At 41.6% G+C, this 128,793-nt stretch overlaps 6 protein-coding genes and 4 non-coding genes across 12 annotated transcripts; 3 read left to right on the top strand and 7 right to left on the bottom strand.

The window, feature by feature from the left end:
* Positions 1–5,148: 5,148 nt before the first annotated feature.
* On the bottom strand, positions 5,149–27,616 carry LOC117505278 (ventral anterior homeobox 2-like). Its single transcript, XM_034164893.1, has 3 exons — positions 27,294–27,616; positions 23,556–23,743; positions 5,149–5,760 (listed from the first exon to the last, which is right to left on the bottom strand). Exons 1-3 carry the CDS (start codon positions 27,508–27,510, stop codon positions 5,260–5,262), a joined length of 906 nt encoding a protein of 301 aa, XP_034020784.1. The 5' UTR covers positions 27,511–27,616; the 3' UTR covers positions 5,149–5,259.
* Positions 27,617–36,927: 9,311 nt separating this feature from the next.
* c23h20orf27 (chromosome 23 C20orf27 homolog) lies at positions 36,928–57,011 on the bottom strand. Its single transcript, XM_034164211.1, has 6 exons — positions 56,928–57,011; positions 53,365–53,461; positions 45,339–45,478; positions 40,327–40,465; positions 38,924–39,049; positions 36,928–37,142 (listed from the first exon to the last, which is right to left on the bottom strand). The coding sequence occupies exons 2-6, from the start codon at positions 53,381–53,383 to the stop codon at positions 37,042–37,044; spliced, it is 525 nt and encodes a 174-aa protein (XP_034020102.1). The 5' UTR covers positions 53,384–53,461; positions 56,928–57,011; the 3' UTR covers positions 36,928–37,041.
* Positions 57,012–57,957: 946 nt separating this feature from the next.
* Positions 57,958–58,030, top strand: trnak-cuu. The gene has a single exon. It is a non-coding gene; the product is annotated as a tRNA-Lys (tRNA).
* A 267-nt stretch (positions 58,031–58,297) lies between these two features.
* On the bottom strand, positions 58,298–58,371 carry trnan-guu. The gene has a single exon. It is a non-coding gene; the product is annotated as a tRNA-Asn (tRNA).
* A 262-nt stretch (positions 58,372–58,633) lies between these two features.
* trnan-guu lies at positions 58,634–58,707 on the bottom strand. Its single transcript has one exon. It is a non-coding gene; the product is annotated as a tRNA-Asn (tRNA).
* A 291-nt stretch (positions 58,708–58,998) lies between these two features.
* trnan-guu lies at positions 58,999–59,072 on the bottom strand. The gene has a single exon. It is a non-coding gene; the product is annotated as a tRNA-Asn (tRNA).
* A 3,000-nt stretch (positions 59,073–62,072) lies between these two features.
* Positions 62,073–77,389, bottom strand: gba2 (glucosidase, beta (bile acid) 2). Of its 2 annotated transcripts, XM_034164210.1 has the most exons (18): positions 77,194–77,389; positions 76,373–77,006; positions 73,383–73,474; positions 72,463–72,578; positions 71,795–72,013; positions 71,467–71,706; positions 71,267–71,369; positions 70,789–70,942; positions 70,280–70,405; positions 65,735–65,919; positions 65,363–65,467; positions 65,169–65,276; positions 64,895–65,046; positions 64,609–64,715; positions 64,327–64,469; positions 64,121–64,236; positions 63,757–63,948; positions 62,073–62,965 (listed from the first exon to the last, which is right to left on the bottom strand). In XM_034164210.1, the coding sequence occupies exons 2-18, from the start codon at positions 76,564–76,566 to the stop codon at positions 62,729–62,731; spliced, it is 2,589 nt and encodes an 862-aa protein (XP_034020101.1). In that variant the 5' UTR covers positions 76,567–77,006; positions 77,194–77,389; the 3' UTR covers positions 62,073–62,728. The 2 variants fall into 2 exon arrangements, with proteins under 2 accessions (XP_034020101.1, XP_034020100.1); XM_034164209.1 differs by lacking the exon at positions 77,194–77,389 and having other exon boundaries at positions 76,373–77,139.
* A 1,877-nt stretch (positions 77,390–79,266) lies between these two features.
* Positions 79,267–85,600, top strand: rgp1 (GP1 homolog, RAB6A GEF complex partner 1). 2 transcript variants are annotated; one of them, XR_004558877.1, is made up of 9 exons: positions 79,267–79,779; positions 79,860–79,993; positions 82,902–82,985; positions 83,139–83,288; positions 83,369–83,515; positions 83,638–83,765; positions 83,857–84,034; positions 84,321–84,839; positions 85,401–85,600. XR_004558877.1 is itself a non-coding variant. In XM_034164177.1 (8 exons), the coding sequence occupies exons 1-8, from the start codon at positions 79,664–79,666 to the stop codon at positions 84,542–84,544; spliced, it is 1,161 nt and encodes a 386-aa protein (XP_034020068.1). In that variant the 5' UTR covers positions 79,267–79,663; the 3' UTR covers positions 84,545–85,066. The 2 variants fall into 2 exon arrangements, 1 of the variants encoding a protein (XP_034020068.1); XM_034164177.1 differs by lacking the exon at positions 85,401–85,600 and having other exon boundaries at positions 84,321–85,066.
* msmp (microseminoprotein, prostate associated) lies at positions 85,392–86,164 on the bottom strand. Its single transcript, XM_034164178.1, has 3 exons — positions 86,031–86,164; positions 85,849–85,954; positions 85,392–85,560 (listed from the first exon to the last, which is right to left on the bottom strand). Exons 1-3 carry the CDS (start codon positions 86,137–86,139, stop codon positions 85,392–85,394), a joined length of 384 nt encoding a protein of 127 aa, XP_034020069.1. The 5' UTR covers positions 86,140–86,164.
* Positions 85,779–112,099, top strand: pik3c3 (phosphatidylinositol 3-kinase, catalytic subunit type 3). The gene is made up of 26 exons (XM_034164176.1): positions 85,779–85,921; positions 95,473–95,540; positions 97,872–98,060; positions 98,326–98,469; positions 98,648–98,777; positions 102,597–102,683; positions 103,385–103,480; positions 103,616–103,687; positions 103,767–103,871; positions 104,000–104,092; positions 104,191–104,376; positions 104,464–104,594; positions 104,955–105,036; positions 105,159–105,226; positions 105,297–105,402; positions 106,501–106,617; positions 106,739–106,870; positions 106,970–107,098; positions 107,497–107,566; positions 107,719–107,783; positions 107,898–107,982; positions 108,060–108,134; positions 108,274–108,442; positions 109,466–109,556; positions 109,680–109,805; positions 111,903–112,099. Exons 2-26 carry the CDS (start codon positions 95,476–95,478, stop codon positions 111,915–111,917), a joined length of 2,628 nt encoding a protein of 875 aa, XP_034020067.1. The 5' UTR covers positions 85,779–85,921; positions 95,473–95,475; the 3' UTR covers positions 111,918–112,099.
* The last annotated feature ends 16,694 nt before the right edge of the window (positions 112,100–128,793 follow it).

A 128,793-nucleotide genomic window follows, 5' to 3' on the forward strand; every position in this document is an offset into this window, starting at 1 on the left:
TTCAGAGGGCGCTGACCTTGACCCTTTTTTTTCATCCTGTGTCAAATCAGGGAGAACTCGAACGTCAGCGAGGAACCAAATATCTGCTGGTCCTTCAGGACACGTCCTGTTCCAAATGAAACTCCCAAATCTCTCCGTAAGCATATTTTTATTTTCAAGGCCTTAGCAGGTTGGAAAATGTAGAAGAAAAAACACAGGAGGCAAATGACGTAGACATATATTTATATGCATATGACTAAAAATACATAATGTACAATATCTTGGAGAAGCACGAAAACAACTCCATCAGCCCAGAAACCAAAATCAGCCTCTTTAAATAAGTGCAAAATGTTAATGAGACAAAGAACTGTAAAGCATATATAAAGTCTTTTTTTCTTGTCCTTTTCATTTTGTTTTTAAAATCACATGGACATTGAGATACTTGTGCAAAGGCCCATTAAATATAAATTGAAATTTATGTACAGTGAGTTTGTTCATGGTAAGAAGTAGCTGGTGATGGTACAGTAGCTCGACTTCGACGCTCTGACACAAAGTACTTACAGTTACACCTGTGCAGAAAGCAAAAGTAAACCATACACTTTCACACAATCTCAGAGTATTTCCCAATTAAAAAAAAAAAAAAATAAATCACAATGCAGTAGCCCCTTTCACACTGGGAACCTTCACTATAGTCTCTTCAAGTGGAAGATACACATTGACAACTAAACAGGCGTTCGAGACTGACTTCTCGAATGCCTGCTGTTCCAATGGATGGGACAAAAGAATCAGAAATTAAATTAAAGCACAAAAATGCTTTGAATAACCACTGCAATTGTTTTTATGTATGAAGTGTAACATCTTCCTATGACATCTCCTACAAGCATAGCAATTGTGCTTAAGTGGTCTAACAACCAGCAGGTTTCTACTCACTGCCTCAGGATGTGGTTCCAGTGATTGGGACGTCTTTAACGAACGAGGAGGAATTTGTCAGTTGGAATCACCTGCAGACTGCTGGTCCTTCATTGCACTCGACTGTCACTTATGGACTACTTGCTTTATGGATTGCGCAGCTGCCTGTGTAGCTATATCATGACAGTATGAAACAGTAACTGCAGACTCATCATCCACCATTAAACAATGATTGAATATGTAATCACTATGATTAATTTTTAAAATAACCAAAAAAAAAAACAAATTTTCTATAACACATTATATTCTGTACTTGTCATGCTTCTAAAAAAAAAAGAACTGCAAGTCAGTAACACCCACAATTCTTAATTAACCCTCAATACTTTTCTGCCTTGTGATGATGAGCATCATGTGCAGCTAAAGCCTGAACAAGTACCAACTTTACATTAATAATTCACCCTGTTCCCAAAAAAATGTGCTCAACAGAAAACAAACATATTCGCCTATTTGCAGATGATACTGCGATTGAAATGAAAGAAAATTAAAGATGGGAGAGGAGTGAATGACAACATATGGCAACAGAGCAGTTGATTGAGGAAGCCAGTCAGTGATGATAAAAGTATTTAAAAGATGATTTAGGAGAAGCAACACGTTTCACATGTGAAGTAAGCTTCTTGACCCCTCAGTTCTATCTCTCTGCTTAATATTTGATACAAGAGCACATGAATTATGGATAGTGCTTATTGAAAATAATAGTGTTCAACAACAGCTGAGGTGCAGTGCTGCAAAGAGCAGAGAGATAGCAAGGTTTCTGCAGTACTGCTGTACTCTGAACACAAGAAATCACCAGCTACGAGCCTCAGCTACATGGGTGTAAAAAGGACCAGTTAGCCAGCAGGCTGGAACATTTCATCGACGGGGGTCACTGTTTTCTTCAAAACCTTTTCATATGCTCCATTAGAGGTCTATCTGCAGCTGGAAATCCTGTGCCTCCCTGGCCTTTACCTATAAGGCAATGTGGTCTTTTAAAAACAGATGTCACAGTAGTTTTTTTAATAGATGTGGAGCCACCTTGATGAGAAAAGGCTTCAAGAAAACAAATTAAGCCTCACAATGAGGTGAAGACCTCAAAAAAAAAAAAAAAAAAAAAAAAGAATTGATAGCTGGAAAAAGCAAGAGTGAAAAAATGAGAAGCACCCAATAGATGAGAGTTGTAAGTCACAAAACAGGGCAATAACACTCACAAACACTCACAAATTTAGGGTAAACTGTCAAAAATTGTAGATTTTTACTGGTGAAATTCAACGTATGACAGAACGATGGATTTAAAATGTGGCCAAATCAGGAGAGAAAAATGCTGCAGTTTATGTTCCTTTCTCTTTTATTCTAAACTGCAAGTTTCTACACTCAAAAAAATGGTTCTTTGGATGAACTCAATTCACTTATGTGCAGGATTTTCCATCTAATAAATATTGTAGACCCAACTCAGACAAAACACATACATGCAAGAGAATGTAATTTAATTTATTTGAACTACATATATTATGAGATGGAATCCAATCCAGTGAATCAGTTTTTGAGTGTATCACTCAAACAAATGACTCATTGGATGAACTCAATTCAATTATGGGCAGGATTTCCTTCTAATAAATATATGTAGTCCCAACTAAAATAAATTATCTTGCATGAGCAGCACGGTGGCTTAGTGGTTAGTACTGTTGCCTCACAGAGAGAGGTCATGGGTTCGATTCCCATCTGTGTCCTTTCTGTTTGGAGTTTGCATGTTCTCCCCATGTTTGCGTGGGTTCTCTCTGGGTGCTCCGGCTTCCTCTCACATCCAAAGACACACAGGTTAGGTGGATTGGAATCTTTAAATTGTCCGTAGGTGTGCGTGTGAGTGTGACTGTGTTTGCTTGTGGCCCTGTGACAGACTGGCATCCGGTCCAGTGTGCACACTGCCTCGCACTCGACTGCTGGGATAGGCTCCAGCCCCCCGCGACCCTCAATTGGACTAAGCGGTTGAAGATGTGTGTGTATCTTGCATGGATGAGCTTTATTTGAGGTGGGGCAACGCATATTTATTAGATGGAAATCCTGCTCATAATTGAATTGAGTTCATCCAATGAATCAGTTTTTTGCGTGCATCTAAACTTTCTAAATTAATGTGCAAAATGTTGAGGCAAGCTGGAACTGTGCAGATGATGGATTTTTTTTTCATCTCTTCATTAGCACATTGACCAAAAATTTAATTACAAATGTTGAAAAAAAAAATCATTTTTAAAAATAAAACTAACATAAAAAAAAATCCATTACAAAAGGTACAGACCTCATTTTAAAATAAAAAATAAATAATAAGAACTAAAATAATTATTTAAAAAAATAATTTCTTTGTAGGTGTTCAGCCTTGTACATGATAATACAAAGACAGTTACCAAGAATTATTTCATTAACAGAATTGTTTAAAAAAAATAAACAATCCAAACACAAAAAAAAGGAAATTTCTGTTACTGTTCTGTTGCTGTCTTTAAAAAAAAAAAAAAAAAAAAAAAAATCTGTATTTTGAAATGTGAAAAGTGGCTGCATATTTTAATTATTCCAAAATATTAAATATTTATCTGTTTTTCCAGGATTTTTGACAGTATTGGATTTTTAACAGTGTTGGATGTAAATTTGCTCCCACATCAATCATTTAAAAGGTAACTGAAACAATAGATGATTATTTGAAATTCAGGAAACATTCAAAGCATTAATCATGGGCTTTGGGCTCTTACTGTGTTGGACTTCAACACAGATCAAAAGCTAACAGGAGTTATGGAATGTTTTTAAAATGTTAAAACATAAAGTGCTTTTAATGAGGGACAAACATGGGAACAGATAAAATCTAAAAACAAACAAACAAACAAAAAAACAAGCACAACAAATGTCAGGAAACATGAAGCAACAGAAAAACCAAAAGCAAGTGCATGTTTGGTGAATTTGGTATTTGACCTGAATCAAGGACCCCCACCACCAAAAAAAAACCCACATATTTTTGGATAAATACCAGCAAATCCTGCAGGTGTTACGTGTGATTGTATCAATAAGATCTGTTGATTTCTGAATATGATTTAAGGGACAAACGCTTCAGTTTCACTACATTACGTTCACAAATATGCCGGCACACCATGCCGGAAGGTGAATAATTTAATAGTTTAGCCACCAGGAGGCAGAATTGTGCTGAATTTCCTCAGATGATCCCGCAGAGATACACAACTGTGAACAAACTCACTTTATTTGTCATGACAGGTTTGTGCCATTTTTGTTTTGTTGTTGTCCCAACTTAATATTTTCTATTTCTTTGCACTTCCTTGTTCTGCTCTCAGGTTTTTGCTGCCTGTGCAGCTGCACTGCCCCCATGTTTGACACTGCAATTGCTGTTTTCAACCATGTAACATTCATTTTCACATGCACAAAAACAAACAAACAAAAACACTTGAATGTGATGTAACAGGTGCTGGTGCATTGCTTGTTTTTTTTTTTTTTTTGTATTATTCAGTTATACTTATGCCAAATGGAATAACTCATATCTGTTAAAACATTTTTTTGTTAGTCTTGAAGTGTTTTGTGTCTCACTATGACACAATGAGTTCATGAAATCATTCATTCATAAATGCTTTGGGGGGAAAAAAATCAAAAGTTTTCTTGCACAGCTCTTTTTCTTTCTTGCCATTTTTTAATGTTATAATCCTGCATTTTTGCACCATTTCTGCAGAATGTATACCACATTATTTCAAACACAAAGAATTTACAAAAACCACTGCAGGACACCAAACAGACTGATACTAAAATGTTACTTCTTTTTTTTTTTCTTTTTAAGAAAAACTATTTTTTCTTCCATGTCGTGAAAGCACAAGAACTAAATTGGACAACTTTTACAGGAATATATACTGGAAAAAAAGTGTACAATTGCTTTCTTTGATTTAAAAAAATTATTTTTTTTTTCCTTTGCCTCCGAACTAAATATGTCAATTATGAACTTTGTTTTGCTGAACAGTAAATGAATTCCTGAAGAGCGAGAAATCACACACAAACTCACTGGACAAAGTGAAGAGTCACTGAAACTACTGCAAAGAACACAAGTCTGCCAGGGTTCACGCAACATACACGCACGCCGTTTTACAAAAAAAAAAAAAAAAAAAAAATCACACCTTTGTCTTTATGACACTCCGTCACCTCTCAGCGGTTCGTCTTCAAAAAGCCTCGGCTTTGTCCTTTCTCATATTTCTCGGACCGCAGGGAGAATTTCGCTTCCTCGGCTGCTCGAATGTCACACAGGCAGCAAAGAGCGAAGAGATCAATCTTCCCGGCCCCAAAAGGCGGAGCACATTTTATCTAAGAAACTGTCTTTTTCCCGCCAAGATCTGCCTCCTTCCTGTCCAGCCGCATGTAGGGCTCAAAGGCGGAGGAGCCACAGCCGTAGGCAGATGTCAGTTCGTGATGTGCGCCCCCTAGCAGAGGCATGGAGAAGCACAGAGAGTGCGGAGGAGGAACGCCGAGCCGCGGTGAGGGCGAGGTGCCCCCCAGCGAAGGCAGCGACAGCCCGAACGTCCCTTCTGGCAGAGAGGTGGGCGGAGTGCTGTTGCTAATCGCAGGCGAGCTGGACGAGCCCCCGCCTGCGCTGCTCAGCAGGGAGCCGTTTGCTGCGTGGTGGTGCGCGGATCCCAGGATGGAGTTGGGCGGTGGGACGGGACCCGACAAAAGGCGGCCCTGCTCCAGAAGGCGCAGGATGTTACAGGTGGCAAACGACTCGGACGTGGACGAAGAGCGTTTGTCCGAATCTTTGGTCGTGTCCTTCTTCTGTTTCGTCCGGCGGTTTTGGAACCACACCTTGACCTGTAGCAACACAAGCAGGAAAACAGCAGAAGTGACTAAACACAAAAAGATCAGTGGCAGAAATCAGCAACATTCTCAGCAAATTAAGAGCTGAAGCAACACAATAATGTTTGACAGCAGATCGTTGGGTCATAAAACGTGCAGGAACCGTCACTAGTAGTGACTTCATTGGGGATATAGGTAAGTAATGCTAGACCTATGAAGGTAAAGCGTCTCTATCTACCGAGAGCAGGTGCACTGGTGAACGGAAACGTGATTTAAATAAGAACATCTGCAATACGACTCCTTTGGATGGTACTCTGTGCAAGAAACACCAGTTCCTCTGCTAATTGGTGACCCCAATGGAATCCCTGGCACATTCACGGTCTTGTGAAAGAGCTCAGACATTTCACTCGGGTCATTTATCGTGTTCATGATGACAGAACTTCCACCCACATTGCATGCAAAGTCCTGAAATATAGACTAACCATGAGCTAGAGGCAGATTAAGTCTGGGACATCAATCTACCAGCTGTCAACCGGATTCATACTGGGCCCCTCTACAGACCTTGCAGTTGCAACAGCGGCCAACAACTTCCCACAAGCACTTGATCAATAACCACAGCTTCACAACCAGTATTAGAGCAACATGTCCCGCAGTGTCACTCTGGACAATGAAACCAGGATCCACTAACTGACTGTGCACAAAATCAAGCAGCATTGAGCCATTTTCAACATGACTTCAGGTTTGTGAGGGTCGATAATTGTAATCTGCCCAGTCAGTCTCTGCGGTTCTAATGAAATTACTCATGACCAGATGAGTGTCACCTCTGGGGAGGGACAGTCCTCAATCACCACGAGGAGCTGCAACTAAAAGTTGGACTCTCCGATATATCAGTGACCACAGTCGGAACACAGACCAAAACAAAAAGAGGTCTTAGCAGGGAAACACATTTCTGCATATTTTATATTTCTGTGACATTACGGACGGACTTTGTCTGCGTTGACAAGGACGACAGCAGATTGAGCGACTGAGATCATAGCTTCCGTCCTTGACAACGATGCAAATAATGAGACTGAGCTCAGGGTGGAACACCAACACCTGGAAGTCTCACTACAAAAAGACAAAGGCACTGTGGATGTGGGGACAGACAGATAGGACATGCAGTGGATGTGATCTCTCTCTTGAAGTCTACTGGTTCCCTTTCTTCCTTCTGATTATCAAATTTACTCTTTCCAGAACTTGGCTTTGGTGAAGGTTAAAAATCCCATCCAATCTGTTCCCTTTCTGTCCACACAGAGGCGTGGCTTCAGTTCTGTTCACATCCTGGCTTTCCTAACTTTTTTTGGGGGGGCTTACTCATGTACTACAGGAATTTTATTAGAGGGGAAAATTAGAAGACAACAAAAGCGAAGCTGCATTTGGTACATCTACACTATTGGATGTAAATCCTTTTTAATGGGATCGAGGGTTCAAAGTCGGGCCAGAGATTATTAAGGGACATCTAGATCTGGCGTGACCTGCATTTGCACCCATCTCTCCCTCTCTCAACCCGTGTTACTCCACTGCACTTTGCCCTGGAAAGGCGTGGTTTCACTTCTTAGAAATTTCTTTTTAATAAACTGAGGCAATTTTCATATTTGACTGAAATACACACCTCTCCTGACCCACAACAGTGTCTCACTTGTTCGGGTGATTTGAACCAGTACCAGAGGACTCACAGGGGTGTAGACGAGACAAACAGCAAACAGTTGGGTCAACCTCTGGTTACCTGTTCAGCTCTGCAATGGTATCAGCTGGCCAGGTGCATTTTTTTAATCCGGACCCTCTTGAAGGTTATTTGCATTATTTCTTGTACAATTACACACAACAACAATGAAAAATGGATCACAACCACAATAAAAAATGTCAAGACTTGCCAGTATCCATTTCTGTGAGATTCAATTGTTTCTCCTCACTCTAAGTGTTACTGGTCATTAGAACCATGTTTATTCACGCAAGCTCACTCTGATCAGGTATACTGCCACCTATAGACACAAACAAACACTTCATCTTTACATTTGAGTGTTTGGAAGATGCTTTTATCCAGCTTACAGATGGGGGTAAAGTACTGTACAATACAAATTAGGAATGGATCAAGAGAAGAATCCACGTAAACTCAGTAAATATGCTAATATTTCCACCGCTAGCGTACAGTATAGTAATACATTGTGTAAACCAGCCAAACAAATGTCCAGAGAAATATAATATCCCAGATGGATTTATGGGCATTTATTGGTCCTCACAGAGACATTTGTCCTCTGCATTTACCCCAATCCAATCCTGGCAACCAACTCCAAGACTACAGACTCTGCCAATAGACTCAGTGCCATTTGAAGTGTTTGCCACTGAGCCTGACTGGAAATACAATTACAAACAGTTAAACTGACAGATTGTAAAACTAAACTCTTGCACTTGGTGGCTGTCTTACACACTTTCTGTGATCTATCAGATACCTTGGTGCTCCCACTGTCACCAAGTAATGAGTTTCCCAATTGTCCCACTTTGCTCATGTTTGCTGGTTCTGCCTTCAACTACCCTTGCTGCCGGTGAAATCTGCCTTTATGGAGGTACAAAAAAATGTACAAATTTGACCATTTACATGTTGGCATGAGCGTTGCTCAGGTTTAAACAAAGGTTTGTTGGATTGGACCCCATAACTTTCCCTCATTAATGAAAATACTCAGCCTTTGGGGTTTATTGACTCCACATCCAAGTGGAAAGAAAATGTCAAAAATGAAGATTAGCTTCATAAAAACAGCATGTCCTGCATCTGTGCCAATTTGGCACCGAACGCCCAGCGCGTTCTCACAATGTCTCCTCTGGCCAATGCCACACGTTAACGCCTACGATGTTTGTCCCCTGAACCTACACCAGCTATTTCCAGATGTGCCATCCAGACTTGAGCTAATTCTGTCGTGTTACGGCACATATTTGACCATGTTCAACTGGGGATTAACCTCATCTTACAGAATTGCATGTAGTTATGGCCATCTAATCCTTCTTAGCACAAAAGTACCTGAGTCTGTTATGAAAGCCACCTCTCTTGCTCATCGTCTGTCAATTTAATGCTCTCCACTGCGACAGTCACCTTCTCCAGGTTCGTGTTCCCATGTTCACAAACCGCCACACTCAGCTGTGATACGCATTTAACAACCACCCCGGGAAGACCAGCAGGGTTTCAACCATTTTCCTTACAGTCTCATATTTGCAAGTGTTTCAGTTTTAATCAATCAATCAATCAATCAATTTTTTTATATAGCGCCAAATCACAACAAACAGTTGCCCCAAGGCGCTTTATATTGTAAGGCAAGGCCATACAATAATTATGTAAAACCCCAACGGTCAAAACGACCCCCTGTGAGCAAGTACTTGGCTACAGTGGGAAGGAAAAACTCCCTTTTAACAGGAAGAAACCTCCAGCAGAACCAGGCTCAGGGAGGGGCAGTCTTCTGCTGGGACTGGTTGGGGCTGAGGGAGAGAACCAGGAAAAAGACATGCTGTGGAGGGGAGCAGAGATCGATCACTAATGATTAAATGCAGAGTGGTGCATACAGAGCAAAAAGAGAAAGAACAGTGCATCATGGGAACCCCCCAGCAGTCTACGTCTATAGCAGCATAACTAAGGGATGGTTCAGGGTCACCTGATCCAGCCCTAACTATAAGCTTTAGCAAAAAGGAAAGTTTTAAGCCTAATCTTAAAAGTAGAGAGGGTGATTATTCAAAAACCTTATAAGTAAGAAGAAGAATTTTAAATTCTATTCTAGAATTAACAGGAAGCCAATGAAGAGAGGCCATATGGGTGAGATATGCTCTCTCCTTCCAGTCCCCGTCAGTACTCTAGCTGCAGCATTTTGAATTAACTGAAGGCTTTTTAGGGAACTTTAGGACAACCTGATAATAATGAATTACAATAGTCCAGCCTAGAGGAAATAAATGCATGAATTAGTTTTTCAGCATCACTCTGAGACAAGACCTTTCTAATTTTAGAGATATTGCGTAAATGCAAAAAGCAGTCCTACATATTTGTTTAATATGCGCTTTGAATGACATATCCTGATCAAAATGACTCCAAGATTTCTCACAGTATTACTAGAGGTCAGGGTAATGCCATCCAGAGTAAGGATCTGGTTAGAGACCATGTTTCTAAGATTTGTGGGGCCAAGTACAATAACTTCAGTTTTATCTGAGTTTAAAAGCAGGAAATTAGAGGTCATCCATGTCTTTATGTCTGTAAGACAATCCTGCAGTTTAGCTAATTGGTGGTGTCCTCTGGCTTCATGGATAGATAAAGCTGGGTATCATCTGCGTAACAATGAAAATTTAAGCAATACCGTCTAATAATACTGCCTAAGGGAAGCATATATAAAGTGAATAAAATTGGTCCTAGCACAGAACCTTGTGGAACTCCATAATTAACTTTAGTCTGTGAAGAAGATTCCCCATTTACATGAACAAATTGTAATCTATTAGACAAATATGATTCAAACCACCGCAGCGCAGTGCCTTAATACCTATGGCATGCTCTAATCTCTGTAATAAAATTTTATGGTCAACAGTATCAAAAGCAGCACTGAGGTCTAACAGAACAAGCACAGAGATGAGTCCACTGTCCGAGGCCATAAGAAGAATCATTTGTAACCTTCACTAATGCTGTTTCTGTACTATGATGAATTCTAAAACCTGACTGAAACTCTTCAAATAGACCATTCCTCTGCAGATGATCAGTTAGCTGTTTTACAACTACCCTTTCAAGAATTTTTGAGAGAAAAGGAAGGTTGGAGATTGGCCTATAATTAGCTAAGATAGCTGGGTCAAGTGATGGCTTTTTAAGTAATGGTTTAATTACTGCCACCTTAAAAGCCTGTGGTACATAGCCAACTAACAAAGATAGATTAATCATATTTAAGATCGAAGCATTAAATAATGGTAGGGCTTCCTTGAGCAGCCTGGTAGGAATGGGGTCTAATAAACATGTTGATGGTTTGGATGAAGTAACTAATGAAAATAACTCAGACAGAACAATCGGAGAGAAAGAGTCTAACCAAATACCGGCATCACTGAAAGCAGCCAAAGATAACGATACGTCTTTGGGATGGTTATGAGTAATTTTTTCTCTAATAGTTAAAATTTTGTTAGCAAAGAAAGTCATGAAGTCATTACTAGTTAAAGTTAATGGAATACTCAGCTCAATAGAGCTCTGACTCTTTGTCAGCCTGGCTACAGTGCTGAAAAGAAACCTGGGGTTGTTCTTATTTTCTTCAATTAGTGATGAGTAGAAAGATGTCCTAGCTTTACGGAGGGCTTTTTTATAGAGCAACAGACTCTTTTTCCAGGCTAAGTGAAGATCTTCTAAATTAGTGAGACGCCATTTCCTCTCCAACTTACGGGTTATCTGCTTTAAGCTACGAGTTTGTGAGTTATACCACGGAGTCAGACACTTCTGATTTAAAGCTCTCTTTTTCAGAGGAGCTACAGCATCCAAAGTTGTCTTCAATGAGGATGTAAAACTATTGACGAGATACTCTATCTCCCTTACAGAGTTTAGGTAGCTACTCTGCACTGTGTTGTTATATGGCATTAGAGAACATAAAGAAGGAATCATATCCTTAAACCTAGTTACAGCGCTTTCTGAAAGACTTCTAGTGTAATGAAACTTATTCCCTACTGCTGGGTAGTCCATCAGAGTAAATGTAAATGTTATTAAAAAATGATCAGACAGAAGGGAGTTTTCAGGGAATACTGTTAAGTCTTCTATTTCCATACCATAAGTCAGAACAAGATCTAAGATATGATTAAAGTGGTGGGTGGACTCATTTACTTTTGAGCAAAGCCAATAGAGTCTAATAATAGATTAAATGCAGTGTTGAGGCTGTCATTCTCAGCATCTGTGTGGATGTTAAAATCGCCCACTATAATTATCTTATCTGAGCTAAGCACTAAGTCAGACAAAAGGTCTGAAAATTCACAGAGAAACTCACAGTAACGACCAGGTGGACGATAGATAATAACAAATAAAACTGGTTTTTGGGACTTCCAATTTGGATGGACAAGACTAAGAGACAAGCTTTCAAATGAATCAAAGCTCTGTCTGGGTTTTTGATTAATTAATAAGCTGGAATGGAAGATTGCTGCTAATCCTCCGCCCCGGCCCGTGCTACGAGCATTCTGACAGTTAGTGTGACTCGGGGGTGTTGACTCATTTTAAACTAACATATTCATCCTGCTGTAACCAGGTTTCTGTTAGGCAGAATAAATCAATATGTTGATCAATTATTATATAATTTACCAACAGGGACTTAGAAGAGAGAGACCTAATGTTTAATAGACCACATTTAACTGTTTTAGTCTGTGGTGCAGTTGACGGTGCTACATTATTTTTCTTTTGACTTTTTATGCTTAAATAGATTTTGCTGGTTATTGGTGGTCTGGGAGCAGGCACCGTCTCTACGGGGGATGGGTGGTAATGAGGGGATGGCAGGGGGAGAGAAGCTGCAGAGAGGTGTGTAAGACTACAACTCTGCTTCCTGGTCCCAACCCTGGATAGTCACGGTTTGAGGATTTAAGAAAATTGGCCAGATTTCTAGAAATGAGAGCTGCTCCATCCAAAGTGGGATGGATGCCGTCTCTCCTAACAAGACCAGGTTTTCCCCAGAAGCTTTGCCAATTATCTATGGAGCCCACCTCATTTTTTTTTTTTTTTTGGACAGCACTCAGACAGCCAGCAATTCAAGGAGAACATGCGGCTAAACATGTCACTCCCGGTCAGATTGGGGAGGGGCCCAGAGAAAACTACAGAGTCCGACATTGTGATATTAATGATATTTAGCACTGGGTTTCATCACATGCCCTGGATAAGTGTCAAAACCTTCTTAAAAGCAAAATTAGTTGAGAATTTTGCTGCCTTAATTGTCATTTTCCCCAAATCTATTGTTGTAGCTTTGGTTCATAATTTTGGCAAAACATTTGCTAAATTTACACTGACGGGTGTCTGTCGGCTCCAAAACAGGTAATCTGACAGTTTAGCTGTGTTACACAATTAGTCAGAAAATGACACAACACAGTTAATGTGCTCAACTTTACAAGTAATGACAGCTAACATATTAGCTCACCAACTCTATGTTGTGCATTCAAATCCTATAAATTCTGCTCAGCTGGAGCACTAAATTACACTTTAGGGCACTACATTTATTATTTTCCACCTGACTGGCTAGGTAGCATAGCCCACTTAGCACAATAGGTTGCTATGTGAACCGACTTTGCTAGTTAGCATATGTAGCCAACTCAAAGTTAGACTTGTTGAACCATATTTTCTTTACCTGATGGTAGCCAACAATCCATTTAATTATTTTACTAATTAAACCTTATAAACCCTGCAGTAGTGATGTTATGTAAGCTAAACACTCGCAACAGTGGCCTTAGGAAAGGTCAAGAGCAAAAGGCCACGTCACCAACTGTCCAGCCCCAACAATTACGCCATCTTACAGATAAATTTATGCCAGACACCTCCTTGCTGTATGTTCTATTGAATATTGAGTTTTAAGAGCAGACTGTATAGCACAAACACATTTTCTTGAAGTAGTTATCATGGAGTGACAAAGCGAGCTAGCTAGGTAGCATAGCCAACATTAACAATGTAGCTGCCTTCAAATCAGATATGTTCAACTTGCATGTGAGCAAAGAACATGTTTTCATAATTCTGTTCATCTTGAAACATTATAGTGGGCGATTTTAACATCCACAATGATGCTGAGAATGACAGCCTCAACACTGCATTTAATCTATTATTAGACTCAGTTGGCTTCGCTCTAATGTAAAGAGTCCACCCACCACTTTAACCATACTTTAGATCTTGTTCTGACTTATGGTATGGAAATTGAAGACCTAACAATATTCCCTGAAAACCCCCTTCTGTCTGATCATTTCTTAATAACATTTACATTTACTTTAATAGACTACCCAGCAATGGGGATGTTTCATTACAGTAGAAGTCTTTCGGAAAGGGCTGTAACTAGGTTTAAGGACATGATTCCTTCTTGTTATGTTCTCCAGTGCCATATACCAAACACAGTGCAGAGCAGCTACCTAAGCTCTGTGAGTGAGCTAGATTATCTCGTCAATAGTTTTACATCCTCAATGAGCACAACTTGGGATGCTGTAGCTCCTCTGAAAAAGAGAGCCTTAAATCAGAAGTGCCTGACTCCGTGGTATAACTCACAAACTCGCAGCTTAAAGCAGATAACCCGTACGTTGGAGGAGGAAATGGCATCTCACTAATTTAGAAGATCTTCACTTAGCCTGGAAAAAGAGTGTGTTGCTCTATAAAAAAGCCCTCCGTAAAGCTAGGACATCTTACTACTCATCACTAATTGAAGAAAATAAGAACAACCCCAGGTTTCTTTTCAGCACTGTAGCCAGGCTGACAAAGAGTCAGAGCTCTATTGAGCCGAGTATTCCTTTAACTTTAACTAGTAATGACTCATGACTTTCTTTGCTAATAAAATTTTAACTATTAGAGAAAAAATTACTCATAACCATCCCAAAGACATATCGTTATCTTTGGCTGCTTTCCGTAATGCTGATATTTGGTTAGACTCTTTCTCTCCAATTGTTCTGTCTGAGTTATTTTCATTAGTTACTTCATCCAAACCATCAACATGTCTATTAGACCCCATTCCTACCAGGCTGCTCAAGGACGCCCTACAATTAATTAATGCTTTGATCTTAAATATGATCAATCTATCTTTATTAGTTGGCTATGTACCACAGGCTTTTAAGGTGGCAGTAATTAAACCATTATTTAAAAAGCCATCACTTGACCCAGCTATCTTAGCTAATTATAGGCCAATCTCCAACCTTCCTTTTCTCTCAAAAATTCTTGAAAGGGTAGTTGTAAAACAGCTAACTGATCATTTGCAGAGGAATGGTCTATTTGAAGAGTTTCAGTCAGGTTTTAGAATTCATCATAGTACAGAAACAGCATTAGTGAAGGTTACCAATGATCTTCTTACGGCCTCAGACAATGGACTCATCTCTGTGCTTGTCCTGTTAGACCTCAGTGCTGCTTTTGATACTGTTGACCATAAAATTTTATTACAGAGATTAGAGCATGCCATAGGTATTAAAGGCACTGTGCTGCGGTGGTTTGAATCATATTTATCTAATAGATTACAATTTGTTCATGTAAATAGGGGGTCGTCTTCACAGCCTAAGGTTAATTATGGAGTTCCACAAGGTTCTGTGCTAGGACCAATTTTATTCACTTTATAAATGCTTCCCTTAGGCAGTATTATTAGAAAGCATTGCTTAAATTTTCATTGTTACGCAGATGATACCCAGCTTTATCTATCCATGAAGCCAGAGGACACACACCAATTAGTTAAACTGCAGGAATGTCTTACAGACATAAAGACATGGATGACCTCTAATTTCCTGCTTTTAAATTCAGATAAAACTGAAGTTATTGTACTTGGCCCCACAAATCTTAGAAACATAGTGTCTAACCAGATCCTTACTCTGGATGGCATTACCCTGACCTCTAGTAATACTGTGAAAAATCTTGGAGTCATTTTTGATCAGGATATGTCCTTTAATGCGCATATTAAGCAAATATGTAGGACTGCTTTTTGCATTTGCGCAATATCTCTAAAATTAGAAAGGTCTTGTCTCAGAGTGATGCTGAAAAACTAATTCATGCATTTATTTCCTCTAGGCTGGACTATTGTAATTCATTATTATCAGGTTGTCCTAAAAGTTCCCTGAAAAGCCTTCAGTTAATTCAAAATGCTGCAGCTAGAGTACTGACAGGGACTAGAAGGAGAGAGCATATCTCACCCATATCGGCTTCTCTTCATTGGCTTCCTGTTAATTCTAGAATAGAATTTAAAATTCTTCTTCTTACTTATAAGGTTTTGAATAATCAGGTCCCATCTTATCTTAGGGACCTCATAGTACCATATCACCCCAATAGAGCGCTTCGCTCTCAGACTGCAGGCTTACTTGTAGTTCCTAGGGTTTGTAAGAGTAGAATGGGAGGCAGAGCCTTCAGCTTTCAGGCTCCTCCTGTGGAACCAGCTCCCAATTCAGATCAGGGAGACAGACACCCTCTCTACTTTTAAGATTAGGCTTAAAACTTTCCTTTTTGCTAAAGCTTATAGTTAGGGCTGGATCAGGTGACCCTGAACCATCCCTTAGTTATGCTGCTATAGACTTAGACTGCTGGGGGGTTCCCATGATGCACTGAGTGTTTCTTCTCTTTTTGCTCTGTATGCACCACTCTGCATTTAATCATTAGTGATTGATCTCTGCTCCCCTCCACAGCATGTCTTTTTCCTGATTCTCTCCCCTCAGCCCCAACCAGTCCCAACAGAAGACTGCCCCTCCCTGAGCCTGGTTCTGTTGGAGGTTTCTTCCTGTTAAAAGGGAGTTTTTCCTTCCCACTGTCGCCAAGTGCTTGCTCACAGGGGGTCGTTTTGACCTTTGGGGTTTTTCTGTAATTATTGTATGGCTTTTGCCTTATAATATAAAGCGCCTTGGGGCAACTGTTTGTTGTGATTTGGCGCTATATAAATAAAATTGATTTGATTTGAAACATCAGGTTACCCAGTTAGTGATTTTACTAAAGAACTATTAACGTAACGGGTCACGTCTGGTCAGGGAGAATGTGCTGATGTCGCAAGTCGCGACAACCAGACCACACACTAAGACAGGAACCAAGACTCTAAAGATGAGGTGATACTTCCATGCATCTCTTGTTCTCAGAGACGTAAAGGTCCACTTTGATACCTTCACATGGGGCATCGCCATGACAATCAGGTGCTTAGGTAATCCGCGTGTCATGGCTGAAGTCTTGCACTGGACCAAATGAAGAAATGTTCCCATTCTGTGCACAATGCGCTCACTTCCAATCACCACAGAAGAAGAGGAAGGAGCTTGTTTCTTTAAAATGAAGTCCAGACATTACGAATTGAAAGCACAAGTGCAGCATGTGTCCCTCTGGATGCTCAAATGTCTGTCCTGTCTGCGGTTCTTCCCGGCTCTGTTGAGACAATGAATGTTTGGACAATCTGGCATTGTTTTGTCTGCTGCTGCTGTGCAGCATCTGCACACATGCACTCTGTGGCCGGTCGTGCACAGCCCAGACGCCGTCTGTCTACGGCGTAATAGAGAACAACACGCACATTCAGTGCACGTAGACCGACGTGATCTCAGCCTGCGGTGGCAACGTGTAGATCTATAAAGACGGGGGGGGGGAATCACCAATAAACTCTGAAGCAATTTTTTTTCTTTTTTGCAATTTTTTGATTGAAAAGACTTGATGCCATATTTTTTGTGCTATTTCTGTTTTTTGTTTGAGTTTGCAGACAAGGAGCACCAAGACGAGTCTGGCCACTGAAAATCAGCGGTGAGGACTTTCTGCAGGTCGGGTTGACAGAGACTGAGGTGATGTTGCATGATGCACTCATCTGCTTCACCTCAGGGAGCTTTGGTGACTGGTCATGTAAATGATGTGCTCACATGATTGGACACTTTGTGCACACACCCATTTCCTCACCAGAGAAACTCTCACTTGGTTTCATCATCTAAATGATAATGTGTCGGGTGTCATCACTCAGGACTGATTATTACAATTCAACTTACACCTAAAACGTGTCTATGACTGATTAAACGTAATGACTTTGCTCCTTTCACCTGACTTTGGACAGATTATGTACCTGTAAATAGAAAAAAATTAAGTTGTGCATTTATGGCTGTCAAGATAGGGCCCAAAGTGTCTGTTTATTAACATAGAGAACTGTGACAGTGAATATTTGACATCTAAAAACTGACATTTGAAACATAACCACTGATATTTGAAATATAACCGCTATTTGAAATATAACCGCTGATATTTCAATTTGAAATATAAATATAACATAAAAATAATATCATTTGAAACAGTTTCTTCAGAACATAATTAACAACAGCACAATATCACAACAAAGCCCCTCAGCAAATCTTTTCGGGTCACGCAGATCAAAATTTATCATTTTGACTATGACGACATAAATTACGTTCCAACAGCTTTTCCAAGACGTGTGCAGTGAATTTTTTAATTTGATATCTGTCGAGATTAACAGTTTGAACATACCTTCAAAATAAAAAAAATAAATAAATAAACAAAAAGATCCCAAAATATCGGAGCGGACCGTTCCATGTGTGCGCGCGCCTCACGCACGCGCCTGCCGCTGCTTTCCCGGTAGCGGGGAGCCACCTGTCGGGACGAACGGGTGAAGGCTCTGCGTGGTGGTGACTGATTAGCTACTCAGGAATGCAGGTATTGATTATTTATTGAAGAGATAATCGCGCGCGTCAATGGAAATTTAAAGCGGGTCGTGACGCAATAAAGCTGCGGAAATAATGTCTATATGATGCACGGAAAAAAGCGAATCGTGAGCGTTATTTTTGTATAAATTATGTCAAATGTGAATGTTTATGACAAAAAAAGAGAAATTAATCAGCCACATCTTAGGCGTTTTTAAAGTTTAATGCGCATTTATTCCAGGTGTCCTCGAATGATTTTTTAAGAAAGTTTTTGTAATTTTTTAGGATAGTATAATCCTAATTGTCTAGTTGCGATGCTACTTTCGAGTAAGATTTGCAAATCAATCAACCATCATTTAACATTTATCATCCCAACCACCCACTTTACAAGAAAGAAAAAAAGAAAAGAGAAATATGCCTCATAAAATATTATATTTAAAGATCATGCTTTATTAAAAATCTTTTTTAAAAACCTGCAAATAACTGCAAAGTTCACTTTTCCCCTTTTTTCGACTCCTCCCACTGGGGGCGCCAAGAAGATCAATTGTCTCCATCTCACCCTGTCCTCTGTGTCTTCCTCTGTCTCACCAACCACCTGCATCCTTCTCCCTATATACCCTGAGTCCCTCCTCTGCACATGTCCAACCCATCTCAGTCTCTCCTCTCTGACTTTGTCTCCAAACCATCCCACCTGAGCTGTCCCTCTGATATGTTCATTCCAAATCCTGTCCATCTTCATCACTCCAAAAGAGAATAGTAACATCTTCAGCTCCACCTCCTGTCTTTTTGTTAGTGCCACCGTCTCTAAGCCATCCACCATAGCTGGTCTCACTATACTGACTTGTAGACTTTCTCCTTCACTCTTGCTGATATTCTTCAACCACAAATCACTCCTGCAACCACAAATTTCTCCACCCACTCCACTCTCTTCTTCACCTCTCTACCACACTCTCCATTACTTTGGACAGTTGGACTCAAGTATTTAAACTCATCTACTTTTACCACTTCTACTCCTTGGAACTGCACTATTCCACTGGGCTCCCTCTCATTCACACACATGGACTCAGTCTTGTTCCTATACTGACTTTCATTCCTCTTCTCTCCAGAGCATATCTCCACATTTCCAGGCAAATCAACCTGCTCTCTACTCTCGCTACAGATCACAATGTCATCTGCAACATTATAATCCATGGAGGCTTCTGTCTGATGACATCTGTCAACCTGTCCATCACCATTGCAAACAAGAAAAGACTCAGAGCTGATCCTTGGTGTAATCCCATCTCCACCTTGAATGAGTGTTATCCTACTGCCCATTTCACTGCTGTCACACTGTCCTTGTACATGTGCTGCACTACCCTCACATACTCCTCTGCCACTCCAGACTTCCTCATACAATACCACAACTCTTCTCTTGGCACCCTGCATAAGGTCTCTCCAAATACACAAACACAAAATGTAACTCCTTCTGGCCTTCTCTGTACCTCTCCATCAGTACTCTCAGAGTAAACACTGCATCTGTAGTGCTCATTCTCAGGATGAAAGTGTTACCTTCCATTACTCTTTCCAATACCTTCATCAGCTCCTCAAAATACTCCCTCCACCACAACACACTCTCCTCTCTACTCAGCACATTGCCTCCTGCATCCGTTATCACCCAAACCTGCTGCACATCTTTTTCAGCTTTGTCTCGCCTATCAGTACAAGTCATTTTCTCCTTCCTCAGTGTTCAGCTTCACGTACACGTGGCTGAATTGGAGCTCTTATTGTTTCTGATTTGAGGGGGGAAAAAAAAACATAAGTGAGAATATTTGTCATTTTTTAAATGCATCTTTCTATTTTTTTAATAATCCAATGAATGTGACACAGAATCTTATTTTTAAATGCATAAATATGTTTACTTTAATACGATAGATAGATAGATAGATAGATAGATAGATAGATAGATAGATAGATAGATAGATAGATAGATAGATAGATAGATAGATAGATAGATAGATAGATAGATAGATAGATAGATAGATAGATAGATAGATAGATAGATAGATAGATAGATAGATAGATAGATAGATAGATAGATAGATAGATAGATAGATAGATAGATAGATAGATAGTCACACTTTGCTCTAATGGATGTGCTTTTAAAAGCTGTGTGGTTTAATGTGGGAATGAAAATCAAAATAAATCTTAATATGTGGAATAAAAAGAGGCCCATGTGAAACCTGAGAGCTGAAATAAAAATAAAGAGCCCTGAGAGCTGTGACATAAAGATCTCACAGTTTTACAGCTTCCATTTCTGTCTTGTTTTGTGTGGTTCTACCCTTGAATGGCACATTTGCTTAAAATCTTGTAAAGACCAGAAACAGCAGTTAATAAAAGACTTTACTTTTTTTAAACAGCATTAATGCCTAAAAGCTTTTCGATCATCTTAAAAGCTGCTTGAATGGAGCGCAGCTTTAAGGAACTCCAGTGAAGGTGGGTTTAATAATTCACTCTATTATACGTACAGCACGACTTTGATTTCCATTTGATTGTCAGCTGAAGGTCAGACACGTTTCAGACACTCCTTTCAGACCTCACTGTGACAGTGTGAGCGCAGCGATGGCCACGGCGCTCCCAAAAGGCATCAGCCTCTAAAAACCTGTCGCACAAAGAAACTCACTCTTTTTGTTTTTCCACAGGCTGCAGAATGAGCCCCAGCCGCACCTACTTTTTGATTTATTTATTACAATCTGCCCAAATTTCATTCATCAAGTGCAATTTTATTGTGTGCAAATGCAGTTAAAAAGATGCTGTTTTTAAAATTATTAACAAAAATGCAATTGAACAGCTGTATTTTAATTTTAAATCTTAGCCACATTAGCATGGCAAAAGCAAATTTGATCAATAAAATGTCAGCAATGCTCACACTTCATTTATTTGTGCATTTATTTGTTTAACATGACAAAGGTGATTGCATGCAAAATTTGAAGTATGCTACGACACATTTGCACCTTTGTTAAAACAGCAAATAAAAATATTTGAAAAATTGGAAAGGTTTATGCAATAATTCAATAATTAACAAAACACTTGTGTAATATAATATAAAATAAAAAATATTAAACCATCATTTTTCCATTTCTTATTGGTTTATTTTGCTGTACTCCATATAATACTCTGGGTTCAAGTTAATAAGTTGCTTTATTGTCATTGTAGTTTTAGGTGCACTCAAGAGACATGTAAATAAATAAACGTTTTGATTCATTCAGTCACATCCTACACGTCTAAACACATGACAGCATTTGAAATTTCATTAATCATATCAGGGGAATAAAAAGGTCCATATTGTCTATAAATGAGAATAAAGTGGTTATACATTAATTAATTTTAGCATATTAATGCTGTATTGACTTGGAATAAACAACATTTATTCCAGGAAACACTGAGGTGATGTTGGCTTGCTGCTTATTTTAAGATTGTAAACTAATGTTATTGAAGTTCCAGTCCAGGACCTCCTGATACTGCATGCTTTACCTACACCTGTTTCTCATTTGAAGTAATTAATAATAATAATAATAATAATAATAAGTTTTGCATCGAGGGACCCATGTTTTTGCATGCAAATCTACAAACAACAAACATATAAATAACATTTTTATTTTATTGTTCATCTTAATTTGTCTGGAGCCAAATAAAGCATAATGGTTTGAGAATGTTGAAAATTAGTATATTTTATTGTCTGTATTTTATATTCCAGGCGGGAGAAAATCGTGTGATATGTGAACCTATTTCAGTACACAAAAAAGGAAACTGTGTCTGATAAACAATCAAACATTTAATGAAAACAGCAGAATTAATCAAATTATAAAATTACAAAAAAAAAAAAATCACCAACTGGATGAATATTGAAACAATTATGAATCTATTGTTCAAAATTCTATCATCAATAATAACATAGAATGGCTAGTTTTTTAAAGGCATCTAAGATAATGATTTGTTTAATTATTATTGCTGAAATGACCAAAATTCAATATTAAATTAAGGTGAATGAAATAGGCTACTTTTTTTTCAAAATGTTGAATCAACAGTAGAAACAATTTACTTTAAATGAAGTAATGAACGTGGCTCACATACTAATTTTAAATGGCTCAGTTCCATTTCACCAACTCATTGTGCTGGTACAGTGCAGGACTGACTCTCCTAAATGGAACGGTGCCATTATTAACTCCAGCTGTGCCTTATGGTTCACCTTATGTAAAAAAAATAAAAGCATGCTATCAATTAAAAAAAAAAAAAAAAAGCTGCAGATGAGACAATCTGGAACCAAATATCATGATACGCTTCAAAATTACCAGACTACTTTATGGTTCCTTTAAAACATGCAAAAGCACAAACATGTCATGTTCTTTTCCTGCTCTGACATTTTAAAAATGTTTGGAGAAATTTTATGCCAGTTTAAATGAAAATGCCCTAATAAAAATAAATAAATAAATAAATAGAATTAAATAAAAATGTGATGTATAAAACTGTGCTGCGCGCACCTGTAAGTAGTGTTCTCGTTATTAGTCACGTGCGCACGCATATCAGCCTCATGCCCCGCCCTCAACACGCCCATTTTTAAACATAAACACATGTGAAACAAGAATATATAAGGTGATAATTTAAGAGCTATACACGGTGAGTCCTGGAAGGAATACAAGAAACGAGGCGCTTGTGGATGAGATGAGACCAGAAAAAATTAAAAAATTAAAAAATACATTCTTTGGTCACAGGAGTGCGCCAAAAATAAATAAATAAATAAAATGTTAAAAAATAATGCAGCGAGTGACAACACGTTGCTGTTAATGCAGTCAGATTGATTCGTCCACATGATTTTTTATTTATTTATTTATTTATTTATTTTTGGCCAGACAGCATGATGAAATATTAAAAGTCTACTTTGATTTCAAATCTGATATATTTCACAACTGAAAAGTATTTATAGGATAAGTTATGGCTCACTGTCATAAATAAAACCGCACTTTTTTATTTTCAATTTTTTTAATGATAAAGTAGCTGCAGATGTGACGTCAAAACTCTTATATTGATATAGCTTATAGGCTATGACGTTTGAATATCACAACTAAAATGGGACAGTGAATGAATTATGAATCAGGCAGCAAATCAAAACTTTTGCTGGCTGCAGTATTTTTTTAACTAATAAAATGAGATTAAATTTCTTTTTCATTTGAAGGTGGAGCCAAATAAAGGGGCGGAGCCAGAGCATTAAAGAATCAACACTGAAAGTAGGGTTTCTCGGACAGCAGACAGAAAAACTTATAAATTATTACCTATAAATTATTTATTGTGTTACCGAGATCGTACCGGTACTGCTCTTACCGGGGTTTGGTTCCGAAGTCTCACGTTTCAAACTTATGTTTCAACAAGAAGTTTGATTTGATTTTTTTTTTTTTTTTTTTTTTTTTTATCCTCTGCCGGTGGTCACGTGGGGGTCTCACCTGGGTCTCGGACAGGTTGAGCTGTCTCGCGAGCTCGGTGCGCTCGCGCCCCACCACGTACTGGCACCGCTGGAACTCGAGCTCGAGCCGGTACAGCTGCTCCGCCGTGAACGACGTGCGCGTGCGCTTGGGCCGGTCCAGGTCCAGACCTTTGGGCAGCACGATCTCCCGGATGGTTCCTTTGGCATCTGTGCACGAGGACAACACGCACCATCAACATCAAAGCACCTTTATAGATTGTTTGATTTATTTATTTATTTTAATCCATGTGGAATCACAGCAAGACATAAATCACGAGAGAGGAACGTGTTCATAATGACGGTTCTGCGCGAATGTTTGCAAATTGCAGGTGCACACTGATTGGCTGAAATACATAATAAAAAATGACTTTTTAGGTTATTGAATTTAAATATTTAAAAATGTCTGCAATGATTAATTGACTAATTAACAGCTATTTTGCTAATCGATTAATAATTTTGAGTCTTCTCTGATTTCAGCTTGTTAAATGCGAATATTTTCTGGTTTATTTTATTAGTTTCTTCACTCCTATCCGGCAATAACCTGATGGACAAAACAAGACATCTGATTGTATCATACTGGACTCTGGAAAACATTAATCAACATTTTTCACCTTTTTTTTTTTAAATAGGATGAAACACCTAATTGATTAACCTGTTGATTATTGTCTCCATTAATTAATTAAGAAATAATAGTTTGCTCGGGAACTGGAGACCTCAGAACTAAAAGACCTGGGTAACAGCACAGTACCGATACGATGGTCTATCTATCTATCTATCTATATATATATATATATATATATTTTTTTTTTTTTTTTTTTTTTTTTTGAAATATTCAAACATTTCAACAAAAATGTGATTTTTACACACAAACTCTCTCTCGCACAGACACACACATATACACACACACAAAGGAAAAAAGTAATTACTTATGAAATTACAAATCTCATTTTTCAAATAAAAATTTTAAAAGCTGTATTTTGTATATGTGTATTTATTAGGTGGACAGTCTGGTGCAGGACACTATAAACACAACTTTTCATTGTATTTTAATCCGTTTATTGGCACATTAAACGTAACAAAATCATTTTGCGCGGTACTGCATAAAAAACGATATTTACAATAAGTTTAACTTTAAAAAAAAACTTTTACTAAAACAAAAATAACGTTTTTGGTGCAGTTATTCTGCGTGACCGCTTTAAGAAACTAAAACGTCTTTTAAATTTGGATCAAAGAAAACTAAAACAGCCGTGTGAAGTAAACGAAATGAAAATACGCAGTTTGTGGTTCGTTCACATGAAAAAAGTGCATCATTTAACCCAAATGTTTGAGAAAGTGTAATAAAATCATCCCTTTATCATTTAAAACAAAAACACGTTCTAGATTAAAAAATATGCATTGTATAAACTAAAACAGTGGTATGTGTAAAATAATTTGTACCTCTAGAAGTTAATATTTGGAAGAAATACAGCAAATTGAAAGTTAAGTAGTAATTTGAAATATTATAAATACATCAGTGCACATATTCGTCCAAATGATTGAACTGAGCTAAAATAAAAGCACGAAGACGTTATTTTAATAAAGCTGTAACTGACACAGGGTTCCTTTCCCAGGACGGGTCGGTCCCCAGGTCCATCTGGGTGAACTGAGTCAGTGTGAGTTAACGCTCCAAGGACACAGACAGGCAGTATGAGCGGGATTCGAACCTCCTCCTCCAACAAACATTTGTTTTTATCGCACCAGTGAGAGCAGCGAGCACGAGCTCCTGTTTGTCCGCGAGTTTGAGCTCATGAAACACGCAGCACATTAAAATATGAAAAGCTGTGAATTAAACATGAAACAAAAGTGAACGAACCCAACTTCCACCAGGAACTCTGTGAGTTTATGTTGCAGTCATAATTTTTGTGAACCAAACCCTGAGCTGGAGCGGCTTCGTCGACACTCTGTGACGTTCTGCTGCGTTTGGTTCGAATCAGCACAAAAAAAATTAAATTAGATTAAAGCCTGAGGTTTCCATCTTTGCGCCAGACGCTCCTCTGCGCGTCTCGCATTTAAATACATAAATAAATAAGTCAACAATCAATAAAAGTCTAATCTGTGTGACGGAAATACGCAAAATGGGAAGTGAGAGAGCGCGCGTGCGCGCCGTGTGCATCGGCCTGCTGACCTCTCCGTGACCCCGCAGAGCATCCAGGCTCAGCTGCACCGCGGGCGGACGCGTCTCTGGCCAAACTGACCCACATCTCACGTGTTCACAGGGAGACTTCACTCTTCAAGGCTCCACCACAACTCAAATCACACACATGTATTCATATATGAAGATATATGTTCATTTGCATTCAGTATTAGAATTTGCTGAAGGTTCATCAGGAAACTGTACGTAAATTCTCTCCTTTTTGCGCATTTGTCCTCTTTCATTTATTTGATTTTTTTTTACATATATAAATAATAAACAGTGAAAATATTTTCATCCTTTGTCCACTGTGTATCTCTGTGCTTTGACTTTGCACGAAGCTGCAGGAGGATATTTTGTTTAATTGCTTGAAAATGTTAATAAACCAAACAGGACAACTTTTATATTGTCCTTGAACGCATTTGTTGAATTTTTTTTTAAATACATTTTTGAGTTTAGGACTATACGCTGCAGAAATATTCAATACTCTATATGTAGTAGAGCAGTTTTATTTCAGCCACACGTCCTAAACAAGTGCAGCATAACTTTTTTTTTTTTAGTTTTTCGTCATTTTTGTTTCTGCAGCCCGTGAACATAAACGCTTAAAGCTGTTTATAAGCATCTATTAAATAAAAACACTATAAGAAAAGCACTAACATCGTATTGACTGTTCCTTTAGTGCAGGTTCAGCTGTGCGTTTTTCTTCTTTATGTTTATTTATTTGAAACTTGATTTCACTCGTTCATTCTGGCCTCCTGCAGGAGGGTGTGGACACTCGTTATAATAAACTAAATATTATCCTCACGCCTGAACATAAAGTTGGCACACACAAACACACAGATCTTTTGCCTCACATTTGTGGCCTTTTATTGCTTTTAAAAGATATTTTGTTCACTTTAACAGAATTAATCTACAGGGTGATAACAGACATACATACATATATACATATATATATATATATATATATATATATATATATATATATATATATATATATATATATATATATAAAAAAGCAAACTTTTGCTGACATATGTGTAAAACATTTTTAGGGACAAATAATTGATTGTTCCTGCTGCTGATCCACCTGTCGTTTCGCACGTTTCCATGGAAACAAAGCTTGGGCCACAATTGATCCAGTATTTGGCCGTTAAAATGAGAGAAACTACTCTCATTTTTGTTTAAATTTATCTCTTTTCTTCCTGTAGGTGTGTCATAAGTCGAGTAGCTTTTTGATGTTGTAGTTTTTGGAAGGTTTAATAAATTTTTTATGTCATTTGGTTTTCATTTCTTTTATTTCATTCTCCAGCCCCCTTTGTTACCTTTTTTTATTTATTTATTTATTTTTTATTTTTTTGCTGGTTATCAACCAAACCCTTACCAGACTCAGTCACATTAGTTTGATTCACATTTCAGCAAACAGGTTTATCAATTAACCCAAACTTTGGGACTTGTCTTGTTGAGCTTTTTGAAATAAATCGAAACTCTCATTTGTAAAAAAATAAATAAATTAAATAAAAGCTCTTTCTTGCTTTTTGTCTCACTCACCCCTCACTAAGATCCTCCGGCAGTAGTCAGGATCCACTCCCAAGAGTTTGTCGTGTCCGTCTTCGCTGGAGGACGTCGGCGTGGAGGCTGATGTCCCCGGAGTGTCCGTGGAGCTCTGAACCGGAGACCGGCACTTGGCCTCCATCCGGTCGGGACATAGCGTGTTGGGTCCACAGCGGTGGTTCCCATCGCCCATAGTCGTGCTCTGATCAAACATCTACAAGTTCTTCGCTCTGAGATTTTAGTTCTTCTCCTCTTTGTGAGCGCAGAAACGAGGAGATCATACCCTTCTCTGCCTCTCCACAAAATGACAAATACATCCAGTTACAGAGGAACCGTGCAGTGCCGCGGAGGAACCGTGGCGCGCTTCAACTGTGGCGGCATGACGAACCCGAGCGAGCCTGGCTGTCGCTGGAGCAGGTGCCAGGGAGTACGTGGAGGATGTGAGGTGGAAAAGGGGGAGCGAGGAGGTGACGCAGTGCTATAACCCGGGTGAGAGGCGGTGCGTAAAGACGCACGGCGGCGGTCACCGCCGGACAACTTTCTCCGAAACTGCAGGATGGAAAGAGTCGGAATATATTAACAGGGTTTTTTGTGTGTGTGTGTGTTTTTTTTTTTTTTTTTTTAGCAGAAGGCGTCTGTATCGGAGCCCTTCGCGAAGGGCATATCGGGAAAAACGGAAGCTGCTACACTGATGCGCCAAATCTTTATAATCTGTTTTCGGACTGACGCGCCTGAGCGGGGCGGCGATCCAACCCTGGACGAGGTGCTGCCGTGAGGATAATATTTGTGGTCACTCGGTCCACTCGATGCAGGCAGGAACTAGTGACGTCATTTCCCGTCTACGCAGGGCCGTCCACAATTCGTCGGTTCTCGGCGCACGTTTTTTTTTTTTTTTTGGGGGGGGGGGGGGGGGGGAGCTGCGTGCGCGGAGAAAATACGTGAATATTTATGTGTCACGGTTCAGGTGAGACAAACCGAACATGTATCATTTATCCTTTGAAAGCTTATATTATTTGCCGTGTGTGTGTGTGTGTGTGTGTGTGTGTGTGTGTGTGTGTGTGTGTGTGTGTGTGTGTGTGTGTGTGTGTGTGTGTGTGTGTGTGTGTGTGTGTGTGTGTGTGTGTGTGTGTGTGTGTGTGTTCGTCCTGGGTGAACCCCCCGCTCTCTTTTCTATATGCGGGAAAGCGGGTACAGAAAATGAATGAATGAATTAGACAAATGTAACAAGCTCAATTAGAGATATTCAGGACAGCTGGAGATTTTACATCAATCAGTCTTATTGATAATCATCGTTTTCTGAAACATTTTTTGAAAAACTGAATCATTTTCTGAAACAATTTTTTGAAACACTAAATCTTTTTTTGAACAATTGCTTTTTTAATAATAGTGAATCAAGTTCTGAATCAATTGCTTTCATTTTTAACATTTTAAAACATAATTGTGTTTCGAACCAATGAATCCCCGCTATTTTATACTTTGTGCCATTTTGAAATACTGAATTGTTTTAAAAGCAATTGTTTCATTTACTGTATTGTGTGTTTCGAAGTAGTGAATTACTTTTAGAAGCAATTGTTTCATCTGCAACCCGCTATCTCAGAGGGGGTTGCAGATGAGTGAGTGAGCAACTGTTTCATTTAGTGTTTAGAGTGTTTCAAAACAGTGATTCGTTTGTTCGAGGAATTTAATTATTTGGTTTGGAATCAAAGCACCTCTTTCTGCCAACCACTTTCCAAAGCTGTTGTCCCATTCTGTTTTTCTGAACCAAAGAATCTACAAAATCACTTGATGTAACATCATGTTTGAAACAATTTCAAACAGTGAATCATTTTCAAAATAAATGTATATAATATTTCAACACTGTCACAATTGTGAATCATTGTTCATTTAGCAAATATAGGTGTTTTGAACATTCAGAAACACAAATTTATATTCTGAGCTGAATTAAATTTTTCGATCTTGTCAAAACAGTGAATCATTTTCTGAGCAAATTCATGAAAGCTTTAAATGAAGCAACTGCTTCATTTAAAGCTTTTAATCTTTTTTAAAAGTTAATGTTTCTGTTAAAATCTTGAACCTTTCCAAATTAAATTATTTTCTGACACAATTGCATAATTTAGTTTTCTGAGTGTTATTCAAGAGTGAATCACTTTTTGAAGCAATTTGTTTCATATATAAAAGCCTGGTTTCTGTCATCATTATGTGAACATGTAACAGACCATTTCATGTGCACAACAGCAAATCGTGTACATTATAAAGCCAACAAATCAAAGTGTCCCCTGAACCAAAGTCTCTGAGCTAAAAATCTTCAGGTTCATGATGATTTGCTTTGCTTCATCCAGAATGGTGCTGAATGGCGTTTGATGGCATTGCACTAAACAACCTCAGTGCAAGAAGCTTCACTGTGATCTTCAACTTGCTGTTGATGGTGATGGTGCTGCCTGTAGTTTGTTGTCATTGTGTGATCATTTCAGTTGCAGCAATGATTGAAACACTGGCCAGGATTTCTTCTCTGCAGGAGCAACACCTTTGTAAACACTGGATGATATAATTATAGTTTTGCAGCGTATGTTTTTTCTTCCGTCTCTTATCCCAGGCCGTAATTACTGCACACAGCCGCGTTTGTTGCTCCTTTCAGATGGCCTAATCTCACAGAGGATGAATAGAAGTTGTCAATCAGACGCTGCACTCAGCAGCAGCACAAGAGGGGCCTGATTGCTGCTGCCGCTGCTTCAGCAGCGCACCATTTCTCTGATGTACAGCCATAACACTCTAAAAACAGGTTTTAACCACGTTTAACTTTTCTCAACACTCTTCTTACTTTAATTCCAGTCATTAAATGTGTTAGGAAATACTTTTTTGTCATTGCTACTGCAATACAAGTTTCTGTTTTTTTCTGTGCTTGCTTTTGTCTCCAACATACAGATTGAAAATGTCATTTAAAATAGCTTAGAAATGTCAATTACATTTTTTGTGAGCCCAAAGCAAAGTTTTCAAATGATTTGTTTCAGCCAACCAGCAAAAATTTCAAATGGTCACATAGGCTTCAATCATTGCATATTTGCCTTTTAAACTCGGCATCTGATTGATTAATTTATAAAATGTCAGAATGGGGTTAAAAATGCCTCTTACATTTCCTGTGAACCCAAGGTGACCTCTTCAAATTACTTATTTTAACCAATCAGTCTATAATATAAAGGTGGGAGTAAGGAGTCCAACAGGGTTCAATCCTTGGCCCACTGCCATTTAAAATAAATGGTTGCTTGTTTCACCATTTGGATTATATGTTAGAGAATGACCATTACCTTTCCTGTCAGTGCAAAGCAAATGTTTTTAAATTAGTTGTTTCCTCCAAACAGTTAATAATCCAGAGATGATCATGCTCAGGAGTCTCATAGGGCTGCATCGTTTGACTTTTGCTCTTAAAAAAAAGAGAGAGAGAGACAGACAGGAAAGTTGGGAAGAGATGCCCTGCAAATTCACCAAGTAATTGATCAAATGTTGCACTGACGTCACAAATTAATTTTTAAAAATGACATCTACAAAGCCCTTGTTTTTGCCAAGCAATCTGAAATCCAAATGCTTGTAAAAAGTGACATATTTTACTGATAAAATATTTCATTATGAAAATCGTTTCAGCTTTAGATGTGAGTCTGACACTTACCACAAGGGACTCATTAAATATTGCGCATTTATTGAATATCTGCATTTAAAACTTTGATCTACCCCAATACTAGGAATTGTACAATCCCCACACTTTCTGGGAACATTTGTAAATGGGGTCACCTCGTGACGTTCCTAGATGGTCATGTGATTTGACAGATTTTCAGGGAACGTTCACGATGTTCTGGGAACATTTCAGTGACCATCAACCCAGTCTCACTGCAGTTTGTGAGACTGAGTAATGAAAAGTACATTAATCTATGGGTTTGTGGCAGGGGCACGAAAATGGGGCACTTTTCATAAGGAGGGCACAAATTAATTTCATGACGTGGGGTGGGGAGGGTCTGGGGGAGTTAGAGTTGGGGTTTGGGGAGGGTAGATACTTTGGTTATGGTTAGAGTTAGGAGTAGGGGAGGATTATAAATAACAAAATGATAATTTTAAAAAAGTGTGACAAAAATGGGGCACTTTTCCTGAGCTCCAAATTGTTCCCATGTTCCCTCCTGCTGGCGCAAAAGAGAAGAAGAAGAATCAAATAACAGCCCTGCAAGTAACCAGGTTGAACTCTTGCACAAAGTATAATTGCAGAATTAGAATCCATTTCATCCCGAACCGCTGGTCTGGGTTCCAAACCCTTTAGCCTACATGGACTCAGTCCCAACACTTACATCAGGGATTTTTGTGGCTTCTTTTCACACTCACTTGTAATCTGACCAAATACACTGAGAATATGAGATTCCTTTAACTGAGCAGGACTTCTGCTTCCACGAGTCAGACATATGTGGAACAGAAAGGAATTTTCATACCAAATCTCAGCTCCAGCTGAAATTTCATCCTTTTTTTTTTAATGAGATTCATCCTCTGTGCCACTCAGCCATGAAGCTGTGCAACAAACTTCCACCGTGCGCACAGCTGCAGGACACTATAACTCCTTCAGAGTTGTCTGGTGTCTCTTGCACAGTCACTCAGCTTTCATTGAATGTAAGTGCATGAAAATACAAACATATCTTTTGTTGTTTCATCATTTCAGCTCCACTGGTGGCGCACGGAGGCAAAATGACAAAAAGGCTCTCTGTCCAAATACTTACAGAGCCTGCAGTGTGTTTATGTTTTGTCCTTGTGTGCGGCGTGGATGAACCTGATCAATCAGATCAATCAACACAGATTACTGTAATTCCAGAGGCCACCGGGAGGTCACCGGGGGCAGAGTTCGCACATTCCGCACCGGCTTCAGACAAACGTCCAAACCGACTGCACACGTCTGGAAAACCCAACGGAGCCACGTCAGTTATGCGCACTGCTTTCCGGGCGCTTTTTCCCACAAATCACGCAGGATTTCTGCAGTAAATTAAATTAAACTTCACGTGACCTACACATGCTCCGTGAGAATTTTGGGATTTTAAAGACACGTTTCTGCAGGGGTTTTGTTGTTGTTGTTTGTTTGTTTTTGTGTCTGGTGTCACCCCCCCTAAAAATCGGTCCCCCTGCCTTCACTGCGCATGCGTCATTAGCCGCGATTCACTGATTATCACCTCGTTTCTGCTTCAAACTGCCTCCATCATCTTTCTCAGTGACAGATATCTGAAGCTTTTGTAGAACAATCATTTCCACATAAACTCAGCATTATTTCATCATAAAAGATGTGTGAAGCAACTACAGGAGCTGCTAGCTGATGCGTTCACTGGGCATCAGTCATTTCAAAGCGTATCGCCTCCTTTCTGCTTCAAACTGACTTTAGAATGACTTAAGAGGTTTTATGTTGTTATCTGATCGTTAATAATCACATTAATCCATTTGATCACTTTGGGTGAAGAGACTCAGTCTCAGAGGAGTGGCAGAGCTCCGAAATGACGCGTGCGCAGAGGCAGGGCGGACCGATTTTTAGGAGCGGACCGTTCGGTCTGCCACACCTGGCTGAACCGTACGGGTGCGTGAGGCCGTGGCCGCAGGTGGATGCGTTGAGGGAGATCCGGACAAATGAAAGCAGAGGAAGAAGAGAAATAAGCCCGAGGACGACAGGTTTTACAGTTTCTAACCTGGTTTGGTTTTGCTGATGAAAATCCAAGACAGCGACTAAAACACAGAATGTAATTATAATCAGGACAAAATAACAGAAGTTATATTTCTGTATTTTTATTTTATTTTTGCAGATGAAGGTACAAGAAGTCTTCGTCGGCCGAAATCTGACTATAACATTCACTTGGAACGAGACAAAACACGGAACTGAAAGAAAGCTTTTTTTGTTTGTTTGTTTGGTTTTTAAAGAAAAATTATGTTGATGGCAAATGTGTCAAATGAAACCGGTTTAACTGCACCTACGTATTTAATAATTTAACATTTAAAATGTAAACGAGGAAACATTTGATCATTTTATGCAATATGTCAAAATGTAAACACAATATTTAAAAATAGAGATAATTTCATGGGAATTTGTAGCCACAGAAGATAATTTGTCTTAAATATTAGATTGAGCAGGTTTATCCACATTGAACGTTTGCTTCACATATAGTCCAACAACAATTAGTGTTCATTATTTGAAAATTTCTTCGTATTTTGTTCCATTTTAAATTTCTTTTTCCGCCAATAAAACGCGTTTGCCTTCAATCAAATCATTTTTAAAGACTTTGCACCTTTCTGAAGTTGACTGGGTTGGGTTCCACTTCATTCCAACACTAATTTGTTTTTCAAACTTTTGTAATTCTAAGATGATGAGTGAGTGAGTGAACCTAATATTTCACAAATGGAGACATTACATTTACAGAAGTGACCTTAGAACAAACCCCGAGTAAATAAATAATGTTTCAGTGGTGATTACTGAAGAAAATCCACATTTATCCACATCTTATTTTGCTGCTGCCGTCTTTGTTTTTGCAGCACTTTATAAATAACGAGTAAGAAAATAAAGTTTTCCATCTTTACTTTGCAGTATTTGATCTGTATAATGTTTTGGCAGCACTTTATTAAGAATATCAAATGGTTTTCATCGTTATAGTATCTATCAGTTCCAAAATGTGTCGTTTGTCAGTAACGTTTTCCATTTTAAATATCGTCACCTTCCTAAAATAACGGCCCAAGTCACGACTTAGGCCTTTATTTTAAGAAACTGACATGTTTTTCTGCACTTCTATGTTTTGTGCATACATCAGTCCTAAATTTTCCGTCTTTATTCTGCAGAATTTTGACCAATATTACTCATATCTTTGTTTTTGCAGCACTTTAATTATATCAGCCATAAAATACTTTCCCTCTTTATTTTGGTGCATTCTGATTTTGACTAATAGTTACAAAATGTCTTTGTTCTTCTCAATCTTTTGTATTTTCAGTTTTTATTAGTATCAGTCAAGAATTTTATGTATATTATTTTTGCAGCAGTTTCTGGTTTCATGTAGGAAATAAGGTTTTCTCGAAATTGTAAATTTATCTAACTTTATTGAAACTAAAAAGATCAGCACACAAAAGTCTGCAAAAGTGACAAAAATATCACTCACAGGAGAAAATGGTGAAACTCAAATAGTCACTTTAATTGTAATTTCTGAAATAAAGCAAATCACTCAAACCTGAATAAAATTACGTTTCAATTTTTTTTAGATGTGAAAAATAAATGTTTCATTGTGGAGTTTGGTTTTTGTCCTGCAGATTTCCACATTCTTCCGGTGAAATTGCTGCATGAACATTTTCACATTCACCAAAAATGTCTGAGACCTAAAGCCACAGTTTTAGGTGAAGACTGCCACCACGTGGTGGTGCAGTGAAATGGCAGTCTACAAAAAGCAAAACTCAAATGTACATATATTTTAAAAAAATTATTCATTTTGAACATGAATAAAATACAAGCCACACATACAAACAGCTGCATTCTTCAAACAGTCACCTCTGCAGGGAAAGAAAAAACAAGAATTTGACCTTTTACATCTGAACGACACCAACACGGACAGAAACCACAGGATGGTTGGCATTAAGGCTGAATGCATTAGACGTTAAAAAAAAAAAAAAAAAAAGATTTACAAGAAGAAAATGTGACAATTTCTGTCAGAGCACAAATGTGGCAGGAGTGCTGGGGTCAGCGTGTCGGGGTCAGCGTGTGTGCATGCCGGAATTACAAAGCCGTCTACAAATCAGTTATTCTTCACGCTGTGATTACGTGTTCATCTTAAGTGCCACGATGGTTAAAGCATAAAACAATGGCTGACGTGACAGAGAAAGGCACTTGTGCTGCACGTGTGTGTGTGTTTTAAAGGCCTGACAAATGTGAACAAAGAAAATGTTAATCCTTCCCTAAATCCTGCCGGAGTGCCTGCAGCAGAGTCGCTTAACGGGGGTGAAAGAAATCCCAAAAACACTTTAATAAGCTTTAAACACAGCCACCGTCTGTTTGGCTCTGTGAGACCACGTGGTTGTTCTTTCCCCTGTGGAAACATGGAGGTGGCCCTGAGTGTCACACAGACACAAATGAGCACTCACGTAGCCTAAATTAGCATTTTCTTTTAAAAAAAATTAAACCAAACAGATTTGAAACAGATTTGGATTAGCCTAAAAAAAAATATATATTTTCTGAACCATTTACCATCTTATCCCAAAATTTGTGTTTATTTTTCGCAGTTTCCACATTGTTGCAAAATTTTTTCTGATTTGCACCTCTACATTAAATGCTGTTTTTAACAACCTACTTTAAAATTAAGTACAGTGATCCTGACATTTACCAAATTTTCCAGAGTATAAATCACACCTGTATATATATTTTATATGAAAAAAAGCAGGAGGATACTTTTTAGAGCTGCCTACATGACACAGATTTAATGTCCAGTAACACTTCCTGTATTTTTTAATGAATGATCTAAATGAAGTCCAAAGCATATTCAGTGACTTGGAAATGTTCATGTGTTCACTGCCCTGACTTGTCTCAAGAAAACTGGCTGCAAAAAATGACTTAATCCTTATAGTATTTAGAATGAAAAAGAAGTTATTTATTTTTTGGAATGTGTTTCAGTCCTTAAATGCAGGATTGGATTTATGTTAAATAAAATGAAGCTGACCACACAAAAGATGAAACATCTCTGCTTCATGCTGTCTGCAACGAAACAGGAGTCAAAGTTAAGTATGAGGACAGGACCACTGCCTTTTGTTTTATTTGCATTTTCCAGATCGTCTGAACTATTCATGTTGTTGCCAGGTCTGGCAGAAAGGCTCAAAGAAAATAATTTCCCTTTTCGTTTATGGGGAAATTTTCAAACAGACCAAAAGCATCAGAGAAATAAGCTTTGTTGTTCTGTCAGGGTCAAAATGTTTGCACTTCAACTGCTATTATGTTTAGAACCAGATAAGATTTCTTTTTAGATTTTACACAAAGAAAAATCATTTAAGAAAAAGCTAGTTTTGTCAAATTGTAGCAGTGCAACAGAATAAAACAGCTGCAATAAAGTTTAAAATTGTTCAATTATGTTGTGCCTAGAGAAAGAAAAAAACATAGGTTCTCTTGTGTAAAAAGCAAAGAAAGATGCAGAAAATCACAACCAGATTCCAACATACAAGTAAAAAGCAATAAAATGATACCATCTACAGTTTAACAAATCAGTGCTGCTTATTGTGAAACTTTAAATTCCTATGCAAACTGTCTCTAGACATCTCTAAGAATAAAATGTGATTTTTTTGTAATGCACATAAAAGCTCTCACTCTGTTTATAATTAATACTGTACACAGTATCTAATGTGGTACAATTACTAATAATGTGTTAATTAAACTGGATTTTCTTTTTTTTCTCTTTTTTTTAAGAAACACTGCAGCACAATTTGTGCAAAAGTGCTTCACATCAAGTGGTCTGCAGTGACCCCTCCTGGTTAAACAGGGAGACTACAGGCCTAGCAGTGTCACTTATATTTGACAACTCAATGAGCAGAAAAGTCACCCCACCCCCCCAACCCCCCCAAAAATCTGTAAATTCAGGTATAAACTGGCTACTTAAAAAAAACATGATGAAGAAAATGTGATGAAGAAGAAAGCAGAGGAATGTTGTCGTTGGGGCCTTCATCCATTTCTACTCTGAAGATTCACGCTTGCGTGTCGGTAACGGGAGCGCGAGTGTCACTTTTAGTCGAAGCCTTGCCAGTCGCTGTGCTCGGAGTCGTACTCCAGATCCACCCCAATGCAGCGAACTCCATCCAGCAGCATGGGCGTCCCCTGGTGGCGATCTGCATCAGAGCGGAAAACAAGGTGAATTCCTGATCACAAAGCTCCACCAACTCTTCTCTGATTTTAGTCATCGGAGTTCATTTGAAACAGATTTCACATTTCAACATGAGATTTTTTAAAGAAGGATTTCTTTAAACACTTGCTGCCATGGAGACCAGAGATCTTCAATGAAAACGCTGGCTAATTAGACCTGATCGACAGACTGGTGACAAGAACGAGACCGATTAATACAGATGCTTTAAGGACTCGAGGAGCTGAGTCTTCTCCCACTGATCCACCTGCTCCACTCGAAACAATAAGCAGGTACTTAAAGACATAACAAGACAACACCGTGTATCTGTCAGAGTATCTTCTTTCCACTCTGGGATTATTAGAGTCTGATCACAACAGAAATTAATCTGTAGATTCGTTAATCTGTAAATTTGTTTGTCTGCAAGGTCTCAATTACACCAACATCTGACCAGATGTTCAGGCCACATTCTGTGAGAATAAAGGCACACTAACGAATACAAGTGCATGCACACTGCAGAGACACATGCACACATCGTTGTTTTTTTTATTCTCCATCTGCTCAAACAAATGTCAGCACATCATCTGACCCTCGCTGCCACTTTGCATCCAGAAAAATCTGGAAAATCCAAAATCCCTACAACTAATTTAGTGTATCAAACCCTGGTTTTCTGTGGGAGATGTGTCCTACTGATGGCTCTGGAATGTCTTTTATGATTCATTCTTCCAATATAAATTTTCTGGAAAATAAATCTACCGTTTAGTTTCCCCCCACTGAACAAACTCAAACTGATTACAGACCGACCAGCAGGTGGCAGCAGTGCACCAGAAAAGGAGAGCTGACCTTTTTTGGCCCCTCAAGTGACTGAAAATAAAACAGACAGGAAGGGGGGTCGTTTTATTCATACAAGCATTATGTAATGGTCTTTATGCATCAATGTACACAGAATGGTCCTGTAAATCCCCCCATACACACACACACACACACACACACACACACACACACACACACACACACACACACACACACACACACACACCTGTTTTGGAAACGAAAGAAACTGACAAGTTAATTTCATGTTATGTTACGTCAACTGCACCTGCTCCTAATTTTCATCATGCATTTGGATGGACTGGTTGTCTGTTTGGCTGGTTGCCACCCAGGACCCATGGCGTGGTGGATGTGGCGAAGCACAGCACCAGTGCATGCTCCCAGACTTGCCCCATCTGAGGCTCAAATAATTTCCTGCAACGGTTTCCAACATGTCCAGCAGGTGGCAGACAGGTATATGGGTTATTCATTAGAAAACAAAGTAAGTTTTATTTTGTTTTTGTTTTTTTTATTCATATTGTGCATCAAACCTTAAATTTTAAATCAGGTTGTCCTCATGTTATGCCCTTTTAATTTTGAGATGGACAAGCTGACGGGGTTTGCAGTTTACGAGTTATCATACCTGCAACCTGCAGACAGACCGACTCATCTATCCATCTAGCACTGCAGTTTTTGGAATATATGCCTAGATTTTTTTTTTGTAGGAATTAAAAAGTAGTGTCAACTTTATATGTTTAAAAATACTAGCATCATTTGGAAATTTTCAATAGTGTGTGTGTGTGTGTGTGTGTGTGTGTGTGTGTGTGTGTGTGTGTGTGTGTAAACCCTCGTACCTCCCCAGAGAGGATGTGTGGAGACGTTTTCTGCAGCAGTCATCACTTTAAAAAAGAAGCTTTACTCAGTTCACAAATGGACACAGAACACCACCTGCAGCCTCACCCATGACTCTGGCGTGAACTTTGACCCTGACGCAGACTTCCTCGTTGGTCTCGCTCAGCAGGAGCGCCTCCTCACACAGAACTCCTTCCTGCTGCGCCATGTACTCGCACGTTACCTTTAGAGCGCCTGGAAATGGGACAGAGATTTTTTTATTTCTTTGTTTAAAGGAGATTTCCTCATTACCATCTTTCTAAATAAACACAAGGAATCAGACCTTTAACCGAGGAGGTCAGGACAAGCCGACAAGGAGTCCGCTGACTGACGACTCACCGCAATTGCATCAAATATAGACATGAGGTGTCGCAGCAAACATAAAGGTCAGGAACAAGGCGGGCAGGAGGCCCAGGAACACTGGAACAACCTTTAGCCCATTTCACAGCTTCACGTATGAGGGGCGCACAGTGACACACGTTCAGAACGCTGCCACTCAGAGTTCCATCAGGGCATTTTGTGGAGGTTTTTTTTTTTTTTTTTGACAGGTTTGGATCTAGATATTTGGGTGTTTTACCTCCTATGACAGACTCAGGAAGGTTTTGTGGCCCCTCTATGAGACAGATTGCTACGCTAACACTATCTGTTACGCTAATCCTCAGCCATCTGGTAGTTTATGGAATAAAATGACAACCACCCAGGCAGATAACTGCTCCATTTCCACATGGTCATCTTCTTGGTCTTTTCCATTTGCTAGCCTCTGAAACACTGAACCACCTTTACGCTGATCACACAGAGACACGCCCCCCCATACCCAAATATGACAACTGACGATATAAAGTGATATATCTCGTACAAATCTCCCTACATAACTGTTCAACTGACACAAAGTCAACAGCAGTATCCAAGGATCCTCCAGGAGACCTGGTACCAAAGACATCTGGACTTCATCTGGGACATGAACCCATCACCTAAGTCTCATACTAACCCTAACACCTACATTAAGACAGGAAGCACCACCGACCCTAAAGAAAAGTCTTGATTCTCTTGCAAAGATATCTGTATCGCCACACACCTCTGTCAAAGCCACCCCCACCCCCACCAAGCGCCACTCTGTCTCAAAGCCTGAGAACCCAGAGACACGACAGACAAGTGAACATCTCTACAAGTTTAACATGGTCCCCACACAGAGACACACTGCTGATGGCTGAGTCCAGGAAGTCGATGAAAGCCTGGATCCAGGACAATAACAAATCCAGACACAGACTTCTCACTCAGCTTCTCAAACAAAGCAATCAGGGTTTCCATCAATTCTTCAAGATCACAGCATCGTCCGTGGAGTCAAGGTTAGTCACCCTTTCCTCACCGACACCCTGGGTGCGTCCTAAAACCGACCACCCGGTCCTGATCTCCCAATTAGAGCAGAGGGTCAAATATGTTACAGCGGCGTTGGATCGTGATGATTAACTTACCGTTGGGCTCAGGCGTGATGTTGGTGATCCGGAGGTGTGGACTGGGTATCGGTGCTGGACACACAGCCCTCCCCAGGGCTGGGACCTCAGGCAGGGTGAAAACGATCTCGTAGCGGTGTTGCGTCTTCAGGAACCCGACCTTAGTGAGAGAGAAGACATTCAGAGGCTGAATGGAGAAAACTCAGCACAGTCTGGAATAAAAATAAAATAAAAGATGACGTCAATGAGTAAAATAAGTCCAGGTGGGTACGCTCCACATTCCACATTTTGTATTTTAACTTTATTCCAGAAGATCAAGGATGAACAGCAAGATACTGCAACAAGGTGGAAGCCAACATGCACATGACTGTTTGGTAGCTGTCAGTATGCAGAATATCCAACAACTTGATCACGTTTTCATGTTACTGAAGGAAAAATGTGCATTTTAAAAACTCATTTTCCTTTAAATTCTCATTTTAAACTGCATTTTTATCCATTTAAAAATGGACATCAAAGGATTTGCTGAAGTCGTCATTTGCAAAAACATATTTGTCCTCAAAAGGCTGAAAAACTATTTATTATTGAAAACAAGCTCAAATGTTCCGTTTTATCACCACACAGCAGCAAAACTGACACATTTTCAGAGTGCACTCAAATTTCACAGCAGACAAGAGAGAGAAAGGGAACGAGGAAGAGAGCGAAGGAGGACGAGCACGAGCTACACTAAAGAGAATAATTCAGACGGATGAGATGAGATGGAGGGAGAGAAAGAAAGGAGGAGACGGCAGCCAAGGACAGGCACCCAGAGACAAGAAAAAAGAAAAGCCCTGCAGCCACGATTTCATCCTCACGTGACCCTGCTCACAGAAACAGGCCACCAAAGGCAACAAACAGCACAGGGTGAGGCGTTAGAGGCCTGCTCGGAAATCACAGCGTGACGTGTGCATCAACAAAAGCTTGAGACGCGCAGAAACAAACCCTTTGTGCACCGTCTCATCCGTGGAGTTCTGGAGGACAGTGGGACAGCAGTTTAAGTGGACGGGTTCGAACGTCTAACACAGAACCACAACATGAGGAACCATCCAAAACAAGCTGGGGGGCATTTTAGGAATCTGCACGTTCACTCGCGGCCTCCAGCCAGCACACGTCACAACCAGGGTTCAGGTCCAGCTCGTCAAAATAAGTCCCGCTTTGAGTTGTACTCAGATTTGGCAGCATGCTGTAAGAGTTCGTTAAAGCTGAGGAGACGTGGCCCCGAATCATCCTTTCAGTCAGATTCAACCACGTACAGGAACCCTCAGGGTGGAGTTAGTTCCTGCTCTGCAAAAAAAAAAAAAAAAATCACAGACTGATTCAGTCCTTTCAGGACTAAACGGTTCCCTGCAGGACCGACACACAAACTCAAACACAGCACCATTTGTTTTTTGTATGAATGCTTGTAGTGTTTCACATCAATATCAGTTACAAACAGACGAGTAAAGATAATAACAGGACGCGTCCAGCAGGGTTCTGACTCTGCCCACTGCAGGGACACATTCCGTGTGAGACACATACATCAACTGGTTCCTAACAGAATAAAAACAGAGATTCATAGAGTTGTTCTGTCCCACACACTCCCACCACATCGCTCCTCAGTCTGCCTGTGGAATGGCCCCACCCCCTGTCTGTTCCCACAGAAACGCCACCCTCCTCGGCTCCACCACCTGTGGGCTGACAGGACTGTGTGCGCCCGCTCTCATACACGCCTAAAGAGCTCAGAGAAATCCACCAGACGGGTTACTGCGGAACTGTCAAGATTTACGTGCACACGCAGCTTTTAAACAAGAAGCACACAAACGGGTTTGCTTCAAGCTCGCAAAAGGTCATAGTGAACCTCACAATGCACCTCGAACCTCACAGCAAACCTCACAGAGAATCTTGAACCTCACAGTGAACCTCGAACCTCACAGTGAACCTCGAAACTCGCAGTGAACATCACACCTTGAACCTCTCAATGAACCTCGCAGCTAACCTCAATCCTCGCATTGAACCTCACAGTGAGCCTCATAGTGAACCTCGAACCTCGCAGCAAACTCCATAGTAAACCTCAAACCTCGCAGCGAACCTCATAGTGAACCTCGTGGTGAACCTCTGCAGATCTTGCCTTTGGTGCATTTTTAAGCCAAACCCCCCTGAAGGTTCCAGAGTCATATTTATACTCTAAAAATGTATCACCGTTACTGATCGAGAAAGAAACAATTCAGTCGAGCCAAAATAGATCAAAGTGAAAGAAAAAGACAATGGTCCATTTTGGCGGCATTCATCTTTGACCCAAAATACATAAACATACCAAACGGCAAATCTCAGCTTTCCTCAGTTTCGCCATCATCAAAGTTACACACGTGCAAGCAGGGCGTTTTCTCTTTTCTGCATTCGGCCACAAGCAGGTGTTTCTAATTTTAAAAGCAAACAGAGACGGTGGCAGAAGACATCAAACGCAATACACTTCTCACTTACGGTACCAGCAACAAAAGTAAACTAACTAACCCAACTGAACTTCAAAAACACAATAAATCAATAACACTAACAACACTGTTAAACTAACATGAACCACAATAACATTTAAAACCCCAAACTCCCATGATGCATTGAAGCATAACATCCACTGTTTACTGGTTAGCTAAACTTGCTCATTTCTCCAAAAATATTCACGTTAATCCTTGATCTTTTAGAATAAAGTTAAAATCCAAAATGTGGAAATCTAACAGACTGGTTTCAACCAGTCAGGGATGTGCCAATAACAGGTTGTACTGAGAGACAGTGATCACTGCAGCACCAAGGTGGAATTAAAGGGAACCACATGTCAGCTGTGCATCACTTCTTCATCAAATCAAGTCATCTGAAAGCAGCTCATTAGCGCTGACGGCTGAGTGGGCGTCACGGCTCACAAGGTTTCTGGGTCAACTCTTGTTGCACGTGTTTCCTGCAGACGAGCACCGCAGGGGGGCCGAAGAGTCGCCGGGAGAGAAGAGATGAGCAGCACGATATTATTGTTGTGTCATTTTATAGCCAACAAGAGGAGATGCAAACACTTCTGAGATGGAGCTGGTGGTTCCTCAGAGAACTGGAGGATAAACCAGTTCTTTTCCAATATGGGATCAATCACTGGGAAAAGGTGCCATTCAGGAAACCAGAGCATCTCCTTATAATGAATCCGATTACTGTGAGGACTAACTGGCCCCCATCTGAGAGGAGCAGCAGCAGACTTCAAGCTGACAAACGGATGCAGATCCTTCATGACCAAAGAGCCTGAGAGGAAACTTCACCATGTTATCAAGCGCTGCCTCCAACAACATGCATCTCCCCAGGAAACAAAATGCATTCAAAGCAGACGCATTTCTGCATATAGTCTGAATTGTAAAAAATTACATATACACATACACACATATATATATACACACATATATATATACACACATATATATATATATATATATATATATATATTCATATTTTTGTGCACTGCTGAAGAATGCATAATGTTACTGAGAAGACAGTTTCAGCAGCAATCATCAAATCAGACTGCGTGGATCTACACTATAAACAACAATACTGCATTTCAGTGTGAGCTAATTAAATGAGCACGTGCATGAAGACAAACCACTTGAGCACCCACACAAGGAGGAATTTGTAAAAGATGACTGTATGAAATTCCTCCATCCCAGAAAGCTCATGCGGACAGTAAGTGCTATAAAAGGCCACAGAATGTTGACAAACTGATTACATGTTGGTGAACTTTAATGCATCTGATCGATGGTAAAAGCAGGTTTGTTTAGCCAGTATCAGTGATTCTCAACTCTGGTCCTCACAGTCAACCTAATTAAACATTTTCCAGCTCTTCCAGCTCCGCCACAAGCTGATGAGCTCACTGAGGCAGGCAACCAATCAAATACTAACACACACCTATGATGTCAGATGACAGAGAAAATACAGACCCGGAGCTGAAGGAACAGAAGAACGTGTGACAACACAATCTTTTTGTCATTACTCCAAATTCCTACTTAAAAAAGAAAGACATTATGTTCTCTGCTACCACCTGCAGGACAGTTCAGGAATGTGCACCCATATTAAATTATGAATGTGACATTTATAATGTGTCATAACATCGCATTTACTCATTTTGTGGCAGAGATTGTGTATATATTTACTTTACTACTTTGAGACGAGCACGATGCCTCTGTGTTAACATCACGGCTGTGATGCGTCGCGCTCTCTCGTGGCTTAAAGCGACGGAAAAAGGAGGTAAATGTGACGTTGCGTCCTCGCCCTCAGCCCGTCACAGCGGGCAGGCTGCGATTGTTCTGTGACGGGTAGATAACGCTGTGTCGAGGAGCTAAGAGCTAAAAGCTGTTCTCTTTCACAGTGACATGAGCAGAATTTTAAACGATCAGAATTTTCACAACCCAAGAAGGAACTGGAAGTTTCTGGTGCGAGCAGGATTATTCACACTTTACTGAATTAATTACCACAGAACTTGTTGGAAATAAAGACAGCTCGTTTTCAGAACAGATACACAAAACGACACAAATGTTTTTTTTTGGGGGGGGGGGGGGGGGTTCTTGGAATTTAAAAGATAATACATTTTTGTCCTTTCTGAATATGTTTCATAATAAATTTCTCTGTTGCAATATTGGCTGGATTTTATTGTGAAACTAGAAAATGCCACGGGTGCTAATTGTAGTTTCTCACTTTAACGTCACCAAACAGAGTGAATTTTATAAAAGCAGAGATGCCAGATGTCAGCACATGAAAAACCACGTTGATTTATTTTACGTGTGTAGAAATGAAGATGTAGGCGGAGATAGGCAAAATGAAAGAGATTAGATGAAGCTAAAAACTCTGAAGACAAAACCGCTTGAGGTGTAAACAAAAGAAAAACAATAACAAATGTAAATCGTGTGGGGAAAAAAAGCACAAGTTAAAATAAGGAAACAAGATGTGAATGAATGTTGGAGAAAATGAACCTGGTGTCAGAGCAATAATATGAAACACACCTTGACCATGAAGTTGCCGTCATCCTCTTGCGTCACCATGACAACAGAGTCATGCAGCTTGTCATCAAAGTGAACATGTGATGGGACTTCATTCTCGGGGGGTTCCGCTGAGAAGCGCAGGCCTCTGGACTTTGTACAACCTGAGGAAGAGAAGCAGGCGGATTGCGTCAGGGGCAGGAAATCACTCACGTTTTTCTTCGCAGTCTAAAATCTCCATAAATGCCTCGCAATTTATCGCCAGACGCAACGCTGCTCTTCCATAACTGAATCACAAAAGGGCCAGACTTTTTCTGCCTAGCTGACATCTGGCAAAGCTGATGTCATCTGTACTAATTACTTAGACCGAAGGACAAAAAAAAGAAACTCAGCACACACCAGAGACTTTTAATTAAGATCCTGAAATTTACAGACTTCAGAAAGAATGAAGGCCAAAAGATTTATTCAACCTGATTAACTCAAAAACAGAATGTCTGTAATACTGAGGAAAAGTATTTTGTGATATCCACGCTTAGATCATGTCTCTGTCGTACACAAACACAATCTGTTAATGTCCCACTTTGGCCCATTTCTATTAAAGTTTTATAGAGGCTGGAATTAGAGATTAGAAAATCTCATTATCAGGGATCTGGGTCACAATAATGAGTTCAGCATATACATCATGTTGCGTATGCGTTTGATCCCCGGTGTTGAAATGCAGAGGAGGGTATCAAACTGAAATACTGTCCAACACACCTAAACTGTCCCTGAACACAGTTTAAGTCTCCGCCATATAAGACAGAGTTACTGGACACCGTGGCCAGCCGAGGCATGGATACAGAGGCAGAGTTTTCCCCCAGTGAAAACTGGCGTTCCTCAGGGATGCGTTCTGGATCCTACACAGTTCAATACTTGGGTTTTGGAAACTAGTGGCTTAGATACCTTTCTGGGTCAGACACCATTTCCCAAACGACATTGAAGACAATTCTGGGATCTTTGTGTAATCCTGAACAGTTGAGCGATGACTCGAATGTCTGGGTTTGTGTGTTGTCCAGGATCAAGACAAGGCTTTCAATGACTTCCTGGAATCGGCTATCAGAGGTGTATCTATATGTGGTGAGAGTCTTGAACTTGTGGAGATGAGATTCGCTGATCTCGGCAGTGACGCTCATGTCTCTTGGGTCATCGGCCTTTGAGATCCAGAGACACCTGAGAAGAGTTTAAACTTTATGGAGTCGTGAAGTAGCTGGGCACAGGTGTTTAGCAATGCTGATACCTTTGCAGTAGAGTGAAGGTTTAAGTCTTTAGGGCCGTGGTGCTACCTGTCTTTCTGTGTGGTTGTGAGACCCAATCCCAATAGAGATGGAGACATTTGGGATTGGACCTTGGACTCAAACCAGTGGCTTAAAGTGACGACTAGATGCTAGAATGACAAACAAATGGTTACATTAGGAAATCAAGATGAGGGTCACCTTGCACTTTGGTCATGTGGTGTGTTTCTCTGTGCACGATCCAGCACACAAGTACCCCAGTATTGAAGACAAGCCCACATTTCACCTGGCTGTGGCAGACAGGTGGTTAGATTTGAGAGGTGGAAATGGACCAATTGCAGCTATTTATGATGCACTGTGCAGTTTCGGCATAAAGAATCATTAAGTACTGTAAACACCATGATGCCTTCTTTGAGTTTGAGCCCAAAATGCACATCAAAGGAGGCCACGTCAGACCCCAGGAGTCAGAGTTTCCTTTGAGGCCAACGTTACAAACAGAACACTACAAGAGTGCATTCCTTCTCAAGAAGAAATACTCACCTGACAGCTAAATAAAAAGATTTAAGCTTTAATTATTCATCAAATCACACAATGAAACCACTTATTTAAACTCTCAAGTGTTGTTCGGCTTGATGTTCGTACAATAGAACTCTAGGACAGCGTATTTACCTTCACTTTGTGCACACGGAGCTTCATAATGACAGTCTTTCTTATGGCAAAGTTCACGCGGTCTGTGGATGGTAAGTTATGTATCCTTTGGTGTTTGGAGAGTGGGAGCAGCAGAGGTTAATGTTTATTCAGCACAGGTTAACGTTTAATCAAATTCAACTTTGACAAAAAAAAAAAAAAGTTTTGCATCAAAGCGGGACAGATTAATACAGTATGGCATTGTACCTTTCCCACGCGTTTATGTAGCTGATGATATGAAGGCTGAACTCTTTGCAGTAACGGAATTACATGCAGAGCAAATTTTTATTGGTAAGCTAAAATATGGCCATATTTTGCTGTCATTGTTATTCTGTTTCTGATGGTGCCCAGGCTTCTTTCAGGAATCAGTAAGTTGAAGACTGGATGCCACAGGTTACCTTATTTTTACTTTTTTTTTTTTGCATAGTTTGTAATCTAGTTTGTCCTTGTAGCTGCAGAATGTGGATAAAGTTGCAGTTTCTTTTTTTAACTTTTGAGTGCACATTTGTCACAGCTCTCACGACCATCAGAAACAATGGATCATGTGGTTTACCATCTGCCACATCGTCACCAACATACAAATACAGTATCAAAAGGACCTTTTCAGTATCGTCTGTGGTATTCACAGAGAACAGGAATATCGGAATCATCCAATGAGCAGAAACAATGACACTGATCAGAAGACAGGCTGCCCGAAGCAGATATGAAACGCCACCTATCACTGGCATTACCCTTTGGTTTACCCGCATTTGAACCCACCGATGGACCTCTGCTTCTGTCCCCTGACAGTTGTTTCATTTACACACACACACACACACACACACACTGATTACCCACTTCAGAGAGGGTTTGATTCAGAGACTGAAATGAAAACTATCTTCATCATCATCATCATAAAAAAAAAAGCTATCACCTCCCACCTATCCCGGATTCCAGGGAAATGTTAGGGCATGATTAAAGCAGTGCTGCTGCTACGCTCAATATCCCATTTCTCTCCTCGTATGTCAAAGTATGTGTGTGCCAAGTTTGGCTCAGTTCTGATGTGTTGTTCTGACAAAACAGGGACACAAACGTCTTAGTATATAGATGAGCGAAAGCTGGAAGACACATGATGGCTCAAGCATCGTGCCGCACATTCTTCACTGGTGTCTACGAGCATCCTGCACATGACATCAACGATTAGTCACAAACCACCAATAACGACATTAATATTGACAATATTCCTGAACTAACTACCAGTGATAAAAATAGTCTTGTGGGAAAACCAGATTGGTCAACCTTATCCAGAGAGGATATTTTACTATATTACGGCCAAATACACACGTTATTAAGTGATATAAATCATTCATTCAGGTGCAGTAATTTTAATAAAGTTGTGCATTGTCGGAAATGTGTGCTTTTAACGACTGAATCTCTGTTGATTTGTCTGAGTTGAGCAAAAAAATCCTTTTACAAGCACAAAATTAAGGCACATAAAAATAATCAGGCCTGGCACGGTAAAACCAAAGACGCATTTAAGGCTCAAGTTTTAATAGCGAGACCCAGAGGAGGTCGTGACCTGCTGTCAAAAAATAAATAAACAATAAGCTATGAGAGCAAATCCTGCAAGGCTGCATGCAGACTTCTGGACGGAGCAGCACACTATTAATAATAACAATAATAATAATAATAATAATACTACTGCACTTCCTGGCAGGAGAGAGGTTATTATTGGAGCAGAGCGAAGTGAACATTCTGCTTTATTAAATTGCACCAGAAGTGGTTATACTGCAGGAGGAGGACAAGAACGCCGATTGCGACAGAGGAAATGACCAGAAACTTGGATGAGCCAGTGTGCTGAGAACCAGAGCAGCAGATCATCTTAGAGATTCTTGCTCCATCGTTCACGGTTTACCACTAGATTCAACCCGCTGTCATTTTAGTGCCCGTCATAAAGATGGATGGCCTCGATAACTGCAGGCCAACAGCATGAGCGAGCACTTGATCATGAAAGAACGTCGCTGCATCATTTAAAGATCACCAGTTCTACAGACAATCCGCTTGGTTTTGTGTATTTACGCTCCAGAAGAAAAAGTCATTGCTTCTTGCTTTTTAGAAGGTTTTATTGATGCCTGTGAGGCCTTTGACAGTGTCGCTGTAAGTCACCAGAAGCTGTTTCATAAACACAAACGGGAGTGTCCTGGTGTATTTGAAGAATTCTTGTTAACTGGTTTCTGTTAATGAATACCAGCAGAAACAGAAGAAGAGCCGCGACTGGACAAACATGGATACATACAACAAAATGTCTCCTCTGCATTTAACCATCCTAAATACAGTTCGACACAAACCAACCTCCAGGATCAGTGGACAGCCACAGTCCAATGCCCAGAGACCAACTCCAGATGTGAAGATACTGCCTCAATCAAGAGCAGCGAATCGAGAAGTGTGCACGTTTTTGATGGTGGGAGGAAACCGGAGCATCCAGAGAAAACCCACGCAGATACAAACGCCACACACAAAGGAACAGGACATGGGTGGAATCAAACCCCAAACATTCTTGTTGGTGTAGAACAGAATTATGTTTCCTCTCCCTTTAACTCATATTATTAGCAATGAACAGGTCTCAGCCTCACTACATCTAAACTCTGGATGTGTTAGTGAAGCTCAGTTCTAGCTGTCACAACCACCTTAGTAATTTCTTTGCTTCTCTGTTGAGTTACTGCTGGTGAACTAATGCCTTATTTGCATCTCAGATTCATCGATTCACACACAGGATGCTGCCATTCAAGGTGCTCAATTGCACAATTTAGGGATTAAACACCTTGCCCAAGGGACCGTAGTGAGTTTCCCGTTTGACAGGGAATCAAACTAAGGTCACAAGTCTGCCTGTCTAACCTGTGGGCCATCACCTTCTTTTCACAAAACAGAACCAATGATGTAAGAGGACAACTGATTTTCAGCACGTGGAAAAGTAACTGTAAAGATAAACGATTCACTCCATGGACACATTAGGTGTCACCAGTTGACCTAATATTTGATCTCTCTTGACAGTATTTATTAGTTTACTCATGCTTCTCCTTCATGTTATTCATCCCTAATACTCTGTGATATTCTCCTACGTTACTTATTCCTTGTGTTTTTATTCTGCCTGTGACAGTCTGTGTTGATTTTCAGTGGCGTTACTTCCTGTCCTGTCCACAGGTTTCTGGCTTCACATGTAATCTGACTTCTATTTTTATTGTTCACTTTTCCTTCGCTCCAGTGCCAGACTGTCCTGCTTTCATACGTCATTTGGTTGTGTTTATTCTGCTGTTGCCGACCTATGCAGCCACTACATTTGCTGATATTAGCCTACAGTTGCCTGGTCAATTGCCTTGGTATATTTATTTCTCTGCTTGTTTAACTGGATTTGTTCTTTGGTGCATCCTCCATGGACACCTTTTCTGGGTGGTCATCAACCACTCTCACCGTCTGTTCCCGTCCATGTTCCATCACCGTTTTATGGACTTCCTGTGCTGCTTGTTTTGACAGACTTAGCAAAAGTATCTGTGAGCAATAAAATCTGCTTTTACTCATAATCTTTGTTGTTCTCTGTTAAGGGGTCTTGAGTCTCACTGTTACATGTGGGTTGAAACCAGAGAACCACACAGAAAGATTCCAGCCTGGACTGAACTCAAGACCTTCACACTGTGAGGGTTAACCTCAGTGTCACTATTTTTACTTCTTTATTTTTGGCACTCGCACCACTGTACTGGGAGTATCAGCTGCTTTCATGGTTGTAAATGGTCACCTTGCATACAGTATTGCATTTAAAGTAACAACAACTCTGCTCATTTTGTCTATTTCTTTGTAATCCTCCAAGCACCACCTCTTTGACGTGTCACAGCCAATGCCAGTCATTTGGTATAACACAAATTTGTTGCCTTCTGAACAGACAGATCTCACCTCAAATTAAATTAGTTACTCATTTATTCAGCGCTTCACTTTTAAAGCTGCACTTTGTTTATGTGTGGTTGTTTTTTTGGATCATTCTTGTGTAATTGATGTAATTCTAACTGCATCAGAACAGTCGTGAGTCTTAATGAGCCATGCATCTGCATCAGGCTCATTATCAAATCAAAACACCACGATTTCCGGCCTTTCAGTCCACTGAACGATTTGATTTCAGATTAATCCAACTACTCATGTCGCACCTTTTATCTACAGCACGTATCTGCTACTATTCTCCACCAGCCTCCCTCCTCTGAACTCTCACCTTCTCTTCAAGGTATCAGTACACTCCAAATTAAAGAAAACTGCAATGCTCAGGGGGCAAAGCCTCGTCTTTACAACCAAAGGCACACAATTGGTGAAGTGACAGCAGGATGAACGTCACCTTCACGCCCCTCGGTTTACTGGCTGTGCACAGATGCTCCAACAGACCCATCCACCCTGATGGAGCTTGAGAGGTGCTGCAAAGAGGAATAGACCAAACTGCCCAAAGATAGGTGCTGCAAGCTTGTGACATCATATTCAAGAAGACTTGAGGCTGTAATTGCCGCCAAAGGTTCATCAACAAAGTATTGAGCAAAGGCTGTGAATACTTATAGAAGCGATTTCTTCCTTTTTTTTTTTTTTTAATAAATTTTCAAAAAAAAAAAAAAAAAAGTTTTGGAATTGCCCAGCCAGCATCAAAAAGTTACCTAAGGTCAATCATTGGAGTCAAGGTCCTTGGGGTCACCAGTCAAAATTTAAGGTTTTCAGTCCGGGTTCCACCAAACGTAGCACACATATGCAGGTGTGTTCCGAAGTAGTCCAGTCAAGTCAAATTTGCCAAAGGTCAATCAGTGGGGAAAAGGTCATATCTTGCCCAGTTTTTTTTTTTTTTTTTCCACTGATAAACCAAACTTGACACGTCAGTGAAGACTGGTTTGAAATCAATGTTAAAGAATCCATTTTGACAAGGGTCAAGGATACAATTTCTACCCGATTTAGACCAAATGTGGCACACACTTGTGTGGTGTCCAGAAGCTTTACCCTGGCAAAGTCAACCAAAAGTCAATCGTCTTCTTACCCACTGGTCTTATTGCCTAGTTTCTCCAATGACAAGCTGGACTACCAATATGTAACCTACAATTGGATTTTGGTGTGGAGTCCAGGGGAAGCTGCAAACTCTTATCCCTTTTTTGACAGATCTTGTTGAATATTATGACCTTTACTTTTACAGAACACAAACTCCAGAGCTGTCATGCTTCATCACCTCACATTTATCAAATAGTCCCAAAGGTGCCACCATATACCCTCTTCACCTTCAGAAACAGGCAATAAAACACACTTCCTGTGACATCACAATCCATCCCAGAGAAATAGATAAAGCATTTCTGTAAAATGCTGCCAAAAGGAAATCAATAGAAAGGTTGTCTTTGGACCAGCCTACGTTCAGTGACCCAATTAAAGAGACCAAAGGTCCACAGAGTGGTCCTTAAGGACAACAACTACCAAAACCCACTGGGACAGAGGAAGAAGTGGATGTGCGATGAGTAATTTCTGTTGCACTGTCAAGTCTTGATCTTTTATTTGTTCATATATTACAGCCTTTACAATTCTGCGGAAAATGAAACTGATACTTTCAACAAAATGATCCTGTTGGCACTGACTCACCAGTTCTAATGCAATGAAGACAAAGTTAATTGGATTTTAAATCAAACACAATTGTCCTTCCTAAAGGCCTCCAGGACCTCTCACTGGTGAAAAGGTTAATTTTGGGCTTCTAACCTGAGGGCTCCTTGAAGTGGCTTCACATTTAATTATACTGAAGGACCTGTTGTACCGAGAAGGTTGGGTAGTTACCCCAAGTTATTAGTTCCTTTGTGGGACTGCATCTTTAACAGTGTAAGTTCTGATTTTAAGATTGAAGTATCCACTCATGAAATTTCAAGGGCACGGGCACCACATGACTTTCTACTAATGAACTTCTGTCAGAATCCAGAAGCTACAGATGTGGATCCAGCAGATAACTGGTCACTGATGAAACCAAAGACATCAAAATCTAATCTTTACTGAGAATAGTTTGGGGCGGGGGGTGCAATTAGTGAACATCAAAGTAATCAGGACAGGAAGTTAATTAAGCTCACCCTTCTTAGCTGTGGCCATATCACAGAAATTGGTCCACTGTCACAGGAACTGGTCCACCATCACAGCCTTAGCACCCCAGCTAAGACCCTGAAAATCCTGTCAGGATGAAACGAACCAATGAGGAAGGATCACGTAGCGAAAGAACCAGAGAGAGTCAAGGATCAAAGCAACATGAGAAGGTAGAACAACATGAGAAGGTGGAAATGCGGGGTCGATGCCGTTCTTTCCCCGTCTAAATGCAGAGCCTGAGACAGGTTTGGCTGCTGAATCCAGCTGTGTGGCTCTGGTCAAACCCGGAGAGACTCCTGACCGTGAGATCAGGAAAACAACACGATGGTCTAAGAGGATTAGCTGGAAGCTGTTTGTGAGCTTCACACAGAAGAACAACACTGGAGGAGCTTTAAGAAAATCCAGGGGGGTAAAAAAAAAAAAAAAAAAAAAAAAAAAAAAAAATGTATATTAATGACAGCATGGGGAGGTGGGGTCTCCAGAGATGAAGTCATGAACATTATTTCCTCCACCTTCAGAGGTGGAACATTATCGGTTGCCAGGTTGGATTAAAAATCTACGAGATCTGAAAAATTCCTTCATTATTTTAGTTATTTCTCAAACAATTTTAAAAATGTAAAAAGACAAATGGGGGGGGGGGATATTATTCCATCTTTTTCATTCTGTCTCAGACTTTTGGTCCACACTTATACGAGAAAACCTGACAGGAACATTTAGTGATTTGCTGAATGTCGTCCTCGTTGTAACTTCTCAGGATGTACAAATTGAAAATGGGTCCAAGTGCAGGGTTCCCAGCATTTTATGGGAACAAAATTCCATGATGTCCCCCCCAACTTTTCCCTGATGGAAGTTAAAAATTCCAGGATCATAAGTTTAACCTATTTCTTGCTTTAAACATCTTCAATAAACAGCAATTGCAGGTCTTAAGACAAACATGTATTATATTTATGTCATTTTAAAACAATGGCCTCCGTTTCTCACCCTTTTATTTATTTTTGCAACAATAATTGGAACATTTTGTCAGCGTATTAACTTGGAAATGTTTGCGTAGTAATACGTGGCCACAGAAAGCCGAGAGAACGGGTTTATCATACCTCAGACACATTAGTCACATACATGAACTTCATCTCAGGAGGTTCTGAGTCTTTGCAGAGAAGCAGACAGCTGCTCACTGACAACATCTTTCTGCTTATTCATGTCATCTTCCACTTCTTTGGCTTTCTGCCTCAAGGCGTTTGATTTCTTCAGCAGTGTGCCGTTGGTCTTTTGTTCAGCCTGTAGATCCTGCTTGTCAGCATCTTTCATTAATGATCCGTAAGCCTGCTCCAGTTTTTTGAAAGAGTCCTGAAAGAGCGATGGAATCATAGGTCACTCTCTGTGCCACCAATGAGTGGGTCTTCAGGTTTACAGCGAGCAGGTCACTGTTGGACAGTCCACGCTCCACGGCTGCCTGTCCATGTGACAGGGTTCTAGGAGGAGCTGCATCACTTCCCGCAACTGTTTCCGTTCTGGTTTCTGGATTGGCCAATAACTAAATGTAAGAAGCTGTCTGGTCACTCTGTGTCTACAGCAAAGCTCTCGCAGTCCACCTTGAACCAAGAAGCAGCCCCAGTAATTCACTGAATTGGCGTACAGTCTTGTCACACTCCCGTCTCGTCTCCACTTGTTGTCCACAAGCTTGTTTTGAAGTTCTCTACAGCAGAGCGCTGGTGTGCAACCATGAACCGGGTTCCAGTACCTGGAGAGCACGTACCAGAGTGCTTCAGTGGGAATCTTTCCAAGATCTTCTTTGTCATTGCTGAATACAGTTTCTAGCATGTGATAAAGTCTTTTGTCACCAGTGGGGAAGCAGACTTGTATTCAGTGCCTGTTCTAGTACTCTCTTTGCTGCAAAGCCAAGGTCCACCACGTCTGACTGGTCACTGACATCAACATTAGCCAACCTGTAGGGTGATGAGGCTTCTGTCAATACTGAGTCCTTGATGAACCTGCCCATGAAAACTTCTCAGGATATCACACAGATCATCAGTGATGAACGGCATCATGGGTTTGTCTGATTGGTACTTTCTCAGAAAAGGCTGAACAAGTTGGGCTATGGAGATGAAGACTTCCAGCTCTGCCACGATGAGTGGATCGCTGGTTAGAAATTCTTGAAGGGTTGTGGAAGATGTGACTGAAGGTATCTGCTGTTTGGGTTTCTTATCCTTATTTACGATCAAGATGTGCTTAAAGATAATAACAGGCTAAAATAATCATGTTTCATTCCAGGTTGGCTGGGAGCCCTGGAGTGTTTCTGGTATGTGAGGCTTTGACTCCAACCAGGGACTGAAGGTGAAGACTGGATGTCTTTAGTACCAGGTCTGGTCAGTGGATTGTTCTTGGGTGCTGCTGGAATAACTGAGGTAACATCAGCTTCAACATTTAGTCCATGTGGTGCATTTCTCTGGTCATGGTCCCCCAGAGGCTGGAGAAGGACAAGGACACGCCCACATTTGACCTGGCTGCTGAAGAGAGATGGTTCCCTTGGACAGGTGGAGGTGCATCAGTTGTCTGACCGAGTGACTGTCATCCAGGACTTGTCATGCTAAAAATACTCAATTTAAGTTATATCAACAACCCCATGAAGCATTTTTTTTTTTTTTTAGAGTGCACCACGGGGCTTGTGTCCAGGCTTTTCCAAATTCATTCAGTTACACTGATATTCAACAGGTGACTGCAAAAAGTCCTAAAAATTATGTTGTTAAAAAGTAATAATAATAATAATAATAATTTTAAAAAAGATCTGTAATAGAATATAATAAACATTATTATAAAACAATAAACAAAAAACATGCACTATCTGGTCCTATCAAAATGCTTTAAGTTAAAAAAAAAACTGCCTCATAAAATCTCATCTCACAGAAAAGATTAATTAATATAATTAATTTATAATTAGCTTGTTTCTTGTGTGATTTTACATGAATTTGCTGTATTGTGACACATTGATACAGACGGTTGCCCAGTTCTAGATCACCTTTTTTAAAGTCCCGCTATACGGAGCCATAATGCAACTGAATGTCCTTTAATTGTGTATTGTTGTATTGAGTATGTGGATGTTATTTAGCTGAAAAAGTCTGGGTGGTGCAGCGCTTCTACTTAAAGTGTGAAGCCACATTATGTGTGGTGCAAATATTGCCGGAAAAGGATCACTTTGCCGGTTCTGGATCACGACGCTCTGTGTCACTTTGGGTTCATTCCTGTCATCTGGCTGAAGCCCTTCTAATGCAGAATGATACACACTGTGCCCGAGAATGTGTTTTGAACACAAAATGATAGAAATAATACTTATTAAATGAGAATTTACTTAGTTTCGAAAAGCGCCGTTATACGTTTTTACGAGCAAAAAATGAAGAGTGGAGGTGAGATTGAGATGATAAGATTTTAATAAGATTTTATAAAAGAAAGCAGACAAAAGAATTCGGTAGTTGTGCGTTAAATTATTCCTCTACAAAGTTGGTGCTGCGCTCACACAAAGTGTGAAACGTCTTTCTGGTTGTGTGTGCGAGAAGCTTACCTTCTTTAATTCAACACAAGTGGAAAATTGTGCATTTATTTGTCACGATCTGAAAGAGCAGCAACAAAAAAAAACCCGCTCCCTTCTCCCATCGAGCCACTTCCGCATCTCGTCACGTGGTGTGGCTCTTTTTAAGTTGCCGGAGGACACGCCCCCTCTCCCCCCGACAGATTCTGCAGCACTCTAGTTGTCGAATAATGACGCCATCTCGTGGCGACCTGTGGTCAGAACAGTGTTTTTTTTAGTGAAATAAGTAAATAATTTAATGACTAATCTGATAAAATCGGAAAAAAATCTGAACGATTCCAAAATATATTTTTGTGTATTAACTTTTCTCAGTGTTCAAGTAGTTTTAACCTTCCCAGCCAAACACCTATAATATGTCACTGCAGCCTATAGTCATTAGAAAAAAGATGTAGAGTTTCAGATGAGATACTTTATTGATCCAAATTGGAATCGGTTTCAGCAAAAACTAGAAAAATAGAAGAGTGAAGACCCTGTTTTATGTATTTGTGCAGTAATTCCATATTACTAACTCCTATTCTTCGGAATAATTCCATGTCGATCAAAGTTGTTTTATGTACTAAATACGTGCTGCACAATGTAAAACAAAAGTCACTGATGATTATTTGCCTTCCTCGTTGTAGATTGGTGTCCGCTAGAGGGCAGCACGTCGTTGCAGCTCTGTCGTCACGGTTGTGGCCTCTAGATGGCGTGCGAAGCTAATCAGGTTTTATATATATATATTCATCTCGGAACAATTTGTTGGTTTCCACTTTATAAAAGTTAATACGTGATTTCGAATCGTTGAATTTTCTTATTTTTCGTGGCTTGTTTTTCCGTCTTTATTAGCATGCCTGTGTTAGCGTGGTGTTAGCTTTGTGGACCCTGAGCGTTTGGTGTCGTCAGTAACGTTCTGTTTAATCCTGCGTTCCAGTTTAACTGGTTTTAAAACATTTGAAACAAAAAATACGAAGTATATGACCGAATTTGTCACTACTGTAAGACATCCCGTATCAATGGTGCTACAGCCCGGCTAGCTCAGTCGGTAGAGCATGAGACTCTTAATCTCAGGGTCGTGGGTTCGAGCCCCACGTTGGGCGTCAAGGTTTTTTTTGTAATTAGAGCAGCTGTAGTAACATAGTTTGTTTTGTGAATTCAGTGAAATTCACTGGAGTTTTTTCTTCTTCTTTCTTTAAACAATGCATTATTAAGATTAATATTTGATTCTTTCAGCACACAGGCGGTTTGTTATGAATTCACACAGGAAGTGCGTAGAAAGCAAAACCTGTGTTTATCTGTGGTTGAGACTTTCAAAATGAATGACAGTTGTGTTTGTGTGAAGGTTTTTTGTTTTATATAAAAGCACTCGTCCCTGGGTGGGCTCGAACCACCAACCTTTCGGTTAACAGCCGAACGCGCTAACCGATTGCGCCACAGAGACAACATGGCTGTGGATGTATTAGAGGCGGTCAATTATTGTAGTTTCTTGAGTCCATCTTTACTGCAGGATCTGTGTTTGTGTTTTCTGTGAAACAGAAAGGACAAATTCGTTCATATAAAATAAATAACTTTATTTTGTGTCAAGGCGCAAAGACACAGTGTCCCCTGGTGGGTTGAACCACCAACCTCAGGGGTTGTTCGAGAAAAGAAAAGAAAAGAAAAAAAAAAAACAACCCTGTAAAGTAAAAAATAAAAACAGCCATCGTCCCTGGGTGGGTTCAAACCACCAACCTTTCGCTTAACTGCCGAACGCGCTAACCGATTGCGCCACAAAGACCATATGGACATTCATATGGACGTCCACATCCTGTTTATGATATTGAAGAAGTGACGTGTCCCAGCGGGGACAGGGGACAGTGTGGACAGAGTAAATTAGGGGTAACAGTGGTCCATTCTGAGGCATTTGTTGTTTTATCTGCGCGTCAGACAGTTAAGTTTAATAGCTACAGACCAAGACAGCAACAGCTGTGTGTTTCTGTAAAAAAAACAAAAAACAAAAAAAACAAAGGCCGAACTGAGACTTTAAGAAATGAGTAAAGCGTTCATTTGCGTCAAGGTCCAAAATGCTCGTCCCTGGGTGGGCTCGAACCACCAACCTTTCGGTTAACAGCCGAACGCGCTAACCGATTGCGCCACAGAGACGACGGACGATGTCGGTCTTAACGCCTCTTTTTGAGACGGACAGACGAAACTCGTCACCTCAGTTAACTGCACAGATACAGTTTTTGCAAACAGGTTTGTCAGTAGAAATATTGAATAATGCTGCCATTGAATCCTAACAGATGACCTGGTGACTGAATTTCACCACTTCACTCGTGAGACAGAAAAATCAGCTGTCCAGCTCGTTCAGTCAGTAGAGCATGAAACTCTTTAATCCCAGGATCGTGGGTTTGAGTCCCACATTGGGTGCACGTCTTTTTGTAATTTTTGAACACAATACAGTAGTGTTCAGAATAATAGTAGTACTATGTGACTAAAAAGATTAATCCAGGTTTTGAGTATATTTCTTATTGTTTCATGGGAAACAAGGTACCAATAGATTCAGTAGATTCTCACAAATCCAACAAGACCAAACATTCATGATATGCACACTCTTTATATGAAATTGGGCTATTAGTAAAAAAAAAAGTAGAAAAGGGGGTGTTCACAATAATAGTAGTATCTGCTGTTGACGCTACAAACTCAAAACTATTATGTTCAAACTGCTTTTTTAGCAATCCTGTGAATCACTAAACTAGTATTTAGTTGTATAACCACAGTTTTTCATGATTTCTTCACATCTACGAGGCATTAATTTTGTTGGTTTGGAACCAAGATTTTGCTGGTTTACTAGTGTGCTTGGGGTCATTGTCTTGTTGAAACACCTATTTCAAGGGCATGTCCTCTTCAGCATAAGGCAACATGACCTCTTCAAGTATTCTGACATATCCAAACTGATCCATGATACCTGGTATGTGATATATAGGTCCAACACCATAGTAGGAGAAACATGCCCATATCATGATGCTTGCACCACCATGCTTCACTGTCTTCACTGTGAACTGTGGCTTGAATTCAGAGTTTGGGGTTCGTCTCACAAACTGTCTGCGGCCCTTGGAACAGGAACAGTTTTACTCTCATCAGTCCACAAAATATTCCTCCATTTCTCTTTAGGCCAGTTGATGTGTTCTTTGGCAAATTGTAACCTCTTCTGCACGTCTTTTATTTAACAGAGGGACTTTGTGGGGGATTCTTGCAAATAAATTAGCTTCACACAGGCATCTTCTAACTGTCACAGCACTTACAGGTAACTCCAGACTGTCTTTGATCATCCTGGAGCTGATCAATGGGTGAGCCTTTGCCATTCTGGTTATTCTTCTATCCATTTTGATGGTTGTTTTCCATTTTCTTCCCTGCGTCTTTTTTTTTTTTTGTCCATTTTAAAGCATTGGAGATCATTGTAGATGAACAGCCTATAATTTTTTGCACCTGCGTATAAGTTTTCCCCTCTCCAATCAACTTTTTAATCAAACTAGCTGTTCTTCTTAACAATGTCTTGAACGTCCCATTTTCCTCAGGCTTTCAAAGAGAAAAGCATGTTCAACAGGTGCTGGCTTCATCCTTAAATAGGGGACACCTGAGTCACACCCGTTTGTTCCACAAAATTGACGAACTCACTGACTGAATGCCACACTACTATTATTGTGAACACCCCCTTTTCTACTTTTTTTTTTACTAATATCCCAATTTCATAGCCTTAAGAGTGTGCATATCATGAATGCTTGGTCTTGTTGGATTTGTGAGAATCTACTGAATCTACTGGTACCTTGTTTCCCATGTAACAATAAGAAATATACTCAAAACCTGGATTAATCTTTTTAGTCACATAGTACTACTATTATTCTGAACACTAGTGTATATAGTAACATTATGATAACTTTCAAATTATGGATTTATTACATCTTTTTAAAGCTCAAGTGTTCACAATTTTTCTTGTCTTATCCTTGAAGTAGGACCTGTTTGTGTTTATCTGGAAGACAAATTCAGACTTTAACAATGAATTCCCTTCAAAACCATCGTCCCTGGGTGAGCTCGAACCACCTTTCAGTTAATAGCCGAACATGCTAACTGATTGCGCCACAGAGATGATGAGTCATTTTGTACAGCAGAGAGTTCTTAAAACTACGCTGATAACAAGTGTAACAAGTGTTACATCATGACCCTGATCCTAACCCATCATGTGTTTAATTATTTTATCTTTATCTCCAACAGCTGTGCAGGTCCATCAGTCAAACACTTCCAGCTTTAGGGGGAGTCGTTGGCCTGTTGCAGCTGTTAGCTTGCAGCAGTTACCATTCTGCCACAGCATTTTGTGCAAGTTATGTTTGAGGGTCATATGTGGAAGAGGAGCTTGTTTCTGAAGCTCATGTAAAGTCAAGCTGTTGTGTTGTGGACCAGTTATAGTCACAGTGCTTTGGTTTGCGAACTGATTGTTCTACCCATCCAAGCCCTGTTCGTAGTCTTGAGGCTTCCTCTGCTTCTGTGGACGGGACAAAACATTGCATGCTTGTATGTTTGCCAGTGGGCAGACCATCTGATGTAACAGCTAATCTTAGGGTGCTGGTATCACATGAGGGTAGCCAGCAGGTGCAGGAACAGAACAAACACCATTGAGGATGTGACATTTGTGGTCACACAGGACATAGCAAGGACTGGTGACTTCACTAGGAACACGTGTTAGCACTGACTATTTGTGTCTGGTCTCTTTTGCGCTCCAGAACTGAAGGAATTTTAAAATAGGTGGCTCACAAAGTTCTGCAGAGAACTGGAATTTAGCTTTGTACAACCCCAGTAATTCTTACCTGTAAACCTCAATGGGTTTTTTTTTTCTTTTCTTTTTTAAATGAGCTCCTCTCAACAACTTAAAGTCCTGTGAAATCATCTGTCGATAACATATTTATTTTTACTAACGAGGTTGATATGATCCGTTTCTATGAATCTTGGCTGAAGCCTAAGGTACACTTACCTTTGAAGGAAGCCTCTCTGTCTGTTAGCTCGTATTGTTCACCTGTGCTCCCAGTTAAATTTAATGACTTTATTTCATAATTAGAACTCGTATACTGTTTAGACAAATCCATTTTTGACTCAGTGATAAACCAGTATCATGTTCAGTGATTTATTCAGCATGTCATGACAACATGATAAATGTTCCCACTGCATCAATATGTTATAGATTTAGCCAACGTGCATCAAGGCACCAAATATCACGTTAAATAAAAGCGGAACCATATACATAGAGTTGGTATTTTCACACACTGAGTATCACATCTTCAGAGGGACATGCTTCTCTTCGGGTTTTCTGTGCTCCTGGTCTAGAAATATTCCAGATCTCTCTGGCTTTACATGCAGACCCTGTGTCAGAGGTTCAGGACACTTCTGACCACATACACAGACTAAATGTGAAAATGAAGTTTGAGTGTTTGCATGTGTTACAGGAACATCAGGTCAGTTTTGATTAGTGATACATACCGGCTGTAAGTTTGCCTTTTTTTTTTAACCTACACTGTATTGCATGACTTTCAATTTCAGGAACAAATGTAAACAGGCTTTAAATTCTTAACTTCATTATGATTGACAGTCAGCATTTCAGTTATCAAGTATAAACCATTCTTACTGTTGTAATTCTTCACAACAAGCAACAATAACTTCCAGAGAATGTAATCTGCCCCGTGGATCTGCACGGAATGGAAGTGGAAAGGAAGTCAAGAAATGCTGAGATGTCAGTGTTTTCTCGCGGCACCGGTGAAACGTCTTCATGCCTAGCTCTGATTGGTCTCTCCCTGTCCTTGCGCCGGGTCTGCAGGTCTGGCTTGAGTCTTCTGTGAAGGCTTCAGCGCTAACTGCATGGCCCAGATACTGAGAGGCCTCATGTAGGCCAGGGAGCGGAAGATACCCTTCTCGCAGTAGGCCTCTGGAGTCTGGAAGGCCATGCCCAGCCTCTCCCACACAGTCCGGTAACAGCCTTCTGCCGTGCGCAGACCTTCCTCTCGCATACCCTGAGAATGAAAACAACCAGAGCTGCTGAGGCTGATGAGGCACAGCAGCCACATCAGGGACACTTTTTATTTTAATTACTACACCAGTGCACGGATGACATCTCATGTAGTTTTCTTTGTGTGTCTCCTGCAAAATACATGTGAGTCATTCTCAAGGTACCAACGGGGTTGGCAGAACCACACAATAAAGAATTTAATGGAAAAAAAATGTTGGAAGGTTCTGATTAGAAATGATCAGAACCTTCTAAAATAATAATGCCAATCTGAGGCTTTGCGGTGACAACTTGTGTCTGAATTGGGGCTGAGCTGCCCTCTAGTGTTCAGTGTTTGTAATCCTTTAGCTCACTCCAAGGTCATTGACATGGCAGTGTATCACTTCTGAAATGGTGATGATCCCACACCGATATCTTCCACCCCAAAAGTCATCAATCTCTCCCGAATCATGAACATTTGAGCGGCTACCCGTAGCTAGGTTAGCCAGGATGTACGGGGTGTAAACCCTGCCAACATGGATGCACCCAAGGCAGCACTTTGTGAGCTTCGAAATGGCTTGTCGGAAAAGCTTTGGGTGATGTCACACACTCTGTTGTGGAACACAGCACTTCAGGATTAATAAAGTATTTATCTACCTATGACCTGTCTGTGTGTTGGACACTTACTTCATATTTCTGTCAGTAATCCAGTTCGTATACTTCACTGAGTAGCTACTTCTGGCCCATCCTGACTAAATACAAGTCAGGATTGTTCAAAGTGAACACGTACGATGTCACTCTTCGGACACAGATACCTACCTCGTGGATCATTGTGGCTGCAAGTCCATATACTACGCCAATCCAGACCTCGTCCGACTGGACGCTGGAGTGGTCGGGCACTCCTTCAGGACGCATGCCATTGACTGCTCCCATCTGACCTCCAGCGAAGCTCATTACATTCAAGTCGAAAACTGATTTCAGTGCACTGTGGATCTTCTCCTTTGGAAAAACCTGGTTGGGAGGGACGGAGCTTTGATTATATCCACCGGGATCTGAAAACCTGTCTATTTTCAGAATATCCAGGTCTCAGTGTTTGTGTTGGAAATCTCACTTGGACCCCGAGACGAACTCTACTGGAGCTCAAACTGGACACAAAGTGCTTTCAACGGACGACTTTACTAACCTGATACTCTGTTTCAACCAGCTCAGACGCCTTCAGGAACCAGTGGCCGGCGCACTGGTCCGACATGACGCTGTTAGAAAGGTTTCGACCGCTGCTGTCATAATTGTAGTACTTGCCTACACACAATGGAAAAAGTAAGAAACAAAGGCTCGTCCTGAACACAGCTGAGTGAGCAGACGACACCTGGTTCTGCTTCACAGACTCACCGTTCCACAGCAGCGTGTCGTAAGCGGCACTGCCTCTGTCCAGAATCTCCCTGTATCTCCTGTAAATCTCACTGTTATCCATCAGTTTGGCTATTTTACACATCACAGACAGAGACGCCAACCACAGACCCCCACAATATGCACTATGAAACAAGTAAAAAACACAAACATACATCAAAAATTCCACTTAATTACAGTTGATGATTTATTGTTTTTTTTGTTTTTTTAATAATAGGGTTTTATAATGTTGTTTTATGTCTTCCCAGTCTAAAACACAGTCACCTTGGTCCAATCACTTCCCAACCATCATATGTCTGATCTGGATAGCCCGAGTTTTCTATGAGACCGTCTCCATCCAGATCGAACTTCAGCTCGGACTCCATTACGGCCTAGCAGACCAAGACAGCACAGTGGACCCAGGTTCTGAGTTAGCAGCCACAAACACAAACCTGCTCCATCCAGTTCTGCTGAGTCTCTCCCAAACAACTGGCTGTGGCGTGTTTCACAGTTCAGCTTTGTGAATGTTGGTTTAACTTTTCCAGCGTAAGAATGTATGTGATGGTCGTACCTGGCAGATGGGCCACATGTCCTGCAGGTACTGGGAGTCCTGAGTAATATGAAAGTCTCTGTAGACCTGCAGGACAAACTTCAGGTTCAGGTCCTTCCAGTCCGCAGTGTCATGTATGAGGTAGGCGTTCACCCTCAGCCAGGGCTCATCATCTAGGGGAAAAGGTCAACACAGTGTACCAGCAGAGTAGCTTTAAAATCAGTGTTCCCATTTTACACGTGTTAAATAGGAAAACTACTTCCAGGTCTGAGAAGGTTTTGAAATTCTGTCTCACCGGGGTCTCCTATATCATGAGGCACCACATTTCTGGTCTTGACAGGTGAGTAGTGACCAGTCTTCAGGTGGAGCCTCTGTGTTGGATCCTGTTGAACTACGCTGCCAGCTGAGAAGAACTTAAACCTGTAAAACCAGCGGCTGGAATTGCTCCTAAACAAATGTAGTTCCTTCAGCATCAACAGCACAACTTACCAATGTCGTATTGTAGACTCAAGGCCAGTTTGGGCCATAACATGATAAGTGCAAAGGAGGCGTAGAAGTGCACGTCATACGTGTTGTACATTCTGTACTCCTGACCTGAGACACAACAGGAAAGTAGATCAAGATTTCTTAAAGCAACGAGGCAATAATTGGTTTCATTTCAAAACTCTACACTGTTCAAAGTATCTCACTTCTGATCTGATCTCGCCAATCCCTTTAATTTGGAGAAATTAAAGGGAATTATTGATGAATTGATTGTTAAACTTTGGTGTGAACATGCAGTCTGTCAGATTATCTGACTATTTGAAATTCTATTCTGGACAACTCTGAGTTAGTGCTATAATTCAGTTTTTGGACACGTACCTTCTAAGTAGGCAAAGCGGCCGTACTCCTTCATGACAGCAGGCTGAGCCGGCAGCCCCCCATCCTCACTGCGGATACCGTTGCTGACGTCGGCGTCCTCTGGCAGCTCCGTCCATACCGTACCTCCGTCCGCCACAAAGTACAATTCATTAAACAGTGCTGACTTGTACCAGGAGGGGATAGAACTGCAACACACAGGTACAAGCCAACTTAAATAATAATAATAATTAAAGTAGTATCCAGGAACAAAGTCAATCAATCAATCAATCAATTTTTTTATATAGCGCCAAATCACAACAAACAGTTGCCCCAAGGCGCTTTATATTGTAAGGCAAGGCCATACAATAATTATGTAAAACCCCAACGGTCAAAACGACCCCCTGTGAGCAAGCACTTGGCGACAGTGGGAAGGAAAAACTCCCTTTTAACAGGAAGAAACCTCCAGCAGAACCAGGCTCAGGGAGGGGCAGTCTTCTGCTGGGACTGGTTGGGGCTGAGGGAGAGAACCAGGAAAAAGACATGCTGTGGAGGGGAGCAGAGATCAATCACTAATGATTAAATGCAGAGTGGTGCATACAGAGCAAAAAGAGAAAGAAACACTCAGTGCATCATGGGAACCCCCCAGCAGTCTAAGTCTATAGCAGCATAACTAAGGGATGGTTCAGGGTCACCTGATCCAGCCCTAACTATAAGCTTTAGCAAAAAGGAAAGTTTTAAGCCTAATCTTAAAAGTAGAGAGGGTGTCTGTCTCCCTGATCTGAATTGGGAGCTGGTTCCACAGGAGAGGAGCCTGAAAGCTGAAGGCTCTGCCTCCCATTCTACTCTTACAAACCCTAGGAACTAAAAGTAAGCCTGCAGTCTGAGAGCGAAGCGCTCTATTGGGGTGATATGGTACTACGAGGTCCCTAAGATAAGATGGGACCTGATTATTCAAAACCTTATAAGTAAGAAGAAGAATTTTAAATTCTATTCTATAATTAACAGGAAGCCAATGAAGAGAGGCCAATATGGGTGAGATATGCTCTCTCCTTCTAGTCCCCGTTAGTACTCTAGCTGCAGCATTTTGAATTAACTGAAGGCTTTTCAGGGAACTTTTAGGACAACCTGATAATAATGAATTACAATAGTCCAGCCTAGAGGAAATAAATGCATGAATTAGTTTTTCAGCATCACTCTGAGACAAGACCTTTCTGATTTTAGAGATATTGCGTAAATGCAGAAAAGCAGTCCTACATATTTGTTTAATATGCGCTTTGAATGACATATCCTGATGAAAAATGACTCCAAGATTTCTCACAGTATTACTAGAGGTCAGGGTAATGCCATCCAGAGTAAGGATCTGGTTAGACACCATGTTTCTAAGATTTGTGGGGCCAAGTACAATAACTTCAGTTTTATCTGAGTTTAAAAGCAGGAAATTAGAGGTCATCCATGTCTTTATGTCTGTAAGACAATCCTGCAGTTTAGCTAATTGGTGTGTGTCCTCTGGCTTCATGGATAGATAAAGCTGGGTATCATCTGCGTAACAATGAAAATTTAAGCAATACCGTCTAATAATACTGCCTAAGAGAAGCATGTATAAAGTGAATAAAATTGGTCCTAGCACAGAACCTTGTGGAACTCCATAATTAACTTTAGTCTGTGAAGAAGATTCCCCATTTACATGAACAAATTGTAATCTATTAGACAAATATGATTCAAACCACCGCAGCGCAGTGCCTTTAATACCTATGGCATGCTCTAATCTCTGTAATAAAATTTTATGGTCAACAGTATCAAAAGCAGCACTGAGGTCTAACAGAACAAGCACAGAGATGAGTCCACTGTCCGAGGCCATAAGAAGATCATTTGTAACCTTCACTAATGCTGTTTCTGTACTATGATGAATTCTAAAACCTGACTGAAACTCTTCAAATAGACCATTCCTCTGCAGATGATCAGTTAGCTGTTTTACAACTACCCTTTCAAGAATTTTTGAGAGAAAAGGAAGGTTGGAGATTGGCCTATAATTAGCTAAGATAGCTGGGTCAAGTGATGGCTTTTTAAGTAATGGTTTAATTACTGCCACCTTAAAAGCCTGTGGTACATAGCCAACTAACAAAGATAGATTGATCATATTTAAGATCGAAGCATTAAATAATGGTAGGGCTTCCTTGAGCAGCCTGGTAGGAATGGGGTCTAATAAACATGTTGATGGTTTGGAGGAAGTAACTAATGAAAATAACTCAGACAGAACAATCGGAGAGAAAGAGTCTAACCAAATACCGGCATCACTGAAAGCAGCCAAAGATAACGATACGTCTTTGGGATGGTTATGAGTAATTTTTTCTCTAATAGTTAAAATTTTGTTAGCAAAGAAAGTCATGAAGTCATTACTAGTTAAAGTTAATGGAATACTCAGCTCAATAGAGCTCTGACTCTTTGTCAGCCTGGCTACAGTGCTGAAAAGAAACCTGGGGTTGTTCTTATTTTCTTCAATTAGTGATGAGTAGAAAGATGTCCTAGCTTTACGGAGGGCAACAGACTCTTTTTCCAGGCTAAGTGAAGATCTTCTAAATTAGTGAGACGCCATTTCCTCTCCAACTTACGGGTTATCTGCTTTAAGCTACGAGTTTGTGAGTTATACCACGGAGTCAGGCACTTCTGATTTAAAGCTCTCTTTTTTAGAGGAGCTACAGCATCCAAAGTTGTCTTCAATGAGGATGTAAAACTATTGACGAGATACTCTATCTCACTTACAGAGTTTAGGTAGCTACTCTGCACTGTGTTGGTATATGGCATTAGAGAACATAAAGAAGGAATCATATCCTTAAACCTAGTTACAGCGCTTTCTGAAAGACTTCTAGTGTAATGAAACTTATTCCCCACTGCTGGGTAGTCCATCAGAGTAAATGTAAATGTTATTAAGAAATGATCAGACAGAAGGGAGTTTTCAGGGAATACTGTTAAGTCTTCTATTTCCATACCATAAGTCAGAACAAGATCTAAGATATGATTAAAGTGGTGGGTGGACTCATTTACTTTTTGAGCAAAGCCAATAGAGTCTAATAATAGATTAAATGCAGTGTTGAGGCTGTCATTCTCAGCATCTGTGTGGATGTTAAAATCGGCCACTATAATTATCTTATCTGAGCTAAGCACTAAGTCAGACAAAAGGTCTGAAAATTCACAGAGAAACTCACAGTAACGACCAGGTGGACGATAGATAATAACAAATAAAACTGGTTTTTGGGACTTCCAATTTGGATGGACAAGACTAAGAGTCAAGCTTTCAAATGAATTAAAGCTCTGTCTGGGTTTTTGATTAATTAATAAGCTGGAATGGAAGATTGCTGCTAATCCTCCTCCTCGGCCCGTGCTACGAGCATTCTGACAGTTAGTGTGACTCGGGGGTGTTGACTCATTTAAACTAACATATTCATCCTGCTGTAACCAGGTTTCTGTAAGGCAGAATAAATCAATATGTTGATCAATTATTATATCATTTACCAACAGGGACTTAGAAGAGAGAGACCTAATGTTTAATAGACCACATTTAACTGTTTTAGTCTGTGGTGCAGTTGAAGGTGCTATATTATTTTTTCTTTTTGAATTTTTATGCTTAAATAGATTTTTGCTGGTTATTGGTAGTCTGGGAGCAGGCACCGTCTCTACGGGGATGGGGTAATGAGGGGATGGCAGGGGGAGAGAAGCTGCAGAGAGGTGTGTAAGACTCCTTAAAGTGAAAAGTAGACTCGTGTTTACTCCACAGGTTTCATTATGTCAACAATCATCATGGTGTTATTAAAAACATGTGAAAGGGGCGTTGTATGAGCGAGCAGAGCGAGGTCTAAATATGCACCTGGCGTAGCCGGGGGTGCCTGCTTCAGGCGTCTGGAGGTATGTCCCCAGTGAAAAGTTGAAGCAAATTTGGTGCCCTCTAGTGCAATCTTTGCATGAAAAAGTGGTTTATTTGTTTATAAAATTTTAAGTAAATGTGGCTCATCAGTTCCACTTAGTGCAGCATTGTAATAGTAATATTGATTGAACTATGTTTTAGTGGTTAAAAATACATTAATTATTATTGTTATCATCTTTACATGGAAAAAGTATTTTAAATGTCTTCAAAAGTGAACCTTTATGCTAATGTGGTGGGGGGGGGGCTTTCATCATCTTGACCCTCTGCCTACACACCTGTCTCTGTTATCAGAAGTAAAACGGACACAACAAGGAAAAAAAAGCTTGTTTATTCATGTGTAAGTTGCTACCTGATTGGCAGGTGAGGAGGGTATATCACATGCACCATACATCAGAAACAGACCGTGCATATTTGGAGCAAAGGAGACTAAAATATGTTTCTAAAACCTGCTTCGCTGCAGCACTGACTGTGACAGTGAATGATAACTGACACTGGCTGTTACTGCGTTGGCACTGAGGTTATGAAACAAAGCCAGACTGAAGACTATGACAGTTTCATGTCGTGTACTGGCCAAAGAGATTTCTTATTTATGCCATTGAAAAGATGGGTCAATGTGTCGCTAGATAACAAATAGACATTCATCTTACCTGTCCTGCAGTATAGGTCTCTGCCACTCATCGATGCTGCTCTCCCACTGTCTGTAGTGTGTAAGTGCGTAGTGACTGAGTGAGGGAGACACGTCCCCTTTACTCCCAAAGTAACGAGTGTATCGCCTGAAAACATGAAAGATCTCAGAAAGACAGCAGCAGTTCATGAAATATACAAAGCCAAAAAGTTAGATATCTGTGAAATTGACATTTTAAGGGTTAACTGGTTCTGCAACAGACAGGCTCAGTGAACTTTTAGAGGAGTCCATCTTTGGACATATGTTACATGTTTTGTTTTGTTTTTAAATAATGATCCACATAATTGTGCTGTGGTTCATTATAGAAGCAAAAAACAGTTCTGAAACCTGGCTGAAAGAGAAGTGTGAATGGAAATCCAACAAAGAAGCTACTACTGCAGATTAAATAGAGGCCATAACTCATATTGCTCAACACCTTTCAGGGATTTGACAAAAGTAATGTAAGCAGAAGAAATCTTATGTTTGGTGTACCTGATGTGTTCCCTCTCCCTTGAACCAAAGGTGATTTTGGGCATGTCCCAGGCCAGGCAGAACTCCAGACTGTTCCGGCTTTGAGCTGCCACTGAGCAGCTCGCAGCCAGTGCCGCTGCCACCTTCTCTCCCTTAGGCGTGGGCGGGCTGGAACCTGCACAGGTGAAACAAAAACAACAGGGAGAAGGAGAGTCGAGTTAACAGAGTTATCATCTGTGCAACTGGGCTCACGAGTCACACAAAGCTGATCCCAGGACAGTTTGGACTTCAGTATTTTGGGAGCAGTGTTTATAAACCCTGGTCCAAAGGACCCCCCCCCCCACCTGACACCTCTAGCCAGGGCTCGTTAGCTCAGTCAGGTGTGTTCAGCCAGTCAACAGCTGGGAGGTTAGCAGGTGTGGTGACTAATCAGGTACGAGATGAGAACCACGCACCGAGGGATCTCTGAGAAGTGGCGCAGTAATTTAAAGACGCTTACCTGTAGGAGAATCGAGCCGTCCGTCAGTGATGAGGTCATTCCACAGACTGCTGCACGTTCCCTTTGGACTGAATGCTGTCTGGTGACTGAGCTCCCTGTCCGGCTGTCGAAAACGTGCACATGATGCAGTTTCAGTTAAGAGAAGTTTTTGTTTATCTCCCGGGTACATCTGCTGCATATTTGAGAGCCTCAAACCAGACCTGCTCTCGAGCCGCTATACACAAAGTGTAAGGGTTGACCGGGGTGCAGTGATGCAGTAAGACCCCCGTAACGGCCTCTCCCTCTTCCTCCCGGTGGAACGGTTCATTCCAGTGTCCGCCACCTTTGTCATCCTTCTGTCCGGAGCCATTGACCATCGTGAACATGATGGTGACGTCCAGTGCGTAGTCATTCTTGTTCTCGACGTCCCACACAAATACTGACACTGGGAGGCTGGAGTCCTGAAAGACGGACGCAGTACAGCCAGGGAATGTTTTACCGGCAGTACACGGAGGTACAAACAGAAGATCTTGGAGCAGTTTCTGTTACCTTGTAGTCATGTGGGATGACTGGAGAAACCTGCCTGCAGGTTAGGGTAACATTCTGTCCCGGCAGGTAGTAGACGGTCCAGGCGCGCGGGTACAGGGCATGGTAGAAGGCGTACTCTCCGCAGTAGCCCCAGTTCCAACCTTGTAAGGTGGGAGGATGCTCGACAGACAGCACCTGCTGGTAAAGCGTTTGTCCTGCACGCTGCAAACACACTGTGAACTAAGAAAGAGGAACAGGAGAAAAAAAAAAGAGAAGAAGACATTGATAATATGTCAACACAGGATGTGATATTACATATCAATGTAAAGAAACTGTGTCCACACAATGAGAAATATCTAATATCTAATAGTTCATATGTGCAGGCTGAGTGCCAGGACCTGTTTAATACGTTCAGAGTCCTGCAGGAAGCTGTCCACTTAAGGACTGTGCAAGTAAAACCACACTGTTGTTCTTCATCACAATGAGCTTTTGAAGAAGATAAATGAGTTCTCCCTCAGGGCCTTGATGCTGCATGCTCACTGACAGCGGCTCTGCAAACCTTATTAGTCAGTCAGTCATTCTACTCTGTTTATATTCACAGAACGCCTCAGGCCATTTTAACTCAGGAGGTAATTTATCGTGAGTTACTTCCTTCATACACACATTGATTTTCTCAGGATGTGGCGTACCTGGTTAGCGATGACAGTTTTGTAGTGATACATCCCCGGGTTCAGCTGCCATCTGCAGAACTCCCCCCGCCAGCCTCTGGTGATGGTGCCTCCCCCAATGCCCCCGAGTGGTGCACCTAAAAGTTTAAAATAGGGAGGTGTGAACAGTTTAGTAAAATATCAGGAGGAAAACCTGTGAAGGGCCTTTAATCATAACCATTTCAATCCTGTATGAGTAAAATTTCAAATGCTTCTGAATCCTACAACCTACCAGTGGCTTTTCTTCCTTGAAAAAAAAAGAAGGCCAAAATTACACCATTTCTCACTTAACACGTGTGCCTCCCAATAAGGAGGTCGCCCATTCAGTTAGGTCCACCCGTGCCCCATTGTCCTTGTTCATCTGGAGTCGCATCAGGAGGAGCATCCAGCGTAAAAAGAAATGATCACAGCCAGAAATTGTAACAATGAAAATTATGATCATGATTTCAAAATTCCTACGGTCCATGAACTAGCTATGCGCATGGTATCCTTCTGTCAGGAAACAACCAAATGCAAGTGTAAAGTGTCAGTAGTTCATCAAAATTTCTGTATCCCACATGACTTAATTTAAAAATGTCATTGGTAAAACATTTGTGTGACTCAGATTATCTTTAAAAAACAAACAAACAGCAACAAAACAGCACTCTGAGCTGAGACCGACAGTCACATGACATAAAATTCAACAAATTTTGAATTTTGACCGCACTGCAGAAAGGGGATCATGAAAAGGACAGTTATGGAACAGACAAAGAGCCGTCTGTATAACACGTGGACACCCCCCCCCCCCCCCCCCGCCCTTTTCCGCTCATCAAAATTAAGAACCCTTGTGAGCACTTGTTGTATATGCAGATCCTTTTTTTTTTCAAATGATTGAACATTTTGTCAGGTAGCCTTGAATGTACCATATATTTGACGCAAGGGTTCGGCTCGAAACATATCGATGAATGGAGTCTTCTTTTCCACTTGGGTCTTCTTGTACCACCATTTCAGGTACCTGGTTGGACATAAGTGTACTGGTTACTTCAGGAATCACAAGTACAGAAACATACAAATGCTTCCAAACAAATCTTGAAATATTCTGCATGGTCAGCTGGAACAGTTAGACATCACAAGAAGGAAAGAGAAAGAGACAGCAAGTTGAACTTCCTTTCCTGCCAGTCTGTTAATGTCAGCAGCAGCTGCTTCAAGCCCATAAACACTGACGCAAAGCTGGAATAACTCAAACACAGAGACAGAGCTAAAAAGAGGGAATTGTGCAGCTGCATAAAGGAAAGACTTGTAAGTGGATGGAGGTCAGAAGTGGCAGCTTTCGTCCATTACACTGTGTGTACTGTGTGTAACACTCCTGGAGATATTTAACACTGTGTGCAGTTGTCTTTGTTATGTGCAAGTCATTTCTGCAAAATCTTTATTAAATGTCATTCTAAAATTGCATGCATGTGGGTGTTGGTGAGGCAGGGCTTTCTATAAGGCGCAAAAGAACACTTAGACTGCAAAGTCTCACCGGAACCGAAGGTTCAAATGTATAAACAACACCAGCCACTGAGTTCAGTGGATTGCCACCTGCCCTGGAACTGCTCGCACTCAACCCAGGACAGATATGGGACAGGCCCGGCACAGCTTCATGCACCCCGGGTGAACTTGTACATTCTGTCCTCAGGGCCTGGAATCTCATGGTAATTCTCTCCATGAAAACTGGACGTCCAGTTTTAATGAGCCTGCACCAAGCCGCCAAGTGTGACGTAACCGATGAGTCTGACTGAGCTCCCCAAAACGTTAGACATGTTTAAGAACCTGCCCGAGTTTAACTGACCTTTCCCAGCTTATAAGCAGCACGCCGTCCTCCCCCACGTCACACGCCAGCTGTGCAGAGGAGCTGAGGAGGAGGCCTGGTGTGACCTGCTTCACAATAACAGCTTCAAAGTCGCAGCCCGTGTAAGAAGGCAAACAAATATTCCCATCATGCCCCAAAAGAGCATGATGGGAATATTTATGCTAGGTTGTGTTTAGGCTCATAGGAGGTCGTAGGAACTGATATAACCTGCTGATTCCAGACATGTATGACCTGGAACCTGGCAGAGAGGGAGGGGCCGGACTGCTGGACAAAAACGTCTGAAGAGGACATGGAGTGAAAAAGTGAGCTGAAGCCATTGCACTTTTTCAGAAGCGGTTGAACAAGCTACAACGATAGTGGTCACAGCGTGCTCCTGTCAATCATCCCATTTTGCTCAGGTTGGCCACAGTGGATCCGGTATCCATCCACACGTTCCAAGTGGCCTCAAACTGGGGGCCTAGTCATTTGGAGCCAGTGCATTTTCCTAAATAATTCCCAAGACCAGAGGGACCAACACAACATGTCAGCTGCAGAGCCAGATTCCATCCAACAACAAATTTTCTGGACCTGTTTAGTGTCCTGCTGTATGCAGCTCTCCAAACAATAACCTCACAGAAAAGGGGGAAAGCAACAACGGGCCATCCATAATATGTTACTGAGCCACAGCGGGTTGCACTCCTGCAGGAATCCTGCTGCTCTGCTGCAACATGAGCGTCGATCCTCACCCTGATACAAATCTACAAATAAAGGTGGAGCACGCGCACCTGAACTCAGCGCGTGTGCTCAGCTGCCTTCTCGACGGCCGCCATCGTCACCACAGTCCAAGCCCTCACTACTGACTGATGAGCGATTAAATCACTAATCCGTTTACCTTTCAGCAGATTGGCAGAATCGGTTGTAGATTTAAGAAAATAAGATTGAAACGTCTCAGTTCAAAAAACGTGCAGAAAAGTGGAACGAAATTTGAAATTCCTGCACGCAATCAGATATGAACGTGTTGCATGAGCGCTTTGTGCTGCCGTCATTTTCATGTAAAATAAAGAAATGGTGGACCTGGGGAGCCGAGGCAAGTTTGAGCCCTGAAGTGAGGACGGGTCTTACTAACAGTGAGGGAGAGTTGAAGTTAAGGAGAGATGATTTGACATTAGACAAATATAGTAAATAAGAAACTGTTTCGCTGCACTTCTAAAGTTCCAAAAATGAGAAGTAAAAACAAAACAGAGAAGCATATCATTCTCATGTTGCACCAAATCACAGGAGGGGAACTGAATCGAAGTTCAGTGATAAACTCAATTATATAACAACAGTCTCTGAACACTCGCAACAGTTCAAAGTTCATCACTTTTATCTGTACAATGATTAACAAAAAATCACGGAGACCAGCCTGATTGAGAAAGAGGTTTTTCTTCTACCAGACTGAAAAAAAAGAGTTCATTCCACGGCATTATTGAGTTTATTGTCTCTTTGTATTTCCCCTGAGGAGGTTGTGTTTTGAGTACACGAAAACTACTCAACCGAGTGTCTTGAAACTAGGTGGAAGGGTGGGCTACGGGCCAAGGAGGAACCCGTGAACTTTTGGAGTGGATCTAATTGGGAGGCATGAATTTCACAGTGGATAATGCACAGACCTCTTTGTTGGATGGGGGAAAAACTATAGCATGCGAAGAATAGAAATAAATTTAAATTTGTGCCTTAACGCCTTGCAACAGACAAATTTGATGTTGTCAGAAACAACATTTAACGTGTAACAGTTTTACACACTTCAGAAGCAAAATTATAATAAGTTCCAGGTTGTAATTATATTATATAGCTGATGGACGTACTTTGCAGAACACACACACACACACACTACTATAAGCAACACATTTGTTGTGTCTTAAGGTTCTTGAAATGGAGCAATATCTCTACCTGGTGGATAATTAAGGCAGGTACAACAGAATTTTGCCAAGATCTCTAGTATGTATATGTTTCCTCTTTGGATATATATATATATATATATATATATATATATATATATATATATATATTCAGAGGAGGACCAAAGATCAAATGTCTCACCTTACTCCAAGGCCAAGGTGGTTTAAGATGTTGGACAGCGAGACATCCTTTGCTTGAAAGGGCTTTCTCTTTTCCGTGAACTCGTGTGCCAGGCAGATACGCCATCCTTCCTCGGGTACGCCATATCCCATTTCCTTGGAAACATACCTCCTCATGAGGTCTGCCGTGGACTTCTCACCCCACTCTGTAGTCATGCTAGCAGGACAGTGAACAACCAAGGGGGCTCCAGTAGAGAACACGGGGGATGAGCAATTAAAAAGTGGAAGTGATCAACACTCAGGAAAAAAATACAGAGGAAGGGCTATAAAATCTGAAGTGGCTCATTAAACTGTGCAGGAATAACCGTTTGTCACCAAAATGACAATTTGGACAGTCTGCCCCTGAGGATCTGACAAGGAGGATGTTCATGAAGGAGGTCCAGCTGCCATTAGAAAGTCATTCTTGACCCTCTAGACATCAGCCCGATCACATATTCTGGGGAAAAAAAACAAAAACAAAAACTGGGTGTCTTTCTGTTCTTCCACCCCTTGATTCCTGCTAAAGAGGAGCCATAGCCCTTTGCATGGAGACCAACCGGCGGAGCTCAAAAGGACAGATGACAGTGAAGGCAGCACGAGGATCCTATTCAGCCGGTCTGCAAGTGACATCATACAGGATAAAAACGATCAAAGTGCATGTTTCATAATCAGCAGTGACGTAAGCGACTATTAGCTGCAATCATTTGTCATGTCACATTATCTTAAACAACCAAAATCTGCTTTCCTTTCTTTTCTCCCCCCTTTTGCTTGAACCCGGTGCGGCCCACTTGACGTGCTACTTACATCTCACGAAAAACAGCTGCGACTGATGTTAACGCTGGAGCTTTTTGTTAGCACGGTGCTCAGAATGCAAATCCTTTTCATTCGACAGCCCTCACTCGGTCACTGTTTGCCCTCGGCTCTGCCTTGCAGGCACATTACTCTCAGGCTGCATGCAGGGAATTATTTCAGAAGCATGTAAGCCAAGAAAGAGAAAAGTGAGACAGTCGAGCTCACATAAGACCGGTTTAACCCACCAAAGCCAAGGACCTCTGGAGTTGGTTACCAAACACTGATGTTTGCTGATGCTATCATGAAGGGTCAGATAAGATAGGATAAACTTTATTGATCCACAGTGGGGAAAATCACGTGATTATACAGTAAAGAAAAATAATATACATTAGAAAGGTGACTAAAATGTATTGTTATGTTTGCTGGTAGGTGTATAAATACTGATTTGGACAGATTATGTGAAAGTAGAATATAAGTGTGTATAGATATGGTAAAATTATTGCACAGGATAAATTGCACAGATGTGCAAAAATTGGGTGTTTGTGTAATTTGCTCATGAAAAGATAAATGCACATTTTCTCCTACTTCCTGATTAAAAACAGAACAAGAACACACCAGGGCTGGAACCCTAACCCTAACCCTATCCCTAACCCTATCCCTAACCCTAACCCTAATCATGAATTTTCAGACAGGTTACATACCTGTTGTTTTTGCTGTAACCATCAGAGGGCGCTGGAGAAGTTCCCAAAAATTGATTGTAGGACACCTGTTGTGTTGGAGAAACTGAGTTTGTTGCCAAAGCCACTGCAAAGAGAAATATCTTATAAAAATATCTAATTTGCAGATTGTCATCCTGTGCTTGTTCTTGAAATGGAAAAGATCTGCGGCTGGCCACACCCACTTACCAAAGGGGTAGTGGCAGCTTCAAGGTGTACAATGAAAATGACTTAATTTAGTTCATGGGCCAAACAGGTTTTTGGTGCCACTTAAGGGGGGGAACAACACTTAGAATCCAGCCTCAGTGTATCATGGCCTACACGAAACTGTATGATAGCCATCCCAGGGTGGGACCTGTAGCCAGGTAGGGGTCAATGAGGAATTACACAGAGGTCAAACTTTAAAAATGCTCCAATCATGTTGAAAACGTTATCACATTACTTGTCTGATCATAGCGATTCCAAAAAGGTATAGTTTGGACTATCTATGAAGCAATGTTCTGGAGTTATGGGGTCAAAACAGCAAAAATGGTGACAAAGGTCAGTTTCAGTTTGTACAGGGGTCAAATATTAAAGTTGCTCCAATTTCAGTAAAAAAAATGCAAATCGTTATGATCAGACAAATAGTGTGATATAGTTTTCAACATGATTGGAGCATTTTTAAAGTTTGACCTCTGTGTAATTCTTCATTGACCCCTACCTGGCTACAGCTGCCACCCTGGGATGGTTATCATACAGTTTTGTGTAGGTCAGGATACACTGAGGCTGGATTCTAAGTGTCGTTTTTCCCCCTTAAGTGGTACAGATTAAGTCAAAATTCATGACTGACTCACGGACTAATTCTGACCCATAACATTGTTGGGCTCAATGCTCCAGGATGTAATTTCTGGACAGGAAATTATTAAAGAATTTTGTCTTTTTTGTGGAGTTAATTTATTGGGGGGTTTTTTCAGATAGATTTTCTCCTAAAGAATTTTCAAGCCAAGCCTGCTTGTTCTGTCAATAATGAAAGTGCTGAATTCAGCCTGTAAGTCATGACTCAGGTTAAAAACAGTGTTAACGCGCTGACGCGTCTGCTGGCAGACTGAACCATCTGTGGTAAACCCCGGGGGGGGGGGGTGTTTAGGTTTTAAACGTTCAACGAGCAACTTACTTTAGAGAGACACTGCCTATATTGGCTGCAAATACAAGCTTGAAAATAATACAGTAGGTTGCTGATATTTCCGAAAAAAGTGTTGTTATTATGTGGAAAAACAGCGTGTTTTTGACCGATGAGTTTCAACACCCCCGACCGTTGCTATAGCAACATAAAATCCGCTCTGCGGCTGCGCCAGGAAGGCCGACCAAAAAAAAAAAAAATGTAGTCGGTCATCACTTATTGTTAATAATGCATGTGGATATACATGATAAACCAAGCGAATAGTAAGCCAAACTTATCCTGAAATAAAACTCGTGTTTATTTGGTGTGTTTTAAAGCGTTTTATACCACATGGTTTGTGCTTGGTTGTGAAGTAGGTTTTTCTTTTAAACTCGAAAAGCTAAAGCGCTAACTTAAAAAAAAAAAAAAACTTTTTTTCGGAAAAGTCATTTTATGGGTTTTTAAAAATTTTAGGTAAATAAATTCATCCGCACCCTGCAATGATCTGAAATCTCGATGTAGGTTTCCTGAAAGCTATGGTGTGTTGAATGTGAAGCTTTAAAACAGCGGATTAGCTTAGCTTGTAGCATTTTAGCTGCTGCTGTTGTTTTGGTTTGTCATCTCGGAGATGATCGAGGTGGTGGCCTCCATGGCCCGAGGTCCAGTCTTCCTGGCCGGGGAGCTGATGGAGTGTCTGGTCACATTCACCAACCCCATGTCACATCTGTCCACCTCTGCTAGCAGGTAGGCCACCTTCAGGTGAGAGCTGATCTGAGGATTCCCTTCTCTAAATCCTCACCTCTTCCTTCCTGACTGTGTCCTAGTGAGATGCTGGCGTGGGCCAGCGCCCAGATCCACTGCCAGTTCCATGCCAGCGAGAGCCGAGTGGCCCTTCCAGCCCAGGACAGCAAACAGGACGTCCAGGCCGAGAGCGACACTGTGCTGATCCCCAGCAGAGGTACGTGATCTTTTTAAAAAGAAAGCATCCCCACAAACCACAGCGACACTTGACACTCATATCAGGTCTGACGTCTGAAAAGTGGCATTCTTCCACAGTTTATCAGAGTTGAATGAAAACAATTAGGACAGGTGCATCACAGAAAACTAGACTGTCGTTGAAAAAGTTCACTATTTTTGTGGCTATGCAAAAATACAAAATAGAGCAAAATGGGGGTAAATAATGAAATAGGGACAATGAACATTAATTTAATGAAATACATACCTTAAATGACCACTCGAACCATGTAAGGCCATAAAACTCTTATCATGCTATCATACTCCTTTAAGGACGCAGGGTGCTTGCTATCTCAGTAATCTTATATAAAGTTCATTTTGTCATAGTTGAGTGCATGTAACGAAATGTACCGTAATTTTAGGCCCCATTATTTGAATAAGGCCCCTATTTTTGTCAACTATTTCAGTAGATTAGCTAGAACTTTATTGATCCCTTCGGAAGACTCCCTCGGGGAAATTGAGGTTCAAGCAGCATTGTATAGCAGCACACAGGGTAAGAAGCACACAGAGTATCAAAAGTGAAAGAAAAAAGAAAAAGTTTGCAATATAAATATACAATATAAATACCAGACATACTGGTTTACTGGCTACTACTATTCCTCTCGTTCCTGACCTTTGTCTTCCTGTTACTCCTCCTCACCATGAGTGAGGAGTGAGTGAAATTTCATAAATTCTAGATGAATTACATATAAAACAAAAAATCAAGCATTTTCTTTATTTTATTTTTGATTATTATGAGCTATAGCTAAAAAAAAACTTTAAAACTATGTCTCAAAATATCAGAATATTTTATAAGGTCATTAAAAAATGTATAATGTAGATATGTTCAACTTATCTGAAAAGTATGTTAATTTATGCGCTCAATACTTTTAGGGCCACTTTTGCATGAATGACTGCATCAGTGTGACGTGGCATGGGGCAGTCACCCTGTTGTGCCACTGAGGTGTTATGGAAAGTGGTTACACATAGATGAGAGGGCACCAATTCAACATGGGGAAGCCTAGATGCTACACAATTGTCTGCTTGAATAGCTTAAAACACCATGTCATCAACATATGACACAGTCTGCCTGCCTACATCAACACTCCCAGTGATACAGCATTTGAGAGATGATGAGATGAACACTGGTCTGGGTTAGCTGTATGTTTTGATTATAAAACCAGTTTGGATTTTCAGGAAATCTCATCCAACCCTTTAGTAGGACATACAGGACTAACACTACCTTCTTCCAGAAACCACATAAGAACCCCAGGCTGCTTTGATATTTGCCTTCAGCGTGTCTGTATTGTTACATCTGCTGTCTCTCATCTTCCTCTAGGTCAGGGGTGCTCAAGTTCGGTCCTCAAGAGCTACCTTCCTGATATTCTTAGTTGTCTCCCTGCTCCAACACACCTGAATCCAATGAAAGGCTCATTAAAAGCCTGCTAACAAGTCTTTCATTGGATTCAGGTGTGTTGGAGCAGGGAGACAACTAAGAGTATCAGGAAGGTAGCTCTCGAGGACCGAACTTGAGCACCCCTGCTCTAGGCAATACCATTGTAGAAAATCTATGGGGTATTGTCTATTGGGCCACTCAGATATAGTGATGGTCAGCAAACCAGTTAGTAATCGGTAGTCCTGGTGGAAAAAAGAAATCACCATCCTTAATGCTTGTCAGCAGATGGAAGCATGATGTGGTCTAAAATCTCCTGGTAGACTGCTGTGGTGATTTTGGACTTGATAAAACACAGTGGACCAACACCAGCAGATGACATGAACCAAACCATCACTGACTGTGGAAACGTCACACTGGACTTCAAGCAGCTTGGATTCTGTGTCTCTCCACTCTTCCTCCAGACTCTGGGACTTTGATTTCCAAATTAAATCCCAAATTTACTTTCATTTGAAAAGAGGACTTTGGACCAGTGTTTTTTTTTCCTTCTTCTTTCTCCTTCACTCAGGTAAGATGCTTCGCCATTGTCTCTGGTTCAGGAGATGCTTGGCACTAGGAATGTGACACTTGCAGTCCATATGTCTGCACGTGGTGGCGCTTCATACACTGACTCCACCCTCAGTCCACTCCTTGTGAATCTCCCCCAAGTTCTTGAATCAGCTTTGCTTGACAATCTCATCCCTGTTGCTTGTGCATTTTTTCCAACCAAACTTTTCCCTTCCAGTCATCTTTCCATGAATATGCTTGGATCCTGCACTTGGTGAACAGCCAGCCCTTTCAGCAATGACCTTCTGTGGAGGACGTCAGTGAGTATCTTCTGGACATCTCTCAAGTCAGCAGTCTTCCCCATGATTGTGGTTGTGTGTACTGAACCAGAGAGAACTACCTTATGTGTTTATCGTACACATTCCCAACATTAATTTGAAGAGAAAATTGTGTTCTTCTGAGTTCTTAAATCAAGGAGGTAAAAAAAATGACTCATTTCTTCTTACTGGAACTTGGGGCAACAATGAGTGTATTTTCCAACCAGCTTCCTTAAATCTGGCACACAGCAATAAAATACTGTCATCATCCATAATCTAATTTGTCCTTGTCACTGCGACAAAAGGGAAAAGTTGAAAATTTTTAATTTGTCAGTGCGTCCGCTCTCTGACACAGACAGAACATTTTCTGCCGAGTCAGCAGATAAAAGTTTAAGAGTCTGTGTCAAGTGTTGCATGTCTCTTGGAGTTCAGTTAAATCAATAGTTAGGAAATGGGAACAGGTGGGAAACAGTACAGTAAAAAACTGAGACTGTGTCATGATTTGAGGTGATTCTGTCTGTGCTAAAACTAGTCAAATCATATATTGTCTTAACGTGATGAAAAAGCTGTTTTTCCTCTTTCTGTGCGATCTGTCTGAGTTCTTCTTTCTTCATTAGGAGAGCGAGGGCAGTGTGTGCTCGACACACCACCAAAGATCTTGTTCTGTGACCTGTGCCTGGACCCTGGGGAGAGCAAAACCTGTACGTGGCAAAATATTGTTTTCAAAGTACAGTTACAAGTTCAAACCCCAAAGGACGTTCTGTGTCAAAACATAATTACACACCAGATTCATCTTGAATTTTCATACATTTGCACTTTTTTGTGTCAGGAGTTTGACAGTTAACTCTCCATAGATTCCTACAGTGAGGTTGTACCCGTCGACGGCCCTCCGAGTTTCCGCGGTCAGTCTGTAAAGTACGTCTACAAACTGACCATCGGCTGCCAGAGGGTCAACTCGCCAATCAAACTGCTGCGGGTTCCGTTCAGAGTGCTGGTTCTGCAAGGTGAGACTCTCTACTCACGGATTTCACAATCCAACAGCATGAAGTACTTGTTCTGAACATTATGGATTAATGGTTGGCAGGCATGCCGGAGCCTCTGTGTACCCAGGATGAAGAGGTGTCTCCCTCCAACCCCTTTTTGGAGGAGGAGGAAGGGAGCCGCAGAGATGTTCGACCTTTGGAGAGAGCGCTGGACATGCTGATGGTCACCACGTCACGCCGCTGCCCACGTGAGTCGTTGTCTCTCACGAGTCATTGTTTGCACATGAGAAGAAATGCCTCTCCTGTGAGGAAATGAAATAAACAAAATAAAAGATGTCCACATTTGACCTCTGACCTCTCCCTTTCTCAGACATGTTCAACATCACCAACATGCGTGGAAAAGTGGCCAAGTTTAGCATTTTTAAGACAGTTTACAGGCTGGGTGAGGACATCATCGGCACGTTCAACTTCTCCGAGGGTGACATTCCGTGTTTACAGGCCAGTTTTCCTCAGCAGTTTTCCCTGTAATGCTCCCATTTTTTTAATTGGATTCTGAATTCCTGTATTTGTGTGTTTTCTTCTCCCCCAGTATTCTGTAAGCCTCCAGAGTGAGGAGGCCATTCAGCAGCAGTACCAGCGACGTCCAGGCCAGGCGGTAAGCGTCACGGGACATGGGCGCCACCTAGAGTCCTGCCTCCACACCGCCTGCACCCACTTCTCCTTCCCCATCCCGCTCAACGTGACGCCGGGTTTCAGCACGGATGTAGGTCGGTGCAGCGTCTCTCACTGAGGGTCGCCCGGTTTCAGAAATAGTTTAATAACTCACTGTAAAACTCTAATTTTAACACCCGTTTATTTTAAAATATTTCCAAACCTCTCATGGAGAAATGTTTCCTTTCAAAAACATCTGATTTATCTCTTCAGAGTTGTGAGATATGATCAGGTTGGTTTATTCGTCTTTTTATTTGTGAGGTTGATTCTGTAGCAGCAGCTCATGATTCTTTTTTTTTTTTTTCTTCACTCGTAATTTAACACAGAACTTTTTTGTCACAGTGACACTGACATGGCGTCTGCACTTTGAATTTGTCACTGCACGGGAGCCCATGGAACCGCCCACTGTCCTGCAGAACCAATCAGAGGTGACGGTGTGGGCCGGGGCGGAGCAAGTTGATGTGGACACCTTCAGTTGGGATCTTCCAATCAAAGTCCTGCCGACCAACCCGGCCTTGGCATCCTACGTGTCCCAGTTCACAGGGACCAACAGCATTAATATCTAAGATTCCACATCTCGCTCTGTCAGCGGACATGATGTTCGTCCTCGTGCAGGAGACAAAAAAAAAAGATTTTATTTTTTTCCTACAAATGAGAAACCTGTTCTCCGGGAGTTCCAGTTGTAAAGTATGTAGTTTGGTTTTGTCTTTTTTTATTTGCATTTTGCATTGCATCCTATTTTTGTTTTCTTTGGAAGATGAACGCATCACTGTTGTGGTTGTTGTACGTTTCAGCGTTTATTTCATCTGTGACTCCTTTAATCAGAACCTCACCTGCTTATTTTTTTATCTCCACCATGAGGTGAAACTGTTTTATTCACAATATTTTCTGGCTTAACTGACATCTGCAGCAGATGATGTATAGAAATGTAAATGTTGCAAGATAAAAATTAATTAAAAGTGCTTTAAATTATATAAAAGGTTGAGTCGGTGGTTTGACACAGAATGCAACAAATTTTTATATTTCTTTATTTTATGGTTACATGTTTACAGCACGGAAACTCAACAGACGCTGTTATATATTACTGCATATGTTTGTATGTAAATGGTGTTATTTACAAAAACTTCATTGGATTAAACAAAGATATATTTGGTTCCTAAAACATTGTACAGTTAAGCAGCTTTGACTTTCTTAAACGTTGACATTTCTTTCAACAAAGTGAATTTATCTGCTTTGTTTTTAATTGTGATCATTGCCTTTAAAATACATGTTTTTCTTTAATTATTGTACAGTTCATGCAGAAACATTTAACTCATCCTCCCAAATAACAAAGGATCTTAAGGTTTTATTCATATTCATCTGATTTGCATGATTAATGGTTCTTTAGTGTTGCAGAGACAAACAGGCGCGATTCTACTCCAGCTCCTGCTGCAGCTGGAGTGATCCGTGGCTGGGGTCCTTCTTGTCCTCCCCGGGGATGCAGGGTAGGCGAGGGTCAGCCGTCTGGACCAGCGACACCCTGCAGCTGACGGGCTCCACCTGCACTTTGCACCAGGCAGGGAAATCCACCGGCCGATGAACCCTGGACAAGAATCAAGGTTTAAAAAAAAAAAAAAACACGCATAATTTTATTTTTTTTTTTTTTTTTTTTTTTGATATCCTTTATTCAGTCAAATTTGGCTCATACGTATGTTTTTTTTTTTTCTTTAATTGGTTTTATGTGCAGATTTGAACAAAAAAGTTAAAAATGTCATGAAAACAATGTACAAAAACATAAAGTCTCTGTCTAAAACAAACTGATGTTTATGGGATTCTGAAGCATCTCTGCAGCTGGTACGGGCACACCGAGGAGACTCGTTTTAACACTTACGTCTCGCAGCATCCCACGCCAACGGGGTGAAGACACGTGCACTGCAGACAGGAGTCCATCCAGGTGTCCCCCAGTGAGTAGTGTCGCCCCTCAAACACACACAGCGCTGCAACAGGACACACAAATGTGCTTCACCAGCTTCTGCTGAGAAAATGTGCTTAATTTAGATTTGGGCGCCTCACCTTTGGAGTTGAAGTGACACTGCATTGGAGCTGCACAGCTACTGCGGCTCCACAGAAGGAACCCCGCAACCCCAAGCACCCACTTAACCGCGGCGAAGTCCATCCTCATCTGTTCCGGTCAGCCTCTGGTTGCTTCTGCCCACGTTGTAACTCCATTTATACATCCTAAAGCTTTAATGCCACGGCGTGGAGGCGTGGTTAGCACGGCCACGTGGCCTGCAGTTGTAACGGGGTGCTATTGAGAAGTGGGGGGGGGGGGGGGGGGGGGCGGTAAATCTATGTCTTGGCACTTCAGTGGGCATGAACCTCTAAAGTGATAGAAACAATGACACATGCATGCAGTGACTAAGAGGGGAGGGCAGGAGCGAGGTGAGCGTGAGGGCAGGAGGAGGAGAACGAGGGACGGAACTATCAAATGATTCATCGCCGTTTCATCTCTCACATGGTTTGCAGGCCAACAACTGATGATATGACTAATGCATGTTTAAAAGGGAACTTTGGAAACATGTAATACTCTAGAACACTGTGTTTTAGCGCATGCAGCACGTCCGTACGTGCAGCAGTGCTGGAAACGGAGACCTTCTGCTTTAAGAGAATTAATGTTACGCCAACAACTGCAGGTTGACGTAACAGAACAAAAATACTCACTGCCCAGTAATATGGAGTAATTCAGTTATGACAGATTAGCATCTATAATTTTGAACATATGAAAAGTTTTTGTCAGATTGTTAAATTTATTCTTCAGTATTTTAAGAACACTAAAAATGTACTTTTACACCAGTTCTGTGTTCTGCTGTTGTTCTTTAAATATTTTAATCTCCATTTATCATGTACTTATTTTAAAAAACCTATATAGTGTGTGCGCACAACACCATAGAGAAAAAAGTCTCACTTTTCAATATGAACATACACTCAACAAAAATATAAACGCAACACTTTTGGTTTTGCTCCCATTTTGTATGAGATGAACTCAAAGATCTAAAACTTTTTCCACATACACAATATCACCATTTCCCTCAAATATTGTTCACAAACCAGTCTAAATCTGTGATAGTGAGCACTTCTCCTTTGCTGAGATAATCCATCCCACCTCACAGGTGTGCCATATCAAGATGCTGATTAGACACCATGATTAGTGCACAGGTGTGCCTTAGACTGCCCACAATAAAAGGCCACTCTGAAAGGTGCAGTTTTGTTTTATTGGGGGGGATACCAGTCAGTATCTGGTGTGACCACCATTTGCCTCATGCAGTGCAACACATCTCCTTCGCATAGAGTTGATCAGGTTGTCAATTGTGGCCTGTGGAATGTTGGTCCACTCCTCTTCAATGGCTGTGCGAAGTTGCTGGATATTGGCAGGAACTGGTACACGCTGTCGTATACGCCGGTCTGGAGCATCCCAAACATGCTCAATGGGTGACATGTCCGGTGAGTATGCCGGCCATGCAAGAACTGGGACATTTTCAGCTTCCAAGAATTGTGTACAGATCCTTGCAACATGGGGCCGTGCATTATCCTGCTGCAACATGAGGTGATGTTCTTGGATGTATGGCACAACAATGGGCCTCAGGATCTCGTCACGGTATCTCTGTGCATTCAAAATGCCATCAATAAAATGCACCTGTGTTCTTCATCCATAACAGACGCCTGCCCATACCATAACCCCACCGCCACCATGGGCCACTCGATCCACAACAATGACATCAGAAAACTGCTCACCCACACGACGCCACACACGCTGTCTGCCATCTGCCCTGAACAGTGTGAACCGGGATTCATCTGTGAAGAGAACACCTCTCCAACGTGCCAAACACCAGCGAATGTGAGCATTTGCCCACTCAAGTCGGTTACGACGACGAACTGGAGTCAGGTCGAGACCCCGATGAGGACGACGAGCATGCAGATGAGCTTCCCTGAGACGGTTTCTGACAGTTTGTGCAGAAATTCTTTGGTTATGCAAACCGATTGTTTCAGCAGCTGTCCGAGTGGGTGGTCTCAGACGATCTTGGAGGTGAACATGCTGGATGTGGAGGTCCTGGGCTGGTGTGGTTACACGTGGTCTGCGGTTGTGAGGCTGGTTGGATGTACTGCCAAATTCTCTGAAACGCCTTTGGAGACGGCTTATGGTAGAGAAATGAACATTCAATACACGAGCAACAGCTCTGGTTGACAATCCTGCTGTCAGCATGCCAACTGCACGCTCCCTCAAATCTTGCGACATCTGTGGCGTTGTGCTGTGTGATAAAACTGCACCTTTCAGAGTGGCCTTTTATTGTGGGCAGTCTAAGGCACACCTGTGCACTAATCATGGTGTCTAATCAGCATCTTGATATGGCACACCTGTGAGGTGGGATGGATTATCTCAGCAAAGGAGAAGTGCTCACTATCACAGATTTAGACTGGTTTGTGAACAATATTTGAGGGAAATGGTGATATTGTGTATGTGGAAAAAGTTTTAGATCTTTGAGTTCATCTCATACAAAATGGGAGCAAAACCAAAAGTGTTGTGTTTATATTTTTGTTGAGTGTACTTTCTCAGAGACAACAACCTGCAGTTATTTCAACAACAGTCTCCAGAGATTTTTGATTTTTCTTGTAATGTGTGATAATACATCCATCCATTTTCTGTACCTGCTTAGTCCAATTAAGGGTCACTGGGGGGCGCTGGAGCTGACTCCCACAGTCACAGGGCGAGAGGCGGGGTTCACTCTGGACAGGATGCCAGTCTGTCGCAGGGCCACATATAGACAAACAAACACAGTCACACCCACGGTCACTTTAGAGTTACCAATTCACCGAACAGGCATGTCTTTGAAAGTGGGAGGAAGCCGAAGAACCCAGAGCAACATGGGGAGAACATGCAAACTCCAGAAAGATCGCTTCCTGTCTAGGCCTATCAACCTTCTTGTGATAATGTAATATACTGCAACACAAAGATTAATAAACATTATAAACTTCATGAGCAATAAGATGATATATGAAGTGCATTCAAAAAGTATCCATCTTTTGGCCACAAAAAATACAGTTACCTAGTGGTCTGAAATCCTAATCCTCTTCAAAGTAGTCTCCTTGGGTCTGCACACACTTCTCCCAGCAGTTCTGCCATTGATGGAAGCATTTCTGGAAGTCCTTAGATGTGCACATCTGTTAGTACCTTGATTGCACAATACCTTGGACTTTTGCACACCTGTTTTGCACAATAATTCTTTAATGCTATTCGTTACTGTTGTAGTGCTTTTTATTCTTGTTCTTATTTATATTTCCCTAGGCTAGTTTATTTATTTATAAGTAACCCCTGGGACCTTTTTGGAAGATAATTTCGTAACATGTCATGTGAAAGCATGTATGCTATGACCACGAAGAATTTTGAATCTTTTTGGAATGGTGTTCAGCTGGGCCATCACTTTCCAAAATGTCTGTGACTCAGATCAAGTCCCTATGAGTGTCGTTTCAATCTTTGGGAGCAGCCCAAAATCAAAGGGAGCCATGTCAGGAGAGTAGGGAGCCTGACAGATCACAAGAGTGTTGTGTTTGGGCAGGAAAGCCTCAGTCAGCTGGGCAGAATAACGGGCAGGTGTGAGACTTTCAGACACAGTTGCTTCTGCCATCAGCAGCTTCAGCACAGATTTCACTGACACTCTCCACGTGTCAAAATACAATAGATCAAACCTGCGCTAATGTCCACCTCGTCCGCAAGGTCTTGAATGGTGACATGACAGTCATCCATGATCAAATTCCGTATTCTCTCAATCACTTGGTCATTTCAGGTTGTGGATGGCCTACTGGAAGGTGCGACGCTCTCCACCGATGTGCGCCCATTTTAATGCAACACCTCATAGCAAATGAGAGTCTGACGGCTCAGTACACGTGTCCACGCTAAGGCTGGCTGCTCGTGACTGATGTGCTCTGCGGACGGGAAAAACGTGCGCAGACGGTTCTCTACACCTCCCCACCAAGTGAGAATTCACACACTTTATTTGTTTTCGTGGGATAAAATGAAGTCGGATACTTTTAGAAAGGCATCTCGTATTCGAAGCTTTTTTCCCCTTAATTTACTGAGACTTTATCACAAACCTGCATATTCCTTGTTAAATGTTTGATGAATACTTGTGTAGTGTTTTTTATCTTTGTGTTGACTTTGTAATATTGTTGGAAAGTAGTTAAATGTTGAAGATGTCATCTGTCCCTTGTTTTTGTTTAACTTTGTTGTACACCCCCCCCTGCCCCCCAACAAAACATGAGCTCATCTCCTTCCACTTGTTTACCATCTGGAATCTGAGCAGCAAGATCATAGGAAAATCCTCCCAGGGTCCCGGAGTCCCACAACTCCACTTCCAAGAGCCCGACAGTGAAAATCAGTCTGAATCTGAGAGTGGTTACCTGTCAGTTGTCAGGGGTCGTATTTACTCGCCTCACGCTGTTCCGATGGATGTATGGTGAAGCATGTTGTTCTCTACAGTGAGGGCGGCGGCACGCTCTCATCCGATCAACTGAGGATGACCTCACACCCTCAGAGTTGGGAGGGCCTCACTGAAACAGAAGATGAGGATTTTCCCATCACACGGCCCTCGCAGGTCAGTGGTGCACACGTAAGTGGAGAGAAGTGCTTTATCATTATGAGTGCAGAGTCATGGTGGAATCTTTGATAAAATGACATCTGCAACATTTTACAGCAAATATGCCCCAGGAGTAAATTAAGGAACCACTTAGATATCATCTGTTCTCACATAGTTTGCATAGATCAAACTTTCACCAGAATCGTGCATTTTTGGAAGAAAGCATGAAAATGAGTATGGAGGTTCTTTTGGGTCTATAGATCAAGAAAAAAACAGATACAAGCGTTACCGCCCCCTGGAGGCTGCCATATTGGAATCCAAGATGGCTGCCATTTGTAATCATGTTTATGCTCATAACTGGTTAATTAAGGCACCTGGAAGAACCAGGGAAGGTTATAGTAAGTTAAGTCTTCTTTGACAAAGTTTATGATGTTAAAGGTGGTGTGGTGTCGGTGTTAATGACTTTCACATCTGAAACAGACATCGGTTATTAGTAATCTTTTCACATGACATTTCCCCCAGTATTCCATTTATCAAAAGCCTCATGGAAACATTTAACACTAACACAAACACCATCTTTGATGTTACATGTCTTAATACTAGCAAAAAATGGTGTCCATCTTGGAATCCAATATGACCGATATGTAAATTGAAAGTGATGGGGCATTAGATTCCCTAGACCTGAAAACATAGGGATAGGTCAAGGATCGGTTCTTCTGTGTGGTTTACTGAAGGAGTTCTGAGATAAAACCAATTTCAAATGGTGGCCATCTTGGATTCCAATATTGCTGACATCTCAGGTAACTGGAAATGATTCCATTAGGTTCCCTGGCCCTGAAAATATGGGGATGGATCAAAGAATAGTTGTTGTAGGTGCCTTAGTTAAGGAGTTATGAGCAGAAAATGATTACAAATGGCAGCCATCTTGGATTCCAATATGGCGGCCTCCAGGTGGGCGATATTACGTGTATCTATTTATTTATTTATTTTTATTATTTTTTTTTTTTTGCTTTTGATACTGTTGACCATAAAATTTTATTACAGAGATTAGAGCATGCCATAGGTATTAAAGGCACTGCGCTGCGGTGGTTTGAATCATATTTATCTAATAGATTACAATTTGTTCATGTAAATGGGGAATCTTCTTCACAGACTAAGGTTAATTATGGAGTTCCACAAGGTTCTGTGCTAGGACCAATTTTATTCACTTTATACATGCTTCCCTTAGGCAGTATTATTAGAAAGCATTGCTTAAGTTTTCATTGTTACGCAGATGATACCCAGCTTTATCTATCCATGAAGCCAGAGGACACACACCAATTAGCTAAACTGCAGGAATGTCTTACAGACATAAAGACATGGATGACCTCTAATTTCCTGCTTTTAAATTCAGATAAAACTGAAGTTATTGTACTTGGCCCCACAAATCTTAGAAACATGGTGTCTAACCAGATCCTTACTGTGGATGGCATTACCCTGAGCTCTAGTAGTACGGTGAGAAATCTTGGAGTCATTTTTGATCAGGATATGTCATTCAATGCACATATTAAACAAATATGTAGGACTGCTTTTTTGCATTTGCACAATATCTCTAAAATTAGAAAGGTCTTGTCTCAGAGTGATGCTGAAAAACTAATTCATGCATTTATTTCCTCTAGGCTGGGCTATTGTAATTCATTATTATCAGGTTGTCCTAAAAGTTCCCTGAAAAACTTTCAGTTAATTCAAAATGCTGCAGCTAGAGTACTGACAGGGACTAGAAGGAGAGAGCATATCTCACCCATATTGGCCTCTCTTCATTGGCTTCCTGTTAAGTCTAGAATAGAATTTAAAATTCTTCTTCTTACTTATAAGGTTTTGAATAATCAGGTCCCATCTTATCTTAGGGACCTCGTAGTACCATATCACCCCAATAGAGCGCTTCACTCTCAGACTGCAGGCTTACTTGTAGTTCCTAGGGTTTGTAAGAGTAGAATGGGAGGCAGAGCCTTCAGCTTTCAGGCTCCTCTCCTGTGGAACCAGCTCCCAATTCAGATCAGGGAGACAGACACCCTCTCTACTTTTAAGATTAGGCTTAAAACTTTCCTTTTTGCTAAAGCTTATAGTTAGGGCTGGATCAGGTGACCCTGAACCATCCCTTAGTTATGCTGCTATAGACGTAGACTGCTGGGGGGTTCCCATGATGCACTGTTTCTTTCTCTTTTTGCTCTGTATGCACCACTCTGCATTTAATCATTAGTGACTGATCTCTGCTCCCCTCCACAGCATGTCTTTTTCCTGATTCTCTCCCCTCAGCCCCAACCAGTCCCAGCAGAAGACTGCCCCTCCCTGAGCCTGGTTCTGCTGGAGGTTTCTTCCTGTTAAAAGGGAGTTTTTCCTTCCCACTGTAGCCAAGTGCTTGCTCACAGGGGGTCGTTGTGACCGTTGGGGTTTTTCTGTAATTATTGTATGGCTTTTGCCTTGCAATGTAAAGCGCCTTGGGGCAACTGTTTGTTGTGATTTGGCGCTATATAAATAAAATTGATTTGATTTGATTTCATGATCTACAGACCCCATAAAACGTCTGTACCCATTTTCCTCCTTTCTTCAAAAAATGCATGATTTTGGTGCTTTCCCGCTGTACTAGCAGGCAGTTTTAACAAACTAGCGCTGCATTACCAACACGTATAATATGGAAATAAAATTGGACACAAACTTTAACTTGAAAGGAACCCAGATCCACATCCGGTTCAAACGCATCTTCCTTGACTCACATCCTAACACTCCATCAAATGTTACTGATATTTCATGGTTTTTAGAGATATCCTGTTTTAATTTAGGCAAACAAGATCAAGAATTACTTCCTTTGCAGAGGTAATTATTGATGGAGTCATGAAACGACTACAGCCCAAACCCGCTTTGTAGTCACACGTATATAATTAGTAGATTTTGTTTTTTTTGTGTGTTTTGTGGCTGAAGATATGCAAATTCTGTGTTTAAAATTAATCTATAATTTTATGTTCTCTTTTACACAGAGTTCTTTATGTTTGTGATGTTTAGTATTTAACTTATTTAGGAGAAAAATAATCTTAACAGTGGAGCCTCATCAGTGATGTGAGTGATAATGGACTGAACCGTCACACACACATCTTCAACCGTTTATCCAAGATCAGGCCGCTGGGGGTTGGAGCCTATCCCAGCAGTCATAGGGCGTGAGGCGAGGTTCACCTTGGACAGGACACCAGTCTATCACAGGGCCACATAAAGACAAACAAACACATTCACATTATTAGCAACCGGGGCAACCCACACAAACACGGGGAAACATGCAAACTCCACAGGGAAACATGCAAACTCCACATGAAAAGGCCACAGGTGGGAATCGATCTCATGACTCTATTATTGCGAGGCAACAGTGCTAACCACTAAGCCATTGTGCTGCCCCTGAGATGATGCAAAAATGGTAACACATGAAATTTTAAATTGATAGTCTGTGGTGAAATACATTAAATATGTGTGTGGGCTTAAAGCACCGTTGGTGTCGCCAACCAAGCGGTCGCCCCTAAAAATCGGTCTCCCCTGCCTTCACTGCGCATGCGTCATTTTGGAGCGTCAACAGCTATTCACTGATTATCACCTTGATTCTGCTTCAGACTGCCTCCAGTCATCATCTGTCTCAGTGACAGAAATCTGAAGCTTTTCTACAACAATCATTTCCACATAAATTCAGCATTATTTCATAATAAAAGACGGAGGAGCAATCAGAGCGCCACAGCAGCACGAGTCTGATCCACTGAGTCTGACTCTCTACACACAACGCGATCCAAAGGAATAATGTGATTATTAATCATCAGATGACAAAGTAAAACCCTTTAAATCATTCTAAAGTCAGTTTTAAACAAACTAGGCTGCAGAAATGAGGTGATAATCTGTGAATTGCTGCTGACGCTCTGAAGTGACGCATGCACAGTGAAGGCGGGGGGCACACCGGCATTTTGCTTTTCAGACAAAATAATATGAAATTGTCTTGACATTGTTTGAAAGTTCATAGATGCCAGTTGTCAAGTCTAATTACATAATAAAAAAGAGCAAGCAGAGACATCCGCAAATCCAGATCACCTGCAAAATTTCATGGCGTATTTCATGGCCTAATATGTATCTGTGGTGAGAATCTGTGAAGTAGTTTTGACGTAATCCTTCAAAGCCTATATAAGGTGAAACTTGATCCAGAATCCGTATCTGGATCACCTCCAAAATTTCATGGCGTATTTCATGGCCTAATATTATTTGTGTTGAAAATTGTCAAAACCCGTACAATAGTTTTGACATAATATTGCTAACAGACAGACAGACAAATAAGTAAATGAACACTGATGATGTTATTACTTCCTTGGCAGATATAATGGGCTGATTTACTCTCTTAGCAAATTTTTAAATCGGAAAATTTCTCAGCAAATTAATGTAGAAATTAAGAAATTTATTTTTTTGTATAAATTTGTAAATGAGCTGATATCCTCTAATACATTTTGAAATCAGTTGATTTGCTCTTAATAATGTACTAAATAAATTAGCTGATCTCTGTAATAATTGTGAATTTCGGTGGACTGTCGCTTTAAGAGCAGTTCTAAGCCCCGCCTCTTTATCCACTTCCTCATTTGCTCCGTCAGGTGCAGCCGGTCGATCCGCGGTTCACTGATCGGCGTAATGTTCGTCTCAGTGACGCTGTCTCGGTTATCGGCTGCTGTGGACTGATTGTGTTTTCTGCTGCTGCTGTGTTGTGTAGCGATTAAAAACATCGAGTCATGGCCGTTAATAAAATGACGCAGTGTTCTTTGTGATCCGCTTTAGACTCCGGTACCGGTTCTGTTCGGCTTTGTGCATGGTGGTTTTTTCTTTTTTTTCGTCAGAATATGGACGCTGATAAATTCAACTATGTTTTTAGCTGTGATCTGGATATCAACGTTCGACTTAAAATGTGAGTAAATTTAATCCGGTTTGTGTGACATTTAAGCCATAAACTACTGAAACGATGGGTTTTTCACAACTATTTTGACAATTGTTTGTCTCAGTGTCACGAGTAAAGTTCACACTGTTAATCAGCTGGTTTAGCTGCAAACAGCTGTGAGTGAAAGTGAAAGATAAGTCTGTTTAACAAAGAATTTAAAAATGCTCCAAATATTTAAAACAATTTATTTTAAAGGCTGTTGGTGAAAATCCTGACCCCAGACTGCTGTTCATTCAGGACTTCCTGTAGAGAAGTCTGGACCCCCCCCCCCCCCCCCCCCCCTTACAGGCTGTTCTTTTAGTACATAACCCCCCAGGTGCCGCGCTGCTCTGGACCCCCCCCCCCCCCCCCACACACACACACACACACACACACACACACCTACAGGTTCTTTTAGTACATAACCCCCCAGGTGCCGCGCTGCTCTGGACCCCCCCCCCCACACACACACACACACACACACCCCTACAGGTTCTTTTAGTACATAACCCCCCAGGTGCCGCGCTGCTCTGGACCCCCCCCCACACACACACACACACACCTACAGGTTCTTTTAGTACATAACCCCCAGGTGCCGCGCTGCTCTGGACCCCCCCCCCCCCCACACACACACACCTACAGGTTCTTTTAGTACATAACCCCCCAGGTGCCGCGCTGCTCTGGACCCCCCCCCACACACACACACACACCTACAGGTTCTTTTAGTACATAACCCCCCAGGTGCTGCGCTGCTCTGGACCCCCCCCCACACACACACACACACCTACAGGTTCTTTTAGTACATAACCCCCCAGGTGCCGTGCTGCTCTGGACCCCCCCCCCCCCCACACACACACACACACCTACAGGTTCTTTTAGTACATAACCCCCCAGGTGCCGCGCTGCTCTGGACCCCCCCCCCCCCCACACACACACACACCTACAGGTTCTTTTAGTACATAACCCCCCAGGTGCCGCGCTGCTCTGGACCCCCCCCCCACACACACACACACACACCTACAGGTTCTTTTAGTACATAACCCCCCAGGTGCCGCGCTGCTCTGGACCCCCCCCCCCCCCACACACACACACACACCTACAGGTTCTTTTAGTACATAACCCCCCAGGTGCCGCGCTGCTCTGGACCCCCCCCCCCACACACACACACACCTACAGGTTCTTTTAGTACATAACCCCCCAGGTGCCGCGCTGCTCTGGACCCCCCCCCCACACACACACACACACACACACCTACGGGCTGTTCTTTTAGTACATAACCCCCCAGGTGCCGCGCTGCTCTGGACCCCCCCCCCCCCCCCACACACACACACACACCTACGGGCTGTTCTTTTAGTACATAACCCCCCAGGTGCCGCGCTGCTCTGGACCCCCCCCCCCCCACACACACACACACACACACACACCTACGGGCTGTTCTTTTAGTACATAACCCCCCAGGTGCCGCGCTGCTCTGGACCCCCCCCCCCCCCCCCCCCCCACACACACACACACACACACACACACACACCTACAGGCTGTTCTTTTAGTACATAACCCCCCAGGTGCCGCGCTGCTCTGGCCCCCCCCCCCCCCACACACACACACACACACACACACACCTACAGGTTGTTCTTTTAGTACATAACCCCCCAGGTGCCGCGCTGCTCTGTACCCCCCCCCCCCCCCACACACACACACACCTACAGGTTGTTCTTTTAGTACATAACCCCCCAGGTGCCACGCTGCTCTGTACCCCCCCCCACACACACACACACACACACCTACAGGTTGTTCTTTTAGTACATAACCCCCCAGGTGCCGCGCTGCTCTGTACCCCCCCCCCCCCCCCCCCCCCCCCCCACACACACACACACACACCTACAGGCTGTTCTTTTTGTGCGTACCCCCAACACCCCCTCAACCCCCCCCCCCCACCCCTCCCAGGTGCCGCTCTGGACTCCACCCCACATACAGGCTGTTCTTTTAGTGCGTACCCCCCCAGGTGCCACGCCACTCTGGACCCCCACCACCTACAGGCTGTTCTTCCAGAACTGCGAGCCGTCTTTGGTACTAGGTGTCTTTGGAGGGCCCTTGGGTGCTGCTGGAATGACGGTTGTAATGATCCACCTGTTTGATCCACCAGTTACTTCATTCACCAAACCATCCAGGACCCGTGATGGTTTGGTGACTGAAGTAACTGAAATAGTTAAAACAAAAAACAAACAAAAAAAAAAAGCTGATTTGTGAGAGAACTATTTGAAGCAGATGATAAAATGTGTTCTGTCCCTCCTCACCTCCTTTCCTCTGTCTGTACTCCTCTAGAGGCAGTTTGGAAGGAAAGCGAGAGCAGAAGAGCTACAAGTCTCTACTGGAAGACCCGCTGCTGCGCTTCTCTGGCCTCTACCAGGAGAACTACTCAGACCTCTATGTCACCTGTCAGGTGTTCGCTGAAGGAAAGCCTCTCGCCCTCCCTGTTCGTACTTCATACAAAGCCTTCAGCACTCGCTGGAAGTGAGTCACCACCCGTGTGTTTGTGTTGGTGACTGAGTGGGTTTTCAGTTAGCCGAAGAAGGGAAAAGGTCATAACCTCAAGATGGTCTTTGTCTTCTGACTACAGCTTTAAAACAAAAACGTGAAATGTGCCATTTAATTTAGTCACGAGTGCTTCTTTGCAACCTGCTTTATTTATCATAACTTGTTTTGAGTCCCGGCTGGGACTGGCACCTCCCATTCTGACAGACATCATCTTGTCCTGTGTCTCTGCTGTCGTGTGCAGCTGGAACGAGTGGCTTCGGTTACCGGTCAAGTACCCCGACCTTCCCCAAAATGCGCAGGTTGCTCTTACAGTTTGGGACATCTATGGACCTGGTCGAGCCGTCCCAGTGGGTGGAACCACTGTCAGCTTGTTTGGTAAATATGGGTGAGTCTTACATTTTAAAGTTTTCCAGAAAACGTCCCTTTGTTGCTTTGTTCAAAGGGCTTTTTAGAGAAATGGCAGAGTAGAAGTTCATAAAATGTGGCTGCTGAGGGGTTTTGTTTTTTGTTTTTTTTTTTTTTTTTTTTGGCATTTAAAACAAAATGTTTTCCTCGTGGTCTAGAATGTTCCGCCAAGGGATGCATGACCTGAAGGTTTGGCCGGGCGTGGAGGGCAGCGGAGAGGAGCCCACAACCACGCCAGGACGCACCAGCAGCAGCCTGGCAGAGGACCAGATGGGCAGGTTGGCCAAGGTAAGTGTACAGAGAGGAGGGTGTATCGTAGATTCTTTGTAAAGAGCGAAGAATTGTGTGAATCGGAGCAGCTGCACATGGGTTTGTAACGACACATACACACAGAATATGTCTCAATACAGAGCTTCGTTTAAAGCATCATCTGTTCCAGGGTCCTGACCTGCAGGTACTCGGTGATGTGAGTACAACAAGAGGAGTGAGTGTTCGCAATGCAGAATGTGTATTTGTTTAACACATTAAAAAAAGGGCCTTGGACAGAATGTATTTGCAAATACTGTATTAGTCAGTTTGTTCGTTTGTTTTTTACTAGTTTGGGTGGTCCTGCAACTTATATACTGAAGAATCACATGTTCATTATTAACGGTTTATGTCAGTCTTTTCCAGGAATCAACACACAAAACAAAAGAAATTGCAGTAATAAAAAGTACACTACAATAATGCACAAAAATCCCAAATTAAGGAGCTGATGGAAAAAGTCAAATGGGCACTTTTTTAGTTGCAATGTTTCCATCACTGTGTCTCAGTAATCCATGTTCATCTGCATAAAATAACATCCAATATGTTGTCCATCCCACGTTTATTTGTACATCTTGCTCATTTTTGGATTGCAGAGGTCCTTTTGTAGGCCCCACAAGGTGAGGGCTTCCTGTGAAAATCCACTGTTCCCGTCTCTATCCGTGTCCATCTGATGATGTTCAGCATGTTTATTTGTCCATCTTGTTTATTTTTGGAATTTAAAAGCCCTTATGTTAAGTAACAGCACACACTGTGGTGTGCCCACATGCCACAGAGTTCCTGTTTGTTGTTAAACTCACCCCCCAGGGAAATGCTGTCCGAAATGTTTTGTTGCACTTTACTATAGACGTCCATACGCTCCATGATGATATGATGCGTTAGTGTCTCATCAGTGTAATGCAGGAGAGTATTGCAGAATAACTTCAGAACCCAGCGCACTCATTAAGGCGTGCACCTCTGTCTGTGCAGCGATGCACAGGTTGTCCCATCTGTGGTGAAAGCAGTTGAAGTAGAGCTCAAATGAGAGACTAGTACAACCCCTGGCAAAAATTATGGAATCACCGGCCTCGGAGGATGTTCATTCAGTTGTTTAATTCTGTAGAAAAAAAAGCAGATCACAGACATGACACAAAATTAAAGTAATTTCAAATGGCAACTTTCTGGCTTTAAGAAACACTATAAGAAATCAGGAAAAAAAATTGTGGCAGTCAGTAACGGTTACTTTTTTAGACCAAGCAGAGGGAAAAAAATATGGAATCACTCAATTCTGAGGAAAAAATTATGGAATCATGAAAAACAAAAGAACGCTCCAACACATCACTAGTATTTTGTTGCACCACCTCTGGCTTTTATAACAGCTTGCAGTCTCTGAGGCATGGACTTAATGAGTGACAAACAGTACTCTTCATCAATCTGGCTCCAACTTTCTCTGATTGCTGTTGCCAGATCAGCTTTGCAGGTTGGAGCCTTGTCATGGACCATTTTCTTCAACTTCCACCAAAGATTTTCAATTGGATTAAGATCCGGACTATTTGCAGGCCATGACATTGACCCTATGTGTCTTTTTGCAAGGAATGTTTTCACAGTTTTTGCTCTATGGCAAGATTCATTATCATCTTGAAAAATGATTTCATCATCCCCAAACATCCGTTCAATTGATGGGATAAGAAAAGTGTCCAAAATATCAAATCAATTTTATTTATATAGCGCCAAATCACAACAGTTGCCCCAAGGCGCTTTATATTGTAAGGCAAAGCCATACAATAATTACAGAAAAACCCCAACGGTCAAAATGACCCCCTGTGAGCAAGCACTTGGCGACATAAAATATCAACGTAAACTTGTGCATTTATTGATGATGTAATGACACCCATCTCCCCAGTGCCTTTACCTGACATGCAGCCCCATATCATTGACTGTGGAAATTTACATGTTGTCTTCAGGCAGTCATCTTTATAAATCTCACTGGAACGGCACCAAACAAAAGTTCCAGCATCATCATCTTGCCCAATGCAGATTTGAGATTCATCACTGAATATGATTTTCATCCAGTCATCCACAGTCCACGATTGCTTTTCCTTAGCCCATTGTAACCTTGTTTTTTTCTGTTTAGGTGTTAATGATGGCTTTCGTTTAGCTTTTCTGTATGTAAATCCCATTTCCTTTAGGCGGTTTCTTACAGTTCGGTCACAGACGTTGACTCCAGTTTCCTCCCATTTGTTTTGTTGTGCATTTTCGATTTTTTTGAGACATATTGCTTTAAGTTTTCTGTCTTGACGCTTTCATGTCTTCCTTGGTCTACCAGTATGTTTGCCTTTAACAACCTGCTCATGTTGTTTGTATTTGGTCCAGAGTTTAGACACAGCTGACTGTGAACAACCAACATCTTTTGCAACATTGCGTGATGATTTACCCTCTTTTAAGAGTTTGATAATCCTCTCCTTTGTTTCAATTGACATCGCTCGTGTTGGAGCCATGATTCATGTCAGTCCACTTGGTGCAACAGCTCTCCAAGGTGTGATCACTCCTTTTTAGATGCAGACTAACGAGCAGATCTGATTTGATGCAGGTGTTAGTTTTGGGGATGAAAATTTACAGGGTGATTCCATAATTTTTTCCTCAGAATTGAGTGATTCCATTTTTTTTTTTTTTCCCTCTGTTTGGTCTAAAAAGTAAATGTTACTGACTGCCACAATTTTTTTTTTCCTGATTTCTTATAGTGTTTCTTAAAAGCAGAAAGTTGCCATTTGAAATGACTTTAGTTTTGTGTCATGTCTGTGATCTGCTTTTTTTCTACAAAATTAAACAACTGAATGAACGTCCTCCGAGGCCAGTGATTCCATAATTATTGCCAGGGGTTGTACATATGAAACAAAGCCTGGTTTTATTTGGCACTTACAAATGACATCCTTATTATTGGGTGTTTATGTGGATAATGACAAACAAGGAAATACTTTTATTGAACACAGTAACCAACACGGGCCGCAAGAAAACACCTTCAGTTGCACCCATTCAGGTTTTCTGTAAAATGAATTCCAGTCACCACCTGATTTACAGGTTGTTGTCATGTTACTGACGTTCCATTCTGTCACTCATGTAATCCATCCGTTGGGGAAAGTTGCATCAATCAATTTTATTTATATAGCGCCAAATCACAACAAACAGTTGCCTCAAGGTGCTTTATATTGTAAGGCAAAAGCCATACAATAATTACAGAAAAACCCCAACGGTCAAAACGACCCCCTGTGAGCAAGCACTCACTCAACATAGAACTCTTCCTGCAGTGAGGATTTGCAGATGCGTTTTGACTCTGGTTACGGTGTGAGCACGTGTTGTTGAGGTGTTTGGCTACATTTCTGCATCACACATACTGTGTGTGTTTTGTTGTGGCTGTATGTTGTGTGCATGAGCTTTGTTTGTCTGTGGACATAAGATGCCTTAAAGTCAAAAAGCATTTCATTTGAATGTTGTCTGATTCATCCTAAAGATCAGATTTTTGATTCTGAGAACGGACGCTCTGGTTTGATTAATCCTTTGTGCCGTCTGCGTAAAAGTATCTGAGGTTGTTTTTCACTGATGTTCGGTCTTCTTCAAAGAGCGAGTACTAACTCTGACCTGTTGACTCACAGGCTGTGCACTTACATTCCTGACACCCACGCTGACTGGAGGTGCTGCATTGGCTGCTGGCACTCAAGTTGTGCATAATGGTTGAGATGTTTGCACATGAGCCACCACAAAAGTCTGTTTTGTTTATCCCTTTTATTTATTTTTTTGAACCTCTTCCTTTCTGGCCGTCTCCCTCAGTTGACGAAGGCCCATCGACAGGGCCACATGGTGAAGGTGGACTGGCTGGACCGTTTGACCTTCAGAGAGATCGAGATGATCAATGAGGTGATTCCGTTTTCCTGTCTCATCACTGTAGCTGAAAATTTGATCTTTACAAAGTTGCATAATGAAAGTCAATAAAACAAATTCATGTCTAATTCTCAGGGCTGAATGTTTTCCAAGTAACTATCTTGGATTTGCTTCATACTTCCTGTCAGCAATGTCATTGTACCCAACAACTAGTGTTCAAAATTTTGGATATGCATCCTCATTAGTTTCTGAGATATGGAGGCTAATATAATTTTTTTTTCTTAAATATTCAAGCATCATGCTTGAAATTTTGCAGGGTTTTTCCTTAAAAGTGCATGTAGTTGCTAAGAGGTGATTTATAACAAGTATTATACCTAAACAAAAAATGTTTTTCAAAGATCTTATTTTAGTGTGAGGGTAAAGTGGCTTCCAAACCACAACAGAATGTTTTTAATACAGTTTTCAGCACACCGTAACTTGAAAAAAAATTTCTGTATTCCACCAGTTTTAGAACTTAGACGTGTTGTAGTGTGGAACAACTTCTGCAAATTTTAAGTGCATCACATTTTCTTAAAGCCCCCAGATCTCAGAAAATAAAGATGAGCCAAGCTGAAAATTTCACACATGAGCTGTTGGAAACAGTATTATTTAAAGTATCAAATAAATCCAAAAATGGTCGATCTGGAGGCTGCTGTTGATTTGACCAAACTTTTTTTCTTCTTCTTTCTTTTCTGCAGAGTGAGAAACGTAGTTCCAACTTCATGTACCTCATGGTGGAGTTTCCCCGTGTCAAAACAAATGACAAAGAATACAGCATTGTGTATTATGAAAAGGTATTTTCATGTTTGTGTTGATATAATTATGTTTGTATTGCTTAAAGTATAAAATGTCTGAAAAATCTGGCAGCTGTTGTTGGGAGTTCTACTGGAAATGGGGACTGTTGATGTTTGTATTTGTTTCCGATTCAGGATGGTGATGAAACGTCACCTGTTCTAAGTACCTGCGACATTGTGAAAGTCCCTGACCCACAGATGGGCATGGTGAGAGCAAATTCCTTTATTCAAGGTTTGATGCTGTTGGTAACAAACACTTTATTGGGCTTTTCATTTGTCCCAACAGGAAAACCTTGTGGAGAGCAAGCATCACAAACTGGCTCGTAGCCTCCGCAGCGGCCCGTCGGATCACGACCTGAAACCCAATGCCACCACTCGTGACCAGCTCAATGTAAGAACCCGCCACTGGAGACAATAGGCTTAGTTGACAATCCGAGTCTTTGTTTGCCTCCTGTTGGGTGAATCCTTTACTTGATTTCTACCCCCCCCAAAAAAAGAAATGTTTTTGTGCTGCAACAGATCATCATGAGCTACCCTCCAACCAAGCAACTGAGCTCTGAAGAACAGGACCTGGTGTGGAAGTTCAGATACTACTTGACCACACAGGAGAAGGTGCCCGAGTCTGTCTGGTCTCCCTCAGCTTCATTTCCTTCCCTGAAACTGAAATGTTTTTTTTGTTCTGTCTGTGCGTTTCTTCTTCCTCCACTCAGGCGTTGACAAAGTTCCTCAAGTGTGTGAACTGGGATCTGCCGCAGGAGGCCAAACAGGCTCTGGAGCTGCTGGGGAAGTGGAGACCCATGGACGTGGAGGACTCACTGGAGCTGCTGTCCTCACACTTCACCAACCCAACAGTCAGGCGCTACGCCGTGACCCGGCTGCAGCAGGCAGACGACGAGGTTTGTCATTGTAGTAATCGACACCCTGTGAACCCTGAACCCCGCTTAACAGTTCCTGTTGGGGTTTTTTTTTTTTTTTTTTTTTAGGACCTGCTGATGTATCTTCTCCAGCTGGTCCAGGCTCTCAAATATGAGAACTTCAGTGACATTCAGGGAGGACTGGAACCAGGCAGCAAGAGAGACGGACAGGGACTGTCAGATGACTCTGTGCTGGACGGGTGAGTATGTGCACCAAAAGTTCCAAACCCATAAGTCAGTGCGGCGAAGCAGATGTGGACGTTCTGTCCGGTAACATGCTGAACCCTGAAATACTTGTTGTACTTCCAGAGATTTGTGTTCTTTTATTTTTAAAGCTTCTGGATCTAAATTTCACTCAGGAGGCTGCGTGACTGAGAGAGCATTTGCTCCTTTTTGGCGTTTGATTATTTTTCTTTCAGAAAGTCTTATGAACAAATGGAGCCTGGTGATTTTATTGGCTCGACTCTCAGCAGACCTGCTGCCAAACGTTCTCACTGCAGCTCTGCACGCATGCTCATCCTATTTCTGTCTCTTGAATTTTTCACTGTGTGTGTGTGTAGCTCCCAAATCCTGACCGGCACATCTGGACCGAGCGCTGCACCGCAGAAAGGCAAAGAAGGAACGGATGGTGAAAGTCTTGAGGTGGGGACGGTGCTGAAAGTAAAATCACATCCCTCAACTTAAAAATTCAAACTTCGTTAAATCTCAGTTGTTGTGTTAGACCTCGTTGTGACGTGCCAAACTGTGTTTTTATCTCTTTACAGCAAGATCTGTGCACGTTTCTAATCTCACGGGCGTGTAAGAACTCGATGCTCGCCAACTACTTGTACTGGTGAGTCCGGCTCAGTGTGTTCACGCTACACGTTGTAAGCATCGCGATAAGAACCGTGTTTCTTCCTCAGGTATGTGATCGTGGAGTGTGAAGACCAGGACACCCAGCAGAGAGATCCCAAGACTCACGAGATGTACCTCAACGTCATGAGGCGCTTCAGTCAGGCTTTGCTCAAGGTCAGGCAGAGGTCACAGTGCTGTGAATTACATGTTAACGATGTTACGTGTGGCTAAACGTCACTTCAGGTGTGTGTGTGCCCTGAGTCATGGCACACGTTTGTCTTATGAAGGAGATCACACTTTCATTGGCATTTCTTTGTCAGGATGCCTCAAAGGAACGTGAACAACTTTCTGTGAAATTTGGACATGTTGATCTTGGCTCACAAAAGAGTTTATTAAATTCAGAATCGCGTCCTCAGTCATTAAAATTAATAATGTTCGAGAAGAGACTAGATTAATTATGGGGGTGCTCAAAGGAAGATCTTATGATGTCATCAGACAAGAATCTTAGAACTTCAAAAGACAAATCTGTAGCACTGATTTGTCATTAGAAAAGATGTTGAACAGATTGGACAACCATTTTAACAATGGAAAATAAATGGACAATCTTATGATGTCATCCGGCAAGAATGTTGAGATCAAAGGACAAACTGCATTACAATGGAAAAGCAACAGATAAAACCCAAATGCCATGTGATGTCATAAAGCAAGACTTATGCAACCACTTTCACAGTGGGAAAGGAAAGTGTCATAAAGCAAGAATCTGAGAGATCAAAGGACAACGCTTCTCACGATGAAAGGGGTTAAAAAGAGTGCAGAGGATTGTGATGGAGACGGCCCTTCTAGAGTTCATTTTTAAAACAAATGTTTTAAAAAGCAAACCAGTGGCGACGTTGCTGGTTTGCCGTCTGAGGTGCTTCTTCGGTGTGTGTGTGTGTGTGTGTGTGTGTGTCAGCAAACAGCAGCTTCTGTGGTGTGAAGGGAAGTCATGTGGATTGTTCACCAAAAAAAAAAAATCCTGAGTCTTATAAATTTGTTAGATTTCTTGCAAATTTACTACTTTTCTGAGGGTTTTCTGTAATGACTTTGTAATTTTGTTCTCTGAAAATCTGAGGGTTTTTTTTTTTTTTTTTTTTTTTTTTTATCTAATGCAGTCATCCAAACATGCAGTGGAAAAACTCCTGCATGCCTTCTATTTGAATCTGTCATCTGAGGAAATCTGGTCTGATTCTGTGTCTGAGCGTTTTTCTTCTCCCCTCTTTCTGGTCCCTGCAGGGAGATAAGAGTGTGCGGGTGATGCGTTCACTGCTGGCGGCTCAGCAGACTTTCGTGGACCGACTGGTGCAGCTGATGAAAGCTGTGCAGCGGGAGAGTGGAAACCGCAAGAAGAAGGTAAAGCGCATTTGCGCGATGCACTGAGGGGATTTGTGAATTTTATCGCAGTTCTCTCACTCTGCAGCAGGATTTGTGCTCAGTTTGTTGGTAAGTCTCAGTCTGAGGTGTTTGTCTGCAGACGGAGCGGCTGCAGGCTCTGCTGGCTGACAACGAGAAGGTGAATCTTTCCGAAATCGAGCCAATTCCTCTTCCTCTGGAGCCTCAGGTCCGGATCAGGGGAATCGTCCCTGAGACGGCCACACTCTTCAAGGTACACCAAACCTCACCTTCAGAGGAAGCAGTGGATTCCCGTGGTGATGAGGCTGTAGTTTTTCCTGCCTGATCTTTGTGTGTTGTTGTTGTGTGTCAGAGCGCTCTGATGCCAGCAAAGCTGATCTTCAGAGTGGAGGACGGAGCCACGTACACAGTCATCTTCAAACACGGAGACGACCTGAGACAGGACCAGCTCATCCTGCAGATCATCTCGCTCATGGACAAAGTACAAACTGTTCAATGCCACATTTCAGTTCTGATTATGGCCACCAGGGGGTGGAGTCTTTGAACCATTGTTTCCTATATCTTCAAAAACACTTTGTGTATCAGTGAGAAACTGGAACCACGAGGTCACCTCAGGAAAACCTCGGATAAGTTAATGTTAGCTGTGATTTTTATTCTAATTATGGCCACCAGGGGGCCATGTAGCTTATCGAAGATGCTCTTGGGCCTATTTTATTAATAAATTTCGCTGCAGGTGGCTGAGCCTCTGAAAGATGACATATGAAGAACTCCAGGTGGTCTTCCTGGATCATGATCAAACACCTTGTGATTGTTGTGTGTGTATGTGTGTTTAAGTTTTGTCGTTGTTATTTATGTCACTGGCTTGTATTTTGTGATCAGCTGCTGAGGAAAGAGAATCTGGACCTGAAACTGACTCCTTACAAGGTTTTGGCCACCAGCACCAAACATGGTACGAGTCACTGTGTGTTTCCCTAAAGATAATTAAGCTTGGATGCTTAATTTGGCTTTTGTTTGTGAGTGTAATTGACATCAAGAATTTCTTTCGGGCAGAAAAGTGAAAGTTGTGGTTTTGTTTTTAAATAAATCACCTTTTTGTTTCAGGGTTTATGCAGTTTGTGCAGTCTGTTCCTGTTGCTGAGGTTCTGGCAACTGAAGGCAACATTCAGGTGAGCAGACTCGCATTCAGTCCCGCCTCTCGGAGCGCGATGAACAGAGCTGATTCTGATGTTGTTGCTGGATATTTGTCCTGTGAGGACAAAAGCACTGTGCTGTGTCTGCAGAGCTTCTTCAGAAAGCACGCACCGAGCGAGAAGGGCCCGTACGGGATCAGCTCCGAGGTGATGGACACCTACGTGAAGAGCTGCGGTGAGTCTGAGCCAGTGTTTGTCAGAGGGCGGAGCTCTGAGGAGCGCGGCGGTCTAACCGTGTTCACATCCTTTCAGCCGGTTACTGTGTCATCACGTACATCCTGGGAGTCGGAGACAGACACCTGGACAATCTGCTGCTGACAAAGACAGGTGAGACACACGTGCAGGATCATGTTTGTTTGTAAGTCCATTTATTTGACGTTTTCTGACCGTAATGTGTGTTTGTACGGTCGCTGCTGCGAAAGTGCTGCAGCTCGGTCAGATAGTTGGTTGTTTTCTCGTCTTCTAGGGAAACTGTTCCACATTGACTTTGGTTACATCCTGGGCCGAGACCCCAAACCGCTGCCGCCGCCCATGAAGCTGAGTAAGGAGATGGTGGAGGGGATGGGCGGCATGCAGAGCGAGCAGTACCAGGAGTTCAGGAAGCAATGTTACACCGCCTTCCTGCACCTCAGGAGGTCAGACAGCCAATTAATGCGTACCTCTGACCACGCCCCCTTTTCTCAATTTATGACGCTGTTTTCTGTTTGAAGATTGTAGACATGAAATAAGACGTAGAGTGTAAATGTCTCTGAAATATAACTCCAGCTGTTCATTTATTTTGTAAAGATTGAGGCAGCATGTGACATGACCAGTATCATTTTTATATAATCGTTAGTAGACATGCAGGGCTGCAAATCTGATGAATACCCCCCCCACACACACACACACACACACACACACACACACAGAAAGAATCTCTAACAGCATAGTATTGGTTCTTTTTAATGGAATCATATTATGCACAAACTATCTTCTGAGTTGGGGGGGGGGGGGCAGTCCAGAAATGTCTCAGATTTGAGTCACTACAGCAGAAAGGATTTGGTTGCTACGCCCCCTGCAGGCCATAATTTTGCAGTTGTTGCAACCTCTCTGCCAATCACAGATTGGCATAATTCAGAATGAAGTTGGCCTGTCCCTGGTGTATTGAGATTTTTTTTTTTTTTTTTTTTTTTAAAGTAAAATTTTTGTCTGGTGGGGGGCTATAAACTTATGTCTACTCACAGGGCTTCGACTGGGGTTAAAAAATCTAAAAAGAAATCTTCCTAAATCATAAAATAAACATCAGTGAGTGCTGAAATAATCTGACAGGAGTAATTTCTCAAACAATTTGTAGTTAAAACCACTGATTTCTTTTTTTTTTTTTTTCCTTTTCATATATTCTTTGATATTTTCATTCACGTGCATGTTGATGTCTTAAAACTGCTGCAGTTTGTCTCAATTCAAATTATTACAAGTATGTAAGTGTTTCTAATATAAAAGTTTTTTTACAGAATTAAAAATATGTATTGCATAAAAGTAAAAGAATATAATGTATAAAATTTATAATTAGCATGTTCCTGCTTAATGTTCCTTTGTTTCATATTTATGCAGTAATGTTTTTTTTTATTGATACTGATTTTTTTTTTTTTTTTTTTTTTTTTTTTTTTTTTTTTTGGCAGATACTCCAATCTGATCCTGAATCTTTTCTCGCTCATGGTGGATGCTAATATTCCTGATATCGCTCTGGAGCCTGACAAGACGGTTAAGAAGGTGAAGTTGTTTGTGTCGCTGTGATGAATCTGCTTGTGTTTGTGCACGTGGAACACGCGCTGTGGTCGCTGAGCGTGTGGTGGAGACGCGGCAGTGACCATGTCGCCGCCCCTCTGGCTCCAGGTGCAGGATAAGTTCCGCTTGGACCTGTCGGACGAGGAGGCGGTGCACTACATGCAGAGTCTGATTGACGAGAGCGTCGGCGCACTGTTTGCCGCTGTGGTCGAGCAGATTCACAAGTTCGCTCAGGTACGCTCATTCAGACACACAACCTGCTGGTCAGCATCAAAAAAAAAAAAAAGTCAAGTGTACCACCACTCGTTTGCTTTATTAAAAAAAAAAGTTTCCTCTTTGAAGTGGAGCTCAGTGATGAGTGTTTAGCTAAAAACAGGGCTCGTATCCATGAAGCAACTCAGAGCTCCTAACTGAGCCTAAAAATTCCTGGCATTTCCTGGTTGACCCCATTGCTAGGTATGTTGCAGTCCTCTAAGAGCTGTGATTGGTTGTCATGGAAAGGGGAGGAGAAATAAAAAAAACAAATACACTCCGCCCTCTAATTCATGAGTGGGCAGTGAAATCAACCGATCATATAAGCTGAACTGTATTAAGACGTGTCATCGTGTGATGATGAAACTCTGCAAAAAGGGTTGAGTTCTTCTAAAAACATTCTGGACTCACACAACATTCCAACTTATTATAGAAACATTTCATAGTTTATTGCCACCTGTCAAAATGTCAACTGCTTATTTTATAAACATGACCCAATCTGGAGTCCATAGATCTCCAACGGCAACATGCTAGGTATATTGATTAGCTTGTGGCTAGTGTGAGAAGCGCTGGTCCGTGCTGTAATCCAAAGTGAGAGCAGAGATTGCAGCACACAAGCCAAGTTCTTCTCAAACAGGTGAGTTTAGGCTGCTGACATCACTTACTTTGATATTAATAATTATATGGCCGTTATAGAGTTTAGAATAGAATGCCCTTTATTTTCATCATACAAAATGTATTATTATATGGTATGTCATTTTGCCAGCTTCTGATTGGCCCATTCGCCACTTTCTGAGCTGTACCTCATGCCGAGTTGACCGGTGGGGGAGTCGAGTTGACCGCTGGTGGAGCAGAGTACACCTCGCGTGCAACGTACTGCTAGCCAATCGAGTGACGCCTTCTATCGATAACGACCACTCAGATAACGCGATACAACGCCTACTTTGGCCCGCTTTGAGTTGCGTTGTGCGTCATCGTGACGATGCCGTGTACGCAATGCAGTAAAAACTAAGGGCACAGAAAAAAAAAAAAAAAACGCTGCTGGCTGCAGCCTCGGTTTTCTCTCACAAATGTGTTTAAATACAGTCCATAAAAGTCCTACTCAGACTGACTAACAGGACATGTCCACATCAAGTATAACTCCAGACAACTCCACTCACAGACGGTTCGTTCATTCGTGCACACGCGCATCTTGCGGTCAAAGTAGGAAAGATAAACTATAACGGAACTCAAAGCGCAGACCTGTAGCTCTTCACAAATATAAACGAGAATTTAAGTCAGAGTGCACAGTCTGTCTGCAGCCAAACTGCACTCTGATTCCTCTGTGCAGAGAACCTGCAGGCTGCGTTCTCACCTTCTCTCCGCCCCCTGCTGCACCTGACGCAGACATTCCTGCATCGTCATGACACCACAGGAAGCTCAGCCCCGGTGTGAAAGGGGCTTTAGAGATTGTGCTCATGAAGTATTTTGGACCTGTTGGTGCAGTATGACAGTAATAATAAAGAGCTGAAACTTGAGATTGATTTTTTCAGTTTTATTATGTTTGACAAACTCCCAATTTTCTTGTTTACCATATAATAAAACCGTTATAGACTTTTAATTTCGGTGTACCCGTGATTATGCGGACCTGGTCAGCATGAGGTTCACCTCGGCCAAGGCTTCGGTGAACCCAGGATGGAGTTCACCTCGGCCAAGGCTTCGGTGAACTCCATCCTGACCAGGTCCGCATAATCACGGGTACACCGAAATTAAAAGTCTATAACTGTTTACAGTGACATTGGAGAGAGGTTCTCCTGTGTCAGTGCAAATGTAAAAAAGCAAAAGGTATAGTTATAAGTATAAAATCCTACAGGACAGTGCAATGAAAATCTCTGTACAAATTGTGTGTGTGTGTATCAGGATTATTGAGTGTGACGTCTGTGCAGGAAAATATCAGACAGAGGTGACTTTGTGTGCATATGACTTTTTGTGTGTGTGTCTGAGAGGTGTCACTGTGTGCATGCATGTGTGCGCATCGTGTGTATATGGGTGTGTGATGCTGAGCATCAGTAGCTAACCCCGCTGTCTGTCGTTGTCCAGTACTGGAGGAGATGAGCGTGTCCTGCTGGAGGGACGGCACGGTGCGGCTCTGACCGGCTGATTGACAGCAGAAAGAAGAAACACTGTAGACGGGCCAAACGTGCACTGCCAACATTCACTGCAACACACTGATGTCTGTCCTGTAAATATGTACATTAATTATTAAACGTATGGCCAAATAAAACCTGTTGACAGAAGCTCACGTTCCGCTCGTGTGGGTTTTCCTTCTTCCTGCCGTGTGTCTGTTATTTGGTCTTAAAAAAAAAAGTGCAGGCGTTTATGGTGTGCAAGATGTTTCTTAATTGAGCATTCCTGACCATCTGTGGACGGTCATCGTGTCCACGCTGGGGGTGGAAACGCGTCCAACCCCCAGAGGGTCAGTGAGTCACAGAGCGGCTGACTCAGCGTTTCCTGGCAAGCCAGTTCCTGTCGTATCGACCTACAGCCCTCTGGTTCCTCAAACATCCTGAACGTTCTCGCTAACGCACGCATTTCAATCATAGTTTAATTATTAGAGTAATGGTTATGTCCTAATTGGGCTTTTGTTCTCATACCAGTCTTATTTAGGGTCCTCCTCTAGAGGGCGCCACAGCAGATCAGCTGCCAACATAAAATTACTGTGAAGAATTGTTGCTGAAAGAAGGTAACTGTTGTCCAAAACATTTACACACACTTAAATTTTGAGCGAAACGTCGTCCGCCCGCTGGAGACCAGCGGTTAAATCTTCAATGAGAAGACACCCCACAGAAAACCCGTTTAAGAACTTGATTCTGTACTGGATTCATTTGGAGTCATATGACTTCAGATTGTTTGAAAATGTGCAGAATCTGAGCTGAGAAGTAAAATCTGTGCAGATTTTGCAGCTAATATTTATTGTTCTCTTTCTGTGTGTTTATAGTCAGGTGCTCGTTCTTGCTGAGTCCGTCGTTTCTGCACAATCGGCGTTTTTAGAAAAAGCTGCACATCTGGCCTGTGTGTGGAGGTTTGAAACCCCCCCAGGTCTCTGTGGACTCTGGAGAAGATAGAAAGGAAACAAACAATATTGGACAGCCAAACCTCCAATGTGGCGGAAAGAATGCAACACAAGCGAAACATAAGGCGAGATGTTCCGAGGTGTTGGTCGCGGCTCAGAGGCAGCGACGGAGCAACAGTGAGTCAGAAACATTTCAGAGCCATGAAGACAAAGTTTAACGTTATCGCTCAGAGACGAAAAGCGAACCGGTGCGGGGGGTCAGGCGGACTTTGTTTTTGTTTATGAAGTGTCGCTGTTTTCATGGTTTGGATTGGAAAAAAGAACCACAACCAGATTTAGATTTCTGGCCCATTTGGTGGACGTGTGCTCCTGGATCTGTGCTGTAAACTTTCTCCTTCATTGGTGTTCTGACTCACACGGGCTCAGTTTCACTGGAATGTTTGTACGTTTGTCACCCGGCGTAGATCTGCCAATGAGAAGCCATTGTGCTCTGACCTCTGGTCGCGTGTCCTCCTGCCAAACATCTTCATTTGCAGAATCATGGAGGCATCTTGAGAACCAGCCTAGATGGTGGAATCAATCATTTCTGAAGAATAGCCAGTCTTTGTGGCACTGAAGACGTTTCATTTTGGTTGCAATGCACAGTTGCCAACTCACCGCCGGACCCCAAAAAATAAAAATGAAAGGGGCAAAGTTGTTGGTCGTCATGGAGATTTGAACTTCAATCTTATAGCTGAAGATGATTGAACGCCTCACTGGTTTGGAGTTTTTCCGAGATGTACCGCGACCCTTAGTGTACTGGGACAGACAAGAAACTAAAGATTTAGAGACAAGACGATGTCGCAGAAGCCTGTTGGTGCGGTTGTTTTTCTTTAAGGCAACGGATGTCTGTCTCTGTTCATTCTCTCTAATAACAGGGATGTTAACGCTTGAACACCCAACTGTATGTAAGATTAGCACTGAAACACCCATAAACACTCAAATTTATATTCTTATTTTAGAAAAAGCTGCTCCTTGGTAATGTCATTGGTAAGTTCCACGTGGATGTCGCAGAGGTCCACAGAAACTGGGGACGGAGGAACAAAGGATTCAGGTGATTGTTAAACAGCTAGAAAGAATTTTTCCTGGGTGGTTTATTACCGTAACAAACCCTTTGGATATGTAGCCAAAGGGTGTGTGAACAGAAGACAACCTGATCCATCAGCCCAGCGTCGGCAACAAGACTTTGGAGCAGAGGCCATTTTACACGATTGGCAGCGACGCTGCATCAGTTGGGCCAGCAGGGGGCACTGAATTATTGGAAGACTTGGATTAGTTTCACAACTTCGTAAGACATAAACCAGACATCTGCAGATGCTTGATTTTGAACTCTAAGGATATCCACCTTGATCCTTCAAGCTGAAATGAATGATGGTGTAGTAGTCTGCTGGGACTCGTCTTCAGTCATCCTCTCACCTGGTTTGGAGGCCGTCTGGATCCGCTGAGGGGTGGATTAGGCCATTGAGAATGTTGGAAAGAAGTTTGCAGTTGCGCAGTAGTTCTTAGCTGGACCCAAGCCAGAGAACTCCAGTGTCCTGAGTCCAAATGGTATGGCTCTGCAAGAACACAAAAGTACTGTTTCTGTTGGTTTACACTTTTAGTCCTTTTTAACCAGTCAAAAACAGCAGTATGACCTTGAGATGTAATTGCATCATAAATGATCAATGATGTGACATAAGAGACTTTAAAAGGAACATATTGATATTTTGAGCTTAAGCTTCATTAGTACTATGTGAATGCTGTGCACACACACATACTAGTGTCATTGTATTTTGGAAGTGGCATTAACATTGACCTTTTTAAATGTGGGGGAAAAATGTTTAGCTTGAAGATGACTTTAAAAATATTTTTTTTTCTTTTCTTGGTCAAAGGATATAGTTGTCTCTTCCCCACTGTCGTTGACCTACAGCGGGGGTCTTCAGCTCAATCCAGAAAGGGCCCACCACCCACTCCACCAGGTGATTTCACTGATTAACTGATCCCATCTGCTCAGTGATGTTAATCATATTAAAAAAAAAAACAAAAAAACGTTATTTCCAACTTCCAGTTTCTCACTGTGACCACTAGGTGGCGTTACTGGACATAATTGCACGCCGCCTCGATTTCATCTGCTTCATTCCAGATTCTCATATGAAAAGGTAAAATTTTTAACTGATGAATCTCACAATTATTTTATCTGGTATATTAAATGTAAAATTAGGACTAAGAAAGTGAAAATGTGACATTAAAATTGCATTTTATGACATTAAAATTTCAAATTGTGACTTTTAAATCACGATTTCACACTCGTTTTGTCTCAAACATCAGCAGAGCATCGACGACCAGGACGTTCAGTCTTGATGTTATTTTACAACATATAAAATAATAATGGAGACATTAAGGCGTAAATATTAATATAAAGATGAGTGTTTATGGGTGTTTATTATTCTATTTAATCGGGGGGCATAATTTTCTATTCATGATTCTCTGCATCTTCTTGGGGTGCATTTGTGAACAAGATAACTCCAAAGCAGTTGGACTGATTTCTTTCTAACTTGGTAGGAATATTATTTGATAAGAGATCAGGGTCTGAAACCCCCTTTTTTTTTTTCTACAGATGTTCTTGGGAGGAATGAGAGACACGTGCTGCAGGCTGATGAAGATCCCAAAGACTCCTTCCAGGTTCAGGTAAAACAAGCACAGACAATTAAGAGAGAATTTTTGAGACAAATCACATTACAGTTATAAGGTCTATAGAGTGAGACAAATAAGAATTTGATACACTGTCAATTTTGCAAGTTTTCCCACTTACAAAGAATGGAGAGGTCTGTAATTTTTATCATAGGTGCACTTCAACTGTGAGAGACAGAATCTTTAAAAAAAAAAATCATTCTAATCGAATTACATTTTGTCCGCAAATCTGACTGGTTAAACGTGTGAGATTTCAGAGCATATAATATTGGGGTAACGGTGGCAAAATATCTGAGGGTTTCACATTTGGATGTATTACTCCGTCCTGACTGGTGTTCTGACAAGATGTCATTCCTGTCCTCCGCACAACTGCGCATGCGCAATATTGTCGGGATGCAGAAGTTGCAGAACTGTCAGTTTATGCAACGAGACGCACAATTTGACAGAACACTGGCTGCATGCACTGCTAGCTGTTAGCTGAGAGCAAGAGAAAGCCACTTAGTGACAGCACCGCCGAAATTGGTGAATTTAAGATACAACCCCAATTCCAGTGAAGTTGGGATGTTGTGTAAAATACTAGTGATGTGTTGGGAGCTGGTTCCACAGGAGAGGAGCCTGAAAGCTGAAGGCTCTGCCTCCCATTCTACTCTTACAAACCCTAGGAACTACAAGTAAGCCTGCAGTCTGAGAGCGAAGCGCTCTATTGTGGAACCAGCTCCCAATTCAGATCAGGGAGACAGACACCCTCTCTACTTTTAAGATTAGGCTTAAAACTTTCCTTTTTGCTAAAGCTTATAGTTAGGGCTGGATCAGGTGACCCTGAACCATCCCTTAGTTATGCTGCTATAGACTTAGACTGCTGGGGGGTTCCCATGATGCACTGTTTCTTTCTCTTTTTGCTCTGTATGCACCACTCTGCATTTAATCATTAGTGATCGATCTCTGCTCCCCTCCACAGCATGTCTTTTTCCTGGTTCTCTCCCTCAGCCCCAACCAGTCCCAGCAGAAGACTGCCCCTCCCTGAGCCTGGTTCTGCTGGAGGGTTCTTCCTGTTAAAAGGAAGTTTTTCCTTCCCACTGTAGCCAAGTGCTTGCTCACAGGGGGTCGTTTTGACTTTTGGGGTTTTACATAATTCTTGTATGGCTTTTGCCTTACAATATAAAGCGCCTTGGGGCAACTGTTTGTTGTGAATTGGCGCTATATAAAAAAAAAAATTGACTGAATTGATTGATTGAAATTGGGGTGATATGGTACTATGAGGTCCCTAAGATAAGATGGGACCTGATTATTCAAAACCTTATAAGTAAGAAGAAGAATTTTAAATTCTATTCTAGAATTAACAGGAAGCCAATGAAGAGAGGCCAATATGGGTGAGATATGCTCTCTCCTTCTAGTCCCCGTTAGTACTCTAGCTGCAGCATTTTGAATTAACTGAAGGCTTTTCAGGGAACTTTTAGGACAACCTGATAATAATGAATTACAATAGTCCAGCCTAGAGGAAATAAATGCATGAATTAGTTTTTCAGCATCACTCTGAGACAAGACCTTTCTAATTTTAGAGATATTGCGTAAATGCAAAAAAACAGTCCTACATATTTGTTTAATATGCGCTTTGAATGACCTATCCTGATGAAAAATGACTCCAAGATTTATCACAGTATTACTAGAGGTCAGGGTAATGCCATCCAGAGTAAGGATCTGGTTAGACACCATGTTTCTAAGATTTGTGGGGCCAAGTACAATAACTTCAGTTTTATCTGAGTTTAAAAGCAGGAAATTAGAGGTCATCCATGTCCGTATGTCTGTAAGACAATCCTGCAGTTTAGCTAATTGGTGTGTGTCCTCTGGCTTCATGGATAGATAAAGCTGGGTATCATCTGCGTAACAATGAAAATTTAAGCAATACCGTCTAATAATACTGCCTAAGGGAAGCATGTATAAAGTGAATAAAATTGGTCCTAGCACAGAACCTTGTGGAACTCCATAATTAACCTTAGTCTGTGAAGAAGATTCCCCATTTACATGAACAAATTGTAATCTATTAGATAAATATGATTCAAACCACCACAGCGCAGTGCCTTTAATACCTATGGCATGCTGTAATCTCTATAATAAAATTTTATGGTCAACAGTATCAAAAGCAGCACTGAGGTCTAACAGAACAAGCACAGAGATGAGTCCACTGTCTGTGGCCATAAGATCATTTGTAACCTTCACTAATGCTGTTTCTGTACTATGATGAATTCTAAAACCTGACTGAAACTCTTCAAATAGACCATTCCTCTGCAGATGATCAGCTGTTTTACAACTACCCTTTCAAGAATTTTTGAGAGAAAAGGAAGGTTGGAGATTGGCCTATAATTAGCTAAGATAGCTGGGTCAAGTGATGGCTTTTTAAGTAATGGTTTAATTACTGCCACCTTAAAAACCTGTGGTACATAGCCAACTAATACAGTTAGATTGATCATATTTAAGATCGAAGCATTAAATAATGGTAGGGCTTCCTTGAGCAGCCTGGTAGGAATGGGGTCTAATAAACATGTTGATGGTTTGGAGGAAGTAACTAATGAAAATAACTCAGACAGAACAATCGGAGAGAAAGAGTCTAACCAAATACCGGCATCACTGAAAGCAGCCAAAGATAACGATACGTCTTTGGGATGGTTATGAGTAATTTTTTCTCTAATAGTTAAAATTTTATTAGCAAAGAAAGTCATGAAGTCATTACTAGTTAAAGTTAAAGGAATACTCAGCTCAATAGAGCTCTGACTCTTTGTCAGCCTGGCTACAGTGCTGAAAAGAAACCTGGGGTGGAGCTACAGCATCCAAAGTTGTCTTCAATGAGGATGTAAAACTATTGACGAGATACTCTCTCACTTACAGAGTTTAGGTAGCTACTCTGCACTGTGTTGGTATATGGCATTAGAGAACATAAAGAAGGAATCATATCCTTAAACCTAGTTACAGTGCTTTCTGAAAGACTTCTAGTGTAATGAAACTTATTCCCCACTGCTGGGTAGTCCATCAGAGTAAATGTAAATGTTATTAAGAAATGATCAGACAGAAGGGAGTTTTCAGGGAATACTGTTAAGTCTTCAATTTCCATACCATAAGTCAGAACAAGATCTAAGATATGATTAAAGTGGTGGGTGGACTCATTTACATTTTGAGCAAAGCCAATTGAGTCTAATAATAGATTAAATGCAGTGTTGAGGCTCATTCTCAGCATCTGTGTGGATGTTGAAATCGCCCACTATAATTATCTTATCTGAGCTAAGCACTAAGTCAGACAAAAGGTCTGAAAATTCACAGAGAAACTCACAGTAACGACCAGGTGGACGATAGATAATAACAAATAAAACTGGTTTTTGGGACTTCCAATTTGGATGGACAAAACTAAGAGTCAAGCTTTCAAATGAATTAAAGCTCTGTCTGGGTTTTTGATTAATTAATAAGCTGGAATGGAAGATTGCTGCTAATCCTCCGCCTCGGCCCGTGCTACGAGCATTCTGGCAGTTAGTGTGACTCGGGGGTGTTAACTCATTTTAACTAACATATTCATCCTGCTGTAACCAGGTTTCTGTAAGGCAGAATAAATCAATTTGTTGATCAATTATTATATCATTTACTAACAGGGACTTAGAAGAGAGAGACCTAATGTTTAATAGTTGTTTAATGTTTTAGTCTGTGGTGCAGTTGAAGGTGCTATATTATTTTTTCTTTTTGAATTTTTATGCTTAAATAGATTTTTGCTGGTTATTGGTGGTCTGGGAGCAGGCACCGTCTCTACGGGGATGGGGTAATGAGGGGATGGCAGGGGGAGAGAAGCTGCAGAGAGGTGTGTAAGACTACAACTCTGCTTCCTGGTCCCAACCCTGGATAGTCACGGTTTGGAGGATTTAAGAAAATTGGCCAGATTTCTAGAAATGAGAGCTGCTCCATCCAAAGTGGGATGGATGCCATCTCTCCTAACAAGACCAGGTTTTCCCCAGAAGCTTTGCCAATTATCTATGAAGCCCACCTCATTTTTTGGACACCACTCAGACAGCCAGCAGTTCAAGGAGAACATGCGGCTAAACATGTCACTCCCGGTCTGATTGGGGAGGGGCCCAGAGAAAACTACAGAGTCTGACATTGTTTTTGCAAAGTTACACACCGATTCAATGTTAATTTTAGTGACCTCTGATTGGCGTAACCGGGTGTCATTACTGCTGACGTGAATTACAATCTTACCAAATTTACGCTTAGCCTTAGCCAGTAGTTTCAAATTTCCTTCAGTGTCGCCTGCTCTGGCCCCCAGAAGACAATTGACTATGGTTGCTGGTGTCACTAACTTCACATTTCTCAGAACAGAGTCGCCAATAACCAGAGTTTGATCCTCGGCGGGTGTGTCGTCGAGTGGGGAAAAACGGTTAGAAATGTGAACAGGTTGGTGGTGTACACGGGGCTTCTGTTTAGGACTACGCTTCCTCCTCACAGTCACCCAGTCGGCCTGCTTTCCCGGCTGCTCGGGATCTGCCAGAGGGAAACTAACGGTGGCTAAGCTACCTTGGTCCGCACCGACTACAGGGGCCTGGCTAGCTGTAGAATTTTCCACTGTGCGGAGCTGAGTCTCCAATTCACCCAGCCTGGCCTCCAAAGCTACGAATAAGCTACACTTATTACAAGTACCATTACTGCTAAAGGAGGCCGAGGAATAACTAAACATTTCACTCTCAGAGCAGAAAAGTGTGGGAGAGACAGGAGAAGCTGCCATGCTAAACCAGCTAAGAGCTAGTAGCTGCGCTAAGCTAGCGGATTCCTAAAAACACAGTGAATAATGTGTAAATAATTTAGAGGTGATTCAGCAGAGGGAGTGCTTTAGTTAAGGCACGTGAAGATTACACTGTGAAACAAATCGTTATCTAGGTAACTAGATCAATCTAACTGCGCAGATTAAACAGCTAACAGATACAGCAAAACACCGCTGTGCTCCAGAACAGGAAGTGATACAATACTGCAGTGAGAGCCAACCACCAGTAGAGGCCTGATGTGGATTCTGATACAGAATTAGTGTTTCACATTTGCTGGATTTTTACATTTGATGGATAACTCTGTGCCCTGACCACTGTTGGAGCGATGCTGCCTCGGCTCGACGGTAAGCCTTGCCGATCGAATTACCTACAGAAAAATAAACTGTGCAAATGATGGAATAGCATTAGAATGGGAATAACCCCCTTGTGTCTGACTTGCAGACATTCATGCTGTTATACGGTCACAAATAGACGTTTAGCTGTTTTACTCCTTTATACCGGCTCTGCTTATGCGTCATTGGTAAAGCTCAATTTGCGACCACATAACCAGCATGAACGTCCACAAATCATCAGACACAACAGGGTTATTCTGTAATTGTATGACTTTTGAATAACTAATTTGCATTTTATTGCATGAATGAGTATCTGATCCAGTAGAAAAACAGACCTTAATATTTGGTACAGAGGTAAAGAAGAAGAGAGTGAGAGCTCAACAAAGGATCAGATGGTGGAAGCTGAAGGAGGAAGACTGTTGTGTGAAATTTAGCGAGCAGGTGAGAGAAGCACTAGTTGGAGGGGAAGCAATTTTGGACAACTGGAGAAGTACTGCAGATGTGGTGAGGGAGACAGCTAGGACAGTACTGGGTATGACATCTGGACAGTGGAAGGAAGACAAGGAGACTTGGTGGTGGAATGAAGAGGTCCAGGAAAGCATAAGGAGAAAGAGGTTGGCGAAAAAGTTTTGGGGTAGACAGGAGTACAAGGAGATGCGGGTAAGGCGAGAAGTGGCAAAAGAAAAGGAAAAGGCATATTGCGAGCTGTACAAGAAGTTGAATAGTAAGGAAGGAGAAAAGGACTTGTACCGATTGGCCAGACAAAGGGACAGAGCTGGAAAGGATGTGCAGCAGGTTAGGGTGGTAAAAGATGCACATGGTAATGTGCTGACAAGTGAGGAGTGTGTGCTGAGAAGGTGGAGGAAATATTTTGAAGAGTTGATGAATAAAGAAAATGAGCGAGAGAAAAGGCTGGATGATGTGGTGAGAGTAAATCAGGAAGTAAAAGAGATTAGCAAGGAAGAAGTGAGGGCTGCTATGAAGAGGATGAAGAGTGGAAAGGCACTTGGTCCAGATGACATTCCAATGGAGGCATGGAAATGTCTAGGAGAGACGGCAGTAGAGTTTCTAACCAGATTGTTTAATAAAATCTTGGAAAGTGAGAGGATGCCTGAGGAGTGGAGACGAAGTGTGCTGGTTCCTATTTTCAAGAACAAGGGTGATGTGCAGAGCTGCAGTAACTACAGAGGCATAAAGCTGATCAGCCACAGCATGAAGTTATGGGAAAGAGTAGTAGAAGCTAGGCTTAGAAAACAGGTGAAGATCTGTGAGCAGCAATATGGTTTCATGCCGAGAAAGAGCACTACAGATGCAATGTTTGCTCTGAGAATACTGTTGGAAAAGTACAGAGAAGGACAGAAAGAGTTACATTGTGTGTTTGTGGACTTAGAAAAAGCTTATGATAGAGTGCCAAGAGAAGAGTTGTGGTATTGTATGAGGAAGTCTGGAGTGGCAGAGAAGTATGTTAGGGTAGTGCAGGACATGTACAAGAATAGTGTGACAGCGGTGAGATGCGCAGTCAGAATGACAGACTCATTCAAGGTGGAGGTGGGATTACACCAAGGATCAGCTCTGAGTCCTTTCTTGTTTGCAGTGGTGATGGACAGGTTGACAGATGAGATCAGACAGGAGTCCCCATGGACTATGATGTTTGCAGATGACATTGTGATCTGTAGTGAGAGTAGAGAGCAAGTTGAGTCTAGTCTGGAGAGGTGGAGATATGCTTTGGAGAGAAGGGGAATGAAAGTAAGTAGAAGCAAGACTGAGTACATGTGTGTGAATGAGAGGGAGCCCAGTGGAATAGTGCAGTTACAAGGAGTAGAAGTGGTGAAAGTAGATGAGTTTAAATATTTGGGGTCAACTGTTCAAAGTAATGGAGAGTGTGGTAGAGAGGTGAAGAAGAGAGTGCAGGCAGGGTGGAGTGGGTGGAGAAAGGTGGTAGGAGTGATTTGTGACCGAAGAATATCAGCAAGAGTGAAGGAGAAAGTTTACAAAACAGTAGTGAGACCAGCTATGTTGTATGGTTTAGAGACAGTGGCACTAACAAAAAGACAGGAGGCAGAGCTGGAGGTGGCAGAGCTGAAGATCTTGAGATTCTCTTTGGGAGTGACAAGAATGGACAAGATTAGGAATGAACATATCAGAGGGACAGCTCAGGTGGGACGGTTTGGAGACAAAGTCAGAGGCGAGATTGAGATGGTTTGGACATGTGCAGAGGAGGGACCCAGGGTATATAGGGAGAAGGATGCTGAGGATGGAGCCACCAGGCAGGAGGAGAAGAGGGAGACCAAAGAGGAGGTTCATGGATGTGCTGAGAGAGGACATGCAGGTGGTTGGTGTGACAGAGGAAGATACAGAGGACAGGGTGAGATGGAAACGATTGATCTGCTGTGGCGACCCCTAACGGGAACAGCAGAAAGACAAAGAAGAAGAATATTTGATACAGAAATCTTTGCTCAGATGTTTCCTATAGTTTTTCCACCAGGTTTTCACACTGCAGCAGGGATTTTGGTCCACCCCTCCATACAGATCTTCTCCAAATCTTTCAGGTTTGGAGTTTCAGCTCCCTCCAAATATTTTCTATTGAGTTCAGGTCTGGAGACTGGCCAGGCCACTCCAGGACCTTGAAATGCTTCTTATGGAGCCCCTGCTTAGTTGTCCTGACTGTATGTTTGGGGTCATTGTCATGCTGGAAGACCCAGCCATGACCCATCTTCAATGCTCGTACTGAGGGAAGGTTGTTGTTTGCCAAAATCTCACCATACATGACCCCATCCATCCTCCCTTCAATACGGTGCAGTCGTCCTGTCCCCTTTGGAGAAAAACACTCCCCAAAAATGATTTTTCCACCCCCATGCTTCATGGTTGGGATGGTGTTCTTGGGGTTGTTCTCATCCTCCAAACACAGCGAGTGGAGTTGATTCCAAAAAGCTCTATTCTGGTCTCATCTGACCACATGACCTTCTCCCATGCCTCCTCTGGCTCATCCAGATGGTCACTGGTGAACTTCAAACTGGCCTGGACATGTGCTGGCTTGAGCAGGGGGACCTTGCTGCCCTGCAGGATTTTAAACCATGACAGCATCATGTGTTACTAATGTAATCTTTGTGACTGTGGTCCCAGCTCTCTTCAGGTCATTGACCAGGTCCTCTTGTGTAGTTCTGAGCTTTCTCAGAATCATCCTTACCCCACAAAGTGAGATCTTGCATGGAATCCCAGACTGAGGGAGATTGACAGTCATCTTGTGTTTCTTCCACTTTCTAATAAATAATCATAACAGTTGTTGTCTTCTACCAAGCTGTTTGCCTGTTGTCCTGTAGTCCATCCCAGCCTTGTGCAGGTCTACAGTTTTGTCCCTGGTGTCCTTAGACAGCTCTTTGGTCTTGGTTATGGTGGACAGGTTGGAGTGTGATTGTGTGTGAACAGGTGTCTTTTATACAGGTAACAAGTTCAAACAGGTGCAATTAATACAGGTAAAGAGTGCAGAATAAGAGGACTTCTTAAAGAAAAATTAACAGGTCTGTGAGAGACAGAATTCTTGCTGGTTGGTAGGTGATCAAATACTTATATCATGCAAATTAATAAAAAAAAAAAAAAATCATAATGTGCTTTTCTGATTATTTAAGATTCTGTCATTCACAGTTAAAGTGAATCTATGATTTAAAAACAGACCTCCACATTCTCTGTAGGTGGGAAAACTTGCAAAAGTGTATCAAATATTTTTGCCTCTGTATTATTGAGGAGGAAAGATGCTGATTGGTTCTTTCTGTTTGTCCTCTCAGTACTCATCAGCTGGAAGCCGGTGGAGATGAAACGGGCACGGACCTCGTCTGCGTTCACTGTCATTCCTTTTCTGCAAAAAAAACAACTCTTACTGGATTAAACCAACAGTTCTTTGGTCTTTAATGTTTTTAGCTGTGCATGCATGTGAATGCATTGAGCCGGCTCTGCGTCTCCTCCTTGTTGATGGCAGTCAGGTGCTGTTGGTGTCAAAGCTGCTCCTGGTGGTTGCCCTCCTTCAGGTTGTTCATGTTGGATAATCTCCTGCAGGACCCCAATAAAATGTCTTTTTTCTTACTTTTCACCAAAAACTGAGATTTTATCTCCTTTACATCCATCAAGCTCTTCAGGAGCCAAAACACTGTAACAACTAACTGACCTGATGGACAGAATGACTGTGACACATGTTCATATCTACTGACAACCAATAAAAGAATAATTACTTTCTGTGTAAATAAAAGTTTGATAACAGGCCTGACATTTATCTGAGTGACATTTTTCATCTTGACTCAAACTAATTTCTCAGGTTTTACAGAAAAATGGTTAAAAATAATCTGCCTCTATAAATTCTCCTGAGTTCTGAAGTGAAACAAACAAAACTAAAGTTTGACAAACAGTTCTCGAGTCCACCTGATGGTGGTGCAAAGTGTTACATTGCCTGACAGGTTTTTGACAGATGTGTCAGCAGCAGTGATAATGTCAAAGTAGAAGTCAGCTGTCTGCTTCAGAGGGTTAGCGGTGGTCAGTTAATGTTCACAACAGACATGACACACATGAACTCAACAACACATAACATGACACAAATGAAAACAACATGAAGACAACTGACATGACCTGAAAAAAACTGACTTGAAAACGACATAACATTACACACATGAAGACAACGTGACAACTGACATGAAAACATCACATGAAGACAACACGACATGACACATGATAACACGAAGACATGAGACATAACTGACATGAAAACATAACATGACACACGACACGACATGACAACTGACGTGACATGACATCACATGAAGACGACACGACATAACTGACATGAAAACATGACACACATGAAGACAACTGACATGAAAACCTAACATGAAGACAAGAGGACACCTGACATGAAAACATCACATGAAGACGACGACAACAGACATGACATGAAAACAACACGAGGACACCACCTGACATGACACATGAAAACATATCACATGAAGACAACACGAGGACATGACACATGAAGACAACTGACATGACATGAAGACAACACGAGGACATGACACATGAAGACAACTGACATGACATGAAGACAACACGACGACAACAACATGACACATGAAGACGACAACTGACATGACAAAACATGAAGACAACATGACACATGAAGACAACTGACATGAAGACGACAACTGACGTGACAAAACAACATGAAGACAACACATTAAAACATAACTGACTCACATGAAGACATAACGTCACATGATGACAACACGACATGACAACTGACGTGACATGACACATGAAGACAACACGAGGACAACAACATGACACATGAAGACAACACGACATTAAAACATAACTGACATGACATGAAAACATCACATGAAGACGACGACAACTGACATGAAAACATGACACATGAAGACAACACGAGGACAACTGACATGACATGAAAACAACACATGACACACATGAAGACGACAACTGACATGACACACATGAACACGACACGACGACAGCTGACATGACACATGAAAACATAACTGACACACATGAACACGACACGACAGCTGACATGAAGACAACACCTGACATGACACATGAAGACAACTGACATGACATGAAGACAACACGAGGACATGACACATGAAGACAACTGACATGAAGACGACAACTGACATGACAAAACATGACGACAACTGACATGACAAAACAACATGAAGACAACACATTAAAACATAACTGACACACATGAAGACAACTGACATGACATGAAAACAACACGAGGACAACTGACATGACACATGAAAACATCACATGAACACAACACCTGACATGACACATGAAGACAACTGACATGACATGAAGACAACACGAGGACATGACACATGAAGACAACTGACATGAAGACGACAACTGACATGACATGAAAACAACACGAGGACAACTGACATGACACATGAAAACATCACATGAAGACAACACATTAAAACATAACTGACTCACATGAAGACATAACATCACATGACGACAACACGACATGACAACTGACGTGACATGACACATGAAGACAACACGAGGACAACTGACATGAAAACAACACATGACACACATGAAGACGACAACTGACATGACACACATGAACACGACACATGAAGACAACACATGAAAACATAACTGACACACATGAACACGACACGACGACAGCTGACATGAAGACAACACGACATGACATAGCATAACAACACGACAACTGACATGACACATGAAGACAACACATTAAAACAACTGACATGAAGACAACAACTGACATGACACATGAAGACAACTGACATGAAAACATCACATGAAGACAAGAGGACACCTGACATGAAAACATCACATGAAGATGACAACAACAGACATGACACATGAAAACATATCACATGAAGACGACAACTGACATGACACATGAAGACAACACATTAAAACATAACTGACTCACATGAAGACATGACAACACGAGGACAACAACATGACACATGAAGACAACACGACATTAAAACATAACTGACATGACATGAAAACATCACATGAAGACGACAACTGACATGAAAACATGACACATGAAGACAACACGAGGACAACTGACATGAAGATGACAACTGACATGACACATGAAAACATATCACATGAAGACAACACATTAAAACATAACTGACACACGAAGACGACACGAGGACAACTGACATGACACATGAAGACATAACTGACACACATGAAGACGACACGACAGCTGACATGACACATGAAAACATAACTGACACACATGAACACGACACGACATGACAACTGACGTGACATGACACATGAAGACAACACGACATTAAAACTGACATGACACATGAAGACAACTGACATGACATGAAAACAACACGAGGACAACTGACATGAAAACATCACATGAAGACGACAACTGACATGACAACATGACACATGAAGACAACACGAGGACAACTGACATGAAGACAACACGACATATGAAAACATTGACTTCGATTTAAGATGTTTATGTTCTATGACCATTTAATAATCTTTTCTGATTTTTAGAATGGACTGAAATCACTGGATGTCATCACTCCTGGGACCTCCCACTCGTTGGAGGGGGTTTTGAGCACCTGGGTTGACAAACAATTTTGAACACTTGGTCCAATCTGACGAAGGCCTTTGACCGAAATGAAATAAAACAGCGGCAGGACATCGATATTTTGAGTGTGCTATGTTTTTTTTTTTTTTTTTTACATGAAAACATAACATGACAAATCGACATGACACGCTTTCAGAAGGTACTTGGTGGCGTAAAGGATTAAGAGACCGCTCAGGGTCGCATTGGAATAAAACGCGGCCGGTTCGAATCCTGGTGGTTGCCGCTGAGTACCTGCACCTACCTGCGGGGTGTGGGGGTGGGCTCGGGAGGGGAGTGTGCCCCTCCCGAGTTTCCGGAGAGGTGGATGACGGGGGTTTTGAAACCAAAAACTACCAACAGCTGACATTTTATTGAAGTGACGCTGTTTGACATTTTAAAAATGGCACCACCTGCAGGCATACTGAGGTAGTGCAAATGGCAAAAAGCCAAATCACTTCCTAAAAATATCACTCGCTTTTGTCTCTAAAACATCAACAGAGCACCTACCACTAGGATTTTCAGTCTTTGAGATGTTATTTTACAACACATAAGATAATCGGAATATTTTAAGTAATTATATGAGAACTGTTGGCCGAGTGGTTAGTGCACTCGGTTTCAATATGGAAGATTCCCGGTTCAAATCCCACCTTTATACCTTTGGAGTGGGAAGAACATACGAAAATAAATGCGGGGCCATGTCCTGTGTTTTAGCACCTGGCTCAATATAAACCCAAACTGAAGACTAAAATGGGTGGAAATAAAGGACCATCCAGTCACGAGCTCCATACAACGAGCGAACCACGTGGTAATTGAAAACAAACTAAATTCAAAGAGGTCAAAAGGTCACATTCTGTTTCCTATTTGGCCATGTATGAATATATTATAAAGCTGCACAGACAAACGTCATGCGTCATGTCAGAACCAG

This window comes from Thalassophryne amazonica, chromosome 23 (assembly GCF_902500255.1).
Source record: "Thalassophryne amazonica chromosome 23, fThaAma1.1, whole genome shotgun sequence".
NCBI classification, from domain to species: Eukaryota; Metazoa; Chordata; class Actinopteri; order Batrachoidiformes; family Batrachoididae; genus Thalassophryne; species Thalassophryne amazonica.

What these genes read in the sequence shown, in the direction of transcription:
- LOC117505278 (XM_034164893.1), bottom strand. Translation starts at nt 27,510, where the DNA reads ATGTTTGATCAGAGCACGACTATGGGCGATGGGAACCACCGCTGTGGA. An exon ending in CCGGAGGATCTTAGTGAGGG is followed by an intron (nt 23,744 to 27,293) that starts GTGAGTGAGACA and finishes CCTCGTGCACAG; the next exon opens with ATGCCAAAGGAACCATCCGG. An exon ending in TCAACCTGTCCGAGACCCAG is followed by an intron (nt 5,761 to 23,555) that starts GTGAGACCCCCA and finishes GTGTTGCTACAG; the next exon opens with GTCAAGGTGTGGTTCCAAAA.
- c23h20orf27 (XM_034164211.1), bottom strand. An exon ending in CATCACGCCTGAGCCCAACG is followed by an intron (nt 39,050 to 40,326) that starts GTAAGTTAATCA and finishes TCCCATTTCCAG; the next exon opens with GCGCTCTAAAGGTAACGTGC. An exon ending in AGTTCACGCCAGAGTCATGG is followed by an intron (nt 37,143 to 38,923) that starts GTGAGGCTGCAG and finishes GCTCTGATGCAG; the next exon opens with ATCGCCACCAGGGGACGCCC.
- gba2 (XM_034164210.1), bottom strand. Translation starts at nt 76,566, where the DNA reads ATGACTACAGAGTGGGGTGAGAAGTCCACGGCAGACCTCATGAGGAGG. An exon ending in GAGTCTACAATACGACATTG is followed by an intron (nt 65,277 to 65,362) that starts GTAAGTTGTGCT and finishes AGTTCTTCTCAG; the next exon opens with CTGGCAGCGTAGTTCAACAG. An exon ending in CAGCCACAATGATCCACGAG is followed by an intron (nt 62,966 to 63,756) that starts GTAGGTATCTGT and finishes TTTCATTCTCAG; the next exon opens with GGTATGCGAGAGGAAGGTCT.
- rgp1 (XM_034164177.1), top strand. Translation starts at nt 79,664, where the DNA reads ATGATCGAGGTGGTGGCCTCCATGGCCCGAGGTCCAGTCTTCCTGGCC. An exon ending in CACGTCACGCCGCTGCCCAC is followed by an intron (nt 83,516 to 83,637) that starts GTGAGTCGTTGT and finishes TCCCTTTCTCAG; the next exon opens with ACATGTTCAACATCACCAAC. An exon ending in GTGACATTCCGTGTTTACAG is followed by an intron (nt 83,766 to 83,856) that starts GCCAGTTTTCCT and finishes CTTCTCCCCCAG; the next exon opens with TATTCTGTAAGCCTCCAGAG.
- msmp (XM_034164178.1), bottom strand. Translation starts at nt 86,139, where the DNA reads ATGAGGATGGACTTCGCCGCGGTTAAGTGGGTGCTTGGGGTTGCGGGG. An exon ending in GTGTCACTTCAACTCCAAAG is followed by an intron (nt 85,955 to 86,030) that starts GTGAGGCGCCCA and finishes GTCCTGTTGCAG; the next exon opens with CGCTGTGTGTGTTTGAGGGG. An exon ending in GGCGTGGGATGCTGCGAGAC is followed by an intron (nt 85,561 to 85,848) that starts GTAAGTGTTAAA and finishes ATTCTTGTCCAG; the next exon opens with GGTTCATCGGCCGGTGGATT.
- pik3c3 (XM_034164176.1), top strand. Translation starts at nt 95,476, where the DNA reads ATGGACGCTGATAAATTCAACTATGTTTTTAGCTGTGATCTGGATATC. An exon ending in GTGGAAACCGCAAGAAGAAG is followed by an intron (nt 106,618 to 106,738) that starts GTAAAGCGCATT and finishes GTTTGTCTGCAG; the next exon opens with ACGGAGCGGCTGCAGGCTCT. An exon ending in TCTGCTGCTGACAAAGACAG is followed by an intron (nt 108,135 to 108,273) that starts GTGAGACACACG and finishes CTCGTCTTCTAG; the next exon opens with GGAAACTGTTCCACATTGAC.